This window comes from Mustela nivalis, assembly GCF_964662115.1.
Source record: "Mustela nivalis genome assembly, chromosome: 13".
Classification (NCBI taxonomy): domain Eukaryota; kingdom Metazoa; phylum Chordata; class Mammalia; order Carnivora; family Mustelidae; genus Mustela; species Mustela nivalis.
In genome coordinates this window covers 90,375,771-90,507,464 of record NC_139032.1, presented here as the reverse complement: position 1 = coordinate 90,507,464, position 131,694 = coordinate 90,375,771, and the positions used below count along the sequence as shown (strand labels likewise).

Sequence of the window (131,694 nt, the reverse complement as noted above, 5' to 3'; positions counted from 1 at the left end):
CTGGCCCGAGGTGGCCGAGTTTTGTTACCCAGCCCGAGCAGACTAAGATACATGCCTTCTGGCATGTAAGTCTAGTGTGCAGCTGGGCCCCAAGCCCAGCCGGGCCTGGCACCGAGTATGGCCATCGCCCGAGGCCCAGTGGCCCTACCCAGCCCACGTGGGACAGAAGAGGCTCACCCAGAACCGTGGTCTGGGCCCCATGGCACCCTCGGCTGCAGCACCCGGCCCTCAGCCTGGCCCTCCGGCTGCAGAGCGGAGCCGGCCCAGCCTGGCAGCTGAAGGGGCAGGGTGTGCCGAGCTTGGTCACTGGGTGGGCCCCTGGGAGTCAAGCCGGCGCAGGCGCGGCAGCAAGGCGCCCTCCTTGCAGGAGGGGACAGGGCAGAAGGCTGTGAGGATAGGATGGCCTCCCAGGGGAAGGGCTCTGCACCCGGTCCCCGTGTGTGGAAGGACAGCGGCGGGTGGCCTCCCGGCTGATTAGGACCCTAAAAAGGAAAGGGGTGAACGGTGCAGGAAAGGAGGTCTGGGCAGAGGCTCAGGGCGCGGGTGCAGCGCACGCAGGTCTCTCTCCCTCCATTTTCTGCCCATCAGCGAGCACCTGCCAAGGAGTGGTACGAAGCCACTTAGACCCGGCCTGGCCCTGCCGGTTGGGGTCACCAGCTGCCTTGGTGCTGGCCTGAGGGGCGCTGGCCACACTGACAGAGACGGACGGAGGCCACCCGTGTGCCCAGCACCGTGAGCTCTTAGGGGCCAAAGTCGGTCCAGCTTTCCCTGCCTCCAAATGCCCTGTCTGCCAGCACTCGGGGTGGCACGGGGCCCCAGTGCTTGGCCACCGGGCAGCTCTCTTGGGCCTCCTTGTTCTGGAAGGGCAGGAGGGGGTCCTCGCAGAAGGGGGTCTCAGGGCACGGGTTGGCCCGCTCTGCCCACGGGGCCTCAGCCGACACCACCCCCTGGGGTTAGAGGCACGTCTGACCCGTGACACGGCTCCCACTTTCATCAGAGTGCATGGGGGTGGCCCCAACTGAGGACACAGCCACAGCAAGGAGAACACAGCCGGGAGTGCCCCCGGGCCCGACTCTGAGAGGGGAGGGTGCCTCGCTCAGGATCTCCCTGCGGGCTGTGTCCCCAGCAGGAAGGACAGCAGGGCCTGGGGACCCAGGGGTGGGATCAAGTCTCACTCAGCCAGAGCCCAGCAGGCCTGGCCACCTGGTATAGGCCCCTGACCCACGTCATGCACCCCAAACTCTGCCTTGGCCTCCCTGTCTGGAGAAACTGACCTGCAGCAGGTGGGGTCTAGGTCAAACCGGTCACTCTGAGGGATGGCGGGCTGCACACTCCAAACCTTTGGGGCTGGCCAGACCCTGAGAAGACCCCTCCGCTCTCTTGCTTGGGGGGTGGAGCCAGAGGCAGGGAGGTCTGTAAGCACCCCCATTCCCTGGCTCTCTGCCTCTGCGGCGTGGGGCACTTGGTCCCAACCTCCAGCTGTGGGGGGTCACCTCTGGAATCCAGCCCCCTCCCCCTGGCACCTGAGGGCCGGCCCCCAGCTACTTGCCTCCCTCGTAGGTCCTCTGTGTCTTTATGAGCTTGTAACTTAACAAAGAAACTCATTACAGTCATTTTAATGGGGCTTCCAAGGGGCCAAAAGCAAATGCACACGGCTGGTTTGTCCCCAGTGGGTCCCTAATTGCCCAGTCAGCCTGGCTCTGAGCTCTGACCAGTCCTGCAGGGAAAGGAGGGAGCCTGGAAGCCTGGGGTCCTGTGTCCGGGGACGGAGGGGCCAGACCTGCCTCTCCTTCCTTCCTCTGCTCCCTTCCCCGGGTGTTCCAGGCCAGACCCTTGGGAAATGTCCGTGCCCCCAGCTCAGGAGGCTTGCGGTTTGGAGGACCAGAATGGTGGGGTTCCAGAGGCTTTGGGGCCTGGGGACTCCCTAGGAGTCTGGCGTGGACGCCTGCTGGGCTGCGCTAGGTGACAGCAGCCCACCCCTGCCATGTGCTTCAGTCGTTCCCCCCAGATGGGTTAGGGCCCCTGGTGCGGGGGTCCCACACCAAGGGGAAAGTGAAAACCGTGACGGAACCCAGGGCCCCGCGTCTCCCTCCCTCTTCCTCTCCCACGGAGCCGACCCGGTGATTTGGAAATGAGGGAAAGGACTCGCTGTCCTTCCTTCGGGGCAGCACGGAAGAATGAGCTCTGAAAAGAACCCCACCCTGAGGCCACAGAGGGCTGGAGAGGAGGAGGCCTGGCTGAGCTTCTGGCTGAACCCGTGGGAGGAGGGGCTCTAGGATGCAGGGTTTCCATGGCAACCATAGCTGCGGGGGAACCACAGGGCAGAGGCTCAGGGAACAGACCCCATGTGGGCGAGGGTGAGGGTCAGGTGGGGGCGGGCAAGAGGTGTGGCCCCTTCTCCCGCTTTCCTAGGCCCCTCTCTGCTGCTGGACCGAGAGCCAGACCTTGAGGGGGGACCCCACGGGGGCAGGAAGCTCCTCTTGGCTGCCTTCCTGGCGGCCAGGTCCAGGTGTAGGTCTCGTCAACACGGGGAAGGGGCACTGCGTGCTTCCTGAGATCTCCTATGCCGGTTGCCCTGGGGAGCTGGCCACGTCCTCGCTCGGCCCCAAGTCCTGTGCCCCCCATAGCTTCCCACCCTGCTTCCTGTGCCGGCCGCTGCCTGCCCTGAGTCCCCGTTCTCACTGTGCCCAGGCCACGGGCCCCCTGAGCACCCCGCGTCCTCCCGCCCTGCCCCGGGCCATTGGAACATGTCCCTCTAGCCTGCCTGGCCACCTGAGGCCTGAGTGGGGGTGACCGCATGTGAGGGCAGAGACAGGGCAGGAACCGGGGTTCTTTTTCTGTGACACCTGGAGGTAGGCGGGGCCTTCAGGGAGTCTGGCTCCCACAGATGCAGGTGCATGTTGGGGGGGGGGGGCACGGGACCAAGCCTCCTCCTGATGTGACATGTGGCTCCCAGGTGGTGGGCACCCAGCACTGGAGGGCCGAGCCTGGGGGAGGGAGGAAGGGGAGGTGGGTGCTGAGGGCGGAGGCCCCTCCTGCAGGACACAGGGCCCTGGGGATTCCTCTCATTCCAGCCAGAGCTCCAGGCCCCTTACTAGCAGGCCAACCCAGTCCCTCAGCCTCTGGTGGCCCCAGACACGCCCAGTCCCCCCCACCCCCTTGCTGCCTGAGAAGGACCCCGCCGCCTCTGCCCAGACCTCCAGGCCAGGCGGGAAGGGTCAGGCCGGGGAGGTGGGAGCAAGTCTCCTGGTGACAGCCGTCCCTTGCAGAGCGTGTGGTGTGTTCTAGGCCTGTGCCAAGGGCTCCCCAGCAGCCCGTCACTCTCCAGGCTTGTGTTTGGGAGAGGAGAGAGACCCAGGGGAAGGCTGGGGCCCAAGCATGTGAGCTGCTGCGCTGGGCCAGGCCTGCTTCCCCGCTTGTCCCCTGCTCCGGGGGGGGCGACATCAGCATGGGCCTGTGGTGTCCCAAGCTGCACACTGTCCCTGCATTCTAGACAGGCGGGGTCCCCACAGTCAGAGGTTTTCTCTCGCGTGACGGCTCTGTTCCGGGAGCCGCTCCCACCCCCAGGACCCCGGGTGCTCCACTTCCCCAGGACAAGGGGGAAAGGGGTGTTGAGGGCCTGGTCAAGGAGCCGCAGCGTACCCACGGACGAATGTCACACAGCCAGCCCTGCCCCCAGTCACGTCTGTGCAGACCTCTTTGTGAGGCCTGGGTAGAGCTCGTGAGCTAATGGTACCCGGCAAGAAGGCCACAAAACCACGTGACCTGAGTCACGCAGCAGCTGTTGTAAGGAAGCACTGGGAAGTGAGAGGAGCGGGGGTCCCCAAAAGACACCCACCTGGTGTCAATGTGACCCAGTTTGGAAAAAAGATCTTTGCAGGCGTACTTAAGTGAAGGACTTCAGGATGAGACCGTCCTGGGGTCGGCGGCGCTGCGTCCGATGGCCTGTCCCTCCAGAGAAGGGGACAGGCCCTCTGAGGACGGAGCGGAGGTGGAGGGATGCCTGGAGCCCCGGAGGCTGGGACAGGCAGGGAGGACACTCCCCCGGAGCCTCAGGAGGGAGTGCGGCCCCGGGACACCTGGACTCTGCCAGAGCCGAGAGAGAGCAACGTTGTTCTCAGCCAGTCGGCGTGCCCTCGTGGACACACCAGCCCCAGAGACACCACAGAGGCCTTTGCCCCATGTCCACGGAGCCTGGCGGGTGCTCACAGCGCCTCACCCACTGTCCTGTCACATCACCACCCTAGGGCCGCCGGGACAGGTGCCAAAGGGGCAGGGAGCTTGGCCAAGGTTGAGGGGCCAAAGGGCCGGGGGTGGCTTTTAGCCCCGGCGGCACTTCTGGAATGGGAAACTGTGGTCAGGGAACCCCTGAAAGGGGAAAACCCGCTGCCTTTTTTGTCTGCCGTCAAGGGCTTCCTCGGGTCGGTTGGGGTGGGACGTCTCCCCTCCGCTCACACACACCATCATGGGAACCCGGAGCCCCTAGACTCCGCTGCAAGGGTCAGCCCTCCCTTTCTCTCCGTGTCTCCGTCTCTGTCTCTGTGTCTCTCTCTCTCCAAGTCCCTGCATCTACCAGGCCCGGGCTGGGGACACAGATGGGTCGGGCATCACTGAGGCTGAGCCGCACAGACTGACCTGCCCTCGCCGCCAGGCGAATGTGTCCCGCCTCCCGCGGCTCCGGGGGCGTGAACAGCCGGCCAGCCAGGACCACAGGAATGCCGCGTGGCCGGCTGTCGTGGCTGTCTGTCGTGGATGTCGTGGGTGGTGGGTGGCCTCCCTCGGACCTCCAGCTATTTCCTGGGCACGCGGTCCCGGGGGTGGGCAGATAGACCGTTTCCTGCCAGCTCCCCGCGGCCCGTGCCCGTGCAGCCGCACACCCGCCTGACAGACCCCACTCTCTAAGGACTTTTGAAGGGCCCCAGGAGAGAGGAAATGGCTGCGGGGGGACCCATGAGGGGTCTCGGGACCACAGGAGCAGGCACTCGTCCGGCAACTGTGTGGGACAGTAAGGTCCTTCTCCGGGTCATGAGATCGTCGGGAACACAGTACACCTGAGTGATCTGCTCTGGCCGTGCTGCTCCAGCACCCACTGGGCCCTGCGGGAACAGCCTTGCTGCAGAGGTGGGAGCGGAAGGCGGGCGGGGGGGTTGGTCTGGGAGACCACAGGCGCGGAGCAGCCACCCTGGCCACAGGAACATCCCCATCACCCCCGGCCTCAGCCAACACCCAGGGGGCCTCGGGGGCCGCACACCCTGCTGAAGCCTGTATGCCCGTCTGCTCGCCCTCGGTCCTCCAGGCAGCCTGGACGCCCTCCACCGGCCTGGCCTTCATCCCAGGCCCGTGGGGAGCCTGGAGGCCCACCAGGTCTCCCCACTTCCAGGGACTCAGAAAGAACCCTGCAACCATCCACCACCATCTCCCGCCAGGCATGATGCAGAGGACAGATCCAGGAAGGGGTGAGGCAGGAGACCAGGGTGTGATGCCGTCCGTGCCCCTGCGGCCCAGTCCCCTTGGCCCAGTCGGGAGACCCGGGACGCCACCGCTCTGTGTGCTCGCCTGTACAACAGGAGGGTGTACCGGTGAGGCAGGGTGCCAGAAAGGCTGAGTGGTGAAGGGCAGGGCAGGCACGTGGCAGTGCCCTCGAAGGGAGGGAGCACCGTGGCTGACGCGTGCTGACAGGAACGCCCGGGCCCTCCGGATGCCGTGTGTCAGCCCTCGAGACCGGGTGCCTCCCAGACCGTGGTCAGCGCTGCTGCCTGTGCCTACCCCTCACGTTCCGCTCAGGGATGTGTCTGGGCAGGAAATTGCTTTCCTTCCCTCTAACGCTCCTTTGGGAATGAGGCCCATTAGGGATGGCTGGCTGGATGGCTGGAGGGCATGTGCTTACGGCCTCCCGTGGGAGCGCTCTGGCTGGCTGGGGCACCTGGCGTCATGAAGTGGGGAGGCAGTTACAAGGCAGAATGTAAAGACGTGCTCCCCCGTCTCAGGGGAGGCTGGGCAGGGTGAGCAGAGCCGATGGAGCTCCAGGAGCTCCTCCCGGCCCAGACCTGTCACCCAGGAGCCCCCTGCTCTCCGTGGACCAGTGATGTGCTTCGTCTCACAGGTGGGGGGCCGTGTAGGCAATGCACACTGGCCTGTCGCCTGGCGGCAGCCCTCATCACAGGCCATCTCCCTGCAAGTGTTCTCTGGGCAGGAGAGAGGAGTTGGGTCCAGCCAGGACCACCATCGGGGCCCAGCGGGGACCAGGCCCAACCGCGCAGGCAGAGTGGTCCCAGTGCCGGTGCCCCCCGAGCTCTCAGCGCACCACGAACAGTGAGGAGCAGCATCCCCGCCCCCATGGGCCTTCACGGTCCCTGCAGGAGCGAGCCACTGAACCCTATTCCCGTGGCAGAACTGGGGCTCAGAGAAGGACAGCTTATGGCAGCTGACCCGGTGCAGGGGATGGGGGCAGTCCTGCCTGGCCTGGCAGCCTGAGCTGTGGACCAGCTCACCGCACAGCACCCCTAGAGGGTCCCGGCTCCCCCAGGAAGCTCTGATATAAAGCAGCGACTCTCCCAGCCCAGGGCCCCTGGCTCCCCAGTCTGCCTGTTTCCAGGAAGGAAAACAAGGTGCCTTCCCCGCAGTGACCGCTACGGTGGCCGCACATTTCTCCCCCATTCTGCCATTCACATCCCGTCGCTCTGAGGGTCTTCTTGGCACCAGGCCCCCCGGCTGTAGACCCAGGGGACCCACAGGAGCTAGCAGCTGCAGCCTCCTGGGGACGCTGAGCTCCGGTCTGGCAGAGGTGGGGCCCCGGCCTCAGAGTGACGCCCGCTCGGGAGGCACCCCAAGGACGCAGGCCTGGGGCTGTAGCAGATAAGGGTGGTGGCTCCGCCCACAGCCCCCCCACCCCCCCAGCCAGCAGCCTGGCCCCAGCCGGGGAGCGAGGCCTTGCCCAGCTCCTGTGGTCACGGGGGAGGGCGAGTGGGATGAGCTGCCAGGCCGCCAAGGCTTCGGGCACAGATGGTTCTCATTCCCGCTGCCTCTCTTCCGTAGGAAAAACAAACTAGCCCCGGGCCAACAGGCTCTTTTCTATCTTCTGTTTAGTTTTGTTGCCGTTGGCCTCTGCCAGTGGGCTGAGGGTCCCGCCGGAGGCCCTGGCATTTCCCTGACCTCAGGGCAGCTCTCCTGGGAAAGTGGCCGCTTCCTGCTCCCAGAGCTGTTGCTGTCCCGTTGGGCCTCAGCCACTCTTCCAGGGTCCGGAGTCCCCTGGCTGCACCAGGAAAGCTGGGACTGAGAACCGCAGGACAGAACCAGGTGAGACCCAGGTGTGCCCAAGGGGCCTTCTGCGTGCCCGCACCCCCTCCCCCCAGGCGCTGCCCTGGGGAAAGGCCCCGAAAGCCCTGCAGAGCCCAGAGTGGGAGGCCGCAGGGTAAGGTGTAAGGTGTCAGCAGGCCGGGCTCGCAGGCACCCACAGAGGGGCCCAGCGGGGACACAGGAGGGCAGTGGCAGTGGGGGGCGTGGGTGCAGCATCCCTGCACTCACATTTCACAAGTGAGACCATGGTCCGGAGGCTGAGGCCCAGGCGGTGATCCCAGGTTTGGGGAGTAAGAAACAGCAGGGTGAGGGGCTCCCGGGGCCAGGCCACACAGGTCGTGGTGAGTGCAGATCCCAGGCCCCCTCTGTAGGACCAGGGGAGTCAGACAGGGGCATGGAGCAGTGTTTCCCATCAGCTTCCCGGCTGTCTCTAAGGCAGGCAGAGGGTCACCCCAGGGCCAGCACCCACTGCCAGTTGAGAAGGGGGTGGGCATGTTGGAGCTGGACATGAGGGAGGCAGGGGACTAGCAAGGGGGGCTGGCCGCCTGCCAAATAAAGGCAAGGAGGCCTCAAACGCCCCCCGCGTGGGGGTGGGGAGGCCGGCAGGGCTGCACGGACACCCAGGCGCCCCGCGGGTCCCAGAAGAAGAGCCCAGAGCCAGGCCCCTGCCCCCGTGCCCCCCTAGCCCCGAGCTGGGGAGAGAGGGGGTCCTGGGGGGCAGAGGCTCATGATCAAAGGCCCCGCCCCCTCCCCCGGGGCCGCGCGCGGGGGGGGGAGGGACCCGCGGCTCCGTCCGCGCCCCCTCCCCTCGCGGGCGGCGGTGACATCACGGCCACGGCGGGAGGGGCGGCGCCCCGCGCGCATCACTTCCTCGGCGCCTCCCGCGGGCGGGCAGACAGACCGACGGAGGGACGGACTGACGGTGGACGGTGGGCGGCGGACAGCGGACGGGGACAGGCGCAGGGCGGCGCGCGAGCGGGGTGGGGGGGGGCGTGCGCCCCCGGCCCTCGGCGACCCCAGCCCCATGGCCGGTCCGGCCCCGCCCGCCGCGGAAGAGCTGCCCGGCCCGGCCCGGCGCCTCTACTCCAGGTAGGCTGGGCAGACCGGTGGGGGCCTGCGGGGACGAGCGGGACGCGCCGGACCGGCGGCAGGAGGCGGGAGGCCCGGAACAAAGGCTGCGGTGGGCGCGCAACGTGGCGGAGACGCGCCCTCCCTGCGGGCTGGCGGCGGTGGAGGCGCGGGGGAGGAGGGGTGCAGGGGTGGGGGCGCCCGCGGGGGCGGGGACTGGGGAGGACGGGGTCCTGGGGTAGGGGGCACCGGGGTGAAGGAGGAGATGCAGAGGAAGGAGACACCTGGTGGGGGAGGTGCCCACAAGGGTGGGGGGCGTGGGGGGGAGGAATGCAGGGATGGGGGGCACTGGGGGGGGGCTGGTGCCCTTCGGTCGCCAGAATTAGCCAGTGGTCAGGATGGTCTGTTGGCTGGGGTGGGCTGCTGCTTGCTGGACCGCCCCCGCCCCCTGCCCTGGGACAGTGGGAGGGAGACCCTCAGCTTCCCAGCTGCGCTCCTGACAGCTGGGCAGCCTGGCCCAGCAGGTGTGTGGAGGGGGCCCGCCAGGAGCTCCCTCCCAAGCCCGGCACCACCTCCCCACAACTGCGGTTTGGGTTCTCTGGAGGCAGCATGGCTGAAGGAACCCGGCTTTGTCCCCACGGCCCCACTATGAATCTGTGTTCAGGGGACCACAGGCTGGAATCCAGGCTGCAGAGCCAGCCAGCCGGGTGGGGTGTGTGTCTGCCTGAGAAGGCTCCAGCCTCCGGGCCCCTGCATGGAGGCCGGCGGCCCGCGCTTTCTGAGCTGACACCTGCGGGCGTGCCTGCCTGCTGACCCCGGGCCAGGGCGTCCTGCACGGCAATGCCAGGTGCCCGAGCACGTGGGCACCAGGTCCTCCCAGGGGGATGGACTCTGCCAGGGATGCCGGGGGCCCAGTACAGTCGGCACATGTGCCAGGCAGGGGCTGGACTGGCTGCCTCCAGGGCGCCTGACGGGTCCCCAGCTTGGACTTGGACGGACACCATGATTCCTAGGACCTGGCGGCCTCCCCAGATGCTGGGCCTTCAAGGGGCCCAGCCTTGCCCAAGAGGATTCTCCAGCCCCAGCTGGCCAGTGTGTCAGCAGCAAACGCCTGTTTTACGCACCCCCCTCCTCGGTACCCCCCCCCCCCAAAGTGCAGAATGAGGCCCTGGTGGTGAGTGAAAAGGTCTGCCGCTCCTCCCACCTTGGTCCCTGTGCCACTGGTCAGACACAGCCGCCATTGTGTGGTCCCAGGATTGAGTGCTGAGCCCCCTGGCCTGGCTTCTGGGCCCCATGTAGGGGGAGGGGCGTGCGGGTGGGTTTCCTGGCAGCTGACACTGGAGGCCCGCCCTAGAGGATCCCCTGCACAGCTGAGCCTGGGGTCCCTTTCGTGCTGGTCCACATCCACAGTCTCGACTTGGCAGTCGGGAGTGTGGGCCGGTGCTGGGGCCCGGCAGTAACACGCCAGGCAGGACACTGACGGGGGGAGCCGTCCTTGGCAGGGACAGGGCTAAGAGGGGACGCTGGCAGAGGCCCTGAGCCCGGCCATCCTTGCCAGCCGAGAGCTGAGTTGAGCTCGAAGGGACGAGCCGAGCACAGACTTGGGGTGCGCTGCCGCAAGCCCTCCTGCGGGCCTGCGCGGACACCCTCACAGGGGTGTTTGGGTGGCCACAGCCAGCTGTGGGCAGGGTGGGTCCCGCTCGGTGCCGGCTTTCGGAGGCCGGCAGGCAGGGGCGGGAGTCGGGAGCGTGTGTGGGAGCATCCTGGACGGGTGGGGGCTGTTAGCTGGAGAGGAGGGAGGCGCTTCCTCTGGGCGGGGGGAAGGCGTCAGGAGGTCGTCCACCCCCTGGCCAGGAAGCCCACCTATGGCAGGGCAGCGGAGGGGCCCTGAGCGGCCGTTTGGTTTGACCACTCTGCAGACAGTCGTTCGGGGGCACCTCTGGGGGAACCTCCCCCAGCAGCTCCTTTCCCATGCCAAATTCCTGCCTGGTGATATGGGGTCTGGGGGACTTGGGCTCGGAATGCACACAGAGAGGGGTGTGAGTGTGCCTGTGGGCCCAAGGAGTCCCCAGATGGGGCCCTGGGGAGGGGCCGGTGCTGGGGAGGCAGAGGCTCCTTCCTGGAGCAGGGGTTGGGGAGGGAGGGGCCGACAGGGCCTGGGAGAGGAGGGTTCAAGGGAGGGGCAGGTGGCCAGGAGGTCCCTGAAAGTGGGGAGGCCCTGGGGGAGTGGTGAGCACCCCCACCGTCGGGTGCCCTGTCAGACGTGGGTCCCAAGCATAAGGTGGCCAGACAGGGCCATCCTCAGGAGCTTACCCGTCCCCACCGTGGCTCCTTCCACCGTAGCCCAGGCACCAGCCGTGGCACGGCATCTGCAGGCTAACGGCCTGGCCCCAGGGCTCACTAGAAACGCAACCCCCAGCGCTTTCCCAAGCTAGGTGACACACATGTTCTCCACCAGCAATTCCTGTTCCCACCATGCTCCCTGCCCTGAGCTGTCCCGAAAGCTCCATGTGGAAGGGAGTCAGGATGGCTTTGCTTTTGGGGGCAGCGGGATGGGGTGAGCGGGGGCCCTGGCACATCAGCTTGATGGCCCGGACTGGGGCAGACATCCCTGGAGAGGGAGGACAGTGACTGCGTTTAGCAGAGGAGGGAGGGAAGAGGGACACAGCCCCCAGGGAGCCCTGTGCGGTGGGAGCTGGGGCCTGGCTTGGAGACCAGCCGTGGTGTCTGCCCCCGAGGACCCCGCAGAGGCTGGCGGGACAGGTGGGTGAGGGCAGGAGCCTGATGGAGAGCAGAGCAGTTTAGTCCAAGTGAGGCTGGGCTGATGGCTTCTGCGGGGTGCTGTCTTGGATGCCAAGGCGGGGCTGGAAGGGTGTGGGCGCGATGTGGCCAAAGAGTAAGGGTGGCCACCGGGGAGTCCATAACCATCTTATTAACCGGTCAGCCTGCGGGCGGGCGGCAGGAGCTAGGCAGACGGTGTCCTTCCTCCCGGCCACTGTGGTCCGGCCTCTGGGCACGCCGGCCTGGTGGGCCCTTGCAAGGAGGGGCGACGCATCCCAGGTGGGAAGGCCGTCCCTCCCAGGGAAGGGAGAGGCTGCCGGGGAGCTGAGGCCACAGCCCTGGGGAGCTCTGCAAACTCTCGTCAGCCCAGCCCAGAGCTGCAGGGGCTCTCGTGCCCCGAAAGTGGGTCTCCTGACAGCCTGTGCGGTGGACAGGCCCCGGGCAGTCCTGCAGGGAGGACGTGAGGCTAGAGGGCAGGAAGGTCGGCTCCACAAAGGGGTGCTGGAGTGGGCGGCCCAGCGCGGCTGCAGACCGGTCCCTCACTTGGGTCAGCGGGCACATGCCAGGCGATGGGGCAAACACCCACAGGCCTGCAGAGGTGGTGTTGGGGCAGAGGCTCCGGAATCTTCTTCCTGAGCAGGGATGTGGGCCTGGCCAGCCTGGGTGGGTCTCAGGCAAGACAGGGGAGGGTAGCCTGTCCTTCAGGCGGGCCCTGGGAGGCAGAGTGGGGGGCCTGGGGTTGATCTGAGGGTTTGGAGCTCTAATTCGTTAATAGGAGCTGGGTGAAAACGCGGTGACCCAGGCCCGCCCTGTACCTGTCAGCTGAGTGGTCCTGGGGGGGTGGATGGGGGTATTGGCAGAAGCCTTAGCGTGGTGGGGCTACTCGGTCGGGACACTGGGAAGCAGGACGTGGTGTGGCCGGCAGCCTGGGACCAGATCCCCCATCCCTGTCTTCACCTGCCCCGGGCCCTCCGGAGACTCGGCCTCACCAGAGCCCGCCGCCGAGTGAACAGGGCCCCCAGGGCCGGTGCTGGCCCTGAGATCCTGCACCTGGGCTGGTCTTTGCCCTGCGCCTCCCACCCTCCCTCGTGTTCTCGGTTTCGCCGTGTGCTCTGACTCCAGGTAGTTTCGGGGTCAGAGGGAGCCCCAGAGCGGCACCCCCTTCCTGTTCCCGTGGTCCAGAGCTGCACAGCCTTGGAGGCCTCTACCACCCCCATGCCCGTTGCTGAGCTGGGCAAGTGGCCTGGCAGAGAAAGCCTCTCCCCCGCCTGGGCCCTGCCCTGCCTGCTGACGGTGCTGATCCCCAGCTCTGAGCTGCCCTGATCCCTTGATCCCCCTCAGTCCCCGGGAGGCCCTGGACAGCCTGCCTGAGGACCCGGGGTCTCCTGGAACTTGGGACGCCAGAGCCTTTGGCCCACCGCTCTGGAGTGGGTGGAGGCAGGGGGACCACGAGGCCGGGGCATCCCCGGGACTGGCAGCCAAGGTGCGCCGGGAGCTGGTGGGCCAGGAGGGAGGCCTGGAGCCGCGCCATGCCGGCTGCCTCTGCCGAGGGCCAGCCTGTGGCCCTGAGCCTGGCAGAGAAGGCCGTGTGCAAGGTGGTGTACGGCGCCCCGCGGCCCCGCCCCCTGCTGCTGCCCGTGGGCCTGGAGCTGTGGCTCTACGTGCAGAAGATGCGTAACCTGCGGAGGAAGAGGTGTGCTGGGTGGTGACAGGGGCAGGGGGGTGGGTGCTGGAGGTCAAGGGGCATTGGGGGGCTCTCGGGCTCAGTAGAGGGGGTGGGGCTCCTGGCCCGGACTCCCTGCCTGCAGCCTGTCCAGGGGGTGTCCTCACGATCCTGGAGCCAGGATTGGACTGGCCTCTCTGGGACTCAGGGTGGCCACGCCTGACACCCCTCCGTGGACCCCCCACCTCCTGCTTCTTGGGGCCCCAGGCCCTTCCTGCACCAGAATCCTCCTTCACCGTGGTGTTCAGGCAGGCCCGGGGGTTGGGGGCAGCCGCCCCCCCTCTCCTCACTGTCGACCCAGTCAGAGCCAACAGGGTGAGCTCGGTCCGGACTCGGCAGCGTCACAGCCCCGAGGCTACTACGTCCCTTGGGAGGAGAGGTTGGCCCACGGCGTCCCATGGCCTGGTGCCCAGCTGGGTGAGGCCTGGCAGGCCTAGATTAAGGAGCCCCACGCATGGCAGCGGTTCCAGGGGAGGCCGCTGGGGGGCTCCTGCGGTGCGGCATCTGGATGGACCTTCCCAGAGCGGGCGGGTATGAGGCCAAAGCTCTGACCCCCGGCTCTCGGAGGGTCCCCCCAGGCTCGGCTCGAACCTGGCGTGGGCAGGGCGGTGCCAGGTCCCAGAGCCCAGCCCTCCCGGGAGGAGTGGCCCCGATGCTGGGGGTTCGAGGCTGGGCAAGCAGTTCTGTGAAGGTGGGGGCTTCCCAGCAGAGAGCTCTGAGCCCATGGGGTGTGGGGTGCTGGGCTCAGCATCTCGGGGCTCCACAGGTGCGCCCTGCCTCTTGGTAAGCGGTGCTGTTGGAAACGCTGGAAGTGCACGTTTTCCTGTCAATGTAGAGGTGAAGTGGGCCGGGCGCGACGGTTTGTATCGAAGGGGGTTTGGTCAAACGGTGGAGAAGCACTGCCGTAGACAGATTTGTTGGTTGGTTGAGGGGAGCCGTGTGCTTCCCCCCAGTAACTGCTGACCACTGCGCAACCCAACAAAGCTGAGGGGCAGGTGCCCTGGGCCATGTGGGCCGTTTGGTGTGGACATTTTCAGTTACCTGTAGGCTTTCCATGGACCCGGACCCGGGACGTCGGGGTTGGCCCTCGGCCGTGCGGAACGTGCCCCCCACTTTTCCAGGGCTGCATGTACGGTCACCTGCCAGGGTGCCCTCCAGCTTGGGGCCCCACTCTCCCACCCAAGGGCAGGGCCATGGGCCAGGCCTTGAGCCGGGAACCCACAGGACCAGCCAGAAGAGGACGGAGGAGGAAACCAAGGCTCTGAGTGGTGATGTGGCCTGCCCAGGACCCCACAGCTAGGAGGGCCCGAGCCAGGGCCGGCCTGACTGAATGGCCCCACACATGAGGCTCCCGTGATAGGTGGTCTAAGACCCAGGGACCACAGGACCTAGGCTAGCAGCTGGGGGGCCCAGACCCCACCTTAGGGGCCGAGCAGGGCCCTGCTTCTCTGAAGCCCCCGCCCAAAGGTCAGGGGAGGAGGGTCTGGCGCAGTCTCCGGCTAGGGCCCAGGTTGTCACGAGGAACTCTGGACCCTTGGGGTCAGGCTGGCTTCATGGGCCAGGAACCTGGAACAGTTTCCAGGGGTTGGGTTCATCCTAAGCGTGGTCCTGTCCTGTCCTCCCCTGGTAGAGCCACGAGGTGGGGGAGCCTCTGTCCATCAGGCAGTCGTGGCCGTGGGGCAGCTGAGCGCTCCTCGGCTCCCAGGGCTGGCTGACCCTTGACTCCGATGCGGCCATGCCTCCCCCAAGGATGGGAGGTGAGAACAGATGATGCCTGAGCCCGCAGCCCCCCATGGAGACCTTGGAGGCTCGGGGCGTACTCTAGGATGAGGGGGGGTCAGGTTCTGCCCGTGTGGCCTTGGCCAGCTCTCTAAACCTCTCTGAGCCTCGGTTGTCCTTGGTGACGCTCAGGGCCCATCCCAGGCTGCTGAGGCCACCCTGGAGGAGGGATGTGGCTCCAGGGGTGGCCCTCACCCAGGCGCCTGAGACTTCTTGGGAGGCTGTGTTTGGAGCTTGGCCGCCATGGCCTGAGGCCTTGCTGTGGTCACAGACTCACGCCTTTGCCCGGAGCCCCTGAGCCCTGGTAGTGGTGGGGGCGCAGTGAGATGCCCTCGGTGAGGTGCACAGGTGTGCCAGCTGGGGGACGGGCGTGCCACCGGCCCTGGCACCTGCTCCCGGGCACAGCACGCACATGTGCAGTGTGGGTCCGGCTGTCGGAGGGCCTCGTGGTCCTCGCGACGACAGGGTGGAAGCGCGCGTCCCTGGCAGGGCCGCGTGAGAGGCAGGCTGTGACTTTCCTCCCCTCCGCCCAGGATGGAGGCCTCGTGCCTGGAGCTCGCCCTGGAGGGGGAGCGTCTCTGCAAGGCGGGGGACTTCAAGGCGGGCGCGGCGTTCTTTGAAGCGGCGGTGCAGGTGGGCACGGAGGACCTGAAGACGCTGAGTGCCATCTACAGCCAGCTGGGCAACGCCTACTTCTACCTGAAGGAGTACTCCCGGGCCCTGGAGTACCACCGGCACGACCTGCTGCTGGCGCGGTGAGCGCGGGCGCCTGCCTCGGGGGCTCGGGGACCTGGGGACCGGGACCAGCCTGTCCATCGGCCCGTGGGCGTGGCTGGGGCCTGCTCGCCCGAGTGTGTCCGCGCTTGTGAGCCTGCCTCCGGGACTGTGTGTGTGTGTCGGCTGGGGGGGGTGGGGGGCGACCGCCTGTGCTCCCGCAGGTCCCCACCCTCCCTCAGCCCCCCCGGCCTTGGCTCGAGCTGCTCTCCTCCCCGAACACCCCCCTGCTTGTCTCCCACCCTCTGCCCCTCCTTCGCACGTGCAGTCAGCAGCGGGGGCCCCTGAGAGGGAGTGGAGGTCCCCGGGGCTCCCACCAGTCATGCCCACGGGCCCTTCCCCGGCCAGCGAGCCCCAGGTGTCCTCCGCACCCCGCCAGCATGTTGAAAGTTACTCACACTGCCAGGTGCCCCCTTCTCCCCGGCTCTCCCGGTCTCCGTCCGGCGGCCCCCAGGCCCTGACAGCTGCAGGCTGGGCCCCGCAGAGAAGTGACCCCCAGCTGGACTCCCCATCCTGGGGGCTGCCCGAGGGGGCCTCGCCCGCCAGCACAGGACCCCTGCCCAGCATTGCCCCAGTCGGCTCAGGGCCGGTCCTGCCAGGCCAGCCCCACCCCTGCCCGGCGTCCCTGCGGGACTCAGCGTCTGGAGCCCTCAGCCTGGCTGCTCACTCCCCACTGCCCTCCAGGACCATCGGGGACCGCATGGGGGAGGCCAAGGCCAGTGGGAACCTGGGCAACACACTGAAGGTCCTGGGCCGCTTTGACGAGGCCGTCGTCTGCTGCCAGAGGCACCTGGACATCGCCCAAGAGCAGGGGGACAAGGTCAGTCAATGGCTCCTGGGGGGCCGGCACCCCCGACCTGTGGCCCCACACTGGCCCCCGTGGGAGGAAGATGGGAGGGTGGCCTGGCCCCTGCCCAAGCTAGAGGCCCCGGCCCCCCAACATCCATGTCGGCCCTTCCTCTCACCGACCTCCCCGCTCTGGGCTCCAGAGGGAGACGTGGCCGCGCAGCAGCAGGGGGATGGGGAAGCTGTGGGCCCAGCCCGGTGCGGACGCTTGACTGTCCTGCTCCGTGACCTCCCTCTGTGACCCTGGGAGATCAGCATGGATAAGGAAATAGGGTGACTCACCCCAAGTCACAGCTCAAGGGGGCCGGGCCTGGCTGGGAGGCCCTTCCTCTCCCTGGGCAGCAGAGACCAGAGGGGCGCCCGTTACCAGGCATGGCCACCCCTCCCCTGTGACTCAGTCACTTGGGGTGTCCTCAGAGAGCGGTGGTCACACGCGAGACCCCCAGCCCTTCTTGGGGCTCCGGCCCTACCTTAGCGTCTGGATGTGGTGATTGTCCCCCTCCGGGTCCTTGCCTCGGGATATATGGACCGGCGACAGTGGGCTCCTCGGGGGCCCGGTCTACAGAAGTCCCCCAACCTCGGTGCCACCCTCAGGTTGGGGAGGCGAGGGCGCTGTACAACATCGGCAACGTGTACCATGCCAAGGGCAAGCAGCTGTCCTGGACCGCCGCGCAGGACCCCGGGCACCTGCCGCCGGACGTCCGGGAGCCGCTGCGCAGAGCCTCCGAGTTCTATGAGTGAGTGGGGTGGGCGGGGGCGCCCGCAGAGCCGGCGGGCCGCGGGGTGTCCACGCTTTCCCTCGCGCTTCCTGACGCCCCGCTGCTGGTCTCGGGGCGTGGCAGGTGCCCCTATCTGACCCCATCGGCTCTCCACAGACCCCTGCATGGCGATGGCCCGGTCAGCTCTCCTTCCCCACCCCCGCTGCACCTGTGCTCAGGGTCTGGTGGGGCTCCACCCCAGCCCCCGGTATCTCCCCACGCATCAGTCATCCACGGCGGTGCGGAGAAGCCACGTGTGGCATTTAGAAAACATTTGGCTGCAGGAAGGCCAGGGGCGTGGGGCTGAGCGTCTGTGCATGCGAGAAGCCTAGGGCAGACGAGCCCCGACTCGGCCTGAGCTCACACGGCGCCCGCTGGGGTGCGCTCCTGGGAGGAGCCAAGCGGAGGCTGCCTGCTCATCGCCCTCTAGCCTGGTCGGGGGGCGGGTGTCACGGGGCCCCTGCTTCCCATGCACTGAGAGGGACGTGGCTCAGACAGACGCGACCCCCAGGAGGAATCTGTCCCTGGTGAAGGAGCTGGGCGACCGGGCGGCCCAGGGCAGGGCCTATGGCAACCTAGGCAACACCCACTACCTACTGGGGAGCTTCATGGAGGCCACGGCCTTCCACAAGGAGGTGAGTGTACCGCGGGGCTTCCCCAGCCGCCTGGCTTCGCCGGCGCCCAGTGCAGGGACCTGGGCAGACCCCTCTGCACGCGCAGACATTGGCCTGGCCGCCCTGGGCGGGTAGGCTGTGTCTGCTGTCTGCCTCGGGTCCCAGGGCTGCTGTGTGACCACCCGGGCCTCGGGTCTGTGTCCTCAGCGCCTGGCCATTGCTAAGGAATTTGGAGACAAGGCGGCCGAGAGGAGGGCCTACAGCAACCTGGGGAACGCCCACATCTTCCTGGGGCGCTTTGACGTGGCTGCTGAGTACTACAAGTAGGCAGGCCTGCCCGCCCGCCCCCACCTGCCCAGCCCAGCCAGGGGGAGGGGGGCCACCTGGACACCAGCCCAAGGTCAGAGGTGAGCCTGACCTCCCAGCCTTCCCAGGGGCCAGGTGGGGGGTTCTGGGCCAACCCAGAAGGGTGGCCTGGCAAAGCCCTTGTCCGGGGGCTGCCAGGGATGGGAAGAACAACCTTCACTCGGTAAGTGCTGGTGGAAGCCACCGTGCGCTGGGGATGCAGCCGGCCTTGGCGGAGGGCCTCCTGGCGCTGGCTGTCGGAGGAACCCCGCAGCTGCCTTTGCCCCTGACGATGCCCCTAGGGCGCAGGTGTGGTCCGTCTTCTAGGGACTCATAGGGTAAAGACCACGGGGGCTCCTGGGCATCCCTGGCTTATGCTGGGAGGCTCTACAAGCCTGGCCTGAGTCGCAGAGGCCGGGTCACCAGCCCCAGGTCCCGTGCCGAGCCCTGACATCCCAAGTAAGGACCCCGAGCTGGGATGTGCTGTCCCTAGTCCTCTCTGGAGACCTCTGTGGGACCCTGGGGCTGAGGGCTCTGAGCAGATGGACTGCATCCCTATTGCCCACTGTCCACCCCGCAGATGAGGGCCCCCCAGCAAAGGGGGCTGCTAGAAACCCTCCCCCCCGGGGCTGACCCCTGTGCCCTCCTCAGGAAGACGCTGCAGCTCTCGAGGCAGCTCAAGGACCAGGCAGTGGAGGCGCAGGCCTGCTACAGCCTGGGCAACACCTACACGCTGCTGCAGGACTACGAGCGCGCGGCCGAGTACCACCTCCGGCACCTGCTCATCGCCCAGGAGCTGGCCGACAGGTGTGCGGGGCGGGGACTGGGGGGCTGTGGGGACGCTGGGGGCGGGGCCGGCCCCTGGGGATTCTGGCCGGTCCTCGTGGGCTAAGCCACAAGCTGCTTCCAGCGAGGCCCTGGCCTGCTGCTGACCGCCAGGCGACTCTGAGCAATGCCTGGCCTCAGCCTCCCTCCGTCGCGGGCCCCACCATGCACCAAGTGGGACTCGGTGAGACCCGGTGGGCGCTGGGCCAATTGCTGTGGCAACACTGGGGGCGGGCTGGTTGGGGGTGGGCCCTCATCACCGTGTCCGTCCGTGGCCCTTGAGCACCCCGTGTCTCCGAGGAGACACAGGAGTCTGAACACATGGGCAGGTGTGGGCGGCAGCCGGGGCAGGGGCCTCCGAGCCGTGGGCCGTGCGCCTCTTGCGGGGAGGAGAGGGCTGCTGGCCGGCTGCCCTGTCTGGGGGCTCCAAGTGGCCAGCTCTTGTTCTTGGGGGGACGACGTTTTGGAACCGGACGGTGACGGCTATGGATCGTTAAGTGCACGGAGCCCCTGGGCTGGCCCTGAAGGGGTTGCCTTTATCTTGTGTGATTTTTCACCTTAATTGAAAGATTAATGACTTGGGGAGTGCCCCTGTCCCTGTCCTCAAGGATGGAGGGAGCCATGGGGGTGAGAGCCTGATTGGCCTGTAGGGGGCCAGTGAGGCCCAGCAGGCCACGGGCTGTACCTGTGACCTGTTTCCCGCCCTGGCAGAGTGGGCGAAGGCCGGGCGTGCTGGAGTTTGGGGAATGCCTACGTGTCCATGGGGAGCCCCGCACAGGCCTTGACTTTTGCCAAGAAACACCTGGAGATCTCCCAGGAGGTGAGCCCGGCCTGCCCTGCCTCCCCTGCCACCTGTCCCCCACGGCTGCCGCCGCTGGCCTCAGAGGCCTCCCAGTGCCCAGCCCACCTGGGACCAGGCTCCTCTGTGTGCCCTGGCTCCTGGCTGGACATTCCTCCCTCCCTCCCGGGCTGTCGTGTGCTGGGCGAGTCTTCAGAGGCCGGTGGGTGCTTATCTCTGCAGTCAGGGCATCGGGGGAGGGGAGCGGGGGGCCTGTGTTCCACCCCTAGAGTATCATCATTCCCTGTGGGCCCACCCACGCCCGGGTCCTATGTCCCCGATGGGACCTGGCCAGGCCAAGGTGGAAATGACCTGCCACAGGCAGCCCAGGGGAACAAAGTCATGGCCGCCCCCAGGCTCTTCCCCCGGGAACCCCTAGCTGTTCACCCTTCTGGGGATGGGAGGCAGGGTCTTCGAGGGACCCTGGACCCAGGACCCTCCTACTATGGTCAGGTCGTCCCAGGTGGCCTCTGGCTTCCTGGTGCCTAGCCTGCCCCCTTCTCTTGGTTCCATCTTCCTCGGCCCCAGTGACATGGCCACATCCCCCTAGCACACACTCAGTGCCCACCCAGACCCATCACAGCCCCATGCCTGCTATTGGCAAGACCCATAGGAGCCCCAGTGGTGGGGAACAGGGAAGCTTGGGTCAGGAGAGCCCATCCCAGCAAGGCCGGCCCCATGGCCCCCTGAGCATAGGTGGGGGCCCACCAGTGGCCCCAGGGCTCCACTCGAGGTCTGGCCACCGTGTTCGGGCTTGTACTCTGGCAGTGTACTCTCCCCTATGCAGCAGGGCCATCCTCTGCTCTGACCTGAGACCCTGGAGGGGGCCTGAGGCGCCCAAGGGGTGCATGGGAAGCTCCGGGACTGAGAAAGGTGGGGTCTGGGGCAGGCCACCTGCCCTTGAAGGGCGCTCTGGCAGGAGTGCCCCACATGGCACAGGGCTGGCTGCCCGAGGCCCGGGCATTCCTGGGGTATGGAGGTGCTGCTTGGAGCCCACATGGCCCCCCGTTACCCAGGGCCAAAACCCCCAGAATCCATCCCTGAGGTACAGTGAGGCATGGTTCCCTTGGAGGCTCAGGGCTCAGCGACGGTCTGCCAGAGCCTCCTGCTCACCTGCGCACTAACTGGGCCCCGCTCGGCTGCAGGTTGGGGACCGCAGCGGAGAGCTCACAGCCCGCATGAACGTGGCGCAGCTCCAGCTGCTGCTAGGCCGGATGCCCAGTCCCGCGGCCACCGAGAAGCCAGACCTGGCTGGTTACGAGGCCCAAGGTGAGTTCCCAGACAGGGTGGGCAGGGTCTGGTAGGAGGCCCCCCAGGGTGCGTGGGGCATGGGCGCAGTTGACCCGAAGGTCAGTGGGAGAATTTTGGACAGAGCTGCCCAGTGAGGGTGGTCCGCCCCGGCCGCGGGAGTGTCTGCACGGGCACCCCTTCTTGGCCCTGCTCTGGAGCACCCAGATGGGGGGCAGGAGGGTCCAGGGTCCAGGGTGCTCAGGGCACAGACAGACGGTTCTATTTCCCCGGGTCAGGCCAAGAATTGGGAGATTGGAAAGTAGGGGGTAGAGAGGCATTCAGGGGCAGGGACAGCTTGGACAAAAGTGTGGCCTGAACATGAGGCCTTCAGGCCAGTGCTTTGTTGTCTCTGCGGCAGTGAGGGCCTGCACTCACCCTGAGCGCCCCTGGCTCATCACCTGGTGACGCCGTGGGATGGGGAAGACGAGGAGAGGGCCACTCACCGCCCCTGTCTCGGTGATCCTCCTGCTCCGGGCTGAGGGCTGGGCCCCGGGGGCGGGAAGCGGAGGCTGCGTCAGCCAGAGAGGCTCAGGGTGCTAAGCCCAGGGTGGGCCAGGGCAGCTATAATGACCTCATTCACGGGCTGCGGGTCCCCCCACACAGGTCCACATCATTAGGCACACAGGGGCATGTGGGGACAGAATGTTCCTTGCAAAGCAGAAAATGGATAAAAAGTGTGGGGCCGGGGGGAGGGAGGTGCTCCCTGAACTGGCTTCCCAGGGGGCAGTAGGTGGGTGCGGGGCAGGGAGCTAGCTGCCCCCTCCCTGCCTGCACGGACCCCAACCTATGGTTCTTTGAGTTTTGACCCCAATCTCTTCATGGCCGTGTTCCCCAGGGGTGCCTGCCCGCCCTGCGCCAGCCTCCGGAGCCCGTCAGGCCTGCTGAGGAGGAGGCTGGGGAAGAGGCTGTGGGCTGTGTGGAGGGGCCGCAGGGTTTCCATGCCTAATGCTGGGAGTTTCTGAGCTTGCCCTGTCCTGGGAAACGGGGCACATGTCGCTCCCACTCGGGTGAGGACAGGAGTAGAGGCGCAAAGCCTTCTGGGACCCCCAACCACCCTCGTTTTGGAGTGCTGTGGCTGAAGGGGGTGGGGTGGAGGAGGGCTCCCCCTTCGTCCCCGTCCTGCCCCAGGATGCAGAGGACGGTATCGACCCTTCGGGTGGGGTTTTCCTGAAGGTGGGCAGCTCTGCTTGGAGCCCCTGGCCCTGCGAGGCCCCCGCCGAGGAAGCCAGCAGCAAGGGAGGGCGAGGCTGGGCTGGGTTTCTGGAAAGGCGCCCCCGGGGGCGTGGCTAGTCCAGGTTGTGCGGCTCTTGTCCCCTTCTGCGAGCTGAGGAAAGGCGGGGCGCATCACGGGCGAAGGGCTGGCTGTGCTGGGAACAAGGCAGCTTCTGTCCTCCCCAGGCCGGCTCTGCTGCCCTGCCCCGTGCCCAGACCCTTCCCAGCCAGGGCCTCCGGAAGCCCCCTTCCCGCCCGCTGCCAGGGCTGGCAGGGGCCGCTCTCCAGAGCAGCCCGCTCAGGCCATGGAGGCAGGTGTGGGGGCCCCGGGCATCTCTGGGGGCCTTCAGACCCTGCAGTGCAGCTTCTGGGGGCAGGCAGGCCCCTGGAGTCTGGGCAGCTCTGAAGGAGAACCCCTGTTCAGGTGAGCCTGGCAGGGGCTGGGCCCTGTGGAGGGGGCACGCGGGACACTCCTGCAGGGGCCGGATCACTCCCTCACGGACTCCGTGCCCGTACACAGAGCGTGGGTGGGGGCCTGGCCCAGTTTCCAGAAGGGTGCCTGGAAACGGACCCTCCCGGCCAGGGATGGTGCCCTTGTGTGTACAGCGTGTCAGTCCTTGGGGGGGGTGACGCGGAAGGGGGCCAGGGGAGATCAGGGAGGGGGCTTACCCGCCCCACATCCTGGAACCCTGGGAGGATGTGAAGAGAGGCCGCCGCGGGCAGGGCCACGGCGGGCAGGGCCGTGGCGGGCAGGGCCACGGCGGGCAGGGCCGCGGTGGGCGGGTGGCGGACTCGAGCTTTTCTTTACTGTTGCGAGAAAAACAAGAGTCCTTTATGCTTTGCGGCTGGAGGACCCAGAGCCTGGCGCGGGGCGTGGCTCAGTCTGTGGGTCGATCGTGGTCCCAGCCTTGCAGCCCCCATCCCAGCAGAGACCCCAGAACAAGTCTGGGTGGGCACAGGCTCCTCCCAGCCGGCCGCAGGGGCCTGGGCCTGGGCCTGGGTCCGGTGTCCTGCCGGGCCATGAGCCTGCCCTTTCCGGCGAGGGCGTGTCAGATGCAGGTTCCAATGCACCCCCCGCGGACGTGGCAGCCCGATCAGGTCTTAAGAGGGTGGGGCCGGTCCTGAGCCCTGGGGAGCTGGACCCAGTGGTCTTGTGTCTCACAGGGTATGGGCCGTCCATGGACCCTGTGTTTGGCCACCATAGCGGGCTGGGATGTGCGGCGAATGTCTGAGCCACAGCTGCGGCTGCAGGCCCTGGCTCCGCCCCGTCCTGGCTGGCGGACCCCGTCATTGGACCCAGCTGTGCCCCACTGTCCCTGCCTGGGAACTGGGCCCACTGTTGTCCTGGGGCAGGGATGAGAGCCCTCCCTGGGGCGGGCTGAAGATGTGGACACTCCCCTGTCCCGCCGCACACTCAGCAGGTGGCCTGTCCCCGTTCACGAGCCAGGCACCCACGACACACGGCCGAAGACTTCGAGGCCGCGGGGGTCCTAGCTGTCCTCATGTCTGTCCCTTTCCTGGCTGCTCCACGCTTGACCTTCTGGAGCTTGCCAAATGGACCTGACCTCTCACGTCCTGACCCTGGCTCTGCGTCTCCAGGCCCTGTGACCACGGCTGGCCGTCTCTTTCTTGAGCCCCCGTATCCAGGGTCTTGGGAGGGCAGCCAGGTGGGACGGGCCCCACGTAATGAACACCCAGAAACACAGGCTGCGCATCAGGGAGCAAGCCTGCCCAGGCGACCAGGGGTGACAATGTGCGACAGGCAGTAGTGGACAGATAACGCGCAGCAGGTGTTTGGGAAGAAGGAGCAGCTTGAGGCTGAGTGTGAGTGGCGTGTGGCCTTGTGGGGGCTGCCGCCTCCGTCAGCTTGGGAGCGGATCGGAACACCGCAGACCGGGAGGCTTGAAGGCCTAGATGTTTACTTCTGATGGTTCCGCTGCCGCTGGGGACTGGAGGTGTGAAAGCAGGGAGCCAGAGGACGGTGGGGTCTGGGGGTAGAGGGGGTTCTGTGTTTTCTCACAGGGGCACCCACCCCAACACCCGCAGGGCCTCAGCTCAACCCTGATCACCTCTCAGGGTCCTGCTTCCTGTCATCACGGTGCAGGGGTGGTTTGGGTCTTCAATATGGAATGTGGGGGACACAAACATGTGGTCCATAGCAGTGACATCTGATCAAAGACTTAGAAGGGGAGGAGGGAGTGAGCCTGAACTTAAATGGAGAATAGCTGTGCAAAGGCCCTGGGGCCTGGGTAAGCCTGGCTGGGAGGAGCAATGAGGGGGAGGGGGCCCCTGCAGGGTGAACAGAGGAAGCAGATCGAACACGCCCTGCAGGCATCTCTCTGGCTCCCCCCCCAGCGTGGACAGGGTCCAAGAGCAGGGAGGCAGACCCCAGCAAGGGTGAGGAGGGCTCAGATTTTGGATCTGTTTTGAAGGTGGAGCTGCTGGGATTTTGGAAGAGACTGAAGGCAGGGAGAAGCTGGGGGGACACAGCCACGCAGTTAGAAAGCAGGATTGCCTGTGTCGATGGGACAAGCTGCACGTGGGAGGGGCAGGTCGGGGCTGGGCGCAGCACGAGACTGGTAGGGCAGAAATGACGCCGGCGCTGGTCAGACGCAGGCGGGAGTGGGGTGGTGCTCAGGGAAGTTTCCAGACCTCACCCTCTGGGCTGGGTGGATGGGACGCGTGCCAATGCCTGTGTGGCCGCACGCCCCAGTGAGGGCAGCCCACGCTCCCGACAGAGGGTGCATTTAGCCAGGCTCAGAGGGCCACAAGGGGACCCGCCCTGGAGCCGGACACAAGCCGTGTCTCAGAGCGGCGATTCAGCCTCCACCGCGGCCTGTGCCTGACCGTCCAGCCAGGCAGGGCCCAGCACACAGGGTGGAGACCTCGAATCGGGCCCTGGGGTATCAGGGAGCAGAGAAGACAGGGGCCACCAGCCCGCCCACGGCGGGAGATGGAACCAGGTTGTCGCTGGCTGTGGTGAGTAACGGGCTATGCACAGAGGCCTGCCCATCCCAACGGGCCACTCAGCTGTGGGTGACTCCCAGAACGGAGGTGCCCCTCCATTACTGCCATGGCTGGTCGCGACCCCCAGGCACCGGCTGGTGCAGGATGGATTCCAGTGTTTCTTCGGAGCCGTCTGCCTAGTCTGGGGTGGGGGTGGACGGGTTGGGGTGGGTGCCCTTATGAGGAAACACACAGAGGGGACGCCCCCTCTGGGCCTGCGCTAGCTCCTCTGGCCCCCCCAGCGTGGACAGGGTCCAAGAGCAGGGAGGCAGACCCCAGCAAGGGTGAGGAGGGCTCAGATTCTGGATCTGTTTTGAAGGTGGAGCTGCTGGGATTTTGGAAGAGACTGAAGGCAGGGAGAAGCTGGGGGGACCCGTGGGGTCGACACCTGGGCGCTGCCTGCTGGCCAGGGGCTGCGTGCAGGGGGCAGAGGCAGGCTTGGCCCTGACCGTGGCAGCTAAAGGCACGGGGGAGGGGCCGCGGACAGCCCCACATCCTGGGCCCAGGTAGCTGCAGGCCACCATCTCCTGGTCAGGCTGCTGCAGCTGTCCCCTCCCCGGCCTGCTGGGACAGCAGTCCCCAACGCCCTCCTCCGAGAGTCACTGCTTTTTCACCCAAGGCCCCTGGAGTGTGGGGGGCAGGGTGTGGCTTCTTCAGAACCCCAGGCCAGGACAGGGAGAAGGGCTGGACACCTATTCCGCTTTTAGGAAGCCCTGGGCGTTTGGTTGGGCTGATCTGAATGACCTCCTGAGCCGGCCCCTCTTGCTCTGGGGACCGTGTCTCAGGCAGCGCGTGTGGGCCCAGGGTGGGGTCGGCCTGCGCTGTCCGCCACGGGTGTTCGTGTGGAGCTCCGTGCCGTGCCGGGGTAGCTACGGAGGGCAGGCCGTCCTCGAGATGCAGCCTGAGGGTGTCCACAACACGCCAGCCGCCGTCAGACGCTTCCCCGGGGCTCCCTCCGCACCGCCGGCGACAGGCCTGCGGGCCCAGTCTGCCAGGGGCACTGAGCCCGAGGGCAGGCCGTGGGTCCAAGGTCCGGTGCTGCCAAGACAGGACCCTGGAGCGTCCGCCACACCGCAGGCCTTGCTCACTCTACGCATAGCACTTCCTTGCCTCGCACAACCCTACCCTTGCACAGGGGCCCCCAGCGGGTGCCCAGCCTGTGTGTGGAGCTAGAGGGGTGTTCAGCTCCTGGGAGGACCTGAGCTGCGTGTGTGTGTGTAGGTTGAGGAGTGAACAGATTAGGGTCCGAGGCCCCATCTGCATGGAGTTCAGTGGGGGAGGCCCCGGGCATGGCAGGAGCTCAGACACAGGACCTGTGGGGAGCACCGAGGCCAGACCCCGCCCAGGCCCTAGGGAGTCTGCCCCACCCCCACTCCCAACTGCTTGTCCGTTGGGGGTGCAAGGTCATACGGACACTGTGTCTGCTTTTGCAAGGGACCATGAGGTGGACATTCCCCTGCCAGTCCCCAGGGTGCAGGCTGACACCCTGACCCTCCCCAGAGAAACCGGTGGCCTGGGCCAGCCCACCTCTCGGCCCCCAGTCAATGCCAGGCTGACCGGGCCTGCTGTCTTCCAGGTGCCAGGCCCAAGAGGACACAGAGGCTGAGTGCAGAGACCTGGGGCCTGCTGAGGCTCCCCCTGGAGCGGGTGAGTGGGGCTCGGGGTGGGCGGCTGGGGCCCCGGGGCCAGAGGGGCAGCCCCTGGCTGTGAGCAGCTGAGCGCGGAGAGCAGGTCCCCCCGAGGCTGGCCGAGTACTTGCTGAGCCGCCTCCATCCCCCACCCCAGTCTGTGTCGCATCCCCGCAACCGGAGACCAGGGTGCCCTCCGCAGCCTGAAACGCAAGCCCAACCACTGGCCCCCGGAGAGGCCCCTGCAAGGCCCTGTCCCCGCCCCCTTCATCCCAGGGTCCCACCAGCCGTGTGCCCCGGGGGACAAGCCCCAGTCCTTACCCACTGTAGACCCCAAGCCCCCACCCAGCCACGGTCCCCAGTGTCCTGGGAGGCTCCCACTCCTGGGTGCTCCCCGCCGTTCCAGCTGGAGCAACTAGGCCTTGGCAAGCCCCCAGGCGACTGGACACGGGGCAGGGTAGGGCTCTGGGCCCACTCTGTTCCTGCCAGAAGTGGGCACTGTGTCGTCCTGGGGGAGCGAGCTAGCCTCTTTGAGCCTCTGGTTCCTCCAGCGTGGACGGGGTTCAGTGTGGGGGTCTGTTGGGGAGCAAGGCGCGTGGCTGCCGTGGTTACTCGCTGCTCAGTGTGGGGTCAGCTGCCTCGCTCGCAGCTCCTCCAGGGCCGTGCCCTGCCTCTCTGCACCCCCAGGCCTTCTCTCGCCCTCCCCTCTCCAACCCCTGAGAGCTTAGGTGCAAGTCTGGGAGACAGGGCTGCTGCTCTCCCTTCTTGGGGTCCCGTGCCGGGGAGCATGGGTTTGGGATTGCTGACGGCCCCCGCCCATGCCTGGCCTTCCTCCCCCTCCCCAGGAGCAGAATGGAGACAGCCACCAGGTGGGGGAGTGGCGGGGGCCAGGCAGGGACGTGCTCCCTCTCCCCATGAGGAGCAGGAAATACCAGGAGGGGCTGGAGGCTGCCGAGAGGCCCCGAGAGGGCGGCCACTCCCCGCTGGACAGCGCAGACGTCCGGGTGCAGGTCCCCCGCACGGTAGGCGACCTCTTCTTGGGTGCCGTCCTGTGCTGCAGACCTGGGCTGGGCCAGGCACCCACCCCCCACCCGCCGGGGGCAGAGGCCACGGCCCTGGAACGCCCCCAGGCCTGAGCGCAGGGCACTCGGTGCACGGACAGCACTCCATCTGTTGTGTCCTGGCCTCGGCTGGGCCCAGGCCGTAGAGAAACTGGACTGGAGGCCTCGTGTTTGGGGATCTGTAGGACGACCTTGCGGGGACCGCAGGCCCTCGGGCCGGCCAGCAGCCCTGTCTGGGTACACAGCGTCGGGAGCCGGAGGCGGACGGATGGTGGGTGAGGGAGCGATGGGCTGGCAGTCAGATGCAGAGCAGTGGGGGCAGAGGGACAGGGACCTCCCGCTCCTGGCGGGTATCCGTGAGACGGGGCTAGCCCATCTGGGCTCACGGAAGCCGGTCAGGGTTTGGGAGGCCCTGCCGAGCCAGGTTCAGAGGTCAGCCTAGAACACCACCCCTCACCACCAGGCATGCAGAACACCTGGGTCCAAATGCTTGGGAATTAGTCTAAAAACAGTTTCCTTTGAGGGCTTAATCAGCACCTGCCCCGACACTGAGGAGCGTGGGCGCCGCGCTGGGTATTCTTAGCCCTGGAGGCTGCTCTGTGCCCGTCTTTCCCTTGTGCCCGGGAGGGCCTCTGCCAACCCCGTGTGACCCCGGCACTGCCCTCCAGCCTGCCAGCCAGGGTCTGTGTCCGTGGAGGGAGAGGGGGGAGGAGGGGGGCGCTGCTGAGGCCCCAGCAGAGTGGGGCTGCCACCCACACCGTGCGTTTGGGGCCCCCAGCCCTCAGTGCGGGGGCCTTGCCACCATCACACGGGGCTTTGGGGGCCCCGGGAACTCCTCCTGGGGCAGAACGTGGGATCAGGACTGCGCCGGTCCCGAGTGTCACGGTCCCTCCAGAAAGTGTCTGGCAGGGGAGGACCCCCAGGCACCAGGGAGCCACAGCAGGCTTTGAACAGGAAGGCCTTTCTCCATGGTAACCTGGCCCTAGCTGCGTCCCTGTTGCTGCCATCCGGGGGAGGGGGTGCCTTCCACCAAACATGGATAGTAGCCAACGTTCAGGCTTGCCACGTGTAATCCGTTTACAGCAGCCCTAAGAAGGAAAACTGATGCACAGGGCAGCCGAGGGAGGTGGCCTGAGGGCACCCAGCTAGGAATGGTGGAGCTGGGGTTCCAAGGCCGTGGTCAGCTCCTGGAACCCCAGCTCTGCTCCTCAGAGACCTGGCGGGCTCTGGGCTGTGGGGACACCGTTGCAGGAGACGCCAGTGGTGGAGAGCCAAGGCTGGCCCCAGCTGGAGGCCTGGACCCCAGTGGCCGCCTGATTCCCCTGTCCCGAAGACACTGGCCCGGCTCCCCACCGTCAGAACTGGGGGCGGGCCCTCCTTCCAGGGCTCTGAGCTCCCTGTAGGTGCAGGGCAGAGAGGGCCCTGGGGGCTCTGCGTCCCCTTCCTGTCCTCCCCTCCTGCCAGGGCTCCTACCCAGTTCCCCCCAGTGCCCCAGAGTCGGCTGGCACTGGGCCCTGGGCCAGCGCGAGGAGGACTGTCCTGGGGGCCAGCCAGAGGCCGAGGTTCATCAGACCGCCCGGTGCAGGGAAGGGACCCCGTGGCGGGTGGCAGGGGCGGGGAGGGTGCTGGGGGGGGGTGGAGCCCCTGGGGCTGCTGCACAGGGAGCGGCCACACAGCCCGTGCCCGTGGGAAGGGCCAGCATCCTTCTGGCTCCTCATGCGGCCACGGCAGACCCGGCTCCGGCCTCAGGAGTCAGGGCTGAAAAAAGAGACGACTTCTGGGCTGACCCAGCTTGGAAGGAAGCCGGACCCCCGTCAGCGGCCCCTGTCCATGGGAACGCTGCTTCACAGACGGGTTCCATCCCCCTCACCCCTCGGCCTGACCGCCCGTGGGCCAGAGCAGGAGCCCTCTGTGCTGGAAATAGTCTGAGTGTTTACAGAGCCTATGCGTGTGCGTCTGCCTCATGTGTGAGTGTGCGCCCGCGGGAGTGAGTGAGCGCAGGCAGGGGGGCCCTCCGGGGCGGGGACAGTGCGCCCCTGGGGCCTATTTAAGCACTGAACCTACGGGGGCAGCACAGACGCCACATGGCCCAGGCTGGGGACAGCACATAGTGCACAGCCCGGTCACGCCGCTGGAGGGGAGCTGCGGTGCTAGCGTGAGTGTCGGGTCCCCGGCGCGGGAGGCTCAGGGAGCACTGGGGGCCCTGTGACGCTGGAGGGAGGTTGCAGAGCAGAGCTGTTGTCCGGGGGTTGGTGCTGTTGGGGTGAGCTCAGCACCTCTGCACCCGGCCAAGGCAGGGGTGCGGGGAGCCAGCAAGTCCCAGGCCAGAAGTCCAGCAGGACCCAGGGAGCCCGAGTCAGGGGCCCACGGAAAGGGCACAGCGTGTCCTGTGGGGACCCAGGGTGGCAAAGCACACGAGCAGGGCCTCTCTGTTGTCCAGAGCCTCATCCCTACACACCCCCAAATCACGGAGGCCCTAGCCCTTCCCAGGGTCCCACACAGCTCTGCTCTGGGGCCCTCTCTGCCCAGCCCCAGCTACAGGGGTGATGGGCCAGGGGAAGCCTCTGGTAAACAGTACCTAGCTCAGCCCCGGGAGGCTGGAGTGCTGAGGTCCCAGATGTCTAGAGAAGAGGGGCCCCGCGGCTACACCTTTTCTGGGAGAGGTTGGCTCCCTTCACCTGACCCACAGTCCACCTGCGGACCCCAGCAGTAGGGGGGTGCGGCATGTACCCCCATACCTGGCTGACCCCAGGGCCCCAAGCAGCCTGTAAACAGCCCTGTAGGGAGGCACCTACACGACCCCCACCCGTGCAGAGCTGATGCTTGGCCCTGCCCAGTCCGCCAAGAGCAGCACCCCCGGGCCCCCACCCCGGCCCAGGCCCCTGTGCACTCTGTGCCAGCTTTCGGTTCGCTCTGGGCTCTTTGGGGTCTTGGGCCAGGATGCAGGACAGCAGAGCGCTGAGTCGGAGGCTCCTCAAACACCCTCAGCCTTGGGTCTGGGCCCACGCTGGTGGGACAGGGGAGAGGCCGCTGTCCTCCCACATGGGCCACAGGCACGGCTCCCCTGTAGGCTGTGTCAGGACCACCCACGAGGTTGGCCCTCCCTGGATCCCTCTTGGCTTTGGGGGACCGTACCACCCTGGGGGCCCAGAATGGGCCTGTTTGGGGGATCCCCAACCGAGCTCCCCCGCCCTGGTACCTGCCTCTGCAGTGGGGTGGGGGGGGTCGTCAGGAGATCTGGGCTCCAGCCAGCGCTTAGTAGGTGACACGATTGCTATTGTGGTCTCTCCGTGAGCGAGGCTCTGAGCAGGCCCCAGGAGGCCCCCTCAACCAGCCAAGAGGTGGACAGGCCAGGGCTGGGCAGGGGCCACCGGCATCAGAGGGAGAGGGGAGGACCCAGTCTGTAGCCAAGGTGGCTCCTGGAAGCCGCCCCCTCCACCAGTCACCCTCGGGGCCCTGAGAGACCACTGCCTCCAGCCTCCGCTCCTATGGCTGTGTAAACTGAGGCCCAGAGGGGGACTGGGTTTGCCAGTTGGGACTCAGGCAGGTCCAGTGGCCCGGACTCCGCTCGCCATCCCCCCTCACTCTGAGGACCACCGCCCCCTCCCTGGCCTCCTCCGTGGGGCTTGCCCAGACCTTGCAGGTGGCCCCTGGGTCAGCCCTCCCCACCACCCGGGCTGCGCACTGAGGCATCTCCCAGAATCCCTCAGTGTGTCCAGGCCCTGCCCCCCCCAGCCACTCAGAGCAGAGCCTGGACACCTCAGCCAGCGTGCAGGGGGCTGGGGGACGGCTGCACCTTCTCTTTAGCCTGAACATCCTGCACCCAGGGTCCTGGCCGCCACACATCTGTCCTCTGGGCCTGCCCACGGGTCTAAGCGCAGGAGGGGTGGAACACAGGAGCCCTCACCTCCCCCAGCTGTGGCTCCCTGCCTGTGGTGATATGACCTGACACTGCTGGTCCCAGATCCGCCGTCACGGCTGCCGGGGCCCTGGCACAGACAGGCCACTGTGATACGGGAGCTGGACAGCAGGGCTTCCCGGCGGCCCAGGGTCCAGTCACTCACTCGCTACTGGTTGATTCGTGTGTTCGGCTGCCCCGGCGAGTGCCATGCTGGGCGGCCGGGTCCCAGAGCTACCAGCACAGCTGGAGCTCGACAAGCGTGTGATAGGGTCCCATGCGGCAGGGGTGGGGGACGTGGGGCACAGGGACGCTGCTGGGAAGCGCTCCAGGAGGGCGAGCGGGGGTTGGTGGTGGGGTGTGGGAGGAGGATGGGCAGGTGGGGCGAGGGTCCTGACCTCACCCCGGGCGGAGCAGCAACCCCAGTGCTGTCTGGGGGCCTGAGGAGCTGGTGACCGGAGCCGGGCCACCGTGGCTGGGCCAGAGCCAATGCTGACTGCATGCCCCCCCCCCAGAGCATCCCTCGGGCCCCATCCTCCGACGAAGAGTGCTTCTTTGATCTCCTGAGCAAGTTCCAGAGCAGCCGTATGGACGACCAGCGCTGTCCCCTGGAGGAGGGTCAGCCTGGGGCCTCCGAGGCCACAGCTGCCCCCACCCCGGAGGAGAGGGTCGGTGAGTGCCCCCCATGGAGCTCCCCTTGTCCTTGCCACGCTCACTCCCCACCCTCCAGCGCAGTGCCCCCCCAGGAGCCCTTGCTCCCGAGGGGTGGGATACCCTGCTGCAAAAGTGCCCCTTGTCACCACCTCATCCCCTGCCTCCCCCAAAGCTGCGTCCCGGGAAGCCTGTCGTCATCCCTGCTCCCTGGGGCATGCCGTGTCGGTGCACCGTGGGCCAGGAGCGGGCGTGGGAAGCCAGGCTTTCTCCCCGGCACCTAGGAGCCCCCGTGGGTGGGCGTGGGGCCTGTAGCAGGGACAGCCCAAGGCATCTGGGGTCACTGCTGGGAGCCCCGTGTCCCCCAAAGTGTGGAGGGTGGGATGGGGCCCTGGCCTGACCCGGCCCGTGGGGCCCCCCCTCCCCACCTCGCCCCCCAGCCCAGCCCTCGCGGACGGCCTCCCCGCAGACCGAGGAACTCCTGGACCTCATCGCCAGCTCCCAGAGCCGCCGGCTGGACGACCAACGGGCCAGCGTGGGCAGCCTGCCTGGGCTGCGCGTCACCCACAGCAACCTGGGCCGTCTGCGTGGTGATGGGGATCCACAGGAGCCAGGGGACGACTTCTTCAACATGCTTGTCAAGTGCCAGGTGGGCCTGCGGCTAGGGGACTGGGGGTACCCTCTTCCCCATGCCCGCCCCGTCTCCCTCCATGCCTGCCCCTTGCCCCCTGTGCCCTCTTCCCCGTGCCCGCCCATCTCTCACCATGTTCACGCATGGCCCCCCGCGCCCCCCCACCCCACGTCCTTCTCCACCTCCAAGCGCCCAGGGCCCCTTCACCTTCGCACGGGATGGAGGCTCCTCAAGCCTGTGGTGGGCTCCGGCCGGTCCAGCTCAGGCCGGCTTCACTGCTGTCACCGGGTGCCCACAGGTGCACCTGGGCCCCCCCGGACACCCTTAGGCTGGCTGTTCCTCATGGGGCAGGAGCTCTGGCTGGGGGGCACCGCTGGGGCGTGGTGCAGCCCCTGGCCCCCCAGGCAGGGCGAGACAGCGGAAGGGTTCAGGGACCTCATGCAAGGCTGCGGGAAAGGCTGCAGCCTGGGGCACGGTGTGGTTTCCAGACGTGCTGTTCGTTCCCACAGAGCAGAGGAAAGCGTGGCCCTGGGCGAGTCCGGAAATCCTCCAAAGTGGCCCCTACAGAGAACCCCCGAGCCCCTGGCCCACACGCCCGCACGCGCCAGCAGCTGCACCGGCTCCCGGCTCTTCTGCTCCAGGCCCTGCGCAGGAGTCCCAGGGCCTCCCCAGTCCTGCCCCAAACCCCTGGCCTGACGGGGCGCCCTGGGGAGCTTCGCACCTTGGGCTCGGGGAGCTACAGTCCCCAATCCTGCCCCCGGGGCTCCTGAAGGCATCCCTGTCGGGGGGTCTTGGGTGCAGTAAGGGAAGGCCAGCCGGCAGCCCCGCAGCCCGGCCTGCTCGCCCATGCCTGGCGGTGACTCAGTCCTCCCTCCCTGGGTGGCCTGGGCAGAGGCTCCTCGTTCTTGAGGCCGGGGCTCCCAGCACTGCCCGCAGGGCTGATTTTATCAGTAAATGCAGAGAGAGCCGCTGGCCAAAACCCCCACGTGGGCCTTGTCCCCGAGACCAAGGACCACTGGGCCCGTGCGTGAGGCCAGGCCCTCCGAGGCGGGGGAGGCCCGAGCTGCCAACCGATGAGTCCGTGTCTGCCCAGTCCTCCAGGATCGATGACCAGCGCTGCCCGCCTCCTGACGTGCTGCCCCGCGGCCCCACCATGCCTGACGAGGACTTCTTCAGCCTCATCCAGAGGGTGCAGGCCAAGCGGATGGACGAGCAGCGGGTGGACCTTGCCGGGAGCCCCGAGCAGGAGGGGGGTGGGAGCCCCGAGCCCCGGCAGCAGTGTCAACCCGGGGCCAGCTAAGCCCCTGCAGCCATGGCCAGGCTGGCCCCAGCCCAGCTCTGGGCCTTGGGGCCAGGGGGCTCACTGTCACCTGTGATGCCCGCAGCCCCTCGAGAAGCCCATTCCTCCAGAGGCCATGGCTGAGGGCAGGCTCTGCATCCCCTGTGGCCGATGCTGGGCACACGGCCCCCACAGCACCCCTCTCTTGGGGGGGCAGGCTCGGGCCAGGGCTGCCCTGGGTGGGTGGGGCCTGCCTCTGTCCTGGACTGGCTCCCACGTGGGACACGGGACACGGCCTTTCTGCCCGACCTGCCTGGCCTGGCCTTCTCCCCGCCCCCACCCTGCCCCAGGTCTGGCCTGTAGCTTGCTGGTCCCTCACCCTCCCTGGCCTCTCCCCGCTCTGCCCAGCTCCATCCCTCTGGCCCACCCGGCAAATGTGAAGACTCCACGGCCGCCCCCAAGCCCCCAAAGGCTGCTCGGAAGCCACAGCCACGGGGCCTGCCAGCAACATGGACGCTTCGGTCCTCCCGGGGAGGGTCCCAGGGATGACCGAGCAGACATGCTTGGCCCAGTCCCAGCCCCTGGCCTGCCGGCCGCCCTGCTTGCCTCCTCTGGGCTGGAGGAGGTGGAAGGCCGGCTGGGAAAGCTTGGAGCCCGACAGGACGGTCCACACGGCCCCAGCCGGCCCCCAGTCCGGAGCAGGCAGGGGCCTTGAGGGAGGGGAGGGGAAGGGTGGGGATAAGCTGTGACACCCTAAACCCTAATCCCTGAAAGCCCAGGGACGGAGCAGGCCCCGCTGGAATGCCAGCCGGCAGCGAGAGCTGCTCCCTCACCACACCAGGGCCGGGGCGGCTGGCAGAAGCCGGGGGTGGGGGGTTCAGCTTGGCTCAACCCTGTGCCTCCAAGTGAGCACCCAGCCCTCAGCTGGGAAGATGACATCACTGCCTCCTCCTGTGGGGAGGGTCCGCCCGCACACACTGGCAGCCCACGGGATTGGGCAGGAGACGGGCCCTCTGGGGGGCTGCAGCCCTGGCCTGCCACCAGCCCTCTGGCAAGCCCCTGGCCCCACACCTCAACCCTGTGGCCCCTAGGGTGTGGGGGCTACCTTCTCCCCAGGAGGTGCCTCAGCCGGGCTCCTCGGTCTTTCTCTGAGGCTCTCCAAGCGTGGGGAAGCAGCCAGACCCCCACCCCACAGTACAGCCTGGGGGCCCCAGGCCCCCAGCGACCATGCTCTGAAGGGTGTGGGGTCCGACGCCAGAACACGGGCTTCTCCCAGGCCGCCCCACATACTTGAATGTACGTGCATATTTATTGCTCACGCGTTGTCTGCCATGCTGTCAGTGGGTCCTTTCCAACCCAAGAGGTACATTTTTTTTTTTGTTTTTCCCAAAAAAATAAAGTCTGCCAAGTGAATTATGTCTGTGTCATAATTAATCCTAAGGATGAGGGGATCTGAGTCCTTTAGGGAGCCCCAGGTGATTGACCTCATCTGGGTAAGCAACCCTACACTGTGCAAAGGGCCTGGGGCCACCACTGTGCTACAAGCCCACCCCCACAATGGTGCCAGCCAGCCACCTGGTGGCAGGTTTGTTCTGTTCTCCACCCTGGGAGTGGCTGTCTGTGCTAAGTGGACAGAGTCACACAGTGTCCAGGAGCGCTTGCGTCTCCAGTCCTGAGTTCTCAGCAGTAGCAGAGCTGTGGCCCACCCGTCCAAGACCTGCTCGGGGCCACGGAACAAGGTGCAGAGCACCCATGATGTCACACCCCTGGCATCATGGCCAATGAGTGCAATGGAGCCATCTGCGAAGATGGGGAGCCCGCTTGGGGAGCACACCCCCAGCAGACACCCCAACCCCCAGCTGCTCTATGGCGCTGTGTCCCCAGGAGGAAAACTGAGGGGCCCGGGGACCCAGAGAGGCACTCCTGCCTCACTCACCCCTCCTGTAGTGCCCCACTGGGCCCAGGACACCCGCCTGACCACAGGAGGCTGCACAGCCGGGCGGGAGTGGGGGTCAGGAGACCCGAGATGCAGGTGGACCGGGGAGGCCAAAAGCAGGTTGGGCGGGAGGTCTGCAGGGAGGACCGCAGTCAGGACATGCCCACAGAGGGGGCAGCCCCAGGGGCCCCGGGGGGCTGTCACAGAGCCCCTGACCCGACAGTCCTTGGTGCTTTGGGAACCCGGGCGCCCAGAGAAGGCGGCTCTGCTACGGGGCGCCGCGCTGCCACTTACTGCCTCCAGGAGCTGTGGCTTCCCAGGGACGCAACAGTGTGGACCGTCTCAGGAGCTCAGTAGTGGGGCTGAGTACCTGGCCATGGGGTACGTTCAGCCCGTCCAAGGTCGGTGGGGCCTGGACGTCAAGCATCAGAATACAGGAAATATAAGCGTGGCCTATCCCCACATCCACACCCCGGCCTCAGTTTCCCCATCTGTGGAGAGCAGAATTGGCCCGCGGCCGCGGTCCTCTGTCCAGCTTGGCACGGTCAGGTCCAGCGGGCTCCCAGGGGACAGCAAGGCAGCCAGGCACAGGCCGGGCCCTGCCTCCCGAGGCCCACGGGAGGGGCAGGCACAGGGGCTGGCTCAGCCTCCAGGCCGAGTCTCCCGGAGGGAGGCTCTGAGGGGGATAATAGGTGGTTGTTTGCCCAGGGAAAGACAGGGGGTAATCGAGTCACACACACACTGCCAACGCCCCGGGGAACAATGGCAGCCTGGGGCGCTGACGCAGTGCTCCAGTGCTCCAGGACCTGCCGGCTGTGGCTGGTGATTAATGGTGAAGGTCACATTTCTGGAAATACCCGCGCTCCTCCCCTAAACACAGCACATCCTGAACACGCCGTCAGACAGGGCTGGGAGACAAACCGCACGGCCCTGGGGGCAGGGCACCACACGGGGCGCGCGGCCCACCAGGCCCCCGTGGTCACGTGAGCAGCCTGATGTGCGGATCCCCTCTGGCCGCAGCCAGAGTCAGGGTCAGGGCCGAGGGCTGCGCGGGCTCCCTGGTGGCCTACAGGAAGTATCAGGGTCGGCCGGGGCGCGGGAGGAGCGGGGACTGGGAGGACCTCCCCGTGTCCGGCCAGACGGGACCCACGGTGGGTGCTGCCCCCCAGGAAGAAGAGTGGCTGACTGGCCATGCCTTCCAGGTCCCCGCCAGGCCCAGCAAGCCCGGGGGCGCGGCCTGCAGAGCTCACCCCCGCTGCCCCCTGCCTGTCCCACGTTTCGTCTTCGCGTCCTTCCACCTAGCAGGGTCTCCCCTCTTCATCCGGTGGGAAGGCACAGTTCAGAGAGCAGAGGGACCCGTCCGGGGACGCCGGCCACAGCCAGGGGGCTCGGGCTCCCCGCCCCGTCTCCTCCCACACAGACACAGCTGCCAGCAGGCAAGTACAGGGCCCGTCCTCTGCGCAGAGGGACCGTGGAGGACCAGGACCACCACCTGGCGGAGGCTCCCGGGAGTCCTTCTGACTCGGGAACCAGGGACAAGAAGAAGGCGCCAGGCCCCACCATCTCCATGGGACGTGTGTTTATTGAGAGAAAACAGGCCAGCCAGGGAGGCCCCGGGCCGAAGCATCTTCCGGAAGGCAGAAGACAGAGTCAGCTGGGCTCCGTCTTGCCAGGATGAGTGGGGTCCTGGTCCTCACTCTCTGGAGCAGGGCTGGATCTGGGGTTCCCGGCAGCCTCTAAAACCAGCTCTAGGGCCCCCTCACCAGCCACTCGGCACACCTTCTCCCCTCTGGCCGCCAGGATTTCTTCAATATTTCTGAGAGAGAAGGAGGTGTCGTGACCCTCCCAGGGCCCCGACCCTGTACCTGGGCTCTTCAGCACCACCCAAGGGCAGCCCAGGAGCCGGGAGCGTGGGTCCCCACGCTGGTGTGGCCATGAGCCCCCCACATGCTGACCTCCGGACTCTGCAGAGCCCCCAGAAGCAGCTTTTACCAACCCGCCCTCAAGCGGAACAGCCCAGGACCCCCAGCCAGGAGGCACCTGCCCTGGGGGGTGCACACCGCCTCACACACACCCCGAGTCTGAAGAGACCGACCAGCCTGCGTGGGCAGAGGACGCAAGTGAGGCACTAGGCCCCCGCCAGAGCTGACCCTCCACACCCCTCTGTGGGGACGAGGGAGCCCATGACAAAAGGGAATCAGCCCAGCGCGCCCCTCACTTCACAGTCCCGACCCCGACAGGCCGGCGGTGAGGGCCACGGGAGGCTGGGCCCATCCCTGCCCAAGTCATACCTGGTTTCCCCGAAACTGAAACCCAAAGCCCCTCCTGTGCCAAGGAGGCTGGGGGCGCAGGCTCCCCGGGGCTCCCGACAGGAAGGGGGCCCGGCGGACGCCGCGGTGGGGCCCCGAACCCGCAGGCCGGCGGGGCCTGTCCTCCCACCCTGCCCGCAGGGCCTCACCTCTTCCCATCCAGGTCTGAGAACCAGCCCAGGTTGTCGGCAATGACGTGGTGCTTCTGGCAGCCGGGGCAGGTCACAATGACCACGCCCCGGTGATAGGCCAGCTTGGAGATGCGCTTGGAGGACCGGCTCCCACACACCTGGGGACACCCGCAGCCCAGGTGACGCCATGTGCCTGGCCCCGCCCCTCAGGAAGACACCGCCCCCTCTGAGGATCACTTCACCCCGGGGCCCGGCCTCCTCCGCCTCCTGAGACCGCGGCACCGAACCGGTGTGCTGGGCCCCGCCCCCGGGAACGGCTCCACCTCTCTCCTGGAAAGACCGCGCCCCCGGGGACAGCTCCACCCACTCTCGGAAAGGCCCCGCCCCCGGGACAGCTCCACCCCTCTCCCAGAAAGACCCCGCCCTCGAGGACGGCTCCACCCCTCCATACTGTCCTCGGGTCCCGGGGAGCCAGTTTCGCACCCGTCGCACGCTCACCTTGCAAGTGTAGACAAGCTGGTAGTGCGCGGCCCCGGGCCCCGAGCTCAAACGCCGCCAGCCCCAGACCCCGACCCCGGCCTGCCTTCTCTCCGCAGCCTCCGGGCCGCCCCCGCGCCCCCACAACTCCCTCAGGCCGGGCCCCTGGGGCCACCTGCGGCTCAGTAGCGGCGGCACGCGGCTCAGCGCAGCCCGCAGCATTCCGCCCTCCGTCGTCGGCTGCCCCGCCCCGCCCCGCCTCCACGCGGCTGAAGCCGCGCTGCCGCCATCTTGGAAGCGGGCACGCGGCGTCAGCGGCCCTTTTCGGCTTCCGTCCGCCGACGGGCAGGCCGCGCTGTGCGGCCCCCTGGAGGCGGGAGGTGCGCGCGCGGCTCGGGGTGTACGCGGGAGCGAGGCGGGCGGAGGACACGGTACCGGGAGCCCGGTCGTTTATTCACGGAACTGCATGTGACAGTGCTGCCCGCCCAGAGAACGCCCCCCGGCCCGGCGTGGTCCCCGCGCGCGGGCTGGCTAGGAGCCCTCGGTGTCGGTGTTGTCGCTGCCCGTGGTGTTCTCCCAGTCCGCCTCCGCCGGCCGCGCGCCGGGCTGCATCTTCCGGAGCGCGCGCTTCCTGCGGGGCGAGCGCGTGTCCGCGGGGCCGGCCGCACCCCCGCCCCCCGGCCAGCCCCCACCCCCCCCCCCGGGCCGCCCCAGCCCGCGCGGCGCACCTGCGGTAGTTCTCGAAGCTCTCCTTGAGGCGCCGCCGCTCCTTCTCGGGGGGCTCCCCGCCGCTCGGGCCCGCGTCCTGGGGGAGGAGCGGGGCTCAGGCCGCCGGAGCGTTGGGGGTCCCCGCCCCGCGGCCGCGCAGCCCGCGTCCGGAGGACCGCGCAGAGCCGGGACGCACGGCCGGCCGGAAGCCGCGTCGCGGGCCAGAGTCCTGGTGCCGCCGCGCCCCGGGGCCTCGAACACAGGCTTCCGACGGCTGCCACGCCCGGCCCGCTGCCCCCTGCCCGCTGCCGCAACCGCCGACAAGGGGGGACTCGGCTCCCGGCTTGTGCAGCCCAGAGCCCGTGGGCGGAGACCCCTGGCATCGCCCCCAGGCATCCAGCTTGAAGAGTTGGCCTTCCCAGCTTGGTCACACAGAGGCCCGTGCCAGCGGCGCCCCTGGGCAGCAGGGACCCCGGGGCAGCCTTACATTGGGGGTCAGGGAAAGATGCTCCTCCTGCAGAGCCGCAAAGGGCTGCTGTGGGCTGTCCCCGTCGGCCGGGCCACCTGGAATGGAGGAGGAGGCGGCCTGTGGGTCCTTCCCAGCTGTTGGGACCACACCTGGCCGCCTCCTCTCTCCAGAAGCTGCCAGCCAGTCCTGCACCATCTCCTGGGGCATTGCTTGAACCCCAAAAGGCCTCCCGTTGTTTACACAAGAGGACTGGAGCTCAGATGTCAGTGCCCACTCCGGACCCTCTAGGCAGGCAGAGGCTGCTGGAAGCCCACCAGGGCCCCACCATCGAGCTCTGCTCTGAGCAGTTGGGAGCACAACATTCCAAGCTGCCTGGTCCCTTCAAGATCTGCCAGGGCCTGGACAGGCTCAGGGCTCTCAGGACCGTCAGAGGAAGGTGCTAGATGGACTGGTTCTCCTATACTGGCCAGGATGGGAACCTGGACATCCAGTCTCATGGACGTCACAGGGGGGAGACCCCAATCCGGGTCTCTCCCGGGGCTGGTACTTTCCCTTCCTCAGCCTCTGACCCTCCAGCCCACCCCAGCTCCTTCAAGGGGCCACACCAACCCTGGGCCAGGGCTCCCAGGGTCTCTGCCTACCACTCACTGCCTGCTGGGTCCTGCCCACCTGTCCCCACGTTGGGGCTCCATGGCCTGAAGTTCAGGTCTCTGGGCAGCGCTGGACTGCTCTGCTCCCTCACTTCTGCACTGGCTGTCCCTCTTTTGCCTCCCTTGGAGGCTGGTGGCAGGTCTGAGGCTGAGGAGGTCTGTCTGGCTTCCCACGCCACCTCCCCACCTCCCCTCTGGCAGCCACCTTCAGAATGAGCCCCTCGACCCCTTGTCACCCTTTGTCACTCCCCAGGCCATCCCTCTGCCATCTCTGTGCCTGACCCTGAGACGCTCCCTTCTCCCCTGTTTGCACCTCCCACACTCGATGGCAGACTCCCCCCAGGCCCCCCTCCCCGCCCCAGCGGAAGCTCAGGGAGAGCAGGGTGCCTCAGCACTACATTCCTGGGCCCAGAGTGGGCTCCGATGGAGGGATGCGTTCTCAACATCAGAATTGGGGTGCAGGCCCCCCACACCTGGCTCTTGTTTGCTTACTGGGGAGCCTGGGGGTCACTCGTCCCTCTAAGCCTCAGTGTCCCCATCTGTAAAGCAGGCTTGTGAGGTCAGTGGGAGAGGGCTGCCCCCTGTCAGGACTGGTGCTGAGTAAGGTGACAAAGAGGCCTCGGCCAGACTCGTCCATGAGAAGCTGCCCCCCGCCGCACCTTTGTCTGAGAGCTGGATGGCCTCCAGGTCCAGGGGGAGCGAGAGCTACCAGGGAGAGAGATGGGCGTCCAGTTAGACCGCCACCCCCCGGGACCCACTGCACGGTTTCTCAACGACCTGGCAGGAAGGCCCTTCCTGCCCCAAGGAACCAAAGGCGGTCAGCCCACCCAGCTGGGGCCTGGGAGGAGAGCAACTGGCCCAGCTCCCGTAGGGGATGGTGGCCTAGAGCCCACCGAGGGTCACACGCACCTCCTGGGAGTTCCTGGGTGAGCTGTCCTCCAGGTCGGAGCTCTGTGGTCACAGAAGGAGTCGGTCAGCAGGCTGGGGGGAAACCCAGCCTCCCCCAGGGTTTGGGGTGGGGTGGGGCTTGGTGAGGGGGTCCCAGGCCAGCCCCTGTCCTCAAGGGGGCCTCTCTCCAGGCCGTGGCCGGTGCTGGCACCCCAGAACACCCCTCCCTCCCCCTCCTGACCCCAAGAGTGGCCTGCCAGGTTCTGAGCTGTGCCCCCTCCAACCTCCTAGGAGGAGGACCCTGTACAGAGGACAGAGGGGGCTCGGGAAGGCCTGGGGCCTGCCCTGGGCCACCCGTGGTGCAGTAGCCAATCCAGGCCTGGACCTGGGCTGCCTGGAGTCCCCTCCTTTGGGCTCTGGTGTCTCTGGGGACCCCTTTGCCCCTGAAGGCCAGTCCCCTGGGCTCTACTATGGCAGGGCTGCGGCTCTGAGCATGGGCAGAGCCCTCGAAGGCCCCCAGCCCCCAGGAGGCCCACCAGGACGAGAGCGTCCAGCTGTTGCCGCCTGAGCCTGCCCTCCGCGGCCAACAGCTGGCCCTCGCGCTGGAACAGCTGGAGCTGCAGGTCGTCCGCCTTCTCGGCCAGCTCCCGGACCTGCTTCCGCAGCGCATCCTTCTCCCGCAGGCTCCTCGAGTGCTGTGCGTGCAGCTCCTCCCGCGTGGCGATGGCCTACAGGGACCACGGCGCTGGGAGACCCCAGCCCCGAACCTCCCTCCCCACCCCCCTCAGCCCAGTGTGTGCTTGAAGGCTCGCAGGAGTACGGGAAGCTGAGGGTGCCGGGAACGTGTGGGTAAATCTTCCAGCCCCAAACCCAGAAGAGCCCCCGCCCGCCCCCAGGCAGCCCAGGGGCACACCTCCCTCCCCCGCACTCATGCCCCTCGCATGGCTTTGCTGGCCTGCGGGGGACTAACTCGGTGGCTAGCAGGGCGTGCCCCATGCTTTACCACCCGTCCCTCTGCGCACACTGGCCAGACCACACCTGGGGACACAACTCTGACCCCCGCCGAGCGGCCAGTGGGAGCCGGCCCGCCTCCCGGAGGCTAACTCATGTCCCGTGGGGCCCTCGGCCTGAAACAGCCGGGACTGGAGGAATCACTGCGAATGCCTTCATTTCTGTCCCTGCTTCTGACTTAGGACCAGCCAGAGAGAATCCTAGCTGCTTACCGGGGCTGCCCGGCTCTAGCGTCCCTGGCTAGTGGCCTGCCTTGGTGGCTACAGTGACCCCCTCCTCTGCCTGCCCCTGAGAGAAGGTGGGAGCCCCGCTCCCCGGCCTGGTAGCGCTGCTTCCCGCTTCCCACCACCGCCTATGGCCTTAAGGCAGCCCCCGTGCCCCAAGCTCACTCTGCACACTCCAGCCCCCACAGGGCAGCTTTCTGACATGGGACTGCGGAGCCAGAGGTCCCTAGCACAGGCTGCCGGTCCCCTCCGGATGGTCACTGAAGCACCCACCATATCTGACCAGAAAGGACCCCACATGATGTGGCGGGAAGGTGGCGGAAAGCAGTGATGGGGACCCAGTCCAGACAGACTCCCGCCCCTGGTCCCCAGGAGCACAGCCAGCCCACGAAAGGGCCAACAGTGTTTGAAGTTAAAAAAAGCTATTTCTGGGGCACCTGGGCGGCTCTGTTGGGTGAGTGTCCCACTCTTGATTCCGGCTCAGGTCATGGTCTTGGGTGGCAAGATCGAGCCCCACTCAGCCAGGAGTCTGCTTGGGAGTCTCTCTCCCTCGCCCCCCCAACCCACTCACGCTCTCTCTAAAATCAGTAAATCTTTTAAAAAAATTAAAAAAAAAAAAACCTATTTGCCAAACAAGAGAGCTTCCCATTTTGTAAGACAAACACGGACCATACGTACTTCGGAAAGAATCTGGAGGTACGACCCGCCGGTGGAGTGGTTTTGCTGGCGGCGGGGGAAGGGTCACCTTCCGGGTGCTCCCAGTTGTCCCCGAGCTCTCTGACAAGCGCCCTCCCCTGAAAGGGTGAAGGGTGAGGTACCCTGCCCCCGGGGTGGGAGGCGGCCTACCTGGTCCCTCTCACTGGCCACCTCCTCCATCTGCCGCAGCACGGCCTCGATGCGGTCCTTGTACATCTCGGAGTCCTTCCGGAGGGCCAGGCACTGCAGCTCGAACATCTCCTTCTCCTCCACGCACTGCGGGAGCGGCAGCTAGCCCCCGCCCCGGCCCCACGCCCGCCCGTTCTGGCTCCCAGTCAGGCCCAGTTGGGGTAGGGGGAGGCCACAGGAGCCCCTGGGTCCCTGCCAGCCCTGAACTTCCAGATCAAAGCCGGGGCCTGGCGATCCTGGGGGAGTACGGGCCAGGAGTGGGGTGAGGAGTCCATGCCCCTGCACCTCCAGGAAGGGGTGAGGTCGGGGTGTGGATCCCAGGGGCTGCGTGGACACGGGGCAGTCCCTCAGCCCAGCCGGCCACATACCCGGGCATGCAGGGCCTCGCCCTGCCGCAGGGCCTTGCGCAGAGACAGGATGGTGTCGGCCTGCTCTTGGTGGTCCCGCAGCGCCTGCCTCCAGTCCCCCTCCAGCACCTGGACGTAGGGGCTGCTCTTGTCTGGCTTCCCTTCCTGGGGGTGGTGAACAGGACGGAGCGGCAGGAAGCAGCGAAGCGTGAGCGGGCCCTGCTCCGGGACCAGCGTCCTGCAGGGCTGTCCAGCTTCCCTGAGCACCGCCCCCACCCACCTGGGGCCCCCGGCTCCTGGCAGGGCCTGCCCCACCGGCCACCCCCCACCTGCACGGTGGCCTCCAGCTCCTGCACGCGCGCCCGCAGCAGCGTCTTCTCCTGCTGCAGCTCCCACACCAGCTCCTGGCTGGGCCGCTGCTCCACGGCGTGCCGCAGCTTCAGCGTGTTCCTGCGCTCCACCCGGCAGTCGTCCTCTGCCTTCATGAGGCAGTGCTTGAGCCGCTCCACCTGCGGGCAGACGCGTCAGCCGGCCCGCCTCGCCCCAGAGCCCGGCCACCCTCTGGCCGGGGCGCGGGCACCTCGAGCTGCAGGTCGCGGCTGTGCGTGAGCGCGGCGCCCTTCTCCTCGCTCTGGCGGGCCAGGCGCAGGGCCAGGTCATAGTTCTCCTCTTTGCAGCGCCGGAGCTCGCGGGCGCCGGCCTCGCACTCCTCCCGGAGCCGCTGCACGCGCTCCTGGTGCTTGCGGAGCAGCCCGTCCTTCAGCCGCAGCTCGGCCGCCAGCTCGTCCCGGGAGCCCAGCCGCTGCGTCAGCTCCTGCACCCTCCTCTGCAGCTTCAGCACCTCGCTCATCAGCAGCTGCGTCAGGCCCGACTCCCCCGATGCGTCTGCAATGGCTCGGCGGCGTCAGAGGGCCCGCCCAGCCTGGGGCCGCCCCGCCCTGCTGCACCCCAGGCCTGAGGGCCGGCCGGGCCCCTCCAGGAGACAGGGGGCCCAGCCAAGGGGCCACCCCGAGGTGCTGATGCTCCCCTTTGAGGATGCAAGCGGAGCCTCCCTGACCCACCCTGCGGCCCGGCTGGGACCCCCTGGCCCACCCCCAGCACGGGAGCCCTCAGGCCAGGCACACTCCTGCTTCTGTCGTGATCTTGATTGGGAGGCGAGAGGACATGCGTCTAGGCTGGGGAAAGCGTGGCTTTGCCCGTTGGTAGCGCCAGTAGACGCCCGTCCTTCTAGGAGCCGAGGCTTTGGTGGCGTCAGGCAGAGGTTCTGACCTGTAAGTCAGTCTGTCCCCTCCACTCCCCCCAGCGGGGGCCTGCCTTTCCTCCAGCAGAGAGAGGAGCAGGACGGAGCCCTGCGCCCCTTACACTCGCTCTTGTCCCCGGTTTGTCCGTCAGGAGGCCAGCCTCGGTGGCCTGCCTGCGGGGTCCCATGCCTCACCGATGATCATGGAGAAGACACGGGTAGGCTCCTTGCCCGTGACCTTCTTGTAGAGCTGCGGGTAGTAGAGCTCCAGGCTCTCGAGGAAGGCTACGTAGCCCTTGTGGCCAGTCCGCTGCAGGATGTCCAGGAGCACACCTGAAACCCACAGGGCCTGGCTGGGCTGTGGCTGTCCTGCCCGCCCGCCCTGGGCTCTCCCCTGGGGCCTCTGCTGTGCCCAGAAGCGCCACCGCTCCCCACAGGCAGGACCAGGTGCGGGTGCTGGGGGTGCCCGCTGCTGTGCCCGGCGCTCCCGGCTGAGGCAGCACTGACCCACTTTCCGCTTGCGGATGACCAGGTTGGGGTCACTGAGCACCTGCTCCTCGTCGTCGGGGCTCAGCACCTTGCACTGGCGCAGGTAGGGCGTGATGCGCGAGGGGTCGATGATGGAGATGAGCTTCACGCGGAAGCTCTCCAGGGCGCCCCAGCACTGGTCCTCGTTCTCATAGTCTGACATGGCGATGGTCGCGGCTGCAGTCAGCGGGAGAGCTGCTGGGAGGGACAGCTGCACGCCGGGCCCTGGCCTCACCCGCCCCGGCCCTCCCTGCTCTGTGCTGGTGCCGAGACCTGGGCCTGCTGCCACTCCCCTGGCGCCCAGGTTCTCTCTGTCCCCGAGTTGCTCTGATGATGGTGGGGGAAGACGCGGAGGGCTCCAGGGACGGGTGGTGTCTGAGAACACCGCACGCCCCGCACCGTGGCCCTGCTCTGGGCTCTGCACTCCCTATCCCGAAAGTGTGGGGCTGCTGGGCCACCGCCTCCTACCCACTGGCTGGGCCTCCCCAGGCTTGAGGCCACGAGCCTGAGGCAGTGACTCGCCCGCCTGTGCCTGCGTGCCAGGCAGGGCTGTGGGGGACTTCCTCCTTCCTGGACGTGGCACCCACTCAGCCTAGCCCCACTACCTCCTCTCTTTCCGGCGGCCGCAGGCGGCTGGTGGTGCAACCACGGACCGCCCACGGGACAGCCAGGCCCGCCGTCCCGGGAGGGGCCACTGCATCGCCCACAACCAGCCCCAGTTGCTGCTCTGGTGCCCTCTGTGGGCTCTCAGGTCCCGGGTGCCAGACACCTCGGGGGTCCTCTCCCTCTCCCACTCAGGCACCATTGTGCCGGCTCGCCAAGGGGGCCATCTGTGTTGGGGGGGCCATCCACTGTGGCTCCCTTCCACCAGCGGGAGTGGGAACCACTGTCTGGAGGCCTGGGCCAAGCCAGAAGCCGGCTCCTGGTGGCGGGACCAGAGCTGCTGACCCGCTGCCTCAGAGAGCCCTCAGCTGGCGTGGGAACGTGGTTTCCAGCCAGAGGAGCTAGACAGCACGCCCCAAGCTCCAGGGGGCAGCCGGAGGGGTCTTCGCAGGAGTCTGACTTCTCGTGGCCCTCAGTCACCCCATCCAGCCAGAGGCGGATGGCCAGCAACTCAGCGGATGGCCCTTGGGACATTCAGCCTGCTCCCTGCCTTTGCTGCAGCTGACCCCCTGCAGCTGAGTGCACAGAGATGAACGAGCAGGTACCACGTGGCGGTGAAGGCAGACGAGGCAAAAGAGTTGAGGTCACTTGTTGCCCTTCTGGGGTTTGTGCCCCAGGAGCCCTGAGCAGAGGGACAGGCGTCTTCCTGGACACCTTCAGAAAGAGCAGCAGCCCTGCCTACCTCAAGGTCCTGGAGGGGCCCCTGCGCGGTGGGATGTGGGTCAGCCTGGGCCACCCTCGTCCGATGAGCGGGAGGAGGTGCTGCCGGCCAGCCGGCAGAGCCCGGGAGGAGAACCGTCCCTTCCTGACGGTGCTGGGGAGCTCCACGGAGCCTGGCAGGTCCTCCCCGAGGGAGCCGCTCCTGGGGCCTGCCTTCTGATTCGCCTGCCTGGCAGGGCCCGGGAGGCGGGGCGGACGGAAGTGGAAGTCTTGCTTAGAGGCCTGGAGGCCCAGCCCTGGCGCCCACTAAGTGGAAGTGTGAGCAAAGACCCTCCCCGGAGCCAGAGGAGACCAGTGCACCGTCCAGTCTGCTCTGGCCTGGACGCCGCCTTCCAGAGGCTTCTCCAGCAGGGACTGACTGGGAACCAGCAGTGCGGGCAACCTGCGAGAGGAGGGTGGGAGTCCCAGCTCTGGGCGCTCCGCCGGGGCCCACACGTGCAGCTGCCCACCGCGGGGCCGTGATCCTAGGAGGGCAGCGTCCAGAGGGCGCACAGCTGGAAAGGCCGCTGCGGCCGGCAGGCCAGGGACCTGGCCACGCTTGTCCCATGTGGTCTCCAGCCTGCACCACAGCCAGCACAGCACAAGCCCGTTTCTTCCAGGAAGCGTCTCCCCTCAGCCAGCTCTCTGCAGCAGGTTCCTGGGAGCCTGACGCCACACAAACTGCTTTCATAAGCGCTGTTCCCCAGCCGGCAGAGGTCGGGCCTACCATCAGGGGAGAAGGCCCCCAGCCCCGCTCATGCCGGGGAAAGCCCCAGGCCAATGCGTCGCCGGCTGGAGACGCTGGCTGCCAGGTGGGGGCAACAGCTAGGGAGAGGCCGGGCAGGCAGAGAAGGTCCAGACCAGGGCTCCGGGCCCACCGCCCCGACAGTGCACCTCACCGCACCAGCTCCCTGCCGTCCTGTCCCTGGGCCTCCGGCGCGTCGGAGTCTGGCGGGCGCGGGCAGCCTGACGCCCACACCCCACCCCCGCGGGTCTCCGGGAGGACAGAGGCTGACCTCACGCTTCCAGGACCAGCCGGTTCTGGGCCCTTGATGGAACTGCGACCACCAGTGTCCCTGTCACAGTGGGTGTTCGTAAAAACTCAACGATGGAAGCGCCATGTTATCAGGAACTGGAAATCCGAAACAAAACGCCAACTGGAAAACCCCTAAACATTCGAAAATTACACAGAAACCTCTAAATAACCACGCGTCCAAAGACGCCCGCAGGAAAAGGAGACACGAGCTGAAACAGTGCCAGGTGCAAACTGGAAGGCGAAAGGGCGTTCCCAAGGCTGCGTGGTGGGGGGGCACCCCCACGGGTGGAGGACGGCGTGCCCGGGGCAGGGTCGCGCGAGGAACTCAGGAACAAAGCTTCTAGAACCAAGCGCCCTGAAAGGCTGCACACCAAGACCAGAGCTGAGCGTCCCTCAGCCGTGGCGGGGCCGGGGTTTGGGCTCCTGCCAAGCAGCAGCCGCACAGGAGGCGGGCTGGCCTGGGGCCGCTGCGGGCTCTGTGGGCAGCCAGGCTGTCGCTGCTTCCAGGCACCCACCTCGGTGGGCAGTGTGGTCCAGAAGGCAGTGCGGTGGGTCCGCTCTAGGCCCCGTGGCCGCACCAAGACCAGCGGCCACCTGGGAACTTGTGGCAGGTCCCTCGGTCCAAGGCACAAGAGTGTCTTGTGGAAAGCCCCCCCCCCAACACTGAGGCCTGGGGTTCAAGGGGCTCCTCAGACTCAGGGCCCAGCCAGCCAGCTCCGGACATGGCTGGAGGAGACTCCAATCCTCTGCACACGCCCATTCTCTCAGGACATCACAAGAGCCTAGGGCTTGCCTTTTAATAAAAAACATTAGCTATTCCTTTATTCCTTCAAACATCCTAATTTGTGCTCGAGGGCCAGCCAACCCCTGTGGTCACATGGTCCCCGCTGGTGGAGCCTCCCCAGCCTCCAGCTGCTTTGGCTGTTTCTCCGAAGCGTCGGTGCGGGGCTCTCTGGGTGGGTAGGCTCACGAGGGTCCAGCACAGCTCCTGCATCCTGGAACACAGAGAAGCCTGGATGGTGGGGACCCCCAGATGGCACTGTAGGGCGAGAAGCACAGGCAGGCACCGTGCCTCACAGAACCAGGCTGGCTGCCCACCTGCAGTCCATGCAGGGACCCTGCTGAGGGCGGGCCCGGGAGCCTAGGTGGGCTTCTCACGGGACATCCCATCCCCCACTGCCAGCATCCCCTCTGTGGACCCATCTGCCCTAGTCCCAGACCTAGGACCTCTCCAGGCACAGCCCCCACCGTGCTCAGAGGAGCCGACTCCTACCTCTGGGAACCTGTGGACCTGGACGGCCTTCCCTCCACGGGATCTCCAGCCCATAAACTCAACTTATCTGTGCTGAGTGCCAGGTTGGAGCCTGCCATCCGCACACTGAGGCCCCAGCAGCACCAACCACGTTACTGCCTGCATGGGCGCACATTCATGCCACAGCTGACACTTATAAAACACATCAAGTGTAGAGAGGAGAGTGCCAGCAACACAGACGGGTGCCGGGACTGTGGCGCTACCTCAAAAAAGCCACGGGTAGCATCTCTGAGCAGCTGACCACTGACCAGAAGAGACATGATTGAAATAAGGGAAAAGCCTTACAGACAGAGAAGAAAGACAAACAGCACAGCAGTGCAAAGGCCCTGAGGCACACGCATGCTAGCAAGCAGGAAGCACCACAGTTGGAGGCGTGGAACCCAGTGGCAAAGGGAGGTTAGATGGCCCACCCCAGGGCCTCCAAGATCCCAGAGCCCTGTATATACCCACACCCAACCTAAGATCATCACACTTGATAGGAGCTCCAAAGGGCCAGCCTACTCTGCACCTGGACAGCTATTGGCTCCCACACGCCCAGAGCATGGCCACAAGGAAGGCCCGCGCTTACCCTGCGCTCACACCAGCCGCCTCCTCTTCCGGGCATGCCAGGCATGCCGAGTTCTCAGCACATCAAGGTTGTCAAAACTGTCTAGGCAGGAAGAGCCCTGCCCAGGGTCTGGGGCTTCCTATAACAGAACCCAGGCAGAGAAGGTCAAGAGTGACTCCCCAGCAGAACATGCCAGGGAGGAAGCTGTGTCCTGACACTGCAGCACCAGGGACACACGGCTCCCCAGACCTGTCCCTGTGGAGATAGGGTGGCTTGTGGATGAATGGAAGCCACAGAAGTGTAGACATGTCCCCTCCCCGGGCATCCCCACCTGGGGACTCCAATTCCCTTGGTGACGCCAGAGCCAGCGTCCCATGTCCTGGTTCTCCCAGCCAGGCCAGCAGGGCAGCGCCGAGGAACACAGGTGACTGCCAGTGGAGAGCCTGCAGGCAGGACAAGGGACAGGAAGCTCTCCCTCCCATAGCCCCAGCCCCAACCCTCCCTCTGCTGTCCTGACAGCACAAAGGTTGAGTCCTAGCGGCAGGAGACCCCACAGCCTCCCTGACGTGGCACACAGTGAGAGATGTAGCTCCCCTGCTGGCCCCAGGAACAGGGCCAGAGGACACCTTGCCAGGAGCCCCAGGGCCACCACTTCCCGTGTTTGTCAGGCTTTTTGCCAGGGAAGAAGGAAAGCAGTTTGCCTCCATGGCTCAGAAAGCTCTTCTGGGGTACACAGTGCCAGAGCTGGCAGCTGGAAGGATCTCAGTGTTCCCAGACACGCAGAGCCACCTCTGCATAGCTGGTGCCCCAGTGGAGGGTCTGTGTGCACATGGGGTGCCGGGACCCAAAATAACCCACTCCCTCTGGTGAGGCTATGTGGTGGGGCCCCAAGAGGAGCCGAGGGGCTAGAGAGCTTCCTTCCTGTTTTCCACACTGGCCTCAGGGCCTCGTCCACAGACTGTGCAGACCTGGAGTCTGCTTCCTCCTCCTCAGCAACCCACGGGCCAGGACTCCCGACTGGGTGCTGGCGCTGCCGCTGGTGGCGGGGCGGGGGGGCCCTCTGTGCCCACGGCCACCTACCTGAGGGCGGAGAGAGGCCGCCGGCCCGGCCCGAGGACCTCCTGCGGAGCAGCCATCTCTGAGCTCCAGCTCCTCCAGGTCACTCTCACTCTCGGGCTCAGCCCTCGTGGCCACGGACAGGGTGGTGGGGACGCCGTGTGGAGACAGGGTGGCCAGGAGTGCGGGGAGGGTGAAAGTGGCCAGGAAGCGGGCCTTCAGCAGCAGGTAGGCCGGGCTGTCCTGGAGCTGCCGGTGCACCTGTCCCAGTGACGCCTGCAGGGCTCCAGCTGCCCCACTGGACGTGAGGGAGGTGGCTTTCCGCTCCAAGGCCTTCTTGTGGAGCAGGAGTCCCGACAAGGCCCGGAGGCTGTACAAGGCAGGGGGCTGGTAGGGCAGCCTGGTCCCTAGTGGGGGCACACACACCCCCTGCTGTCCCCTCAGCCACTCCCGCACGGCTGCCTCACTCTCCTGGGACAGGAGGTCCAGGTCCAGGGTACCCCTCTCAGCCCCAGGCCGGGGTGAGGGTAGCCTTTCCAGGCCCAGAGGCCCTGTGAGTCCCCCTGGCCCTGGGGACCCTGGTGTCCCTCCTGGGCGACTCCCAGGGCCAGTGCCCGCTTGCAGAGGTAGCCGGCTGCACGAGGGGTGTCTGGCTTCAGGGCGGTCAGCTGTCCTGGTCTGAGAGGGTATCCTGGGCTCGGCGATTTCCCTGGCCGCTTGGGCCTCTCCAGGGAAGGACGATCCCCCACGGGCATGGGACCCATCACTGCCCACTTCCACAGAACTTTGGGATTGGCAGAACTTTGGAAGGGTCGCGAGGTCTGTCCTAGAGGGAGGATCTGAGCCTGTGTCCACGTTGGCTGGGGGCTGCCCAGGGTGGCTCTGCCCAGGGGGCCTGGGGCCCTGGCCTGCCTGCATCCCAGGCAGCGTGGGCAGCAGAGGCACTGACAGTCCTTTGGGGTCAGAGGTCCCTGCTGGCCCAGGAAGGCCCACCACGGCTGGCACTGGGAGCAGTCCCTGGGCTGTGAGCACCCAGGTGACAGGCAGAGAGGTGCTGGCTGCCACATGTGGCCCGCCCTTGTGCGTGGCCAGAGCTGGCGTCAGGCCGAGGGGCTGGATGGGCAGCTGAACGGGGCTGGGGCTGGCAGGGAGGAAGAGTGGAACCTCCGGCAGGCCCTGCTTCCGGGATGCGGCGGGGGCCTGAGACTGTCCCAGGCCGCCCTGATGGCCGCTCACCAGGACCTGGCTGGGAACCGGAGCTCTGCAGGCCGCAGGAGCAGCCTCTGTGGAGGCCAGGCCGCGGGCCCCGACGGGCAGGGAGGAGGGCTGCTTGTCCTCCGCTGACGCACTCAGTCCCGTGGCTGCAGGATCTGTGGCAGCCGGGCCCGAGGCCGCGGGGTTAGGGGTCGCCTCTGGGAGACAGGGCTGGAGCACGAGTGGTGAGAGCAGCAGCTGTGGCGGGAGCGCCACGGTGCCTACGGCGGCCTTCCTGGCCCGGGCCTCTCGAAGCCGCTTCTCCCGCAGCAGCTCGGAGACAGTCTTGGGCTTGGGGCGGGGGCCGCACAGAGCTGGCAGGGGCGCCTGCGGACCGGACTCAGCTCGGCAGGGCCGCAACCCCCTGCTCCCTTTTTGGCTGGTGCTCTGCCTTGCAGCTTCCTGCGCTGGCAGGTTCCGGAGGCCGCGGCCTGCAGGAGACACGTGCAGGTGACCTCCACGTGAGTGGACTGTGCACAGGCCTCCCAGATGTCCCAGCGGAGGGCCCGCAGGGAGGGTGGGCGGCTGCTGGGGGCCCAGAGCAAGAGCCTTAGAATCTCATCTGCACGTTCCCAGACCTCCCAGAGCTCCTGCCGTGGCCAGGGCAGTAGGGCTTGCTGGGCACTGGCCAGCTTGTACTGCACACGGGTGCTGGCCTTCAGTATCTCCAACACGACTGCTGGGCACCACCACCCGCCTCGCAGGGTCTCCCTGGGCCCCAGACCCTTGCATGATGCTGCTGGTGTGTGGAGGCCGGCGGCGGCCCGAACACCCAGGGCTGGCTTATGTGCAGGGAAGGTCGGAGCCTGAGCAGCTGCCTTGCCCACTCCTGGCAGGCATGCTACTGTCCCCACCGTGGGACTCGGACAAGACCTGTCACCGAGGCCATGGCTGTGCTGCTCAGAGCCCGAGACACAACGCCCCTTCCCACTAGGCTAGGTGCTGAAAACAAGAGCGGCGACAGACGATACCTGCGGCGTCCTGTGACGGTGACATCTGAAACACAAGAGCCAGCGCTTCGGGAAGTCCCAGGCCCAGGCCCACTTCTCCACCCACAGCAAGACCCTCCTCCTGCCCTCACCTGCAGTGGGAGGGGGAGTGGGGGCCCCGGGCACCAAGGCCTGCCTCCCTCCCTCCCCACATCCTCTTACAGGAACCACTGGGTGAGCTCATCATGGTGGGGTCAGGGCTGTGTGGTCTGAGGGAGAAGCAGGGGCCTGGCTCTCCAGGCAGAACTCGGGGGCTCTGGGGCCTGGATGAGGCTCCAAAGGGCCAACCCGGTCACTCTGTCATTCCCTTCAGTTGTGACGACCCAGGTACACGGCCTCTCTCGCTGACAGACCCCATGCCCGGCATCCCACCCCAGCAGGGCCGATGCCCAGAGCAGTAGATGCCCAAGGGCTCGGAAGCCTCCACGCAGGGCCGATGCAGTACCAGCGCTGGTTCTGCCCCTGTGGACGTGTCGTGAAGCCCTCAGGACCCCAGGCAGACAGGGAGACACCTCCTAGGAGGGCTGGCACAAGGGGGCCAAGAGCCAGCAGGGCTGCTCTCAGGGACTGGCCCCGCCTCTAGGGAACCCGAGAACATGTCCTGTCCCTTACTTCCTGGTGTTGGGAAGGGGAAGGGGTGACACAGGCCAGGTGAGCCTGTGCCCGGTGCTCACCCCTGCTCCTCACCTGCAGCAGCCCAGGCACTGGGTCCCGAGCGCCAGTCTGGAGCAGGGCAGGAGTCTGGGCCTTCCTCTCCCGAACGACCTCCATGCAGCCAGCAGTATCGATCTGGAGCAACTGAGGGACGCGTGTGATGTGCACATGGCACAGGCCGGACAAGAGCCCACCCCCCTTCCCTGTCCGGGACTGAGATGATAAGGGCGTCTGCAACCGAACTTGAGCCTGCTCTGACCACTACTCGGGGGAGGTCCGGAGGCTGGCACAGGCCCTGAAGACCACGACGCCTTTGCTCAGGCCCTGCCTGGCCTCAGGGCCTGGGGGCATCGGAGAAGAGCCCCCACCGGGCTGGGGTGTGCGTCCCCCAAGCTTCCATTTACACACTTCCCAGCACCCCGTCCCTTCTCAAGGAGTTTAACTGATGGTGGTAGGGACAGGGCTGCCCCTTCCACAGGGACCAGCCTGCCAAGCATCACAGGCCACTGAAAGACCCTTTCAAGGCTCTGAACCTTCAGAGAATTAGACCTCAAGAAGTGGGCCCAGCTTCACCCAAGGCAGGTTCTGCCTTACGGGACTCCTCACCTGGATAAAGAGGGTGAACGCAGGGGTGCTAGCCAGCCGGGCTTCCTCCAGCTGCTTCCGGATGCCATCGGCTGAGGAAGTGAGCGTGTGTGTGTTGATAGCAAGGCCCCTCTTCTCGGGCCCCAGAGAACCCTACATCCATCTGCCACCACGCCCAGCCAGAAGGAAGGGCAGGAGCCCGGAGAGAAGGCTGACCTTGACTGGCCTTCGGAGCCCCCCAGACAGCTTTCCAGAAACCTGCACGCAGGCACTGTGCACCTGAGCCCTGAGAAGACCCTAGCTAAGGCCTGAATGCTGGTCAATCCCAGACCATCTCCCCTGGGCTAGTCAGGTTGGAGACAAAACCCAATCAGCCCTCCAAGGGGACCTCCCTATGCACCTCCCTGTCCCAGCAGAGTGACCCTCCATCTGCCCGGGGTCTCCCCACTCCCGGGCTCCACAGGAGGCTCTCAGTGGAGCCCAGGGGCAGTACCTCGGGTGTGTACGGTGGCAGGCCTCCGGGGGAAGCAGGGCAGGACGACGTCACCCACCCATGGGCTCACGGCCATCAGAAGTTGACGCTCAAGGAGCCTCCTCTGTAGGGCATGTCCCCGCCACCGCCGCCTGCTCCCAATTGTCCTGTGCCACAGCTGCCGTACACGGGGCCCGGCCACACCGTCACTGGCGCTGGTCCCCAGGGATGAGCTGAGCAGGCACGGCTGCCTCAGTTTCTCCTGAGTAAGGAAGAAAGGCACCTGGGCTTCCCGGCCAGGCTTGGCTCCCAGACTGCCCATGCCACACCCCCTTCTCCCTGGACTGGGGAGGAGCCCTGGGCCGCCAGGGCAGTGGCGGTGGGGGCCAGCCCCTACCAGCGTCTGGCGCCGGCGGGCTGTGTTGGTCCTCAGCACCTGCAGCACGGTCTCCAGCGGCACCTTCAGCAGACGACTCCCGCTCTGAGGGACAGATGGCGTGAGGTGGGGCCCGTGGGGAGCACAAGGCCCGCAGGGCAGCGTGCACACCCCCGCACCCAGATCCCAGCGCAGAGTGGTGGGAACTGTCCTGAAGCGAGGTGGCCTCAGTGGGTCCCAAGGGCCTGGCACCCACGTGCCTGGCGGGCTTGGCTGCAGCCAGCACTGGCAGAGGTCCCTGCTCCTCCAGCTGGCGCCCCTTGCCGATGGCACCACAGGAGCCTAACGGTCACAAATGTGGCAGAGAAGCCACGCACAGCGGGGACTGGTGCATACACTCTGTCCAGACGCCCGGACATCCTGCCGTCCCCTCAGGTGCCACTGAGGGGAGTCTCTGACCTCTCCCAGCATACACGGCCTGCTCGCCGCAACCCTGCGCGCAGCTGGAGCCAGGAAGGCGGCCAGGGCTCCGACACGGCAGACACCGACCGGACGGGCATACACGGGGCCGGACAAGGTGGGCCCATGCAAGTGGACACTGGGACCCTGCATGGGGGAGGTGTCTGGCCTTTTGCAAGCCAGGAGGACACCCCCAGTTTGCTGCCCCCTACCCCACCGCTGCTCAGGGATGTATGGATCAGAAACGGCTCCAAGTCCGTGGGCCCACCAGGCAGTACCCTCAGCAGCTCCCCTGCTCGGCTTGTAAAGCAAACCCATGGGGAAACAGAGGCGGCTGCTCTGGACATGACTCTCCTGAGACAGCCAGAAGCGAGTACTCTATCAAGCCGGGACGGGTATCTGCTCTGCCGCACCCAGGAAGTCCACCGATGTGAGGTCAGACCGGCCCGCAGTGCCTCGGCTCCAGCTTCACGACCCCAGAGCAGCAAGTGGGATGCAGCACCAGGGCCCATGGCCTACCTTGTGTGCTGGCTCCTCTGAGTTTGAGACGTCAGTGTCCGCTGAGTCTGGGCACCCGATGCCTCTCGTGCTGGTGCTGTGGGTCCCGGAGGGAGTGTCTGCCTGGCCCGCCTCCTCAGTGGGGCGACTGGCTCTGCTGCTCTCCTGAGCCTCGCTGGAGCTCCTGGGAGGGTGGGGGGAGGCAGCACGGCGTCCTGGCCAGCCTTGGGCTCCCCCTCCACATGGCTCACTGGTGCTCTGCCTGGCAGGCACCCATAGGTCCATGTCCGGCACGGTGTGCTGAGCCGATGGGAGCTCCTGGTCACCTGCCCGGGCCTCCGGGGCTTCCTCTGGCTCCGAGTCCTCACTGTCCCTGCTGCTGCTGCTGCTGCCGCTGCCTCCGCCCTCGCCACCGCTGTCCCCGCTGCTGCTGTCCCCACTGCTGGAGCTCCACCGCACGCTGCGAAGGGGCCTCCGTCTCCTCCTCCCCCGACTCTGCTTCTTCTGTGGGGAAAGGCTACTTGGAGGTCTCGGCTGCCCAGGGCTCACGGACCAGGGGCAACCAGCAGGCAGGCTAGCCCTTTGGGGAGAGCCCAAGCAGGCTGGGACATGGTGCACTGGGAGTACAGGCCCCCTGGCCCCTGACTGCCTTGAGGGGACAGCAGCTATCAGGAGAGGCCAGGGCTCTCTGCCCTCAGCTTCCGGGAAGAAGAGACACCAGGACCAGAAACCAGATGTCCCTCTTCCACTCCCCGCTCGGCAGTGATGTTGGCCCCACAGGTGATGGGGCTTTTGGACGGACTTTGGTAGAGACGCACCCTGACCATGATCTTCCACTTGCTCAGACACTGGGAGCCCGTCCGGTGGGGCAGCTCAGACGCTATCCTTGCCCAGTGACCTATAAAGCACAACAACGTGGAAGTTGCTTCCCACAGTCTTTGACGACAAGCTCACGGCCTGAGTGAGAGGCTCTTCTCGCACGCGTGCCGCCTCTGTACATGGCCTGCATCGCATTCCCGGAGAATGAACGCCCGCCGCGCACGGCCCCCCACGGGAGAGCAGTTTCCGAACCGCAGCGCACAGCGAGGCCTTTAGAAAGAGTCTAGGGGACGCACGACGAGAGGGAAGAACCCAACTGCATTTATGTGAAGACGGCCCCTGCCTGTCTGCCACACCCCGGCGTCTACACCAAACACTGCAAATTATTCTCTTCCCGACAGTGCAGGCGGGAGAAGACCGGTGCCTTGTTTTTAGAGCAGTGGGGCGCCGGGCCACAGTCAGCATTCCGCGTGTGCCCGAACCCGGCAAACCCACACCTCGGGTCTGTTCTTAGGAAACACCGCACACAGCGAGCAGACTCAGGCCGGCTCTGGAGCCGAAACGAGAAAACATGGAAATGCGCGTCAGCGGTTGGGCAGCTGAGGCCGTTCTGGGGTCTTCCTCAGGAAGATAGAACGTGCTGTCGACAACAGCGGGAAGGCACAGGACGCGTGAAGACAGAAGGTTCACAACGGATGACTACAATGCTACGTTGTAAAGCGGGAAACAGCGGGACCCGGGAGCTCACATCGAATGCCTCAGCTTTATGAAGCTGCCCCAGAAACGGGCCCAGAGTGGGTCGGGCAGGCGTGTGCGGCCGGGAGCAGCCGTCTCCAGGGGAGGAGTGGAGCCAAGGCGCTCCCGAACCTTCCCTTCCGACCACGCGTCAGCGCACAAGGGGGAAGAGCCGCTGCCCCAAGCTGGGGAGATGCTGGGACCGGAGGGGCTGGCGTCGCCACCAGCCGCGCTCCCGGGGGCCCCGGGCAGCAGGCCCAGGACTCACCGACGCCGTGCTTGTCGATCAGCTCGAGCAGCTTCCCCTCCTCGCTGGCGGCCCACCGGCCCTTCTTCAAGCCAGCCTGCAGCCGCCGCACATACCTGGGGGCAGCAACGACACGGGGATATTTTGGGTGCCACAATGCCCTCCTGCAGCTGTCCCCGCTCCCACGGCTGTCCCCTTGTTGGCAAGGGCTCTGGGACCCGGCACCAAAAGCTCATGACTAAAGAGAAAATTCAGATGAACTGAATTCCGTCAACAACCTTTTCAGCGTGTCTACAGGACGCCATTGGGCAAGCCACGGCGACGCGGCTCCGGATGAGGGACTTGCAGCCGAGCACGTATCCGTGCACACAAAGCCACCACACACGGACAACATGGTTCGTGACCGGGCGGCACAGTATAAATGGGTGTTTCTCCAGAGTAGACATGCAAAGGGCCGGTCCACGCACCAATGCTCAACGCCAGGGGCTACCGACAGAAGCCACCGAGACACCACCTGCCACCCTGCGCCGGCTGGAGCTGCCGGGGGTGCTGAGCTCCCAGGGCCTCCCGTGGGTGCACCGCTGTGGGAGACCAGGGCAGCCCTCTGTGTCCCGGAAGCCCCACTCGCAGGCGCACCCAGGAGTGACCAGCACGCCCGTCCACACAGATGCTCGTGTGCGGGCTCCCGTCGTCAAGGTGCGCCCGCAGGGGGAGCGTCAGGCCTTTGTCGTCCACGGATCTTTTTAAACTTCGCTACACCCAACATGGGGCTCAAACCCACGGCCCCGAGATCAAGAGTCGCACATTCCACTGACTGCACCAACCAGGAGCCCGCCCTGGGTTGCATCGTTAAGGCTGAGAGGTACCCTACCGTCCGTCCGGCGTGAGAGCGACTTTTGTTGTTGACCTGCTCCCCCGCGGACAGACACCCTGTTCCCGCGTGTGGCTGCTATGAGCGGCGCAGCTCTGACTGCACGCGGGCAGGTGCGTGCGGCGGCTCAGCCAGCTCCCGAGGAAGCTCACGCTGTCCTCCGTGGGTGCGGCTTCGTGCTCTCATCTACACCCACCCCCTGGCGCACTCTTAAAGCGCCCGTCCCGAGGCGCACAAGGTGCCAGATCGCTGCCGCCCTGGTGTTTCCACAGCGACTGAGGCCGGCGAGCCCGGTCTCCTATGTTCTCCGGAAAAGGCCCGGCTTGAGCCCTCAACTGTTTGTTGAGGAAACAGCATTTCCCTGGGGCCAGTCACACGCTCTGAAGGTGCCTGGGGTGACAGCCGCACAGCTCACCGACGACAGTGATCCCCGGACCATACCCCTCGCGGGAACATGTCATACGACCCGTGGACTCTGTCATTAGGAACTGTTACAAAAAGCCAGGCTGAGGAAAGGAGATTGCCCAGGTGGCCTTCCAGAGACCTTGCAGTCAGGGATCTGGAAAACGGACTTTAGCCACAGGCTCAGGGTAACGTCCCCGGGCCACTGTGGCTTGTGCCTGTACAAAAGCCTGGTTCGAAAAAACAGGGATCCTGCTTCCCGACCAGCCACCCCGGGTATGCAGGGCTCTCACGACCACCCCAGCCTCCACCAACAGACCATCCGGGGCCACAGACGGCTCGCCCACCCTCTTGGCCTCCCCGGAAGTGACCCCAGCAAGGCCTCCCTCCCCAGAGAGGTCCAACTCACCGGTCTCGGCACTGGGCATCGCTCCTACCTGGCACCTCTTCCCGGATTTTAAACCAGTCCTGCTGCCCGTACTTCGCAACTGCTTGAAGCAGCTTCTGCAGGACAGGATGGCAAACACGTGAGCCTCTGCAGGCCACCGCGAGCTCCCCAGGCTGTGTCAGTCTGTTTTGGCAGGGACGGCGGGCGCTAGGCTCCCATCCCGGGGGACGGCTCCCCTTGGGGTCTGCAGCCGTCCACTTACCGCGTCTTCCTCGGGGGCCCAGAACCCCTTCTTCAGGCTGGGGTCCAGGCTCTTGGTCCACCGATAGATGAGCTGCATGGAGTCCCTCCCTTCCATGTAGTAGACAACTGGGGACAGATGGGACCCGCGGTGTAGAGGGTGGGTGACCCTGGACGTCCCCCTCCGGCCCCACCAGCTGGTCGTGACCGTGCTGCCTCTGCCCAGGCGGGGCCTCGGGTTGGGGGGGTGCCCTGCGAGCCGCAGCAGGGGCCCAGGCAGGCACTCACTCCTCCGGTAGGGGATGTGGCTGCCGACGCGCATCTCCCGAACGAGCTGGGCGAGCAGGCGGTCCTCCTCGTGCGTCCACTCCTTGCGCTTCAGGGCCTTGTTGTGCTTCTGGTACTGCTGCAGGCACTGGAAGGCGCTGCGGTTGGTCTTCCCGAGGCCCCAGAGCAAAGCAGAGTGGGCGTCACTGGCACGCACCCTTCTCAGAGCAGTGAGCAAGCTGCTCCCGCCAGACCCCGTGGGGACAGCGGAGGGCCTGAGGCCAGAAGGCCACGAAGCACTCAGTCTGTGCGCTCACAGACACACAGCGCGTCCTGAAAGCCCGTGACGCTGCATCCACGTGACCTCAAAGCGACACTGGGCTCCTCAGGGAAACGCCCTGTTCCGCAGCTGGGGGTGGAGCCTCCCGCAGAACACGTGCCTCTGACGCCACGGGGGCCGCGCTGCTGCCCTAAGCTGGGCACCGACCAGCCTCCCTGAAGCCTCCATCGAGGGCGGCTGAGCGGTGCCTGCACGTCGGGGCGGGGGGGACACCGTCCTAGGAGAGCTCTGGGGAGGACTGCAGCCTGGCCCCCACATGCGCGCCCGCCCGGCTCGTGAGCCGCCGGCGTCCACAGCAGACGTGGGGCCCAAGCCTGTCCCCTCACTCGTGCCCTGACGGGAAAACCAGTGCTTCGATTTGAACTCTTTTCTCCTAAAGAAAACCCTCGGGGCGCAGAGAACACATACAGCTGGACACGTGCAGCCTGCAGACTCACGAGGTTTGGGTGTGGGGATACCTTTTAGGACACGATGCCAAGAGCGCGGTCCCGGAAAGACCAGGGCAGCGGGCCGTTGCGAGGACAGAGTCCTGCTGGCCGCGGAAGACAAGATCAGGGCAGCGAGAAGACGAGGCGCAGAGAGAAAAACCCGTGGAAGCCTGTGATTCCAAACGCACAGGACGGTCTTTAAAACTCATCAGAAAACAATGAAAAATAAACCAAAAGTCTCCACGGGCACCAAGCCAGCAATGACATGCAGGCGAGAACGAAAGTGTCATATGTTCAGCAACACAGACGCAGACGCGAATGTGACGCTGCCACGCGCCTGTGAGGACGGCCATGTCTGGAGCCTGGATGCCGCCACATGCCAGGGACACAAGGCAGCAGGACCCTCGTTTGTGGCTGGGGGTCACGGCATGGGGCGGCCACTGTGGAGGACAGAACCAGACGTCCTCAGGATGCGACAGCTCCTTGGCGTTTACCCGGAGCAGCTGAACACTCACATCTCCACAAACGCCTGCACACAGACCTCAACAGCAGCTTCCCAGCCACCGGATCCCAAGCGTGACCAAGACGCCCTTAGCAGGTGGAGGGACAAAGTGATGTCCACCCAGAAAACAGCATGTTATTAGCGCTACAGTAGCACGAGCGGCCAGACTGGGAGAGGGCCCGGAGGCACCTGTTCCCAAGAGGACGGGGCTGTCCGGATGGGCTGCACGCGGCAGGACCCGGCTCCAGACCATCCCAGGAGAGGCCGGCAGGGCACCCGAGTGTGTGAGGCCACCCCGCAGAAGCGTGTCCCCATGCCCTGCCCACGCCCACACAGGGCACCCAGCCCGCAGGACAGCCCTGCCCGCCATGGTCGGCTTCAGGCGCCGGCGCAACAGCACAGGCCCATCCCGGGTTACACGGAAGCGCCGTTCTGGCTGGGGCGCCGATGGCGGGGGCGACGGACGGACGGGGAGGCCCTGTGCCTGCCTCTCGGTTTACTGCGAACCAACACGGTTCTCAACCAACGCACTAAATAAAACCCCAGAAACTAAAAAAGACTAAAAACGACTTTAAGCCTGACTTACTGAGAGTACACAGCCTAAGTGCGCATGCGCCAGCTTCCTCAGCGGCTCTGTGTGCGGAGCGTGGCCAGCAGACGGTGGGGGTCGGGGGTGGGGGGACGGACCGTGCCTTTCTGATGCCGGCATGGCGCTCTGACCGAGCAGCTCTACGGACCGAGCTCAGCAGGACAGACAGGCCATCTGCCACCCTCGGGGTCTACACTGGTCTCTGGCTTCAGTTCAGTTTAGCTCAGTTCGCGGTGATCGCGCTGCCTGTCCGCAGCAGCGATCAGCTCAAAAACGGGGCTGCACTCCTCAGCCTCCCAGGCCACGCCGCTGAAACTCAAACCAGGGCACCACCTGAAGGATTCCGGAGATGCCTGAGCATGTACAAGAGAAGCACCTCCCTATGCTAAGGCCCACAGAGGCGGCGAGAGCCACAGAGAGCCGTTCTCAGCACAGCGAGCCTCCAACACCTGCACGGCGCAAACAGGCCAAGTGAAGCCCTTGGTCCTCACCTTAGAAACAGCACAAGAGCCCAGAGAAAACTGGGAAAAGTGCTCCTCTCAGAACCCATCAGAACCAACTCCTGAGCTGGATAGAAACGAGGCAGGCTCCAGAAGGAAGCCAGAGACAGGCCTTGGGAGGGAGGTGGAGGGCAGGTGAGCACTCGGAGACCGGAGGCTGAGGAACCGTAAGCTTCCAGAGACTCAGCCCAGAGAGCGGTGGAGAGGCTGTCCTCTCTGCCAGCCACACCCTCAAGGGCGGCAGGATGAAGAAATCTGCAGGCTCCCAGCACTGGGCTGTGACCCGTGGCCCGTGGCAACCCCAAACCTGCCCAGCCTCCCCGACCTGCACCCGAGGCCCCTCCAGTCCTCACCCCCAGCTCCTTGGCGATCTTCTGCCACTGCAGGTGGCCATGCTGGGCTGCGATGGCCTTCAGCTGGTCCACCTCCTGCCCGCTCCACTCCTGCTTGTTGATGCTCGGATGCTCCCAGTTCTGCCAGAATTTCCGGATCTCCTCCGCACTGCGGCCACCCTCGAACTGCACCGGCAGAGAAACCCAACCTGTAGGGGCCATCGCTCACGGACAGCTGGCGGCTGGGCCCCCGGGAAGAAGTGGGATCCCCGTCCAGTTTGCCAGGACTCACATAGCCAGAAGTGGGGGTTCGGCTCCAAGCATAAAGCCTGAACCTTCCCACTCGTCCGCCTCAGAAAAGGCAGCACACCCCAGTGGGGCGGGCCCAACATGCGGTTGCCCAGATGTCTCGCGGCAGGTGCGGCCACCGGGGACACAGCCTGACTGCCTGAACCTGACCTTGCCGATCCCAGCCCCTGCCCTCAGCTGCCAGGGCGGCCGTGAGCCGCCAGCCCAGTGCTGCCCCCACTCACGTTGACATTGGAAATCTTCTCCCAGTCGTGGCCGTCCAGCCTGTTCCCCAGCAAGGTCTCCTCTGGGAGTTGCCTGGCGGAAGGGACAGGCTGCCAGGGTCATGCCAGGCCGTCCGCACCTCTCCCAGGCCACTCCCTCCCTGGAAGGCGCAGCTCACCGGATCTCCTGGACCTCCCTCTCTGCCTCCTTGCTCTGCTTCTCCAGGACCTGCCGCTCTGCCTCGCTTGTCACCCTACTCCGTTTCTGGTGCAAGTACTCAAGCCTACGGGGCAGGCAGACACACCAGAGTCACCCACATCACGGCCGCACTCTGGGGGGTAGGGGTGGGCGTGCTGGGGCCAGCGTGGCTTCCCTGAGGACCCCAGCACGCGTGTCCTGCACAGGATAAAGCCATGTGTCAGGGAGCGGATGCCAAAGCCTGGCTCCGACCTCAAGCAGGAAACTGCCCACGGGCAGCAGCGACGCTCCCTCTCCTGGCTGTCACCATGCTCGCATCAGGCACAGACAGTAATGACTACTGGCCAGAGTCCCAGCTGCCCGCCTTGGGCTCAGTATGCAGGGAGGTGTACTGCGGGCAGCCTGGCGACAAGCCAAAGCCTACTTAAGCCTGTGGTCGCCCCTTCTGGAGGCCAGGGAGGAGGAAACCATCCCTGAAAACAAATCCTGACCCACACATCAAGCCATGACACCAGAGGCAGCCCCTGGGACCCCTGGCCCAGCCACAGGTGCATGTGACATGGTCACATGGTGTCACACCAGCACAACGTAAAAAGACCATCTCATGAACGATCCGCGTTCAGACCAGAGAAAATGCCCCAGCAGCACGACTGCACGACTGGGCCTGCCTGGTTCTTGCACACCCGACCTCAAACACAGATGCCTCTTTGGGGGAAAGTCCCAGGGATCAGCGCCTCTCCTGCTCGAGCGGAGGGACGTGGCCACACGGAGTAGCTGTCACCAAGCACCCAGCCCGGACTGCCCCCAGTCACCGGGGAGGCTGGCGGCCGCAGCTGTGCTCAGACTTACTTCAGTAACTTGGGCTGAAGCAGGCGCTGCAGGCGGTCGCTGACCACCGACCTTCGGAGCAAGGCCTTTTCCCAGTTCTTCCCTGACGAGACACGACGACGTCAGCAGCGCCTTCCCCTACCCTGATGCGAGGATGTGGTGGGCACACAACCAGGCCAGGACCGCAGGGCTGGCGGGGGGGCCGGCTGCGGGCAGGGGGCCCTCTGCCCAGTGAGCTGGACGCCTTGACCCGAGCTCACAGCTGGCCCCTGGGGCTGGGCTTTCAGAAAGGGAGACCTGACGGTGAGCTGTAGGAAAGGGGGTCCCCACATAGCATGAGCCAGGCAGGGGCTTTGAGGGGCCAGTCCCAGGGGTCAGGGCGCGAAGGAGTTCACAGAACGGCAAGAGGGCGTCTGAGGAGAGACAGGGCTGTGGCGCTGAGACCCAACAGAGGCACGTACATTTAGTCACCAGGAGCTCCTCGAAAGCCTTGATGCCCTGGGCGGCCTTCTCCCGAGTCTCTTCGTTGGCAGGAGGCCCCTGCCCGATAAAGCACTGTCAGGTCGTGGCCAGGACCCAGGTACGCTCACCTTACGGGCCGAGCGCGCTGCTCTGGGCCCCACTAGGACTCCGGAGCCTTTCCCTTGGCCTCCTCGAGCAGCTCGGCCACGTGGGAGGCCCGACACCGGACGCCTGGGCCCAGAGCTGCTCCCTGGGGAGTGGCTGGGGGCCGAGAGGCGTGTGGGGTGGGCTCGGCGGCTCCACAGGACCTCGCTACCAGGCCGGCACAACTCGTCCAAGCTGCCCTGCCCATGGTGCCACCTCTTACGGAAATATCCCCGGGGATGATCTGTGAAGCTGAGGTTAGCAGGCCACGCTCCAGGGCCGGAGACCCTTGCACCGCCGGCAACCGAAAAGAGTTTAAGGAGAGCGGAGAGTATCATTCTGGACAGTCCCAGGAATTGCCAACACCCACAGGTGTGGAGATGAGAGCTCCTTCCCACACAGCCTGCTGCCCACCCCCACCTCCTTGATGAGAGCAGGGCCCCCGCCACTCACCACTCCGGTCACCCTGTCCTTGAAGTAGGGCTTCATGAAGTGCCCTATGTACAGACTTGGGGGCAGGCTCTTGCCATCCTTCGCCTTGGGCCCTTTGGACCCTGCCAGGTCACACAGGATCTCCTCCTGAGGCAGATACAAGGGGCCCTCTGGGGTCAGGCAGCAGCGACTCCCTTTGCGGATGAGGGGACCTGGGCAGTCAGGGAGCAGAGCTCAAAGCCCTGGTTCTGGGGTGTCTGGCCAGGGGCGTTCTTAGGGCCTGGACCTGTCCTACCTGCTGCTCCCGGTTCTGGGCCAGCAGGAGGCTGACCTCCGCCAGCCTCTCCTGGATGACCTCCTGGTAGACCATGTTCAACTGCAGGCAGGTCTCTGGGTCTTCGGGGAGGGTCTTGTCCTTGGGGTCATCCTCACCGTTGCTGGCCTCACCCCACCGCTCCTCTTCCTGGTTACGGGAGGAAACTGCTGCTGAGGAAGGAGGCACACAGCCGCCACCCCCGACTCCCCAGCCCGCGACCCAGGGCAGCGCAACGAGAATCTAAGCTCATGCTCTGGTCCCAGGACCAGTAGGAGACCCCCCGATGTGGGACTGTGTCCAGCGCGTGCCCATTCCATAAGTTCAGACAGGAAAGAAACATCTGGGAATACGTCTCGGGTGGGAACGTACGAGGAACCTCTTTACCATCCTTTTTCCACAACAGACGTTTCCATAGCACTCAAGGCTCAGAATAGGCTCATGTGCCCTTATCACCACCAGGGGACAGACAACACGTGTGAGGATGGCCAGCAGGCCCTTCGGGCGAGGAACTACAGTAAATCTACGTCAGGGGCACTATCCTGCTGTTAAAAACGGAAATTAATTCTGCACCTACTGCCTTCGTGAAAGAACACGCAACAAACTATAAAAACTCTCTGACGACTTTACGTGCGATCCTAAAATAAACACAAGTAGCACTAAAAACCGGCCGGACTCAGGGTCTACGTGCTGAGCACCGTCTAGGACTGACTTGCGCTGTGACTGCGCTGTGACTGCACGCTGGAAACTGGGGCACAGACAAGCAACCACGGGGCCGGATCCGGGCGGCAAGCACGCCGGAAACCTTCCACGTGTGGCTCCACGCCCACGCTCACACGCACCAGGAAGCTCGGCAGAGCCAGGAGACGTGAATGCCGAGCCTCAGACGAAGGTCATCCTGGAGCAATTTCAATTTTGGTGACCAATACTTGGGGACACATCACCGGCAATAACAAAGACACGGAAAACCTGAAACGTGCTCTGAGCAACCCCCCCTTGGTCCTGGGTGCACTGGCATGGGTGGCGTCTGCCTCGGTGGGCACCACAGCCAGCTCAGGCCAGTAGTTACCGAGCCTGGGGATCCCGCAGCCTCCGAGTCTTCGTCTGTCAGCGAATCTGTGGGAACACAAACACACTGTGCAGGGGATGGCGACGGGAGCCCACAGCCACCACAGAAACGACCCGCAGGTGCAACACAGGGTCGCTTCCTGATGGCCACCGGCAGCGGAAGGGCTGAAGGGCCTCGGGACAGAAGTGCACCTGCATCCCCAGCAGCCAGCAGCTGAGCGCTATTCACCAATAGGCAAGACGGGCCCCGAACCGAGGGCAGGGTCAGCCCAGAGAGGGCAGATGCACCAGGACCACGCAGGGAGCCCTTGCAGGAGCCAGCACCGTCCTAGGGGTGCTGGAGTTAGTTGGGGGCAGGGGCAGGGCTGAGGGCTTGGAGGAGTTGGAAACTCTGCGGAACAGCCTCAGAGCTGCCCCCGAGGCTGCGGAGAGGCCTGAAGGCCCAGTTTCTCCTAGACTCTGACCCCATGAGCAGGTTCCCAATCAGAGCTGTGCGAGGGGCCCCTGGGCCCAGGGAAGCACCGAGGACAGCACGTGGGGGTGGCTCTCAGCTGCCCGGCACGATGGCCACTGACAAGCTGAGCTCTGCAACCTTCTGACCACTGAGGAGGACAGCTGGCCGTCCTCACCGGACAACGCGCTCACTCCCGGCCCTCTGAGGACAAGCGCTAAGGGCCGCCTCGGGGAGTAAAGGCCGAGGTCAGCGTGGTCGAGCACTGCACTGGCCTGGAGGGGCCGGACGGCTCCAGCTGCGGCCGTGAGAGCTCACCTGCATCGGAATCCAAGCCCAGGCCGGATGCGGAGATGCCCACTCCGGGGCCCGAGGAGCTGGGGTCCAGGATCCGCTCGAGCTCTGCAATCTCCTTCGCTATCTTCTCTCTTTCCGCGTTCACATCCATGACCTCAACCTGCCAGGCACAGGCCCCAGGACTTCAGAGACGCGCCCTTCGCACATGCCAGCCGTGGGGGGACAACAGAAACCGGCCAGAGCAGGCAGTCCGGTGTGGGGGAGGGGCCTGGACCGCGGCTGGACGCCCCCAAACCCCACAAGCACCCGCTGCCGGCTCCCCAGGCGCTGAGGCCATGTGGACGCGGCCGGCCCGCTCAGAGGCTGTGACCGGCGGGCGGCAGGGGCGCGGACACCGGCAGGGCCGCAGAGCCCGTCTTCCCACGGCCGCACGGGCACCGGGGCCGACACGGCAGGCTCCGGACGCCGGGTCACCAGGGCACACGAGCGAGGCCCCGGCGCGCAGCACAGGCACGGCCGGCCCCGGGGACACGCGGCGGGGCTCCCGCACCCACAGGACGCCCGCGGGACCTGCTCCCTGAAGCAGCGCCCGTGCGGGGGGCCGGCAGGGAAAAGGGTCCCGCGGCTTCACGAGCGCGGCCCGACCCAGGAGCCGGGGGCCTGGGAGCCCGACCGGCCGTGAGCGCAGCGGCCGCCTCCGCCGCGGCGCGGCAGCGGTCCCGGCTTCGCGCCTCCCGCCCCGCCCGGGCCCCTCCCCGGCGACGGCCCCGCCGGCCTCACCGCCGTCCCCGCCGGCCTCACCGCCGTCCCCGCCGTTCGCACCCCCGACCTAGCCCTCCGCGGCGCCGCCGCCCCCCACACTTCCGGCGACCGCGAGACCGGAAGTCCCGCCCCGCGGCCACAGCGCGGGGCACGCTGGGCCGGGGCCGGGAAGTGCTGCCCCCGCGCGGCCGCCCTTGGGACTGCGGAGCGCCGGCCCGGGGCGGGGAAGGTGGGCGGGGACGGTGGGCGGGGACGGTGGGCGGGACTGGACCGCCCCCTCTTCCCCTAGCAGTGACCTCCGCGTCGCCGGACCCCGCTGGTCTCCGCCTGTGCTAATTCTATCTGGGTCAGTTGTTCGCTCCGGCGAGCCAAGCGGACAAGTGCTCCGCACCGCGGCGGCCGGAGCCGGAGCCCGCCTCAGCACCCACCCCAACCCCGGGGCCCCGCGCGGACCTCTAGGCCGTCGGGGGGCGACCCGAGCTCGGCGCGGCCCGCGTGCAGTGGCTCCTCCTGGGGGCGTGTGCAGGGCGGGGGCGGGGGCAGGGCAGGGGCACCACCCTCCCCCCCCCCCCCCCCCGTCTGAGGGGCGTCTCCGGGGCTCAACCCGGTCCGCTGGAAACCGGGAGTGCGCCTTCCCCTGGTGGACGGAGCAGGGTCAGGGTCAGGGCCAGGGACACCCCGGAGAGCCATACTGGACTAACGGGCCGCCGTGTGACGCTGGAAGTCCTGAGGCGGCGCTGGCCCTGCGCACAAGCAAGCCTCGGCGGGGAGCACTGCGGGAGGAAGCTCCGCGCTTCCCGCCGGCCCTCTGCCTGCCCTTGCGGGGGGCAGAGGTCAGGGCCGGCCTTTCATAGCACCCCAACCCCTTGCACACCCAGAAGAGAACCTCTCCCTAGCACTTTGCCTCTGACACCAGAGCCGCGAACCCACTTCTACGTGGCAGGCTGGAGCGCGGGCTGTGATGTTTAAAAAGCTGGGCTGCGCGACTGAAGGATGCTCCGCCCCGAGGTTCCAACGGTGCCCACTCCAAAACACGCAGCTCTGACATCTGGTGTGCGGGCCACCGTGGTCAGGCCCCCGCAGCGTGGTGTGAGTCTACCCTTGACCCCACAGGCCACGGATTAATGCTTAATTTATCAGCACAAATCACCCCCTACAAGATGCATGCCCTGAAGTCAGAAGACAATACCATGCTTCTCAAGCATAAAGACCTGGCTAAGTCAGAAAAAAAGGACAGTTCATAGGAGTTTTACAATTTATTAAATAGAAAAGCTGTCAATTTGAACAGGAGGGAAAAGGGAAATTTATTTAGAAAAATAACATCTACAGAAAAATAGGCAAGAAGGCACGCAGTGCATGTTCCGCCTGCCCTATCTGGCAAAGCAGTTGGAAAGGCTCCGTGGAGGGCCTTGTGCCAACACAGGGAGGCTCTGCACTCTGAACTCCTGAAGCCTAAATGTCATGATATAAACCCCCTTTAAACACATATCGAAGCCCTCCAGCCAAAGCACTCTTTCAAACCCGCCCCATGGCACAGAGGTGCACTTAGATGGCCGCACACACTGGCCTGCCTGGGTGACCCAGGGCCCCGCATGGGACATCCGTGCTCAGGTCTCCCACAGCAGGCACGCCCACGGGCTGGCAAGAGTGGACTCCGAGCCGGCAGGGGCCCCGAGGGAGGCTGCAGGGCCCTAGGCCTTTGGAAGCAGCTACTGACCGCGGCTCCCCTGCTTTCTCTCCTGTCGAAATTAAGGATGAGCCATTGACTTATCTTATAATTAACATTCCAGAATGACAACGGAAGACACTCATTACAGAACTGTGCTTTTCAGTTTAGTAACTTCAAAAAAAAAATCACTGGCTTTTATAGAAACGTCTTCCAATAGAGCATTACTCTGGGAAGTAGCGGGAGCTCGAGCCCCCAGAAGGGCTGCGGAGAAGCCGGTGAGGCTCTCACACAAGGGCTCCTTCTCCCTGCAGAGGCTGCTCACACTTCGCAGGTCACGAAATCAGCAGGTCATGATAAATAGCTTTACTACAGGTGAGCACGACATATTTAAAGACACAACGGCATTTCCAAATCTGGTGAGCAGAGACGTCTGGCTGTAAGCGAGGCTCCGGCCTAGAAGCGCGTCAGGGTTCTCAAGACTCCTCCTCATCTCTAATTTCAGAAATTCTGTCTATAGATTTAAGGATTTCAGCAACAAGATTCAATGTTTCAGCTCCCGAAACCAGCTGCCTGAAACGGAAACATGGCTGTTACGGGCCAGCTACCACGACTCTCTGATGACCCCGACAGAAGCCAGAAAGCAGCCCCTGGGGGGAAAGTAGACTCCAGCGGCCGCCGCTCCCTCCCAGAGGGGCCCGGCCCTGGGGTAGGCAGTTGGGGCACCCAAGGGGAGCGACTGCAGCGGCCATCTCCGGGGGGTTCTCCAACGAACTCATCTGCTTCTTATGACGAGAGGGAAACACTGTTATTCCTCTCCGTGCAGAACAGAAGTGTGCGGCAGGTGACGGAGCTGGGACTCCGACCTGTGTGAGGTCAGCGCTCCGGTAAAAACCCCTTACTGTGCAGATGGTCCGAGCGCCTGCTAGCCGGGCACACGAGGTGCAACCTCAAGGTTAACAGCGCCAACAAGTGCACGTCTGCTCCCAGAGCCCTGTCTGCTGTGTCTAGTGCCGTCGTGCTTTCAAACACCGAGCTGAGGACCCCCTCCCCCCAGGCCCGCTGGCAATCTCAGCCTCACCCCTGCCCATGCCCAGTGCTCTTGGCACCCCCGCACGCACTTTATTGAGGAGTGGGCATTGTTCATGACGACACGGAGGTTCTGCAAGGCCACATCGGTGTTTTGCTTGACCACCGCCAGGCTGGCGCCCTGGCCAGAGCGCAAGGCTTCATTCTCACGCTTGAAGTTGGAGACCTGTGCCTGTGGCGGCGGGAGCAGGGAAGCAGTTTGGTGGCCACAGCCTTGGCACAGGCAGTGAGGGGACATGGGCTGGCCCCCGTGGCAGGCGTCTCCTGAGGGGGCTCCCCCGGGACCCGGGCTTCCCCCGTCCGTGGATCCACCCTCAGCACTTCTCCGCAGCATTGGGAAGTTCATGTGGGGCCCCGTGCCATCCCGGACAATGCAGCCTGTGCCCAGCACCCTGCCGCTGAGCAGAGCCAACAGGGCTGGGAGGACCGGGCAGGGGGAGAGCCGGCAGGGCTGGACTGCGCGAGCCAGCGCTGCTAGGGAGGCTCCCAGACCCTAAGCCCGTGCTGGCCACGCACCTGGAGCAAGCTGACCTCCTGTTTCAGCTTCATGACATGATTTTCTGCTTTCATAGCCCGTTTCTGTCCCGACAAAAAAGAAACAAATAAGCACCAGCACCACGTAACGCGGCAAGACGTGGAAACAGAGTGAAGGCGGCCCTCTGCCCCCACCCAGGGGCCTCCGGCTCGCACCGTGAGGGCCCCCTCCGGGCGCTGCACCTCTGCGGGCTGACCGCAGAGGAGGGGACACAGCCAGCACGTCACTATGCCCACGCACCCTCCCGTCCCCTGTACCGTCATCATCTCCAGGTTCTGCTCCACCTGCTGGACCACGGATTCCAGATCGTGATAGTCACTTTCCTCCTTGATCATTTTCGCTTCCAGCTTTCGCTCCAGTGTCCTCACCCTGGGGACAAAGAAGACCAGGCTGTCGATCACCCACTCAGCTCACTGTCCGAATGCGTCTGAGAGGCAGCTCGGTGGGGCGGGCGGCTGACCACCACGAGGCCAGCGACCCACAGCTCTGCCGCTCTCAGCAAGCGCGGCTGGAGGGGGCGCGGCGTCGGGTCTGAGCTTTCACTCAGAACACGAGGAGCGTGTGTGACACGGGTGACCCGCGGACAGGGAAAGCCGAACGTGGTCCCGCCCCGGCGTCCTGTCCCAGACAGCAGACAGATGGGCGTGCTCGCCGGCATTCTGGAAGCAGTGCTGACTCAGGGCGTACGTACATTTCTGTTTGAGTCTCGGAGAAACTCTGGACCTCTGTCAGCTTTCTTCTCAGCTTTGAGTTTTCATCTTTCAACTGCAGAGGAAGAAAACCCCTATTAGAAACTCTGTGTCTCACTCAAACGGAGGCTGCATTTCTGCAAACTGGTCCTGCAACTTCTCAATAAACGAATATTCTGGAGAGGAAGAGAACCAGGAGTGGAGAGCTCTCCCTTTAAGGGCCTAGGGTCACGGACATTCATTTCACTCCTGACCTTCTTTTAAGTGATAATCTCTCCTATAAATGTTTCTTCTACTCAGAACACAGCGAGACATCCTTGAGCTGGCGCCTGAAGTGGACCCTTTCCTGAGGGGGGGACCTGAGAGGGTCTCCGAGGTTCCTGCCCCAGCTGGGCCGCAGCCCACCGCCCCGCACACGGCTCTGCCGGTGGTGCGGCACGTGGGGAATCGGTCAATGTGGGGCGCCGCCACATAGGGCACACCGCAGACCGTCTGGTCCTTGGTGCCAAGACCCCAGGCCACCAAGGCCACCGGGAGGCTCCGGGTCGTCTGCGAATTCACCACTCAGACACGCGGCGCCACTCAGAGTCCCTCACTTACTGCTTCGTAGCTAATCTGCAGCGTCCGGAGATGCCTATCTCCCAGGGACTCTCCGTGGGCCGCAAAGTCCGTGCTGGGGCTCCCTGGTGGAGAGGCGCGAGACTCAGAGTCGCTCAGCGTCCACGGGGGCAGGGTCTCAGGCCCCACCAGCTCCGACGGGGTGGAGAAAAAGGAGATGTATGTGCTGCAGGGTGATGTGCTGGCGGTGACCCCCGAGGGGCGGCTCTGCTCCACAGTGGACGGCAAGTAGGCTCCGTTCCACCCGTCGTCCTCATCCTCGTCTTCGTCCTCGTCCAGAAGATCACCAGCCCCTGTGGGGTCTTCAAAAAATGGCTGCTGATATTCCAGGCCATACCCCACGGTCTGGGAGGTCGGGGAGTTGCGGCCAAGTCCCAGTGTGTGTCTCGTGGCTTCCTAAAGAAAACAGCCGGAGGCACAGCTCAGACCCAGAAGCTGCTGGAAGCCTGTCTTCCGAGGGGCTCGGCAGTGGAAAGAACAGCCCCGTCCTGTCTACCAGGAAAGAGAGGAGCCGGGAAGGGTCCCGGGAGCTCCTCCACCCGAGTCTCCCATCGGCGTTAGCTGCCGGCTCCCTGTGCCCCCCCAGCTCCTGCTGCGTCTCCCACGTCGGAAGAGAGATGTCCTCTGGACGTGTCTCTGTGTACAGTCATCGCAGACGACGCCTTGGATCTACCTTTGAATAAATTCTGTTGTTGCCTGGATCCTCTCCTGACAAGCTGAGGTTCTTGGTTTTTAGAAACTCTTTAAAGGAGAACGGATTGGCCTCTGCAAGGTCTTCAAGTTTATCGTCTGAAACAGTAGGATATGAAATAATTGCCAAAAGTCTCCCAAAAGTAATCAAAAAGAAACTTCCCCGTTATTTTTTTTTAGAACACAACCACATCTAAAATTGGGACCACCACCCTCTTCATCCCACCAGAATTCAGCGACGCTAGGACGTGAAAAACCTAGCCAATAAAACAGCTGTCCTTCCACATTCCAAATTTCCTTCCTGGGGTGCCTGGCTGGCTCAGGCAGTAGGACCGGTGACTCTTCACATCGGGGTATGAGTTTGAGCCCCTTATTGGGGGTAGAGTTTTAGTTAAGAATTCTCCTTCCAGGGCGCCTGGGTGGCTCAGTGGGTAAAGCCGCTGCCTTCGGCTCAGGTCATGATCTCAGGGTCCTGGGATCGAGTCCCGCATCAGGCTCTCTGCTCAGCAGGGAGCCTGCTTCCTCCTCTCTCTCTCTGCCTGCCTCTCTGCCTACTTGTGATCTCTCTCTGTCAAATAAATAAATAAAATCTTTAAAAAGAAAAAAAAAAAGAATTCTCCTTCCCACTTCCAACCCCCCGGCTCCTGCACCTTGCTGCCCATGGAGACCACTCCCACGGACTCAGGTAGTTGCCCTGGGGTATAACCATGCTGGGGGCCGTCTAGAAGCTCCAACAGCGCAGCCAGCTTAAGGAACCCTGCTCTACCTCTATCCCTTTCCCTGCTCACCCATTCTTCCTTTCTCTTTCTCTACCTGCTTCCTGCTCTCCCCATCCCTAACCAGCAATGACGATCCGAGCCCAGGCGTCAACCTTGTGCAAAGCGGACTCCCGTTTTTCTAGCCCGTGCTGCCTCTTCAGACCCCTGTGGTGTGCCTTCCCACATCTCTCTCGCCCTGCACATCAGGCTCATTTTTTGTCCTCATAGCCACGCCCTTCCTACACTGGGGTTAAGGCTGAGTCTGCGGGACTCCTCCACCACTTGGCACACTAATTACACGCTGTCAGACTGACAACCTGCTGTGAGGCACCTGATTTGGCGCTTTGTGCTGGGCAGAGGGAAAGCGAGAGGACTGCCCAACCACCCTACCTCCAAAATGTGTCTCTTGGGCTCCTGGCAGACCTTGCTTAGTACATTTCCCCTTTCCGTAGCCAAAATCTGCAAAGAGATGTCATCACCTTAACGTGATCACAGAGGCCTCTGTGACAACAGCTTTTCAACACAGGGTCTCCGTCCCAGTGACTGCCACAGGCCGGGGAACTGCTCAAACACAAGCCCCCGGCTCCTGCTGGTGGAGATGCTGTGGCTTCCGTGGGCCCCGGCTTGTGTGATTCAGAAAAAGCTCCCAGTAAGCTCGGATGACCGATGTGGCTGCGTGTGTCCTCCTCTGCCTTGTGATGCCTTCTGAATACACCCTCACAGACTGCCACTCTCCCATGACGACCTGATGAGACCCCACCTAAAGGCTCGCCCCTGCCGCAGGGCTGCTCCAGGGAGAGTAACCCTGCACTAAAGCCGGACACTGTCCCATGTCCCCCACCTCTCCTGGAAAAGGGGTGGTTGACGGTGCTCCCCTGGGGCGTACCTCTCTCTCGTCACTTACCATCCTACACTGGAAGGGTCTGTGCGGGGAGGGGCCGCTCTGCACCCGCGCCCCCAGGGGCCCGCACTCAGCGGCACTGGGCGCCCATCGCTGGGTCGGGAGCCAGCTGGCCGCCGGCGAGTCCCTACGGGCCGGCCGGCGGGGGGGCTCCCTGAGGCTGGCGTCTCACCTGTGTCTCCCACGGAAGCTAGCACCGGGCTGGGCACATAGCACATAAACGTCGGCCGAATGCCGAGGAAGTGGGAGTCCAGGCCCCCGCCACGGGGACGCTCACAGTCTAGCTGGGGCAGACAGGACCGGCGCTCAGAGAACGCGGGGGCTGCAACAACAACGACAGCGATTGGCCGCGCGCCCCGCGGCCCGCCTCACCTGCAGCCCGGTCCGGCGGGGCGGGGGCGGGGGCGGGGGCGGCTCGGGGGCCCGGCGGGCTCGGCCCCGCCGCCCCGCCCGGCCGCTCACCATCCGGAATGACGAGGCTCCGGGCTCGCGACAGCGGGGGGACGCCCGGGCGGCGCGCATAGCCCGCCATCGCCGCAGGCCCGGCGGCGCCGGCCCTCCCTAGCCCGGCAGCGGCGGCCCCATGGCCCCGGCTCCGCCCCGGCCGCGGCCCGAGTCGCCGGCCCCCGTCGCCCGCCGCCGGGCAGCCACTCCCAGCCTCTCGCCGCGGCTTCCGCTCCCGGCACCGGAAGCGCGCGCACGAACGCCGCGGGCCGGCGCCGTAGGGGCGGGGCGTCGGGGGCGGGTCCGGACGTGACGACAGAAGCAGGGGGCGGAGACCCAAGATGGCGGCTATGGTCCTGGCGACGGCGCGGCTGCTGCTGCTGCGCGGCTCGGGTTCGTGGCGCCGCTCGCGGCTGAGGTGAGCCGGGGTCGCGCCGGGGGCCGGCCGGGGGTCGGGGCGGCGGGCGTCAGTCCGGACGCTCAGCCTCTGGCTTCCCCACGCGCAGACGTGGCGCCGCTGGCTCGGGCTCAGGCTTCGGGACCCCGGCCCTGTGTCCGAGGCGCGGAGGGCGCTTCCGTGGCGGGGCCCCCGGGTCCGGGCCCCGAGCACCATTCGCCCGGCCTCGCCGCCGGGCCTTCTCCCGCCCTGTCCCCCCGGGCCGATGGGGCCCGCCGGGGGCCACGTGTCGTCTCCGCCCGGACCCCTGGTGAGGCCGAGCGCGCGGGGCCTCGGGGCCTCGGGCCGTCGCGCTTTCTCCGCCCGCCGCTCGCTCTCCCGCCTTCCTGGCCGCGGACGCGTCTACCCGGACACCGTTGGGGGGCGGCCCTCCGTGCGGGCGGGCGCTGCGGGAGCGCGGGCGGGGCGGGCGCGTGAGCGCTCCAGCGGGAGGCGGGCGGTGCCGGGCCCGGGGCAGCCGGGGAGTGTGGCTTCGGGAGGCGCGCGCAACGGCGGCACTCCCACGCCGGCAGACGGGGGGTGAGAGAGGGCAGGCGAGCGCCGGCCGGGCCCGAACGGGAAGGTCGGGAGCGTTGGAGCTGGGGAACCGAGTGTGTTCCGGGCCGGGGCCTCGCGGGGGTGGAGGGGAGCGCTCGAAGGCGTGACCTGGGGAGAGAGCAGGGCTTCTGGGCCGGCTCAGGGGTCTGGCTTCTGTTTGCACCCGTGGGGCTGAGGGAGATTTGTTTGCTCGGCACAGCTCCGGGCAGAGTGTGGTGCGGTCGCTGCTGTACAAGAGACCACAGCTGAGGTCCAAAGAAGTGACCAACTTGCTGCAAGGCCCTGGGGCCCAGCCAGGATTCGCAGCGAGCAGCGGTGATCCTCATCAGTCCTGGGTGTGGTCTCGAGGGGTGTGGAAACAGGCAGAAAGGGGCATATCTAGTGTTAGTGTGGACGGAAGGAGATCGCCTGCCCCCAGATGGCCACCCCAGGCTCGGGGGTCTCTGGTCTGTGTAACCGCGCGTCTTCTGTGTTTAGGTCTGGAGCCCCTGCGCGCAGAGGGTTCAGCAGCGGCAGCGCCTACCCCCGTGTCCCGCTTTCATCCCCCTTACCCGGTGTGCCTGAGCCTGTGTTTGCTACCGTCGATGGGCAGGAAAAGTTTGAAACCAAAGTCACCACGCTGGAGAATGGGCTTCGGGTGGCCTCCCAAAACAAATTCGGACAATTTTGCACAGTAGGAGGCAAGTACTGTTGCTGGTGTTGCGCGTCATCCGGTTGGTCTCCACGCCCCACACTTGTTGAGCTTAACACACTGTCCTGAGTTGTGCTGGGGGGGGCGGCGCGGAGAGGATGGCAGAGGCCGTGAAAGCCGCGGCTGCAGGCCATGAACTGCCGCACTGGTGGTGGGCTCTTCCCCTTTCTACCTTCCTAGAAACCTCACACTTTCCCACCGCACACGTGACGCACACAACTCCGTCAGTGTCGGCGTGGTGTGCGGCTGCTGGAACCTAGCCCAGGTGGTGGACACACCGGCATCCTCATGTAATTAGGTCGGCCTGTCTGGTTACCATCCGTTTTCAAGGTTTCTCTTGATTGAGTCCAGTCTCTTCAGTGTTTGGCTTAACCTGTCCGTTTTCTTTTTATCGCCAGTTCTTATTAATTCAGGATCAAGATACGAAGCAAAATATCTTAGCGGAATTGCTCACTTTTTGGAAAAGTTGGCATTTTCGGTCAGTATCCTATTTGTAATCTTTGAGACTAGATCTGAGAAGGATTTATCGATTTCTATGTTCTTTAAAATGGTTATTTCAGTAAGTGGCTAAGCTGCTAAGGTAATTCTACTAAAAGATTTTTAGGTTAAAAGATATCTGGTTTTACATGTTTTTAAAGTAAACAAGTTTTTTTCTCAAAGAATGTATTTTAGAGGTTGCTTTGGATTGAGTACTTAGGTTTGCTTACTTATTTTTACTAGTCGACAGATCGGTTTGACAGTAAAGATGAAATTCTGCTGACGTTGGAAAAGCACGGGGGTATTTGTGACTGCCAGACATCAAGGTATGTCAGGTTATTTTGGACTCACATGGAACTGTGGTTCTTATCCTCGGTCGGAGTCCCACTGAACCCCACCGCGGAGAGTCTGTGGGGGTTAGTGGTGGGAGGTGAGCCTGGCCTGGGCTGGGCTGGGGGGAGGACTTGTGTGGGGAAGCACGTCGGCAGCATTGTTTAGAGCAGAGAGCATGCTGCGGAGCCAGGTAGTGCCCAGAGACTGCCGGCTGGGCACTAGGGACACAGCAGGCCCCATCCCCCGTACGCTCACGTATCTGGCAGAGCGCTGCACCACAGGTCACGGACACGAGAGCCAGCAACCGAGACTGGTGGAAGCACGGGGAAGGCAGCCAACCTGGTGTGGAGTCGGGAAAGGAACCATAGCAAACTCGTCATTGGACTGGTGTGGAAGGAGTTTGCCGAGGCGGCCCAGGACAGCAGGGGGAGAGGCTCAGCCAGGAAGAGGCAGCGGGCTTTTTGGGAACGGGGAGGTCCAGTCTGCAGCCAGCACACAGACATCAGGGTGCAATGGATGGGGCAGGTGTTTGTCTACCATGTGTGGCTCTGGCCTCAGCCGGGGAAGGCCGTGTGCACTGCACGTTGACCAGCGGGTTGGGGCAGCAGATGCTCAGGAAGCACGTGATAAAAGGGCTCCCCGTGGCAGGGGTCCTGTGCTCGTGGAAATGTCTCAGAATGGCTCCTGTCCATCTTGACTAGACAGCTGCTGTCACTCCGGTGCATGCTGGAAGTCCCACTAAGATGGGACATAGTGAGTGTGTGTTGGTCCTCCATGCTGGGGGCAGGGAACAGCCCCTGTTGGCCTGCACCTGTGCTGACCTCAGTGCCTGATGTCATTGCTGCTTTCCAGGGACACCACCATGTATGCTGTGTCTGCTGATTCTAAAGGCCTGGACACGGTGGTTGGCTTGCTGGCTGACGTGGTCCTGCACCCCAGACTCACAGGTGGGCCCTGGGCGGCCTGGGGGGGCTGGAGGCTGGGCCCCTGGGAGGCACGTGGAGGTGCTGGCCCCGGGGAGGAGCGCTGTAGGCAGCCCTTGTGCGCAGCTGCCAGTGACTTGACAATTTCCTTGGAAATAACGGTGGTGGTCGGGAAAGTCTTTCGTGTTTAGTACTTCGATGTAATTCTGTGCCTTTTGACATTTTCAGTTAAATTAGGTCTTTTTTTTTTCTAAGTTTTTATTTATTCATTTAATTCATCTTTACACCTAGCATGGCGTGGGAGCTCACAGTCCACGATCAGGAGTTGCACGCTGCTCCGATGGAGCCAGCCAGGTGTCCCGGGGAGGATTTTATTTATTATGACAGAGACCATGGGAGCGGGAACACAAGCATGGGGAGTGGGAGAGGGAGAAGCCGGCTTCCTGCCGAGCAGGGAGTCCGATGTGGGGCTCCATTCTAGGACCCTAGGATCGTGACCTGAGCCAAAGGAAGACGCTTAGCAACTGAGCCACCCAGGCACCCCTCAGACTATCTGTAAACTCTGGGCTGGTGCTCTACTGGAAGCTTCCACGTCCCTGTGTCCAACCCCTTCCTTGGCTTGGTGGTGGCAGGACCTTGAATTCTGTGCCTGCAGCGGGCCGGAGTGGGCCACATCAGCCTGGCCTTGTAGTTCTTCCAGTACTTGCTCCAACAAGCTACCGAAGCGGCCGTGCGATGCCGAGTGGTGCCTCTTTTGTAAATCCTTCCTACCCTGTGCTTTGGGGCAGACGGGTCAGGGGCCTGGTGCCTCTCCTGAGAAGCTGGGGTTTGGGGCTGGTCCATGTGGCTGCCTCATGGCTGAGCCAGAGAAGAGGCCCAATGTCTCTGGGCCCTGCTCCGTGCTGCTGACCCCCTCACTTAGCAAGCACCTCCAGGTCCACCCAGACGAAGGCCAAGGAGATACTGGTGCCTGCCTGCCGATGACCCTTGGCCCAGCCTGGTGGCGTGGGCCCAGTGCCATTTCTCTCCTGGCTTGTGCGGTCTGAGCCTTGTCTGGGTTCCTTGTAGATGAAGAAATAGACATGACACGAATGGCTGTCCAGTTTGAGCTGGAGGACCTTAACATGCGGCCTGACCCGGAACCGCTTCTCACGGAGATGATTCACGAGGTACTAGAGAACCCACAGCACCCGCCTCCGCATCAGTGCCCCCCTCCCCCGGCCCCGCACCAGCATGGTCGGGAGGGCACGTCTGCCGTCCTGCAGGCATGGACAGAAGCTCTGTCCTTCCCGCACCAGCGACTCATGCGTGTTCTTCATGTCCTCATTCTTGAACAGGATCGTCATCCATTTCCAGAATGAGCATTTTAGTTGACATGCTTTTGGGTTTTTGTTTTTGTTTTTTTCCTTTTTTCGAGACTTCATTCTGGAGAGAGATTTTACTGCTTTTACAAACACACGAAACTGTTCCTGCCAAGCTAGCAAAGCTAAGTTCCTCTGGGCCTTTCCAGTCACAGCTGGTGTCACAGCAGGCCCCGCTGAGGGGGAGACCGGGCCCTGGTCTCTCTGTCACTGTGTTTCTCCCTTCTTTTGTTAGGCTGCTTATCAGGAAAACACAGTTGGCCTCCACCGTTTCTGCCCCACAGAAAACATAGGAAAGATTGATCGAGAAGTGCTTCATTCCTACCTGAGAAACTACTACACCCCCGACCGCATGGTGCTGGCAGGGGTGGGTGTGGAGCATGAGCACCTGGTGGAATGTGCCAGAAAGCACCTCCAGGGAACCCGGCCAGCCTGGGGGTGTGCGAAGGCTGTGGACGTGGACAGATCAGTAGCACAGTACACTGGGGGCATGGTCAAGGTAACTCGAGGTGGGGTGTGTGTATGTGTTGTTTAGTTTCTGGTTTTGGCATGTTCTCAGCTTTATCGCGCCGGTGTTAGAATTAGCCACACATTCGTGGCTTTACCGCGACACACCTTCTGGGTTTGGAGCAGGACATGTTCTTGCTCAAAGCTGAGAGCTTATTAAGAAGGAGTTTAGGGGTCCCGGGGTGCCTCAGTCGGTTAAGTGTCAGCCTTTGGCTTGGGTCGTGGTCCCAGGATTGAGCCCCACATCAGGCCCCCTGCTTAGTAGGTGTCTGCTTCTCCCTCTCCCTCTGTTCTCTCTCTCTCTCCCCCTCTCCCTCAGTAAATAAATAAGATCTTTAAAAAAATAATGAGTCTAGCTTCCGTGGAAGGCTGCAGGATCGTTTCTGTGTCTGAAGGAACTTACGCTCATGCGTGGTTTCTGTAGAACCCTCGTGGGGTCTTTTGCTTTGTTTGTTTTTTTAAAAGTAGGCTCCACACCCAGCATGGAGCCCAGTGCGGGGCTTGAACTCACGACCTTGAGATCAAAAGTTGGACACTCAGTTGAACCACATAGGTGTCCCGTGGAGCATCTTTGGGCTGACCTGACCTGAGAGGCTTTTGAGGCTTGCTTGTTTTCCGTGTAGGCACACTGTTCACTCTTTGCTTGTAGCTGGAGAGAGACATGTCCAACGTCAGCCTGGGCCCCGCCCCGTTCCCCGAGCTCACGCACATCATGATAGGACTGGAGAGCTGTTCCTTCTTGGTAAGTTTCATCTGGGTCCCACCACGTCAGGGAGTCTGGCATCACCTCCCGGCCGAGTCCTGCCCTCACGTCTCCCGCAGGAGGAGGACTTCATCCCCTTCGCTGTTCTCAACATGATGATGGGAGGCGGCGGCTCCTTCTCCGCTGGCGGGCCTGGCAAAGGCATGTTCACCAGGCTCTACCTCAATGTGCTCAACAGGTAGCTTGACTTGCTTTCACTGGCTGTCCCTGTGCCATCAGGCCCAGCTGAGGGCCCTTTTGCACTGTGCCACCGCCTTGTCCCTGTCCTTTGCAGGCACCACTGGATGTACAACGCGACCTCGTACCACCACAGTTACGAGGACACGGGCCTCCTGTGCGTGCACGCCAGCGCCGACCCCCGGCAGGTGAGGGCTGGGCCCAAAGCTGGCGGCCTCCGCTTCCTGTACACAGCCGGGCTCTCGGCGTTTCCTCTGAATTGGAAGAGAGGCTCTTAGTCCGGATCACACTTTCATCTGTGCCCTCTTCCTTAAAGGTTCGAGAAATGGTGGAGATCCTCACGAAGGAATTTATTTTAATGGCTGGAACTGTGGATGTGGTAAGTACAGCACAGAGTCATCTCCGGACGTCCCTGCGGTGTCAGCAGGTTAGAGAACGTGGTGTGGGGGTGGCTGGCAGTGGGCCCGTCCCCCGTGCTCCCAGCCCCGCCGGCATCTCAGAACGATGCAGCCCCCCGGGTTGGCCCAGGCCCACGGCCAAGCTCCCCGCCTGCTCCCTGCTGTCAGCACCAAGAACAGTTGCTGCCTGACCCGCCCTGGGCCTGCTCACGCCTGCCTGGCCTGGGGCCTCCTTCGGCTTTGGTTTTGTGGGAAGGAATGAGGCCGAGCGGTCTCCTGTGTCCGGCCGCCCTGCGGACCGTGTGAGTTAGAGCCGCATCACACTGGATGAGCAGGTGCTCAGGCGGTTCTCAGGCTCTCCCCTCATTTCCAGTGTATTTTTTAGTTTGCTTTTTTGGTTTGGTTTGGTTTGGTTTTGTCTTTAAAGATTTTATTTTTGAGGTAATCTCCGCAGTGTGGGGCTGGAGCTCACGGCCCCGAGACCGAAAGCCACATGCTCTGCGGACAGAGCACACCGGGTGCGCTGAGCTCCCATTTCGTCTTTTAACCTACGTCTTTGTTTCCTTGTTTTTTGGAAGTTGGTTTTTGTCACTTTACTCACTTAGAGATCTTGTTTCTTGCTGGACCAGCACTTGCATGAATAAGCAGGTTCTGTGCGCGTGCGTAGAAGGCCCGGGCAGAGCGCCCCAGCGCGCAGCCTGAGTGCCCGCGAGGCTGGGCGGACGGCTGTCCCCCGCAGATCTTTCCTGCTCATTCCGTGCTTTTGCAGTAATCACGTGGTCCCCTTTCTAGTCAGGAAAAAAAGTCATTTTTAATAAAAATGTATTTCCAAAAACTCATTTTAAGAACATATATTTAAAAATTTATGTTGGGCCTTCGTTGGTGGCCTACTAGGAAGTACTTCCACTAGTCTGAGGTAAGGGTTAAGTATTTGCCCGCAGTAGGAAGAGTAGGGAGAACCCGTCAGGAGTCAGGAGTCCTCGCGGAGACGACCGCACGGGATCTTGGCTCTGTCTCCCAGCATGCGCTGCCCTCGCGCGCCCGCCCCGCCTGTCACCGCGTGTGACCTTCCGTGCCCTCCAGTGTCTGGTGGAGCGCTGGGAGCAGAACTTGAAGGAGTCACGGTGTCCGTCTCACGTGGTCTGCGGCTCAAGGCCAGACCGCGGTAGATCTAGCTGGTCCCCTCGGAGCTGCCTGGGGGAGCGGGGAGCCCCCAACTCTAGGATCCATCTTGCTTGTGCTTGTGGCCGAGAGCGGGCGACGGCACAGGCGCCACCTCAAGCTGAACCGTGGGGCGGGGGATTGCGTCTCAGGCGGAGCTGGAGCGGGCCAAGACGCAGCTGATGTCCATGCTCATGATGAACCTCGAGTCCAGGCCTGTGATCTTCGAGGACGTGGGGAGGCAGGTGCTGGCCACACGCTCCAGGAAGCTGCCGCACGAGCTGTGCGCGCTCATCCGTGAGTACCGGCCCGCCGGCCCGCTCGGCTCCTTCCCAGGGGACCACACGGCCCTGCTGACCTGTGGCTCTCGCACCCCTGAGCCCTCGCCCTGGGCCAGCCCTGCCTCCCGTCCCTGAGAGCCGAGCCCCGCGACTCCGGCTTCCAGTGCCTCACAGAGGGGCCGTGCCTGCCACACGGGGCTTCCGGGCACACTCTGAGAGGTAACGGACAGAGACGCTCCACATGCAGCTCACGGGGGGCTCCCTCTGTGACTTGCCATGACCTCCCGAGAGTGACGTACAGGAAGTCCTTGAGTTTCCTCTGTCCCTCCCGCTTTGAGGGACGAATCTGTCCACACTGCATCGGGGACACACTGCACTGTCCCCGGGGCTGCTGCGCCTACTGAGCTGTTCCTTCTCAGGGGTGTCGGCTGCTCTGGGAACTGACACGTCTCGCATTTGAAAATCCTTTAAAACTATTGGTACTTCCCCCTTCGCCAAGAAAACTTCCCTGATCTCAGCCTCACTCACCCTGTCGTTGCCTCGCAGCGGAATCTAGACCCTCTGGAGTCTGGAGTCCGCAGCCCAGCCTTGGACCCCCGGGGCTGTTCCGTGGCCGTAGCCATGCAGGGAGATGGAGTCCGTGCAGGAAGCGGCCGTTCTCCTGAGGTCCTTTTGTTCCCTGTGCCAGGCAGCGTGAAACCAGAGGACATCCGGAGAGCTGCCTCGCAGATGCTCCGCAGGAAGCCCGCGGTGGCCGCCCTGGGCGACCTGAGTGACCTGCCCACCTACGAGCACATCCAGGCGGCGCTGTCCAGCAGAGACGGGCGCCTGCCCAGGACCTACCGGCTCTTCCGCTAGAGGCCGTTTGAGACGCGGCCCAACTGGGCGGTGGGTGCAGCGTTTTTTTTGGGGTGTGAGTTTAGTGCGGAGATTGATAAACGGTGCAAACCACGGGACTCTTCTCTTAAATTTGAACATGGTTAATGTCATCGAGCTTCTGGTTCTTCGCTGTTGACTAGGCCATTCAGTAGAGCAAAGGTCTGCCCTCAGTGTGGCTAGAAACTGGTGGCTCACAGGAAAGGTCCAGGCCAGCTGGTGCGGGGGAGCAGGTTAGCGCCCTTCCTTCCGTCCTGTGCTCCCGGAGGTGAGCCGTCATGAGTCGGTCAGTGCCTGACTGTCTCCCCACAGAGGCCACGGGGCCCATGAGCCCGCCCAGCCTCCCCACAGGCCCCGGGGTAGGGCAGGAGCCCCTGGTTGGCTTCAAGGAGCGTTTTCCTCAGCACAGTGTTTCCCTTCACCGTCGTGAGGATGGGGTGTCTCAGTCAGCAGCGGCCCTAGAATAGGGTTGGACGTGGGCAAGCGAGCGGTCTCCCAGGGGAGGCCTCTCGTCCTTTCCTTTAAGATGCGTCCGAGCGCACAGGACGGGAGGCGGGATTCTCAGACTCGGGGGCCGGTGGGGGAGCGAAGCTCGGAACTTGCTGGGAGGCGGAGGAGCACTAGGCCCTGCGGGCGCGTGGCCAGATGTGGAGCGCCGCGGGGCCTGTGACGCCAGTGACGTGCGGTAGCTTCGTAGGTCTCAGACATGAATGCACGTAGAGTCCGTCCCCAGAGTCCATGCGGGCCACCTTGTGGCTGCAGGGCTGCCGCGGTCCCTAGCACTCAGCAGCTGGGGACAGAGCCTGCAGCCCAGCCTCGGCCGCTCGGGTGGAGGGGGCAGGGCTGCTTTGGGGAGATCAACGCGTAAATGTTCCTTCACTTTGCCAGGGCCGCCGTCCCATTTCCATGCTTTTCCAGCACACGCGCCGGTGCCTGCATTTGGGGGGCTGGATGCCAGGCTCTGTGCCCACTGGGGTGGGGCCGAGGGAGACGAGCCTGAGTCGGAGGGAAGGTGGGCAGCGTGGATTGTGCCATTCTCGGGTTACCCAGGGGAAGGGCGGCACCCAAGGGAGATGGAGGGCAGAAGCTTAGCCACATGGTGGGTGTGCTGTGGGGTGGGGGGTGGGAAGGCAGAGCCTGCGAAGACCGAGGCCCTGGTGGGTGTTAGGTCTGGCGGAGCGCCCATGCAGCTGGATTTGAGCCTCTGGCCACATCTGGCTGCTGCCCAGGCCCCGGAGTCTGTTCAGAAGCTGGTGCCAAGCTGCCTGTCCTGCTTTCCTGCTGGCTCCTTCCCTGACCCCGTCATGGCTGGGCACCTCTGACCCCCTCAGCCCGTGGTCCCACCCCACCCCCAACGTGGCTTTCGGGGTGGCTGCCGTAGGCTCAGCAGGTGCCCGAGGGAGGCTTGGTGCGAGCAGAGTGTGGGGAGGCCATGAGAGCCGGGTCATGAGAACCTCTTCCTGCTTGTGCTCCACTCTCTGAAGCTGGTTTTCGGAGACTGGCCCGCATTTCTGCACTCATCGGGATTTTAACCCGACTTTCCAAGTGAAACCTGTTTCTCTCAGATCTGGCTGCTCTTAAGCGAGTGTCCTGTCTTGGGACCCGTGACCTGTGTCCTGATCCCCAAAGACACGAAGCCCTGTCTCAGGCCAGACTGTCTACACGCCACGCCATCACTCGGTCCCATCGTCAGGACGGTACCCAGGAAGGTGCATGAAAAGGCCTCTCCAGGCCCCTCACCACAAAAATCTGTGACAGACATTTTCAGTTCACAATTCAAAACTCAACAGCACGTTTCTTTGAGCAAAATTTTATACAGACAGACAAGTTTCAGGTCCGATGGAGTTGACTGGACCGTCTCATGAACAGACCTTCCCGTGTCAGACCGGCTGTGCCTGGCTCCGTGCTGTGGAAGTGGGCGCTCACAAAGCAGGTACACCTGCCTTCGGAAGGGGCCCTGTTTCCTCCGCTCAGGTCTGGGGTGTCCCCTTCTCCCTTAAAAGTCCCTTTCCTGCCATCCCCACAGTTGGGGTGGCAGCTGGGCGCAGTGTATGCGAGACCTGCCGTTGGACAACTTTGTTCTCTGAGATGTCAGGAGAATGGGCAGAGCGTGCAGATGAGCTCTTCCTAGGACTCAGTCTTTGGCCAGAAAGAGTTTAAGATTTAATATATGGATTTATTTAAAAATATAAATATCGAAAAATAAATAATTTAAGATTAGATCGAGTGCCCCTTGGTCTTCCCACGTACAGAGGCTATCTTTAGGAGCCATGGTGGGTGATCACAGGCTCAGCCCCAGGAGAAAGAAGAGATCTAGAATGTGGTGGGGACACCCGAAGCTTTGTTAACGCTATCTGTGGCTGACGATATGTGTGCCAATGGTCTGAAATCACCAAAACCAGAAGAGGGCAGGGAAATGGTGTCATGGCTGGAGGGGCTGGGCCAGGTCCCCGAAGACCAGAGGCAGCCCAGAAACAAGCCAGGCCTTCTTGTCCCAGTGGGGCCGTGGGAGAGCACTCCCTCCTTGGAAGTCAGCTGGCTCTGGCCTGTCCAGCTGGGCCTGGGCTTGGTCCTCGAGCACCGGTGGGACGGAGACACCGAGCAGCTCACCAGCTTCAGTACCAGGACCCCTGTGCTCAGACGGAGAAGGGCACCTCCCAGTTAGCACTGCCGGGGCGGCAGGTCCACAAGGCGAGCGCTGCCAACATGAGCTGTGGGCGAGCAAGCTGCTCCAGGCCCCACCACAACCCACCTGGACACCTGCCCCGTGGGACCACACGTGTGGCGTTGCCGGCATGGGGCTTGACGCGGGCTGTGGCGTCTGGGAGCGTGGCTGGTTCCATTCCGGGCACTGGGGCTGTGGTACCGCCTGGCCGGTCTTCTGGCCTCCCCGTGGGGTTCTTGGTAAGGAAGCAGGTCAGCCTCGAGCATTGGTCCGTCCGCGGCCCAGAAGCAGGAGAAGTCCCACACAGCAACCTCTTCTGTCTTTTTAGGGGCTTTTGGTCAAGTGACCTCCCACGTGGGTGACAAGGGTCCTCGGGCGCCCTCAGGACACAGTGCAGATGCTGCTCGAGTGCTGACCCTTCAGCGCTTGCTGCCTCTGGATCTCTTTGGAAATGCGTCTTTTAATTCCTATCAAGTACAGTTCTCTGTCAAACTTGCCGGCAGCTAGTGGGATGCTGTGGAAGAAAGAGGGTCAGCTGGGAGGGCCCGGCTGTTTCCGCGGCCTCTGGGAGGCCGACTCTGACGCCTGTTCCCTGTGGGCCACTGGGACCCGCTGCACACTGCAGCGTGGCCACCATCCACGACGAGAAACCCCTCCGTGACCCAGACCAGGCCTGCTGCACACGTGGCAGGAAGAGCCGGCCAGCCCCGACCCAGGGCGTGTCGCCTGTATGACAGCCACTTCAGATCAGGAATCCCGTTCCCCTCCCCCCGCCCTGGGCCGTGAGAGCGGGACGTGAGGACATGTGGCCGGGGTACTGACTTGTCTCTCCCTGGCCTCACTTTGACCCGGAACAGGCCGTACACAGGGCGGTGGTCAGATGTCTTGATGCCTGGGCAGGAGGAGTACTTGATGGGACAGATGTCCCCCTTGTGGCGGCTCTTGTACATAACCCGGTCCTGTAGAAAAGAGCCCACAAACGGGGGCCCCGATGCCCCCTGGTTTCTTGGCCTGCGTGTCTGCGGGCCCAGGGCACCGACCGGTGTGTGGGCACTGGGTGCGGACCAGGCCGAGACAGCAGCTTCAGGCCTGAAACCCGGAGCCAACCGCGGGGGTCCCGCCACAAACAACTCAGCCAAGTGATAGCATGCAGATTGTGCCTCGCTGTCCAGGGACCGGCAGCCGACCCCCAGGAGGGCCTCCGTCAGAGGGCACTGCCCCCAGCCCCAACAGCCTCCAAGAGCTGTGGTCACTAGCCTGGAGCATCTTAGGCCCAAGTCTGACCGCACCCTGCAGGCCCAGTAGCCCCCAGGGCGCTGCCCGCTAGCCCGGCCTCAGTCCGCAGCCTCTAGTTCGCCAGCACGAGTGGCCCCAGACCTCGGCCGCAGAGCCGGGCCGGCCCCAGGGGACTGCTCACCGTGTAGGAGGGGGTCCTCTGCTTGGAGGTGGTGTCGTAGGAGTCCTTCCCGATGTCGAACTTGTACGATGGAAGGAAGTGGATGTCTGGCTCCTGGAAACCCTTGAAGATGGACCCTGGAACAGTCCCAGCCCCGTGTCAACCCCACAGGCCGTGCCTTCTCGGGGGTGGGGAGCCCCCACCCACCGGCCCTCACCTTTCTTCATCTCCTGGGTGAGCTGGTCATGCTGGAGCAGGGCAGACACCTTCTCCCCCAGGTCCTGCTTCAGGATGGCCTCCACGGCCACGCGCCCGCCACTCAGACGGAAGTTGAAGTCTCCAAACCAGAACACCCCATCGAACCGGGTGGTAACGTCCGCTGACCAAATGGGAAAGCACGTGAGCTTTCGGTGTCCTGCCAGAGCCACGTGCAAGGACTCCCCAGGGAAGGCGCTTGGGAGGAGTGCCCTGCAGCCTCTCGACAGTCAGGTTCACGATTCTCATTTCCCATAGCAACAGCCATCCGGGGACCGCGTGACGGCCCACGCTCACAAGAGCCTACGCTTCCCACAAACGCCGCCTCCACCAGGGCGCTACCCCCGTGGGGCAGCCGGGAGGCAGGAGGGCCTGTGCGGGAGTGGGGGATGCAGAGCGGGGCTGGCGAGGCCGGGCTCCTGGTGAACGCCAGCCGCTGACCGCCCCAGCTCGTGAGGAGCCCGGTGCCAGGCCTCAGAGCGGTCTTTTTCCTGTTACCTGATGACTTTCTAGATTTTTCTGACCTTGATTCTTAAAAGATCCCAAAGTCTACTTTCACTGAACTGCCCGGAGAACAAGGCAGAAGCACGTGGAGGGGAGCTCACCGGCGTCGGAACGGTAGGGGCTGGTGTCGGGCACACTCTTGGGCAAGGCCAGGCCCTGGACGGTTCTGCTGTAGTCCAGCAGCCGCTCGCTCACCTTCCCGTCGCCAGCTGGGAGAACAGAGCGTGGGGGCCTCTGCAGTGGGGCTCGCAGACACAGGCGGCACCCGTGTGCTCACTGCCCCCCAGCCAGTGTACCGCCGGGTGCTCCCGGTGTCCACCCCACGGCCTCCTCCCCGGCGCCCACCACGGAACCGGGCACGACCGGACGACACCGTCACAGGTAGCGGGGCCTCTGCCTTCCAGGCCCCTCCCGGCGGCGACGGGGATCGGTGTCCCGCACGCCTGGGACTCACAGGTGAAGTGCGACGTGATAAAGAGGAGGGAGGTGCCGAAGAAGGTGAAGCTGACGCCCAGGGCCCCCTTGGTCTTGATGTGAGACACGATGCGGGTGGTCACCGTGGAGCTCTCCACCTCTGCGGGACAAAGCGGGGTGACACGGCTGGTCCTGCTCACCCTGCGTGCCCCTGCTGCACTGAGGCCGGGGCTGCCCCAGGTGGTGGCGCAGAGCACGGCGGCCCACCTACCTGAGCAGAACCAGATGAGGTCCCTGCGGATGAGCACGGACATGTAGAGCGCCCCGTGCGCCGCCGAGTACAGCATCACGTAGCGCGGGCCCAGCGTCTCCTGCAGGCGCGTCTCCCACTCCCGCCTGTGGACGGAGGCCGGGACAGCCTGGGAAGGGGGGCTGGAACCCCCAGCCCCGCTGCCCCTCGCCCTGCAGCCCAGAGAGCCCCGCTGTCCGGCCGCGTCCTGCAGGGTGAGTGGTGGGCAGACAAGCAACACGAGGGCCCCAGACAGCCTTGTCCATCTCCGGTACTGGTCCCAGGCCCGTGCTCTCTGGCTACTCTGGGGGCCTGGAGCCCGGCCCCTTCCCCTAGGTCAGAGGCACCTGCACGCGGCAGGCCTGCGGATGCCTGAGGGGGGCACCCGAGTGCCAGGACGCTGCAGACCTAGTTGCCCACGCAGGGGTTGGGCTGTAGCCGGGGCTCCGCTGCTCTTCGCGGCCTCTCCATCAGCGATGCGTCAGCAAGCGAAGCGCTTTTATTCTCAGCTCTCGGAGCTGCTCATGGGCCCGGAGGTGGCTCTGGCAGGCAGCCCTGGCCCCTAAGGCCCACCTCAGCGCTGTTCCCAGGGATCCACGGGACTGACGGGCTGGACAGACGTAGGTAGGGCAGGGGTGCTCCCTACCTGTCGGAGCAGCCCTCCTGGACCCCGACGACGTACAGATCCTGGGCGTAGTCTGCCTCGGCGGGCAGCAGGAGCTCGTCCAGGTTCGGGGGCAGCTCCTGCAGGGAATCGTGTGTAGCAAGGGCCTACCCCGGGGCCAGCGGCCCAGCCTCTCCCACAGCCCGGGACCAGCATGGCCCATGCGACGCCTCCAGGCAGGCCTCCCTCCAGCCCAACTGGTCACCACCATGCCTGCCTCTGTGCCCTGCGCCACCAGATATGCCCTGGGTGGGGAGGTGGTGTTGCCCGGGCCGGGTGCCGTGGCCCTGGACCTGAGCGCTCCTCCCCGTGGCTGGATGTGCGTAGCCTCCGAGCCCTCAGGGCCCTGGACAAGAGCGCCATCCCCTGGACAGGCCCGGTGGTATCCCTGGGACAGTGGGCCATCAGCCCAGGCACCTGCCTCCTCCTTGAGCGCGAGGGAGAATCACTTCTGTCTCTCTCCCGAGCCTGTGTTGTTGGGACTCCTGGTCACTCAGCCCAACCCTGAGCAGGAGGTGGCCCTGCCTTGTTTCCTCCCCAGCACCCGTCCCCCACGGCCAGCCCGGGCCACCTCGTGGAGTGAAGGTCCTTCTGTGATGCCACCGTGACAACCACCGTGTCCTTTGCTGCACCCTTTGGTGCGCCCATAGTGCAGGGAGCCCACGCCCAGCCCTCAGAAATCAGAGCACCCCACATACAGGGGATGGAGACCACCAACCCAGGACAGTCCTTGCCGTGAGGAGTCGTTCCAGGGAGAGACGGCTGAGCTGGCGAGAAAGCCACCAGCATGGGGTCCAAGCGGCTCCCCTGAAGCAAGAGCCAGTCCTCTGGCTTGTGCAGTCTGGCCCTGGGCGACTGGCGGTCAGGACACAAAGCAGCCGTCACGGCAGAGTGGCTGGAGGTCTCCACTGTCACCTCCACACACAGGTGGCCGAATGAACGAAACCCAAAGTGACCCCAAGGTGACAAGAACCAGACCAGGCCGCGTGGGCTCACCGACAGCCACCGCCGGTCCCACCGGCTGTCCGGCGGTGGGGGGTGGATGGGGCGGCGGGGGGAGGTTGTGCGTGGGGGTGGGGCCCCAGGGAGGTCTCTGTCCCCTGCCCACCTGCCGGAGCCACAAGCCCCGCAGCAGACAAACACGTGCGTCAGAAAGCACATCCTCCCCCAGCGGGCAGTGGGGAGGTGGGTGAGGCCGGGGCCTTCCGGGTGCCCCGGCTGCTGGGGAGAGCCCGGGCGGACCGCGTGCGGCGACAGCCCTGGGAGAGAACCGGAGCGGGAGCAGGCGGCTTACCTTCTGGCCCTGCATGTTCCAGGTGGCCACGAAGAGGGCCACGCTGCGGTCCGGGAAGTACCGGGCCAGCTCCTCCGCCCCCATGAGGGCTCCGCTCGCCAGGAGACTCCCCTCCAGGTAGCTCCTGCGGAGAGTGAGCAGCCGGGGGTCGAGGATCCGAACAGACGGACCCAGGTGCAGGGGACACTGCCCAGCCACACCTGTCACCCCCGCCCCCCGTTTTCAGGAGGCTCTCCCAGAGCTGGGGTTTCCCGAGAGCCCGCGGGTCGACGGGGCACAGCGCACGATGGTCCACTGCCCTCTCGGAAAACCATCTCCATTCCCCACTCATGCCGGCACGCATTCAAGTTTTCCATCACGTCCTCAGACAAGCAGCTTGAGGGGGACATCTAGGCTCTTTGACCTGGACAGCAGCAGCCAGGGGGATGCGTGCCCTCCACCTCAGCGTGGCCTCCAGGGACCTGAAAGCTACAGGGGACATGTCCACCCTTGCAACAACCACCGGTCATGCCTGCTTCAAGGGTTCCGGAGCACAGAGTGCGCACGCGCATGGTTCCAGCTGCGTCGGACCCTGGGGACAGCAGCCTTGCGGAGCCCACTCGCGGGGGGCGAGCCTGGGCAGTGATGGAGTGTCACCAGAGGCCTGCAGGCTCTGATGTGTAATTTTCATGTCTCGGGAGACTTTAGACCAGGTTTCTCAACCATGAAAAAATTGTCCTCAGCCAGCGGATCACACAAAGTGTGCTAAAACTGCGCTCACACACTTGTCTAGCTGTGGCCACCGGACTGTTCTCCTGCACACAGGGCAAGCCCAGCACGCGCGCACGGCCTGGTCACTGCACAGGGGTGCAACACCAGCCTCCCTGCAACCTCTCACTCCTTGCGCGGTGTTCACATGAGTCCGCCTTTCTCCAGCTGTCTGGGGTCCTCCTCTTGCTGGGAGCTCCCCTTCCAGAACCTTCTTCCAACCCAGCTGGAGATCAGGACATCCCCAGAATCAGCACCCAGGTGACAGTCACACCAGCCTTAGGTCATTTTGTCTCCGAGGTCTTTTAGTGCCATCCATCCGCTGCAGACACTGACCACCGATTCCCCACCCCCCACCCCCAGTGCCATCATCTGCTGTACACACTGGCCGCGGGTCCCCCCAGTGCCCAGAGGGGAGCTTCATCACCTCCTGAGTGCTGGCGGTGTTAGACTCCCTCCCCCTTTCCTACAGATGCGCCCCGATAAGCTCTGCGGATCCCATCCCTACTCCGGCGACACCATGATGGGCTGGTACCCTCATCTGTCCACGAGGACATCCCTCGTCAACCATCACCTTGATGGCCGCGTGCAAATGAGGGCTCTTTCCACCTTCCGGGGCAGCTGGCAGGGCTGCCCCAGTCCCGTTGTCAGGGGTGGGTGGGGGCCAAGGGGGTTCTGTGCCAAGGCCTGGCAGCTGGGCACTGCGGTGTGGGAAGGCGGTCTGGTGGGCTCCGAACACTGGGGTGGACCACCGGGCGCAGCCCATCACACCTGGCTTCTGCCCCCCATGCTGCCCTGCCCATGCCTGGGGCGCAGGCCTCACACTGGCCGGCCTGGCCCGGCACCGCAGCTTCCCCATGGATGGCCCATTCTGCGGCAGCCTTGAGAAGCCAACCCAGCGTCTGTAATGGCCACCCCGAGGACTTTCCAAGCCTCTGATGACTCTTCACCCCAATTCACTACAAAAACCTCACAGCTTAGTCTTGCAAGTAGGAACCCACTCCTTTGAAGGAAGTCAGATCGCCCGCGAGGCTCGTGAGCCCCAGCTGACCGCTGTGAGCAGAAGGCAGTTCTCCGGAGCCGGGAGGAGCGATCCCCACACCCTCCCTGGGCGGTGCAGGACATGTACCTGATCGTGCCCAGACAGGGGCCCTGCTGCCTCAGCCGCACTCCAGGAGCCCCGGCAGGCTGTGGCCACACCCCACAGTCAGGCACCCAGAGAGCCCCTGCCTCCTGGCCCCCAAAGGATCCCCCACTCTGCGCCTGAGGGCACAGCATGCTCTCAGGACCCACAGGCCGTGGGGTTAGCCATGGTGGTGCCTGCGGCCTGCAGCACCCTGAGCGCGGAGCGCCCGCTCCGACCGCACCCACGTCCCAGCTGTTTGTGGCCGGACCGCGAGCTAAGGGCTGTCTTCACACTTACAAACGGCTGGGGAAGAAAACCCCGTGTTTGGTGACATGGGAAAATGACAGAATGCAAGCGTCAGTGTCCTCACGCGAAGTGTGGCCGCCCCCATCTGCGAGCAGCCGCTCCCTGGGCCCGGCGCACCCCACACCCGCTCCAAGGCAGGCCGAGGGGCTGGAGATGGGGTCGTTGCACGCGGATCTGGGCTGAGGGATCCCCACCAACCTACTGCTTGCTGCTTGCCTGAAAGTGGGGACCGAGGAGCCGGTTCTGAGACGACAGTCCTGTCCTCAGCACCGTGTGGTGCGCGCACACGGGTAAACGCAGCTGCGCAGAGCGCGCCACGTGCCCGAAACCCTAGCGGCGGGCCCGGTTCTGGCTGGCGCAGCCATGCTTGCCCCCAGCTTCTCCTCCTTCCTGACAACAAGAGCGCACGGGGGGACCTCTGTGGCCACGGGGGCGTTGCAGTGTGGCTAGTGAAGGACAGCCACCCGAGAGCGTCCCGGGTTTTGTTTGGATGCTAGAGTCAACGACCAGCGCCCCAGTGAGAGGAGAGACACAGACCCTGGTGGAGCACCGCGTGCGGGCAGAGGCCAGCGGGCCACCAGGGGCCATCGGGGGCCACCAGGGCACCGGGAGCTGGAAGAGCAGGAAGGACGGTCCCCTCGAGCTCCAAAAGGAGCGCAGCCCTGTGGCACCGTGGGCTCTGACTTGAGGGCTCCAGAAGGGGGAGAGAACACGGTCCTGTTGTTTTAGGGTTTCTGCTTTGGGGTCCCACGTGGCAGACACCAGCACAGTGACCTCCCCACCTTCTGCGGACTCTGTGTCCAGCTGGGCGGGTGCCGGCCTGGTCTGGACTGGAGAGGGCAGCAGGTGGGGTGGTGGTGAGAAGTCTGGTGAGGGAAGTGGGGCCGGGGCCTCACTTGGGGCCTTGGGTGCCATACTGGGGAGTGGGTGGCGTGGGGACCCCCACGTCGGGGCCTATGTGTACTTCAAACAATGGGCCCAGCCCAAGCAGGGAGCAGAGGCCTGGGCCAAGTGGCAGGAGTGTCGAGAGCGGTCAGCGGCCAGGCCTGGCACCGGAGGAGCAGGCAGGGGAGGCCTGTTCCAGCCGCAGCATGGGCCCCACAGTGAGGACCCCAGAGAAGACCAGACCTGTGGGCTTGGACAGGCTGGGCTCAGAAGTATCGGGGACCCTGGCGCAAAGGAGAGACATGGGTGGGGGTGGGGAGCGCCTGGCTAGGTTTTTTTATAAGCTGTAATAAAGGCCAAATACATTAGCTTCTCAGGTCCCATGAGGCCTGGAAACCAAGTGTCCTCTGCGGTTGTGGGGCCGATGGGAGCCGATGGCCAGTGGGGCGCACAGCCAACAGCCTCAGAAGCCTGTCCCGACACACACAAGGGAGAGCAAACGAGACGCAGAGCTGTGGGGAGAAGGTCACGCACGCCTCTGAACCATGTTTCGTAGGCATGCAGCCCTGAGTGGTGCTGAAACACAGAGGGAAAGTTCTGGAAGGCGTGACCCTCTGGGAAGGAGCTGCGAGCTGGGGGGTTAGCTCCACACCTCTACACCGCACAGCCTTGTGAGAAAACCTTTGCGTGCTTCTCGTGGAGGCTGCACGTGAACGCTAAAGCCAAGGCCACTGATGGTGCCCACGCCCCGCCCCCCTGGGGCCCTACCTGGTCCGGACGTCCTTGGCGCGGATGGGAGCCAGCAGGCTAAAGGAGGATCTGGCCTCAGAGGCTAGGGGGCTCGGGGGCCGGCCGGGGCCCAGGCTGCTGTGGGCCCGGAACAGTCTGCTCGGCAGGCGGGCCTTGAGGTCAGCCTGACCCGAGTCCACCCGGTTGGTTGGCCGCAGGGAACCGGAGGCCACCTTCTGGTCCACAGTGGGCAGCCTGGCGGGGCTCTGGGCCGAGGCCCCGTCCCGGTGCAGGACGTCCAGGGAAGTGCTGATCATCCCGGAGATACAGTGACCCCAAGAGGAAGGGCTCCCTCCCGCACTGCCCTGGGCCCTGCGGGACGTGGGGATCTCCTGCAAGGAGGCGCTCAGGCAGGGGGGGGAGTCGGTGTGGGCGGGGTGCCTGGGGACCTTGTCCTGTGAGGAGCCCCTACTGGGGCTGGTCCCGCCGCAAGCCGCCAGGTCCTCGTGGCTGCTTGGAAAACGCCGCCTCCTCCACGCCTTCTCGTCCAGGGACAGAGCTCTCTCCAGCCGGGGCCTCGGCGGCGGCTTTGGGGTGAAGCTTGTTGCCTTGGCTTGTGGGTCCTCGTTGCTGATCTGTGCTGGAAGTTTCGGGGGGAGCACTGGGCTCTTCTCAGGGCCCTCACCATTGTTGGCAGGTGGGGACCCTGGGTGGGCTGCGAGGTCTTTGCCCGTGTTTGGAAGCTGTCCCTTGAGCATTCTGTCTTCAGGCTGCAGATGGCCCTGGGCGGCGGGCTGCGGGGGAGACGCCCCTGAACAGCCCACGCCCTCCAGCCTGGACGGCATAGTCCAGGGGCCGGCTCTCCCAGGCTCTGGCAGCCAGGCCCCCCTCCCGCTGCTGGGGGACAGTTCCCGCTCTGGGCTCCCAGGGAAGCCCAGGGTCAGGGATGCACGGCCAGACCGTGGCGGGCAGCTGCAGAGGAGAGAAGGCGTAGGGGCTCCCCTTTGGGCCCGGGACCAGCCGGTGGGGACAGGGTCCGTTGCTCCATGGCTGGGAAGCCAGAAGTCCTGCGGTCCCCTACAGGAACCTACAGGAAAACCGAGCTATTAGCCCGGGACAGCCACGACCCCGTGCCACGTGACTGCTCCCATGGGACTGCAGTGCAAGGAGACAGAGGGACAGGCCGGCAGCCGTCTAGCGAGAACACACACTCAGACGAGTCGCCCGCCGCCCCCTCCCAGGAAGCCACCGCACAGAGGGGACCTGTGCCTTCCTGGGGCTCTGGGGTAGGACCAGGGCAGAACCACAACCCAAAAGTCAAGGCCAGTTGGAGCAGCCTTGGAAGGGGTGAGGGGTCCCCACACCCTCACTCACCTGCGTACCCATCACCGCCGCTCCTCCCGCAGACCCCGCCCCGAGGGAGGCCCCCTCCGCCCGCCGCCGCCGCCGCAGGCCCGGGCTCAGAACCTGCGAGCCCGCGGGGCCCCAGGGCAACGACCGCAGCGCAGGAGGACCCCGCCCCCGGCCCGTGTCCCCAGCCCCCGCCCAGGGATCAACCCTCGCTCTGGGCTCGCGCCCCCGCCCCACCCCGGGGTCGCCCCGCACTCTGGATACGCGTCCCCGCCCCTGCAAAGAGTTACCCCACGCCCTGGACTCCCGCCCCCGCCCCCGCCCCGGCCCAGGGGTCACTCCGCACTTCTGACCTGCGCCCCGTAACCCCGCCCAGGGTTCGCCCTGCGCCCCGGATCCGCGTCCCCGCCCCCGCCCAGGGGTCACCCTGCACCCCGGATCCGCGTCCCCGTCGAGGGGTCACGCCGCGCTCCAGACCCGCACCCCTGCCTGGAGGTCGCCCCGCATACCCGCCCAGGGGCCACCCCGGGCCCTGCACCCGCGCCGCCGCCCAGGGACAGTCCTGCACCCACCTCAACGCGCCGCCCGCTCACCGGCCCTGCGGCCCGGCGGCCGCTCCCCGGCAACGGGCGTCCGAGAAAGGCGGGGCTCGGTCCCCGCAGCGGCCCCTGGCGGCCGGAGGACCCAGCGCACGCCCGAGAGCGCGGAGCCGTCCCCCTTCCCACCCTGCAGCTTCCTGGGCCAGGCGCGGGGGGCCGGGGGCAGAGGGACGACACACACGGGGCAGGCCTCCGCAAGGGGCGCACCCCTCCTGCTGTCGGGGGGCTGGGGGCGGGGGCTCCCCAGCCGACCCACCCCCGCCAAAGCAAAGCCCCTCCAGCTGGCAGCCCCAGGCAGGGGCCTTGGTCCCCCCACCCCACCATCCACGGTGACCCACAGACAGAAGGAAGCAACAGATGACAGCGCTTGCGAGCGCAAAATACTTTATTTACCAATTTGCAGTGTAACAATTTGCATTTAGGAAAAATAGCAGCTCCCGCCTGGCCTGGCAGGGAGCTTCTTGAATCAAAAGTCGCTGGCAGCCGGTGCGGGCAACGGTGGGCAGGCCAAGCGGAGGAAGCCAGGGGCATGGCGCCAGGAGGGTCTGGGATCCCAGGACCCCCACTGAGCGCGGACCAACGGACACAAGAGGCTGCTGCCCCGTCAACCAGTCCTGGCCTCTCTCCAAGTGAACAAACGCACCCAGACGTGCGTGTGGGCGACACCATGGGACAACTTCCGTGGCCCTTCCGAGATGACCCAGGGCCCGGGGGAAACAGGAAGCCTGCACGGATTCCACAGTTAAACCATTTCTGCATTTAGATTTAAGACCCCAAGCAAACTATGCTCCCCGGGGGAACCTACAGAAATTATTTTCTAATGATTCTTATAAATACTTAAATCTTTTCTGTAGTCTCTTCAGACCTAACAAGAACGAGAGAGGAATTTTCTGAACAGTCGATAAAGCCGTAAAGCTCGGAGTCCGGTGGGGAGGGTCCCCTCTGTGGTTCCCCGCGGCTGGCGGGCCGCACGCCACCTGCGGAGCTGGTGCGGGAAGAACAGAGCCTTGGACTCAGAGCGCGCGTCAACAGTCCGTTCCGCCCGCTCTTCCAGATGTCACCACCCTGAGAGGACAGCAACCAGGTGAGAAAGCAAGGCAACTGGACGGCACCGTGAAGACCAGTCAGGACAGAGCACAGCGCCGACGGTGACACAGAGGGCACCGTGGCCCCTCGAGGTGTCTCGTCAGGCTTGTCACAGTGAGTTTCAGTAACGTGGACCGATGGGGGCCAGTCCGCGGGGGGCACAGCTGCAGGGCCGCCCCCCATGGACGGGCAAAGCCGGGCCCCTGGCTCGCACGGGGCAAAAAAGAAGCTGGAAACATCTTTGCCACCCGGCAGAGATGTGCTTCAGTGACTCGGGCCTCTCTCGAAAGCTAACCGAATTCTTGCCACCGAGTCCACAGCTCCTCGGGGACTTTGATGCAGAAAGGACCTCCACGGCCACCAGGAAGGCGGTGGGGCCTCTCCTGGGCCCAAGGCTCACTCTTCACTCGGCATTTTAAAGGACCCCGTGGGGGTTGGGGGGCAGCACGGTTAGGTTTGCAGAGACACCTGGGTTCCTCAAGAGCGAGATCTTCTTGCAGCAAAGACGCCTCCAGCCTCACCCGGCACAACGCTCTTCCAGGACGGACAGTTTTACCCTTAAATCACCGTTGGGGAATGAAGGAGCCAAGAGCGCCCCTGCTCCAGCCAGCGCCTTCCAGGGGCTGCGCACCTGCCTCCGGCCACCCTTCAGAGACGGCGGCGGAAGAACAGGTTCGATCACGTGGCATCACTGCGTGCCCATTCGGGGACGCGGGGACGGTGCAGGCAACCCATCTGAGTTCTTGCTGGAGCAGAATGATGGCTTCAGGGTTCCAGATGCTACTCCAGGGTGGGGACCCTTCTAGCTCAACGCTGGGTACTTCCTCTGGCCAATCCTCCCCATCCTGGAGCCTCCGGAGGGGGCCGAGGCCTGCAGACGAGAAGAGCGCTGACTTCCGTGTGCCCGAGGCCTCCGAGGCCAGTGGCACCCTGGGAACACCTTGAGACTCGGGGGGGGCGGGACCGTCTACACCAACCCACAGGCAGTCCCCCTGGTAATTGGCCAGGCCAGGACCAAATCAGTCGTTCTTAAAGGTTTGCGCTGTGGCCAGGCGGTGAAGCAAGGAGGCCAGCTGCAGCGGCCGCCGGGAGAGCCTGCGGGCAGCGCGTAGACGTTTACCTGAGCCTCCTCGCCACAGCCCGGCAGGAATGTGCACCAAAGAATTTGTGTAAAATAATGGCTACGAGATGGCGGTAACAGGATGGGAAAAAGCACATCTTGGGAGTGGAAAAGCAGGTGCACGGTGGCCAGGTTGTAACTTGGGTGGGACACGGCAGCCCTAAGGTCGGGCTGGTAGGGGGATGAGAGTCAGGTGCAGAGGGAGCAGGCCCGGTCACCCCGGCCCGTGAGGACAGGAGCCGCACCAGGACACCTGGGCTCAGGCGAGCGTTTACATCCTAAATGCCAGGACCACCCCGCCCTGGCTCGCCCCAAACCGGCAGCCAGTCTGTCTGCTACAGGCAAAAACTGGGCACGGAGAAGAGAGAAGGCAGAGGCAGAGAAACGGAAGGGAACGCTCAGCAACAGCCCCAAATGCAGGCCACGGGCGGCCGAGAGGAGGGCCCAGGCCCGCGCGTGGGAGTCAGACGCAGACCCGCGGCACAGCGTGTCGGCCGGAAAGCACAGGAGCCAGGAGCGGGAAAGGCCCGACCGAGAAGGGAGAAGGGTCATCAGGCGCGGGCGGGGGCCAGGGCGGCACTGACCTGTGCAAACGGAGCGGGGCTGTAGAAGGGCGCGGCTGCCCCGGGGTGGTCACTGGGAGCCTGAGAACCACAGAGAGCCGTGTCAGCACCGCCGTGACAGCGCTGCACTCGCTCCCTTTGTGAACAGACACACTCCTGGGGACCGCTCCCAGTGATTCTAAGGGAGCCACGGACGCAGGTGGAGACACTTGTCGCAGCCCTGGACATAATTACGCCAAGGTCCACGGGAAAATGGTGACACGTAAAGCAGCATGCAGAGAGAAAGGCCTCGAAACCAGAACATGCAGGGACAAGGAGTGCGCGGCGCCAAGATGTCCCGTTCGTGCCGACATGGGGCAGTTAACAGACGCTTCTGAGGACTTCAGACCTCAGTGCCCGGCTACGAAAGCCAGTGCTTTAGTGTGCAAAGGAAAAGGTGACACGAAGCCTTCTACTGAGCCAACGGAAGCTCTGTCCCACGATACACAGGAAAGATGACACATTCCTTTATCTCTCGCCCAGACTGGCCGGAGGACAGCTTCCTGCCGCCCCCCGCCTGGCCTATGAGATGCCGTCTCACACTTGGTCAGAGAACGGAAGTCCCTCCTGCCCCGTGGGCTTTGGAAACCCACTCATACACAGTGAGGCCACGCCAGAGGCTGGCCATGTGGAAAAACCAATCCAGAAAGAACATTTAACAGACCGCACTCATTCACCAGGCACATTGGGGTCTACGTGCCCGTCAGTGCATCCTCAGGACAGCTCCCGACCCCCCGAGGTCCTGGGGAGAAAGGAACACTACATCCTCCGGTGTGTGGTGGGTGGGGAGGCAGCGGGTCGCGTTAGTGACACGGGCACAGTGGCCAGCCAGCACAGTGCGCTCAGAGGGGACACAAAGGCGACCCAGTTCAACGCGTGTCCAGTGAGAACCGCCAGGCACAGGTACCTGATAAAAATGCTGGCTTACTTCACGTGACAATGAACTCAGTGAACTACAGCGTGAAAGCTACAGGAACACATACAAAACACACACAAATAGAAAATCAGCATGCACGCTGCCGCTCCGAGCGGTCCGTGTAACCCCCGAGAGCTGCAGGATGCCCTCAGAACCGGGACAGTCTGGACGGAGAGGAGCCAGAGTTAGCTTACAAGGCCTGCCTTCGGGGGCAGCTCTTAGAGAGAAAACACCCCCAGCTGGGGGCCCGCGGTGGCCCGGCCATGCTGGGCAGCGCCAGGGGCAGGTGCACTCCAGCCCTGCTTGAGGTGGAGACCCTGGGTGATTCTGCACAGACAAGTGGGACCATCTGTTGTACAAACTTGACACCGGGCAGTTTTAAGAGGCTGCTCAACTGTCTCTTCTGACTCGTCAAGACTTGCTTTTAAAGGAAGCAGCCACGTGGACAGTGCACACGAGCGACGTGCCGGGCCTGGCTTCTGGGCAGGTCCTTTTGGCGGGAGGGCCTTACCTCTCCTCCGCGGGAGCCGTCCTCGCCGGCGGGTGGGAGCTCGGGGCCAGCGAGTGAAGTGGCAGAGCTAAACGCCTGTGGGAGGAAGATGATGTGCAACCGTCCCACCAGTGGAACCACACGGGACCCCACCCCGACCTGGCCCAGCCCGGCCTGGAGGTGCTGGGCTCCACAGAAGGCACTGGTCTGAGTAGATGCAGGGCCCATCGCTCCGCCGCCCATCTCCAAGGAACGCGGATCCCAGGCCCACGACGGCCTGGTCATCCCAACTCGGAGCAGGAAACAGACTTTGAAGCATTACGTGACGCCTTACATGTTAAGCAGCTCATTAACTGGGGACCCAGGCTCGCAATCCACTGTCCCCCTCAGACACCAGACTCTCCGTGATTCCGCACCCCAGTTTCCAAAATTAAAAACCACCTTTCCGACTATGATTTCAGTGAGACAGCCACGAGGCCTCGTGCACACGGTCACACTCCCCATCTGTAGAGGGAGTCTTCCTATACACACGGACTTGGTCCCCGGGTGCACAATGGGCCTGACACAAAGGCTGGGCCAATCTCCCAGGCAGGGTGTGGGGCAAACCCTCCCCGCCCTCCCGCCCGGCCTGCAGCCCTGCTCACCTGGGGCTCCGAGGCCGGCTCTGCGCTGGCCGGACTGCCTGCAGGCACCTGCCCTTCCCTGCCGACCCCCCCTGCAGGTGGGACTTCCTCTGCGTCTGTGAAGGAGACAGCGCAGGAAGCTGTCGTTCTGTTCACAACAACACCGGCCTGTGGTTTCCCACAGCCCCATTCGAGGGGGACAGAGAAGGGGGTTCATGAACGAGCAGATGAGCCCCGGCTCTGCACATCAGCCGGGTCACTGTTCTTACGGGAGATTAAAGCCAGAGGAGCTCAGGAAAGGGATCAGAGATCAGAAGGTCCCACACTGCCCACCTGGATTCGGTCCGAACACGTGTGCAGGAATCGGGAGCGGGGCCAGGGGGGCAAAAAACTCTGCAGGAGCCAGAGCCGGCTCGCTGCGCTGGGGCCCCCCGGGGTTCAACACGTCCACGTAGCGTGCTCTGGCTCCAGCTGCACCGGAAAAAGCGGCAGATTTGGGTCAGCGCCCCAGAGCATCCTGTTCCCCCGGGGCCCCCCTTCCTCCAGCGGGAAGAGCAGCCGGGGACGCAGCTCTCCACATGGCACAGCCCGGCTGCTCCCCCGGGGGAGGTGCCCATTCTACACATCGAGGCTACCAGAGCCGCGCTGCTCACTAGCAGCTTGGGGGCTGCGGAGCAGGGCTCTCACGCTCTGGCGACGGTGGGGGGCCCCCTGCAGACTCGCCTGAGGAAAACTAGGACCCCCCTTGCAGACAGACAGACTGCCATCTGCCCTGTACTTCCAGCCCTTAAACTCCGGCATGTCTGCAGAACACGCAAGTTCTCAAACCAACTCTTGATTTCTGGCTCGACTCTGTTACCTGCTTTCCTAGAGAACATGTTCACAGAGGCCCTCGGGGGCCCTCCAGGACCAGGGGGCGCAGCAAGCGGAGCCTTGGGGAGCGAGATGGGTGGGGGCGGCGGAGCCTTCCTCTGTGGAGGGGAAAGCCGGCTCAGAGCCCTGCCTGCGGACCCGGAGCCGCCGGGACGGTATGCGGAGCGAGGGCCCAGGCAAGCAGAGTGAGGAACCAGACAGACGTACCTCCTCCTCTGGCTCGCTGACGTCCACCCACCGGTTCTTCTTCTCATCCCAGACGATCTGCCGCGATCATGAAAAGTAATGTCAGGAGACAGAGCCGAGCGGAAGCAGCGCCTGCGGCCTCCGGGCCTGGGTGACCAGGCCCGTCCGTGCACACTGGCGACCCCCATGCACGGGCACGCGCATGCCCCTCGGGGCCACGCTCCACAGCACTCACTGATTTGTTCTTGTCGTCCGGCAAGTAAGCTTCTGTCCTCCTTTTCCCCGGCAGCCAACGGGAGAACCAGGACTCGCCGCTCTAAACATGAAAACCATCAGGAGCGTCTCGAGGACACGGTGCCGCGTGAGGTGAGCCCAGCACCGAAAGGCCCTGAGGACCGGCTCCTAGGAGGCCCCAGAGGAGCCGCATGCACAGATGCGGGAGGGGAGGGGCACGGTGTGCACCGAGGCCAAGGGCCAATCTGAGAACACAAGTCCCGAAGACGGGCGGGGGCAGCGAACACCATGGAACTGCCCTTAAAAACAGTTAAAATGGTTCACATCTGAACACGTGCCTTTTGGAGCTTTTCCTGTCTGAATGCCAACGAGCGGCAGGCTCTGGCATTCTCCCAGACTGAGCGGCAGCAAGCAGGCCGGTCATGTCCTTGTGGGCCCTGGGGACAGTCCCCCGCCCTGTGGCCTTGTGCTGGGAGAACACACACGTCAGGGACGCTCACTTCCACCCCGGCAGGCCGGGCCTCAGCGGAAACACAGACAGGGAGGCAGCGGGTGTGTGTGCTCGCAGACCCGCCGCTCTGAGCTCCGCAGCGCTCACGACGGGTCAGCGTCCTCTTCTAGCTCAGGCTCACGCACGCTCGGAATCTGATCTGTGTCCCCCTGTGATGCCAGGCGTCAAGGGGGACCGGGGCGGCTCAGTCTCTTGAGCACCCGACTCTGGTGTCGAGTCGGGTCACGACCTCAGCCGGGGTGGGGTCTGGGATGCAGCCCGTGTCAGGTGCTCTGCTTGGTGGGGAGCCGGCTGCTCCTGTGCCCTCTGCCCCTCCCCCTGCTTGTGCGCTAGCCGCTCTAATAAATAAACACGAGCTTAAAAAAAAAAAAAAAGAGGCTAACAGTTAACTAAAGTTCGATTTGCTAAATGTACGGAAATCAAGAACAAGTCTCGCGTAAACCCACGTGAAGAGAGTAAAGAGACGGTCTGCAGGCTGGGGGACAGCACCGGTGACGCACACATGTCACAGAGGACTTGGGACCAAGAGGCTCAAACAGGAGAAGACAAGCCAGCACCACGCAGGAAAACACACAGGCGGTGACAGGCGCGTGAGAAAGGTGCTCGGCACCCCCACTCGTCAGGGAGCGAAGTGAAAGCTCCAGGAGACACCACAACCCCCACCGAGAGGCCGCCGTGGGCGGCCCGACCACCCTGTGTGCGCGGGAACCAGGAATGTCACCAGCTGGGCTGGTGACAAGGAATGACTGGGCCTCTCTGGCTCTGCTGGGGTCACCGCGTGCAACTGTCTAGGAAAAGAGCCAGGTCGCACTTTCCCACACTGGACACACAGCTATGCCCGGACCTAGGCATGCCCTGAGAGGAAGGAGTGGTTTCGCCAAAAGAGACAAGGAGCACATGTCATACGTCATCACCCATCTAAAAAAGGGCCGGGGCGCCTGGGTGGCTCAGTGGGTTAAGCTTCTACCTTCAGCTCAGGTCATATTCTCAGGGTCCTGGGATCGAGCCGCGCATCCGGCTCTCTGCTCAGCAGGGAGCCTGCTCCCCCCCCCACCCCCCACCTGCCTTTCTGCCTACTTGTGATCTGTCAGGTAAATAAAATCTTAAAAAAAAAAAAAAAAAAAAAAGACCAACATCTATCACCAAGAAAGAGGAAATATAAAATTTTAGCAGCTGCATTATAACAGATACCATGACCCGATGATTTCGAAAGATTAACCTCCTTTACAGGAAGTTACGGGACAGGTCCCAAAGTCTGAAGAGGCCACCATCTGGGGTGGGTTCTGACAGGCCATGGGGACCCATGGGGCCTCCTGGTCCCATTCCAACTGCTCCGGCTAGTGGTCATACAGGACACGGACACAAGGGCACCCAGGGAGCTTTGCGTGCTTCAGTGGGTGCCAAGGACAACAGGAAGGCCTTGGCCCGCCGCCAGTGTGGGGAAGTGCTCTGTGGGAGCTGTGCCTCCGCCCTGGACCCCAGGCCCCCACCCTGCCGGAGCCAGGCCATGTCTCACCTTCTTGGGCTCCCTAGTGTCTTTTCTGTTTGCCGGTGCGGGTCTCTTCACTTCGGGCGCGGACGTCGGCGGCTGCAGAGCACTGGAGCTAGCACCCTCCCCCGCCGGGGGCGCGTCAGAGTCCTGGGACCCGCCGGAGGAGCCCTGTCCCAAGGCAACACGGGAGCAGGCTCACCCAAGGCACCTCCCCGGGGGCCCTGAAAACCCGTGAGCCATGAGAGCAGAGCGGGGGAGGGGAAGGGACAGCAGCCCCCGCCTCCCGCCTGCTCCCCCAAGCAACTGTGTTGGGGTGCACTGGGCACTACAGGGCTGGAAGAAGAGGTTTGAGAGTGTGTGTCGAGGGGACGCTAGCTGCAGACGGGGAGGAGGTGTGTTAAAACAAAGACTTGTTTTTTTTTCAGTTTATCGCTTCGCTTATCACTGAGCGAAGACCCTGTCTTCCATAAACTCTCACTTTACGTGAGAATATTTTCATGGAAGAACGCCCAGCGGAAGTCTGGCCTATGGCAAGTGCCTGTGGCAGTGTGCCCACAGAAGCCCTGGTGTGTGGAGATGCGGCTGTGGGACCCGCCGCGCAGAAAAGCACGTGTCCCTCCCCGCTGCGGCCAGAGCAGCCGAGACACGCGGCAAGAATCTCGAGACGGACAGTGAGGTGTCAGGGATCCTACTGCAGAGAGGGGTGCAGGACCGGGGAGGCCTTTCCGGTTTGGAAAAGTCATCGTCAGCAACGCAGCCTCCCGAGAGGGGCCGTCCGCGCGCCACTAAGTGGTCGAGCTGGTCGGGCCTTCCCAGTGACCCTGCGCATAGCGAGGGCTCTCCGGCCGAGGAGCCACGAGGCACAGCTGCGCGCTTTTCCTGATTCTCCCATTACAGCTGGAGAACAGCAAGGCCGGGCTCCTAATCAACGCAACTTAAGTAAAAGAGCTTGGGGGAAAAAAGAGGGCAAGTACCAGGTTAGCAAATTTTCCACCGAAACCCTCTTCTCTCAGCTCCAGAAGTGAGCTCCTACCCAGTGCCTCCGGAAGCATCGCCCCTGTCAACAGAAGAGAGGACCACTGTGGGCTCCGTGTCGCCGACACAGGACAGGAGCTGACACGATGTATGTGCGACACGGCACAGCTTCTCCCTGGCCGAGGGCCTCCCACCACGGGACTCAGAGTCTGAAACCGGAAAGGTTCTCGGAAACGTTTCTTTAGGAAAGCGGGGTGCACGCGGCACCTTATTCAAGGGCAGAGACAGGAAGGCCCACGGCAGGCACAAGAAGCCTCGTGGGGCCCGCTCACCGCCCCCGGACATCTGCTCCCGCCCGCACGCCGACACGCAGCTGAGTCCCGGAGGAAGGCAGCACTGACATCAGTGAGCCCTCCAGCCTACAGCTTCCGGAACCCTCTGCACATGCTGACAAACAAAACCTGTGTCAAGTTCAGATGACTGAAGGCTCTTCCACCAACCTCCTCCTTCGATGCCAAACCCCCCAGCTCTGCTCTCGGGCTGGCGCTCCAGCAGGCCTACCTGGGTCCTGGCTCCTGGCCTCCTGGGGTGCGTGCTCACTTTCCGGCAGAGACGGTGCGCAAGGGGGCAGCAGGCCGGGCCCCGTGTAGAGAGCCGCAGGGTCAGACCCAGAGGGCTCTGGAAAGCCAAAGACAGCCGCCGGGGGTCCACAGCCGGGCCCCAGCTCAAGGGGGCCCGTGGCTGGGGGGACCGGGAACAATGGCACCCTGGCGGGGAGGGCCGGCTGGCTGTCGGGGAGCGTCGGCGGAGCTGCACCAAGAGAGCAGGGAACAGAAGCCGGAGTTACTGGTGTGGACTCTGGGCACTCGGGGAAGCAAACAGGCGGTCGTTCAACACTTTGTCACACGTCCTCTCCCAGGGCCACGTTCTCTCGTTACGGGGTAAGAGAACCAGTCGTCACGGCAAGAGTGCTGACGATGCCAGGCCCGTCAGTCATTGGGGGAAAAGCAGAACATACGCTTCTTAGGGACAAGGGGAGGACATCATCAAATCTTACGTGGGGCCTGGGCCCTGACTCCCAGCAAGGCCCCAGCGGAACCCGGGAGCAGGGGCCTAAAACAGAGTTCGGAGTTCACGGAGCCCTCCCCGACCCCCTCCTCCCCCTCCAGAGCTCCGCAGGACCCCCGCCCGCTCGGACGGCTGCTTAAGGCTGGGAGACACAACAGACCCATCGAGGGAGCAAGCGTGGGGAGGGGGAAGGGAAGACTCGTGCCCTCCGCTCTCCTCGGGCAGGAGGCAGTGCTCCACGTGCGGAAGCAGCGGCGACGAGGGGAAGGTGGGGAGGCCCGCGGCTTCTCCAGCAGCGCGGGGCTCACCTGAAGGCAGCAGCCGCACCCCCTGGCCGAGGTGCTCAGCGCTGGGCACAGGCGGCGCCAGCAGCGGATTGCCGGCGCCCAGGCCCCCGGGCGGGCCGAGTGCCAGCCCATCACACGGGCCGGCCTCAGAGCTCGGGGTGCTGGGACAGCGCTGGGGGAAGGTCCCGTCCCGACTCCACACCGCGGCGCCTTCCTGAGGGAGAGACAGGGCAGGCGTTCCCGACAGCCGGACCCTCGCCCGGCCGCGCTTCAGGAGGGCCCTCCCTCTCCCGGGAGCGCGCTGACCAACACGCACGCCCCTCGAGCGCACTCTCCGCCCCTCACGCGCGGCGGGCATGTGAACCACTGCGGTCGCAGCGTGTCCGAACTCCGGGCCCGAGACCGGAAGCACCCCGCACCTTGAGCTGCCTGTCCACGCGCTGCAGCTGCACCAACCAGGCCGGCTCCACGAAGGCCTCCTGCTCGGGCTTCTCTCGGAGCTGCGGGTCGAAGAGCCGCAGCTGGGATGCGACCTGGACACACACGGGGAGGAAAGGGCCCTGTTACGACCTGGCGTGACAAGGGACTGTGTCTTCAAAAGCCATCGCCAGCCGGAACAAAAGGCATCTTCAGGGTCTGGTCGGATAGCTCCTGCCACCCAAGGTTTCTGAAGCGTGTGGTGGTGACCTGGCCCAACGCATCGCTCGCACTGCCGAGTCACCAGAAAGGGAGTGTGGGAGCCGGACTGGCTCTGGCGAGCCGGGCGGCCCGCGTGGAGCAGCCCCCAGGGCCGGCGGCTCCCGCCCGTCCCCGACTCCACAGACTGCGCTTCAGGGATCAAAACACTGACTAACCCGGGACGTGCACACTCTGACAGGCCTTGGGGGGGGGGGGTGCAGGGACAGGGCGGGGAGCGTGTGGGACGGGGGTGTGAGGAACGCAGGCCCTGAGGAGCAGCTGCCGAAGCTGCAGGAACGGGGACGCGCTGACTGTTCTGTGTCCGTCCGTGGACGCCGAAAACTCCCCACAGTAAGACACTCTCTCAGCTGTCACGGAAGCGCATTCCCTAGAACGAAGGTCCTGGGGGGAGGGCGCACTGGCCGCATGCACCGGCCGACGACCAGCCTTGTCCCACGCGCACCTCCCCCGCTCCCGCAGGCCGCATGCAGGCGTCTGTTTTACGGAGCGAGACTTCCTGGACGTGCTGTCCTTCTCCCCTTGAAGCTAAGGCCCAGCTTCAGTTGCGGGCTGGGGTCCCCAAAAAGTTCAAAACACCCACTTCCTGCCCAAGGATGCCTGAATTCCACAAGCTGCTCAAGAAAAAGTCTCCAGCATCTACACGGTCACCCCTCAGTGCCTGAGCGCAGGGATCCGCCGCCGCTGCGGGGGCGTCTGAGAACACGTACCTGAGCCAGCTGGCTGATGAGCACGGGCGAGTGCTTGTGTGGCTGCAGCAGGACGCTCTTGGCGATCACCTCACAGTAGTGGAAGGCCTGCGTGGCCAGCCCCATTTCAGCCAGGCGGCAGGAGTAGATGAACTTGAACACCTGGGACCAGGGAGCGTAGCACGGTTGTCCTGACACACCTCCCCAGCCCCCGTGTCACCCAACAGCCCCAAAGCAGGCGCTATTCCAATGCCCCGTGTGCCTCACGGCCACCCAGCAGCACTGAGCCCCTCCCCAGAGGACTTCTCATGAAAGCTGCAACTAAGCTTCTCAGAAACTCCCTCTTCCTCTTTAGCACACTTTGTAGGCTTGTCACGCAGGGCTCGTCACAAGTGCCCTGGCCAGCCAGCAGCTAGCACGGTGGGACAGTCGTCCCACAAACCCTGCGCTACAGTGTTTATACCCACACGTCCCCTGGGTCACAGAACACCCACCCCACGACGCTGCAAACTGTGCACAGGAAGCACTGGAAACCAAACACTCGGGAAACATTTTAAATGCAAAGAAAATCCTCAATTCGATAGGACTTACTTCTCAAGAGGTACAGATCAAAGGACTCCCCAGGATTTCCAAAAACTATCATTTTGGGGGGAAGAGCTCAAAAGCCCTCAACGAACAAACATCTGCTAGCACTGACCGCCCACTCGTTCAAACCAGGGGCTGGTGTGGCTCCTGCGCACCTGGAAATTGGGGAAGGAACAGGTCTGCGCCCCGAGAGACTGGGCGTACTCGTAGGCTTCTGTCCTCTGGATAGCTTCATTGGTTGCAAACTTTAAAAATGGCAAACTGTTGAAAAAAGAAATAATTTCAGTGTCCGAACAAGACACCCAGAAGTACGTCCCACCATGTGACCAACAGCACCCCACCAAGACCAGAGGCCACCGCTGCCAGGTGTGCGTGCACGGTTTCTGGGTCAGCTCACGGAGGGATGCTTCCTTTCTAAAGGAAAACAGACACCTTGACGGTCCTCACCTGTGGTTCGATCCAATTAAAACAAGTTTTGTTGTTTTCTTTGTGTAAACCCCCAATCCGACCTGGGCCATGAGGTAGCAGAAGTGCGCGGCATCTAAGAGACCTTTGGAAGCTGAAGAGACATACAGCAGGCCAAGGCTCAGGACCTCTGAGTTCTCCCCAAAACCTCAACACATAGCGACTGCCAGAAGGGCCACACGAGTGGCAAAACCCCGTGGCCCTCCACACCCAACAGTGGCTCTCAAGCCTGAGCGTGTCGGGCTCCCCAACCTCCGTGCCCACACCTGACCTACCCAGAGTGTCGCCCATGGTGGCCATGGCCCTGGACTCCACATCCACGTTGCTGCTCAGATTGGACAAAACCATAGCAAGATGCGGCCTCCAATCACCCCACTTCTCGTCTCCACAACACTGAGGTCAGAAAAAAGCCAAACCAACCAACCCTTATCCTCAGAAGGGGGCACCACTTTCATCTCGTCACGGCTGAGATCCAAGAGTACAGCGCAGAAGCCGGGACAAGAGAAAGCGCAGGCTCTGTGGCCCTGGAGGCCAGCTCTCACGAGAGTGAGCCGGGAAGCCAGGCCACGGGGACCCTGGAGAGCCCCTGTTCACTGACCGTGGACGCAGCAGGCATCCGCCCTGACATCAGCTGGTACACTGTCTGCAAAGGGTCATTGATTGGAAGACTGTTGGCAAACCTAGGTAGACACGAGGAGAGAAAAAGCTAAGTTGGCCCTGTTTTTTATTAAACTTTTTAAGATTTTATTTATTTATTTGACAGACAGAGATTACAAGTAGGCAGAGAGGCAGGCAGAGAGAGGGAAGCAGGCTCCCTGCTGAGCAGAGAGCCCGATGCGGGGCTCGATCCCAGGACCCTGGGATCATGACCTGAGCCGAAGGCAGCGGCTTAACCCACTGAGCCACCCAGGCGCCCCAGCTGACTCTGTTTAAATGACAAACAGAAACAAGGCCGGTTTCATTTTGGTTCTTTGAGGACTGTCGCGGGCCTGACCCCAGCCCAGTGTACAAAAAGCCCAGCAGTTTGACAAATGAACTGAGAAAGACTGAAGAATTCGTGCTGGTTTCACAGAGCACAGAAAACTCTGTGGTAAAAAACAGTTACAAGGCTGTCAGCAGTACAACCGCAGGGAAGAGGGCCCAGCATGCCCACGCCAGTGTGACAGCAGCCTGGTGCAGGGGACACGCCCCAGCTTTCCAAGACAAGCCCTGCAAGTCACGGTGCTTCCAAGAGCTGACCAGGCAGCACGACTAGGCCAGCAGGACGTGCCCAGAAATAGTATACACAGCAAGATTCTCTACCTGGTCATGACGCGGGCGTGTGTCCGGCTGTCCATCTTACTTGCAAGCAGCAGAGCGTGACCCCATAAGGCATTTTTCATCGCAGACTCTAAAGCATCCTGCAAAGCATGTCAGAGGTTACCGACGTCCCCAGAACTTCGGTGACGTGCGCAAGCAAGAAGCCACACCCGGGGGTCGTCACGCATGGTGGGCGGCAGGGGCAAGGGACCGGAGCGCACTGAAGAGTGCATGAGTCACAGGCCTGCCAACACACGCGCCCAGTTCAGACACGAAGCAGTAGCCCGCTTTTCCCAATCTGCCTGAGCCAGAAAGCTGCTGCGGCAACGAGTCTGCGAAGGCCCATGCTGCTGGGTCGGCTGCCTGCGGCCAGCGTCCGGAGCAAGCACCCGGATGAGGAACAAAGACGGGCGAGCAGCGGTCCTGCTGCCTCCAACTGTGCTCTCCACGATGGCCACCTCCACACGGACAGAGCCTTTACTAATATGGCCCCCCTGCGTCCAGAATCATCTGGGGTAGCTCTCAGAGGACAGCGTCTTCATAGAGATGGACGGCTCACAGCAGAGGGAAACGTTGAGCAAAGCTGACAGATCCCACAGCTCCGATCCGTCGTAAAACATCCACGTGAAAATGGTTTATTTACCAAATACGAGCTTTCCAGCTGCCATCACGAGATCAAAGTACCAAGAACTCCGGGCCCATAAGACCCCAGCCGCCAGAGCACAGGCGCGGCCCTCGCTCCAGGCTGCACGATCGCGGGGAGCTTCCCTCCATGGCCAGGGCTTGGCGCTGGGCCACTGTAGGGCACCCCCCCGGCACCTGCGCCCCTGAGGTGACAGCGAGGGCATGCCTAACCGAGCGAGAACAGTTTGACTTCAGTCCCGCGCACAAGTCCGCGCACAGGGGCGTACCTGTGCACAGGCAAGTAAGTCTCCGACCCCGGCAACCCTCGGAAGACGGCTCTGCTGCCAGGAGGGAACACACTGGACTCCACAGACACTAGCCCTGGGTCGCAGTCAAGGTGCCACCGTTCCCGAGAGCAGGACCGAACACGCTAGGGCCACCCGGGGATCCCAGGGGCTCGTGGCCACTCACCTTCTTGCGGCCATACAGCAGCAGCTCCCGGAATCTCTCCGTCTCCTTCTCGAGGGTGTTGCTGCCAGCAGCCTGGTTGTCGGTGAGAAACGAGAGCTGGGCCTCCCCGGACTCCTCTTCCTCTACCTGCTCCACAGCCTCGTTAGTAAAATCGATCAGGTTGGCCTCGTTGGGTGACTTCCCAGGAAGCCACACGGTTTTGTGGTCTCGTAACAAAAGCTCGGCAAGGTCTGTTCCCACCACGGTCTGTAGGGGCCACAGGAGCAGAAAAACAAAATGCTTCACTCCACACCGAACTTCCTGTGGCGGGGGGGTGGGTGGGGGCTGGTCCAGGTCAGGTGAGCACCCTCCCCTCAACTCCACGTCCTGGGGCACAGCCGGGAGCAGGAGGGACAGACCACAGGTGACTGGACAGAGGCAGACCCGAACCTCCCTTCACCCCAAACCCCACGCCCTGGAATTCCGCTTCCCCAAAGCTCCACGAGGACAGTCTCCCCGAGCGAGTCCCTGGACAGCACCGCTGTCCTCCACACATTGTGTGGCGCGGGATTCCACCCAAGTCCTCTGGGGAAACCAAGCCGCAGGCTACAGAAACGTACCCCGTTCTGTCTGCACAAGAGAACAATAAAATTCCAAAGGAGACTCGCAGACTCTTTGTCAATTAAATTCTGGTTCTGCAAACAGTTTGTCGCTTTGCTCTGTGCGAAGTTAATAACATCCGCTTTATGGGTATCATCCCTGCAAGAAGGACACACGCTCCGTGAGCAGCGACACCCGTGTCTGCGAGGCCCAGCGCAGCAGCCGCCTCCCTGCGGACGCCGAGGACGCTTCGGCGGGGAACGTACTTGCCGAGCGGGCCCGGGAATGAGCGCAGCTCCTCCTGCTCCGGCGTGTGCTGCAGCAAGGTCTGAGGCGGGCAGAGGGTACAGAGAGAGAGCAGCTCGCGGGGGGCAGGCGCACAGCGACACCCGCCCGTGCCCGCGGCTGCACTGGCTAAGTTCCCGGCCCTGGCACCATCCCTTCCAGCGCCCCCACCCGCGCAGGCCTGTCTGCTGTCCCACCATGATTTTCAAACTCTCTCTGGAGCACTCAGAACCAGGTCTCCCCTCCAATGGAGGCAGGGCCCTCACGCGTGCTCAGAAGAGGCCTGCCAGGACCGTGGAACGGGCCCCCCACCCCACCTGCCACCAGATCACAAAGCTCCTCTACCCGTGACCAAAAGCCACGAGATGAACACAAGCAGGGTCCTTCCTGCCAAGCCAGAGCCACGAATAAAGCCAAAACAAATCTGCAATGGAACGAAGTTGAAGGGGACACCCGCCAGGTACTCGGCGTCCCGCCCTCTGACGCAGAAACGGCCCAGCACAACACAACCACCACGAACCGAAGACTCGTGGGAAAAGAGCATCTTCCTAGGTCACTTCTTCAGAGCACAGTCCCGTGACTCAGTTTCCACTCACACAATTACCTCCATGCTGTGAATTTCAACCAGTGCAGGCTGTCCTTCCGAGGGCAGATTCGGGATCACTTTGATGAGCTGACCCCCAGGCCCGAACCTGGCACAGACGTGAGGCACTGAGAACTTCTCCGGAGAAGTTGGTCTCGACGGAGCTACGTTTAAATAAAGGGAGAAACAATCACCTTGCCGCTTTTTATTGCTTTTGGACCAATTCGACAGTCCAGCGTTTCCAAGTGCCCATACGGCTGGCACCCCAGGTCGGACTGATGACAACCACCTGGCTTTCCACCGGAAGGCGCTAATCCTGAGACAGCCCATCAAAAAGGAGCACTTAGGGGGCGCCTGGGTGGCTCAGTGGGTTAAGCCCCTGCCTTCAGCTCAGGTCATGATCCCAGGTTTGTGGGATCGAGCCCCATATCGGGCTCTCTGCTCGGCGGCTCCCTGCTCAGCGAGGAGCCTGCTTCCCCCTCTCTCTCTGCCTGCCTCTCTGCCTACTTGTGATCTCTGTCAAAAAGAGTAAATAAAATCTTAAAAAAAAAAGGAGCATTCAGGTGTGTGCCTGAAAATGTTTCAACTGTAAAAAATGAGAACGAGAACTATTCTCTCCTAGAAACAAAACTGCTGCAAAACAGCCCCGTGCATTGAGCACACGCTACTTGGAAGCAAGGTCTGGCCGCCGGCTGCCGGGGGCCCCACCAGAGCGTCCGTGCCCCCAGCTCCTCCTCCACCCGCAGCGACGAGCACCGGGCGCCCACAAGGACGACAACAGCTGACGCCCGAAGCGCAGAGATCTGCACAGGAGCTGACACACACCGCCGCGTCGAGGGCTCCCAGGAACAGCGTCTGATGGATCGTCTCCAAGTGGGGCTGAGAACGTGGCACAGGTGACAAGTCCGTGCACAGGAGCTTTGCACAGGAATTAGGGAGTTTCCCATGCAAACTACTTACCCAAGTGGCCAGCACTGGTAAACAGTGCGGTTGCACCCAAGAGGCTGGCAGGGAGCCTGTCCTCAAAGCCACACTAATGTGGCTACTATGGACAGGCTGGGCAGCTCTTGGCCGCTGTCACAAGCTCTGGGACTCACAGCAGTCCTTATTCTGCACAGAAGACCAGGCCAAGCCATTGGCAATTCCCACAAGCTGCAATCCATTCCCTCCACTACCCTAGGCTTGAGAGGCTACCCCGGCAGTGTGACTCGACCTCCCTCTGCACCTGTGTGAGCACAGGGTGCCGTGGGCACACACACCTTGCTCCGTGGTGGGCCAGCCCGCTTCGGCAGCATAGCCGTACTCCGGGAAGCCCTGGGCACTGCCAAAATTGCTGCCGTAGGCGCCGTACGCATAATCGCCAGGCAAGGAGCCGGGAGGAGGTGGGACCTCATAGGGAGCGGCAGCCACACTGTGATTTCTGTAAATCTGACTCTAGGAAAACATCAAGCAAACAGAAAAAATCAACTCCTGGGAACACAGGGGACTCAGGCACATGGTCACGTGCGAAGGGACAGGGAGAGGGCCCCCACCTGACGCGAGTGGGAGCTGAAGCTACTGCGCAGGCTCTGGGCCGAGCGCTCGCTGTGCACGCTGCGCCTGTCCGCTTCTTCCCCATAAGGATCCCTGTGGGGCTCGGGGTCGTCGTCAAAACTGCCCGTGAAGCGAGGGTCGTACCTCCAGGGGTCATCATACCTCTCGGACCTGCTGGAACCATGGACAGAGGCAAGGAAAGAGGACAGTGGGTAGGTGACGCCAGGGTGACAGCCCTTTGCCACCCAACAGCAAGCACTGTGTCGTCACCCCCTGTGGGGATCGTGACCCTTAAAAGACCAGTCAGGCCCTACCCTCGGGAAAGCGGCCACATCCCAAGCCCAAGTTCAGATCCCTGCCTTCAGAGCTGGAGAAACATCCTTCAAGTTGATGCTGCGTGCAGCAGCGCCTCTCCCAGACCCAAGAAGAGGAGGAGCCGATTTCCAGCACTTGTGCTGAGGCCAGTTCCCCTCCCCACAGCCCAGGTGGGAACTGCCAGCAGGGCTTGGTTCTCTTTCAGACACGGACTCCAGTGTCAGCTGCTCACCAGGATCCCAAACACAATGGCAACTTGGGTAACTGACACACGACGGCAGAGACGCAGAAGCAAAGCTCTGACTACGAGCAGCCCTTCTCATCAAGTGCGCTGTACCAACCTGTCGCCGTAAGCACAGTTCTCTTTCCTGTACGCATCGTATTCAGCGTCATACCAATACCTCCGGTCACAGGTGCGGGGATCCCTGAATCTGGAACCATAGTGGTACCGGTCCCAGCGACCTGGGTCTGTAAGCAGGGGATTCATGGTTTATGACAACAGGAGAGAGAAGACACTCCTCAGAAAGCCGAGCCAGAGAAACCACACCACCCCAGGACTGAAGAATGCCTCCAGGCTCTTAAAGGAACCCAGCTTTCCTCTCCAAAATCAGCATGACCTTGGAGGCCATTAACTGTGAGGCCTGGGTGGTGTCCCACCTATACACGTGACACCTGCTGGCCACTGGGTGTTCTCGCCACACACGATTAAAAACCCGCTAGAAGACATCTCTGTTAAATTTTATTCGTAGTCACGACTTTTTAACACTTAATCCCATGACTACAAATTTCCCTTACAAGTCTTCTAACATAACCTAAGAAGTTTTAAGAAATATTCCAAAATCCAAAAATTGAAAACAAAACAAAACATGTTAACATTGTAAACTAGATGTGCCACTTCACTTGTGCCAGGTGTGAGTTTCCAACGGTACAAACACAGGAGGGAAAGAGGCCTGTGGGGAGTAGCAGGCGGGGTGGCCGTGCTGGGACACCCAAGAGGCTGTGGGCCCAGGACCCTTCCCGGCACCACACAGCAGGGAGAGGCAGGGCCACTGAAGGGCACGTGAGGCCCAGCAGGAACACGCCAAGACCAGCAGACAGTACCTGGTGCGGTGGGGACACCCGATGTCTGCACCACACGAGGAGGTGGCCCCTGGCCACGGGAGGCCCCTGGCATGGCAGACATGGCCAGTGTGATCCAGAAGCTGGTGTCCCACTTTATTTATTTTAATCAGTTAAGTAACCATGTAAAGACAAGGCTGCTCTGGAACGACTCATCACCACACTTTGCTAGAAAGTCAAAGGAAACGACTAACGTGATAGAGACATTCACGCTAGAATCAAATCATCACTTCCTAATGAAAGACACCAACATATGTATTTCCAGACACAGCTTACTTTCAACTACTTTCGGCACCTGGATTAAAAACACACCAGAACAAACGGAACAGTCTCCTGAGAAGTGATCGCAGAGCAGAGCGAAGCACTGGGCCGCGCCCACGGGGGCCACAGAGAAGCCCACACGCACCTCCATACTCGTACTGGCCGGAGTAGTAGTCCGCATAGTGGTCACTCTGGCTGCTCCATCCACTTTTGGAATCGTAGTAACCTTCGGGGTACCCTTGCCTGAAAGCACACAACACCATTAAAGCAACCCGCCTACTCCCTTCTGAGATGAGTCTGGGACGTCGGGCCACGCACTCGACTGTGGCGGAGCCGGAAATCCGAAACAGTCACGGGGACAGGCTGGGACCCCTCCCACACAGCTTTTCTCAGGGCGCCTGCGTGGCTCGGTTGGTGAAACGTTTGCCTTCGGCTCAGGTCATGATCCCAGGGTCCTGGGATTGAGTCCTGCATCGGGCTCTCTGCTCAGCACGGAGCCTCCTTCCCCTTCTGCCTGCTGCCCCCCTGGCGTGTGCTCTCTGACAAATGCACAGGATTTGTAAAACCCCCCTGGGGTACCTATTTAAGCGCCACATGGCATCCACGAGCCGGCCGCCCTCTGTGTGCTCAGCATTGGGCCCTGCACGCCGAGGCCAAACAAGTTCTCGGGCCCCTGGGATCGCACTCAGCGGGAGCGAAACTCCTGGAGCTGTTAAACCCACGCACACAGACCATGTGCTGTGTCCTCTGGACGCATGACGCTGTGCATCCAGGTGCGGGGCTGTGGCTGGCTTAGCCTCTGGCGTGGGCCTCTTAAAAGTGACTGTTGTGAGGCCAAAAAGGCACCTGATGGAGGCCGGCCTCGCAAACCAAGCTACTAGTCTGACTCAGCGCACAGAAAGCAGAACGTAGTGATGTCAGCTGTCAGACCTTCCACAGAGTAGGATTCCTTTTTGTTCCCTCCAACAGAATGAGAGAGCACATGCACGCGATGACAGGGAGCACTGGGGAGGGGCAGAGGGGGAGACAGAATCCCAAGCAGACTCCACACCCAGCCCAGAGCCCTATGGGGGGGGGGGGGCTCGATCTCACAACCCTGAGATCAAGACCTGAGCCAAAATCAAGAGCTGGACGCTGAGCCAACTGAGCCGCCCTCCGGGGCAGTCAGACTCTCGGGAACACTTGCTAGCATTTGCATTTGTATTTATTAATAACAAGTTTTAGACAATATCTGATATTTAAAGCGTGACTTTTCTCATGGCTCTTCAGGAATGTCTCACTCAGCTGAGGCCGGGCGGCCCAGGAGGAGCACCCTCCCATGGCTTAGCTGTAGGAACAAGGCCCCTTCCCAGGGCTTTGGAGGAGAACCTTCCACCCCACCCATCTGCAGAGCGGAGGCCCCCAAGGACACCAGTGGTGGGCTCAGAATAATGACCTGACACAGGGCAGAACCAAGAGCCCACCACCTCCTCACTGCCCTCACCACCGAAGCCCGTTCATCCACTAGCAAAGACAGCCACAAGAACGAAAGACACGTCCGTGCAGGGATGTGCTCATACCAGGCCCAAGTGCACATACACACGCACACACATCCCCCAACCAAAGCAGGGCAGGAAGAACAGGCTGCTCTACAGAGCCGGCACAGGAGAGCAGTGAAGGAACAGAGGACAGAGACACTGTGAGATGGGACGGGACCACTCCTGTGCAACCTGGCCCAGCCTCCGGTTGGGTGACTTTCAAGGGCAGCACGGGGCCATCTTCAGTGTCTCAGAATAGGTTCCATGTTAACCTGCAGGTGGGCAAGCAGACAAGAACCGGATGGCGAGTTGTGCCCTGGCTGTGCCCTCCTCCATGCCTACGGGTTTCTAGGAATCACTTGCCCACGGCTTTCCCCGAGTCAGAATACTTAACCTCAAACCTCTCCTTCCAAGTGCTTATCCAAGAGCTAACCCCTCGGGAACTTTCTTACAAAAGTTCCTAGAAGGCTGGGCCATGGGCAGGTCAGTGGTGCAAGGAGAGGGCAGCTCAAAAGGCAAAGGCTCACGGAGACAGAACCTCATCTGCAGACAAGCTATCAAGGACCCCAAGATTTTGAAAGGCAGCACACACACGAGATCTCCACCAGCAATCAGACCTCCTCTATTCTAAGTTCAAGAAGCCACATACTCTGGTAGTAAAACCTACCCCCGTGATTTGTCCCCCCATAACCTGATGATGGGCGAGTACGGGGGAAGGCTCTGGAAGGCAGGCAGCAGCACCACACTGTAAACACGCCTGCTGCCCCTTGCGGCTTTACCCGTGGCTCTTGAGTGGGAGCCCCGGGACCCACTGAGGTCCTGCTTGGCTAAGTCAGGGATGTTTCAAAATCCCTCATCCAGGAGTGCCTGGGAAGCTCGGCTGGTTAAGCATCTGACTCCTGATCTCAGCCCAGGTCATGATCTCCGGGTCGTGAGGTCAAGCCCTGTGTCGGACTCCACGCTCAGCAGGAAATCTGCTTGAGATTCTCCCTCCCCCTGCCCTTCCCTCTGCACTCTTGCTCTCTCTCGAATAAACAGACCTTAAGAAAAGAAAGAAAGAAAGAAAGAAAGAAAGAACGAACCCCTCATCTATAACCCCACAGCCGAGATGTGCCTGGTCAGCAAAAGAGAGCAGCAGGGGGACGCCTGGGTGGCTCAGTTGGTTAAGCAGCTGCCTTCGGCTCAGGTCATGATCCCAGGGTCCTGGGATCGAGTCCCACATCGGGCTCCTTGCTCGGCAGGGAGCCGGTTTCTCCCTCTGCCCGCTCACTCTCTCTCCCTCTATACCTGACAAATAAATAAATAAAATCTTAAAAAAAAAAAGAGAGAGAGAGAGCAGCAGGACAGAGGTGTACGGGGGCCTCCGCACACGGGGCAGGGCTGGGAAAGGGACATGGGCAGGCGTTTTGGCCAAAGAACCAAGCACGTCTGTGATTAGTGGCGTGGCAGAGGCTCAGCACGAGGGCAAAGCTGTCACGGTCTAAGGGCCCCAAACACCCTGGCAGCCGAACGCCAGAGCTGTGCGTGCCTCGGCAGTGGGGTGACCAGCTGGCCCCGAGAGGACCCCGCCAAGGGTCTGCCCACCCAAGCACTGGCTGACTGCACAGCATGGCCGCAGGGGAGGGCTTTGTCCCATTCCAAAGTGCCTGTGCGCTCTGCCCGTGCTGATTACACACAGAAGAAACGCGCGGATACAACTCTTCACGAGCCCGTCTTTCTCAGGGCACCGCGTTCCTCCCACAGCCAGCGCCACGGGGCCCATCACCTGGCAGGCGGCCGGTCTGAGCAGTGACTTGCTCGGGAGCTGGGTCGCTCAGGCTCGGAGTAGCGGTAGTTCTCAGCATAGGCAGACGCCGTGCTGTCGTAGGACCTGTACCTGGGCTCATACAGGCCGTAGAAGTCCTGTTGGAAGAAGGGTGTGCGTAACATCACAGACCAGTAAAGAGACAATGCATCAAGCCACTGGCACCAGCTCTAAACGGCACCAGGGACGGCCCTCCAGGAGGACTAGACGTGGGGCTTCTTTCATGCAAAACAGAAAGCCTACAGCCGGAAATCTGCGGCCGGCCGCAGCTGGGCGGCAGGATCCTCCTCGAAGGGACCGCCCTGGGCCTGCTCAGCAGATAACCAGTGTGTCAGCGGGCAGCCCCTATGGAGCCGCGGAGACTCTAGAGGGCCCCACTGGGCTTCTGGTCCCCGAGGTCTCGAAAGTGGAGGTGCTGTGACCCCCTAAGTTTGTGCTGTTTCAGATGCCACCTTAGGTAAGAAAACTACCCAGGGTTCCACCTCAGTGTGTCCCCGAGCTCCAGGAAGCCTCCAAGAGAGGATCACGTTTTCCTCTCCTGAGGCTTTCAGCCCCATTGCGGACCAATGAATGGCCACGGCTCTGTCTCTAAGGGGCAGCTGTGCAAAGACCGGGGGCAGGAATGAAGGGATCCTGGCAGGAGATAGAACCAGTCCTCTGGTCTACAAGCCTGACTCTCTGCCATCACCCAGCAAAAGAGGAGGAATCACGTAAAACGGACTTATTCCTGACCATTGCCACAGGCTGTGGCAACAAAGCCAGAGGGCACCAGGAAGCGGGATCCCAGAGGTGACGCCAGGCTCTGGCTGGAGCTCCCGGGACGCACACGTAGCCACTGCACAAAGGACCCAAAGCAGGTACACTGACCCCCTCACACTCTGCCAGACCCTCGGGCTCTCTCTGGGCGCACTGGAAGTCAATTTCGACGTGTGGCAACAGGAGTCCTAAGGGCTCCTTCCAGGATCTAGGATTCGCTGCTCTCGGTGGTTAGCTGTGCACTCTCCATACATTTCCAAAGATGCTCAAAGCCCACTAAGGAGACCTAAGCCTCCTGTCGCTGGGGGCTGCTGCCTGGCCCAACCCCATCGGCCTCTGACTGCGAGAGCCCAGGAGGGCCACCTGCCCCTGCCCAGGAGGACTGTGCTTTCCAAACCTCTAATGCACACTCCTTTGAACTCGGCTAACCTTGTGTGATGCCGGGCTGCGACTAGACGTGACGAGACACAGACAGCGATCCAATGTGTGTGCTCGAAGCACGCGCTGCAGAGCGACACAGACCAGGCAGAACCCAACTGCAGCAAGGCTCACGTGCCAGCACGTGCCACCGTGAAGGCCGAGGCTTCCACGCAGCATGGCGGCCGCCCCCACCCCGCTGCTGGGGCCACCACACGCCTCAGAGTCTATGTAATTTCATCCCCCTTGGCTGTTTCACTAGGATGACATTCCAGATCTCACTTTTACCTCTAAATGTTTTTATTCTCAAGGAGGGACCTCAAAGACTACAGATCCCTGCGACTCGCCAGGTAGGTGTTCCACGCCAAAACCACGCTGAAGCTCGCAGGGGCTATCCCAGTTGCCCGAAGCTTCTCCACAGAGAAGCTGCCACTGGGACAGGAGACAGACAGCTTCTCAGCCATGGGAGTTGGAGGATACTGCGTGAAATAAATAATCAGGTACCCCTTATGACGCAATACACAGCTGTGCAGAGTAAACTCCCAAGAGACAGGCTGCGTTGGTCATCTGTGAGAGGCGCACTCGTCCCCCGCCACCATGCCTGGAGCTGGCACTCGGCACGGTGGTGGCACTATGGATTACTTCTGAACTGAGCAACAGAAGCCCACCAGGGCCCACAACTCGAGAGAAAGGAACCACTGGTCGCAGGGGTCAAGTGTGAGCGCCTGATCGTACCTGGTAATAGAGGGGGGCTGCGCCAGGCTCCAGCGGGTACGACGAGGGGTAATGGGACTGGCAGCCATCGTACAGTGCTCTGTAATAGTAGTAAGATGCCAGGTCTGGAGGCGGCGGCTGCAGCCAGGGCTGGTCCGACCGCACGGCTGCCTGGCTCGAGCTGGCGGACGCGACTGATGCACTGGAAGACCGAGGTGGCCGGGGTGGCAGCGGCTGACCTGTGTCAGCCGGAGCTGGACTTGGGGGTGGTGGGACCGAGTTTTGGGGCTGTCCCTGCACAGGTGGACTTCCCGGGTCTGAAGGTTCTGAACATGTCAGTTTGGGCCCTTGTGGAGGAGGCGGTGCTGGCTCCTGCTGGGCTCTCTCGAGGCCACGCTGGTCCTGAGTGTCTTTCATCACCTGTTGGTAGAAATGGTCTGAGTTACGCGGCCCTGGCCCAGGTGGCCTCGGATGACTGCTGGCGGCGTGCTGACACGCGGAGCTGTCAGAATGGGGTGGGCTACACATTCTTAGAGGACTTTCCAAAGTCCTACTGGGTGTGAGGTCTAGGGCTCCAAAAGTTTCTTCCCGCTGACTGGCGCGATCTGCCTTATGGCCAGCAGGTGCTATGGCAGCATTCGCAGGCGGCACCAACGTCACGCCTGTGCTTCCAGCAGGGCCACTGACCAACTCGGGAAGACCGTTCTCTGTGTTGTCAGTATTTTGGCTTTCTGAAACCAAGTTCTTTGGAACTGGATGAGGTGGTGGCTGAACCAGCAAAGTAGCAGGTTGATTAGAAGCTATTTCTGAAGTACCAGGAACTTGTGGAAAACCACTGTGCGCAAAACTGTTAGGCAAAGGCAAGCGGGTGAGAGGGCCGGCTGTGTTCCCAGACACAGGGGCGCTGTCTCCAGAGTCCCCCCCCAGAGCCCAGCTGCTTGCCAAGGGTTTATCCCCGACCAAAGCATCTCTCCAGGGATGATTCTTCTCATTAGGACTCGGTAAGGACATAGAAAAATTAATGGGCTGAGCCAAATTATAGCTTCGATCAGGCTGGGCAATCAAGACTGGTGGGTTCTGCAAAGATTCAGTGGGCGGTGAGGACAAGAGACTAGCATAGCCAGAACTTGCCTGGGACGGGAGGGCCTCCTCTTCTCCCATCTTGGGAGGGTTCTCGAGGTTCTCAGAAGCACCAGTGCTGTCCCCACTCTGCAGAAGGCCGGAGCCTGGTTGCCGGGCCTGCGGAGCGGACACGCCCTCATCTGGAGGCTGAATCACTTCCGACGGCGGCGGTTTCACAGGCATGTGGAGCGCAGGAGCAGCTGGAGCTAGAAGGACGTTGCCTCCAAAATCTGGCAACTCGTTCTGCGCCCACAACGTCGTCACTGGGCTCTCACACTTCACAACCCCCTGGGCTCTGGCCAAAGGCCTTTTCTCGGCTGCCAGGGGCAGAATTTCCAGGGGTGGTCCCCCCGTGTGCACGAGCCCATGCCCCGGCTCTGCAGGTACAGAAAAGGGGGGAGAACAGGCCTGGAGCGTGAACAGGGTCTCCATGTTGTCCGGGGGCTGCTCCAGGTTGCCGGGGGAGGTGTCAGGCGGGGCAGCAGCGGGTCTGCGCTGCTTCTGGTGGGCAATGGCCCCTCTCACCTCACCCACCATGTTGGCGCGATCGGCCTCGATGGGTTTGACTCCAACTAAGTGGGATTTCACTGGTTCAAAAGAACTATTTGCACTTGTCTGAAATATTCCAGTGGGTTTTGGGGGGCTTGGGGTTGAGGGCTGGGACAGGCTGCCGTGGGGACTCTGGTTCCCAGTGGTCTCGTCGGTCTCTCCTCCCACAGGAGAAGAATCAATTTGCTTAAAAAAACTCCCTGGAGACTCATCTTCAGGTTTTCCAACTTCTTGCTGAATGAAAGTGCCTACATCTTGGGGCCTGGCTACACTCGGGAGATTCCTGTGGCTCTTGCCGCTGTAACCGGATGACACACCATCAGACTGCACGGGGTGCGGCGCTGAATCTGGGGCCTCGAGATTTGGGCCCCCACCCCCAGAGTGGCCCACAACGCCGAGCCTGGGAACGGCTGGCCCGGACAAGGGCCCATATCTGACCTGATCGCTGGGGGAGGAAAGGTCCAAACTCTGAGGCTCACTTGGCAGAACTTCCTGATTCTGAATGAATTCAAGGTCTTCTACATTCTCAGACTGCGAGCTGCTGGTCGCGTGCACCCCTGCGCCGGGTGCACCGCCCCACGTGGTCCCAGGAGCACTTGCTGCGGGGGGGTGGTCAGGTGGGGCGCCTGCGGTCTGATAAAAGTAAGGGTGCGGGTGTCCTCCCTGCTGCGTGGCCTCGCTGTTGGAACCTCTGGGAAAGGCCTGGTAGATGCCGCCTGCTCCCACGTGTGCAGGAGGGTGACCAAGTGCAGGGCTGGGGGAGAAGCCACCAAAGTCAGACCGACCAGCAGAGCCGGTGTTTTCGGATGAGAGGTTCTCCTCATTTTCTGTCTCCCCTCCTTGGAAAACCATGGGGAGCGCCCCGGAGTCCACTTCTGACAAGGCTCGGCTGGTCCCGGCCCCTGGGGGGCAGTGCAAATGGCTTTCTGGGCTAGTACCCTGAGTGAGGGGATTACTGAGAGCAAGGTCCGGCAACTGCTCTTTGTTCACTCCTGGATTTGGCCTGAGCTCCTGGCTCGCCCGAGTACTCCCAGCTTTAGAATTTTGCCTGAAAACATTTTCAGGATCAAAGTTATTTGCTGAACGGTTTCCACTTTGCAGGCAGGCTGCCTCATTGCTTCCATCACTGGCTAAGGGTCCTGGCAAAGACACCAGTGGGTTGAGCTGCTCGTGGCTGGGACCATGATGCAGGGTAGACGGAGCAGGGAAGTGAGAAACGCTGGAGGTGTGGGGCAGCGCATTCTGAATAGGTCCTTCCGGGCGGGGCCAATAATGTTGACCTGAGGGTTGTGCGCCTCCCTGCCCTGGTCCCCACTGCCCTGGCATTTGCTGACGAGGCTGAGGGAAGAAAGGGGATGGTGCTGATGCCGTGGCACTGTCGTGTGGGTTCTGCCTACTCAGGGGCCTATCGGGCCCAAGCGTGTTCGTATGCGGACGGCCCCCATGAGAGCTGTCCACACCCGCTCCTGGAACATACTGAGGATGTGGCAGAGTCTGAGTTTCAGGTTCTGAGCTGGGAGCCACTGTGGTACTCCTGTTCCCCTCGGGATCTGATGGTGCTGAAGGGGTCAGCACACCGGAAAACAGACTGCCATCTGCTCTGGGCTGCGACATCGGTCCTTGGGGAGTATCCCCAGCATTCGTGTGAGCCACAGACAGACCAGGGTGCTGAAGGAACGCTGGTGGGGCCGGGCCTTGCGGAAGGGGTGGGCTGCTTTTGGACGAACTGCCCAAGGATGTACTTTGTAGCGCCTGTCTACTAAAAGCAAACGGATCCGTCACCGGCTGCAGCGGGCAGGTGATGGGAGTTACGGGTGCATTATTATTTGCCTGTCTCCTGTACGGTCTGTTGGACCAGAACATGCTCTGAGGAGTCCCAGCTGGAGGAGGCCCAACCATGCCTGACGGGGCTGCCTGCGGCGGCGGCTGCATGACTGATCTTCCGCACAATTAGATGCTGCTTACAGAAAGAAGCAGGATATAGGTTTTCCTTAATCTGAACAGAAAAAGAAAAAGAAGAAATTAGCATAAAATCCATATATTCAAACTCCCAGACAGAATTAGGAAAACTAAAAAAAACAGAAAGAGGCTGGAAACCACTTAAGAGTCTGCGTCTTTGGTCCCGAGGCCAGCCGTTTCTGCTCCCACCCCCTCCTGCCCAGAACTGCGGCCTGGAGGGGCTGCTGCTGCTGCTGCGAGGGCCACTGAGTGAGCAGGCAAGAAGGCAGACAACACCAGCCCGGGGTGCAAACGCAGGCCGCGCCCGGAGCTCCCGGACTGACTTCACACAAGTCACTGCCTTCTCTGTGGCTTGTAACCCAACTGAATACCAGCGCAGAATGCCTGATGCCTCCACGACACCCTCACCGAGCAGGCAGAGATGAAATACAAGTGGACTGCTGGTCTTACCACCAGGTATGCTGGTAACTCCCCAAATGACCACCAGACCCCGAAAGAGCCTCCTCCTCTATTAAACACTGCACATCACACTTCTCACACAGGTTAACGTCAAATCTTGAAAACACAAGTTGAAGATTTATACTGCCATTTTAACGAAAGAGCATTATAGAGCACAAATCAGTACAAGCTGCAAAATCTAAAATAAATAAAAACGCCTTTTATGCCCCCGTGCAAAAGGTCTCCTTTTCTGTGTGATGACTGCTAGAAGAGCATCAGCAGGACAAGTGGCCTCTGCCCACCACAGCTGTAACAACTATGCCCGGGATGAAAACCCCAAGTAAACTTAAAGCAGCTTTAAAACTGCCCAACTGACTTCATTCAAAAATTTTCAATAACAGAATGCCAACAAAACTTTTATAGAAAACAAAGGACCAAACTCATCTTTACAGTATTTTTTCTTGCTGGGGTGGGTTTTTTCCTAAATAAAATACATTAAGCATAATCTTGAACAGTTAACCTGTACTTTTAAGACAAAAACCCAGTCACTGTCTTTTTCTATGTGTAAGTCCTTCCCTCTAGTACCGCCCTCACAAACAAACAGGGTAAGCTGAGCCCATCACGGGGATAAGTCAACATCAGAGGGAGAAACTACAGAAGGACTCCAGAGCCTAACCCACATGTTTCTGCAGAGGTACAACATTCATGCTCTTGCAAATCTTTCTGGCAGCCAGATACAAGAACGCACTTATGAAAGTCTCTTAAATATAGCTATTTACAAATTAAAGCTCCTATGTCTCTCTGGAAACTAGTCCTAGGAATCCATTAGTCCACTACCACTGCTGCCCACACATGCCCTGTCCCAGGCCAACAGGAAACCTTCTTGGGGAAGAGCACACTGAAACTCACTCACATTTAATGCACTATATTAAGATCAGCACTGGAGACCTCACCGGGTTATAAGCCGCTGTTTCAAAACCAAGAACGCTTACAGCTCAGCTTTCCATGGAAAAGAGCCTCTCCCAGGACACCCTCCAAGACACAACTTCCTCCTTGCAAGGCTCTAGCAGAGGACCCTCTGCCATTCTAAGCAGCATTTTAAAGCTTTTCTTTAAAAAGAAAAAGAAAAAGAAAGAAAGAAGAAAAGAGAAGAGAAAAACCACACATGGCAGAGGTCCAGAGGATTACCCAGCGGAGGTGTGACTGGGAGAGCAAGGCTGGGTGCCCAGCTGAATGGCGCTGGGCACACTCCCTTTCTGTGACCCGTTTCTTCATCTGTAAAGTGAGAGAGGCAATATGACAATTTCCAAGGTTTCTTCTGAGTTTTATCTTGCAAAGTTCTACCCACAGCAGATTCTGGGATGCCTTAATCCCTACTGTTGTTTAATAGGGAAATGTCATAAAAAATGTAAACTTCACAGGTTTATACTTACACGCTTTCCTTGAAGAAACTTTCTTTAAAAACTATTTTCTCCCAGACTAAAAACCATTTTATAAGCAAACGCTATCACTTCCCTATAGAGTAGAATCCCCTACTCTCCCCGCCAAGCCCGAAATTGAGAGCTTTTTAACCACTATGCAGACTGCATCCAGAACAACCGTGAACATTCTCTCCTGACCCCAGGGGGCTCAACTCCCTCCAGGAAGTCATCCTGTAACCTCTGGTCACCTGACTTAAAAAGGCAGTATTTCAGAGGCACCAGGGGCTGCTCTTACAGAGGCATAACTACAAATTCCTGACTGTGGGACGGAGATGCCTGAAGCCCACACCTATCCACTCAGAGCTGCTGCCTCAGGCAAGGAGTGTGTAAACCCACAGGAGTGCCAGAAGGCACCTGGGAGACCACCCTTTGCCTACAATCTCCCTCACAGCAACTGTGAGTGTGGATGGCCCTGTCAGACTCTGGGACACTCCAACCAAAGACACCATAAACTCCTACCTTCCTAAGTACAGGATCAAACACATTTAGAGAAGGGGTCTAAATACTGTTAAAAATGGCAAAGATCTGGGCACCTGGGGGACACTGTCGTTAGGCATGGGCCTTTTGGTTCAGGTCCTGGTCCCAGGGTCCTGGGATGGAGGCCCACATTCGGCTCCCTGCTCGACAGGCAGCCTGCTTCTCCCTCTCCCACTCCCCCACTTGTGTTCCCTCTCTCGCTGTGTCTCTGTGTCAAATAAATAAATAAAATCTTTTTTAAAAAAAGTTTAAAAAAGTGACAAAGATCCTAAAGGACGCACTGACATTCAGGAAGGAGCTTTACAGAACAAGAAGGAATCATTAAAATCAACAGGCTACGCTAGAGAGTGCTTTCCGGACGATTTGGGAATTACTACTATTTAGGGTGAATGTATTGCAGGAACATGCCCCCGGCCTCATCTCTGGAAGACAACAGCCCCCAGAACTGCAGGAAACAGCAGGGGGAGGAACACCTGCAGGGAGCCGGCGGCGCCCAACTTGCACAAGCACCAATGAAGCAACACCAGGCGTGACCCGGTTCGCTCCCGCCGCACCCGCGGCTGGCGGACAGCGCTCGTTAACGTCCGCACACCTGCGGCAGCTCGGGGCACTTCCGAGCCATCTCAGAGCGTCTGCAGGCGAAGCGGCGAAAACCGATCCCAAACGGCTGTGACGCGCGCAGACCCGCGACCGCAACGTCTGCGCCCCAAGAGCTGTAATGAGCTTGTCCCACAGCCCTCTGAGCCTCGGCGTGAAACCAAGGGGCCGGCCTTCGCCGCGACATCTCGGTCGCCCCGCCACGGAGCTCCCGACGGACACCACCGCTGCGAGCCCGTGCGCTCACCAGCGCGGCTCGCCGGACACCTCTCAACCGACGGGGACAACACCACTCGGCAGCCTCCAAGCAAAGCACACGCGGAACCGAAGAAATCCCGGACACGCCGGCACTCTTCACAAACTTGCCGGCCCGCTCTGCCCTCCAGCCATCCCGACACCGCCTCCACGCAGGCCTCCGGGGCCAAGCCAAGGGTCGGCACAGCCGAGCCCGCCACAGCGCCGGCCCTCCCTGCAGGGTCCACCTCGAGTCTGACGAGGCGGGCGCCAGAGCCGCGGCAGGCGGTCCGCGCGCCCGGACTCCCCGGCCCCAGCCGGCCCCGCGGGTCCCCACCCGCCCCCGGCGCCCCTGCCCGACCCCCCGGCGGCACCCGGAGACGCGCTGTGCGCTCCGGGCTGGGCCCGGCCCGGCCGTTCCCTTCCGCTCGACCCCGGCCCTCACCGGCGCGCCACAGGGCTGCCAGGGCTCCCGCCCGGCCCGTCCGCGACCCCCCGGCCAAGCCCTCAGGAGCCGCCGGAGGAAGCCGGCCCGGCTGCACCGACGAGCGCAGACACTACAGCCGCAGCAGCCATCTTGGCACATCCGGCTCCGGCCGCCGCGCCGCCGACGTGTCCGACTGCGACGTCAGCGGGCGCCACGCCCGCCCACCACGCCCATCAGCCCCGCCCATCGCAGCCGCTTCCGAGACTCTTCGCCCCGTACGTTCGCTCCGCCCTCTCCCTCGCCGGCCACCCATTCGTCCGCCCCGTTGACCCCGCCCCTCACCTGCGACCAATCTTTGGGCGTTCATCCCTTCGCCCCGCCCCCTTGGCCTCGCCCCTTGGCCCCACCCCCCTGCGACCCGCCCTTCGCCCACCTGCCGGGCCGGGCGCGCGGCGGGCGGCTCGGAGGGGTCGCGCTGGTTCCGCCGGCTCTTTCTCCCAGTCTTTTCTCGTCTTAGGGTGGGAGGAGAGTCGGGGCTCTTCAGTCAGACCTAGGTGAAGAACCAGCCTTGAACGACCGAGGCCAGCGGGCGTCCCCGCCGACAACGGCTACTCGGCGGCGCCCTGGCGCAGGCGCGACCCTCCCATCCTGCCGTTGGACTTCCTCCAAGGCTGGAGGCCGGCGGGAGGTGGCCGCGCATGCGCCGGCGACGCGGCGGGCCGCGCCTGCGCACCTCGCGGCGGCTCGCGGGTTGCCTGGTTACGGCCGCCGGCGGCTCGGGGTTCCGGTTGGGCCCGGGAAGTTCGTTTCGGTCGGCGCGCGGCCGTCGGGAGCCCGACCCTGGCG

The 131,694-nt window shown here is 63.6% G+C and overlaps 8 protein-coding genes across 32 annotated transcripts; 2 read left to right on the top strand and 6 right to left on the bottom strand.

Annotated features, from left to right (window-relative positions):
• Positions 1 to 6,800: 6,800 nt before the first annotated feature.
• On the top strand, positions 6,801 to 35,716 carry GPSM1 (G protein signaling modulator 1). Of its 3 annotated transcripts, none has more exons than XM_082696102.1 (14): positions 6,801 to 7,296; positions 15,181 to 15,402; positions 16,106 to 16,241; positions 16,862 to 17,004; positions 17,537 to 17,660; positions 17,847 to 17,962; positions 18,636 to 18,791; positions 19,521 to 19,629; positions 20,793 to 20,916; positions 26,732 to 26,802; positions 27,629 to 27,805; positions 32,258 to 32,414; positions 32,834 to 33,042; positions 34,118 to 35,716. In XM_082696102.1, exons 2-14 carry the CDS (start codon positions 15,182 to 15,184, stop codon positions 34,322 to 34,324), a joined length of 1,950 nt encoding a protein of 649 aa, XP_082552228.1. In that variant the 5' UTR covers positions 6,801 to 7,296; position 15,181; the 3' UTR covers positions 34,325 to 35,716. The 3 variants fall into 3 exon arrangements, with proteins under 3 accessions (XP_082552228.1, XP_082552227.1, XP_082552229.1); XM_082696101.1 differs by lacking the exon at positions 6,801 to 7,296 and adding an exon at positions 8,178 to 8,385; XM_082696103.1 differs by lacking the exon at positions 6,801 to 7,296 and adding an exon at positions 8,187 to 8,385 and having other exon boundaries at positions 17,524 to 17,660.
• Positions 35,717 to 37,803: 2,087 nt separating this feature from the next.
• On the bottom strand, positions 37,804 to 39,417 carry DNLZ (DNL-type zinc finger). Its single transcript, XM_082696184.1, has 3 exons — positions 39,178 to 39,417; positions 38,698 to 38,837; positions 37,804 to 38,055 (listed from the first exon to the last, which is right to left on the bottom strand). The coding sequence occupies exons 1-3, from the start codon at positions 39,376 to 39,378 to the stop codon at positions 37,890 to 37,892; spliced, it is 507 nt and encodes a 168-aa protein (XP_082552310.1). The 5' UTR covers positions 39,379 to 39,417; the 3' UTR covers positions 37,804 to 37,889.
• Positions 39,418 to 39,590: 173 nt separating this feature from the next.
• CARD9 (caspase recruitment domain family member 9) lies at positions 39,591 to 48,966 on the bottom strand. 2 transcript variants are annotated; one of them, XM_082696122.1, is made up of 13 exons: positions 47,452 to 48,966; positions 46,086 to 46,283; positions 45,774 to 45,911; positions 44,919 to 45,223; positions 44,668 to 44,847; positions 44,360 to 44,503; positions 43,953 to 44,078; positions 42,408 to 42,599; positions 41,893 to 41,934; positions 41,643 to 41,688; positions 40,352 to 40,428; positions 39,885 to 39,961; positions 39,591 to 39,787 (listed from the first exon to the last, which is right to left on the bottom strand). In XM_082696122.1, the coding sequence occupies exons 2-13, from the start codon at positions 46,267 to 46,269 to the stop codon at positions 39,688 to 39,690; spliced, it is 1,611 nt and encodes a 536-aa protein (XP_082552248.1). In that variant the 5' UTR covers positions 46,270 to 46,283; positions 47,452 to 48,966; the 3' UTR covers positions 39,591 to 39,687. The 2 variants fall into 2 exon arrangements, with proteins under 2 accessions (XP_082552248.1, XP_082552249.1); XM_082696123.1 differs by lacking the exon at positions 47,452 to 48,966 and adding an exon at positions 46,464 to 46,785 and having other exon boundaries at positions 46,086 to 46,385.
• Positions 48,967 to 49,298: 332 nt separating this feature from the next.
• SNAPC4 (small nuclear RNA activating complex polypeptide 4) lies at positions 49,299 to 68,960 on the bottom strand. 3 transcript variants are annotated; one of them, XM_082696075.1, is made up of 25 exons: positions 68,874 to 68,960; positions 68,094 to 68,232; positions 67,326 to 67,372; positions 66,239 to 66,406; positions 65,965 to 66,090; positions 65,367 to 65,445; positions 64,927 to 65,008; positions 64,058 to 64,162; positions 63,900 to 63,972; positions 63,388 to 63,552; positions 60,697 to 60,844; positions 60,431 to 60,537; positions 60,190 to 60,284; positions 58,529 to 58,623; positions 57,525 to 57,604; positions 56,728 to 57,210; positions 55,771 to 55,854; positions 55,395 to 55,635; positions 54,923 to 54,993; positions 54,350 to 54,460; positions 53,645 to 53,669; positions 51,444 to 53,104; positions 50,695 to 50,806; positions 50,385 to 50,502; positions 49,299 to 49,499 (listed from the first exon to the last, which is right to left on the bottom strand). In XM_082696075.1, exons 2-24 carry the CDS (start codon positions 68,221 to 68,223, stop codon positions 50,456 to 50,458), a joined length of 4,335 nt encoding a protein of 1,444 aa, XP_082552201.1. In that variant the 5' UTR covers positions 68,224 to 68,232; positions 68,874 to 68,960; the 3' UTR covers positions 49,299 to 49,499; positions 50,385 to 50,455. The 3 variants fall into 3 exon arrangements, with proteins under 3 accessions (XP_082552201.1, XP_082552202.1, XP_082552203.1); XM_082696076.1 differs by having other exon boundaries at positions 68,853 to 68,945; XM_082696077.1 differs by lacking the exon at positions 50,695 to 50,806.
• A 1,115-nt stretch (positions 68,961 to 70,075) lies between these two features.
• On the bottom strand, positions 70,076 to 76,448 carry ENTR1 (endosome associated trafficking regulator 1). Of its 2 annotated transcripts, XM_082696134.1 has the most exons (10): positions 76,243 to 76,448; positions 75,953 to 76,102; positions 75,270 to 75,338; positions 74,105 to 74,220; positions 73,414 to 73,827; positions 72,816 to 72,889; positions 72,382 to 72,493; positions 72,106 to 72,168; positions 71,622 to 71,761; positions 70,076 to 71,073 (listed from the first exon to the last, which is right to left on the bottom strand). In XM_082696134.1, the coding sequence occupies exons 1-10, from the start codon at positions 76,310 to 76,312 to the stop codon at positions 70,977 to 70,979; spliced, it is 1,305 nt and encodes a 434-aa protein (XP_082552260.1). In that variant the 5' UTR covers positions 76,313 to 76,448; the 3' UTR covers positions 70,076 to 70,976. The 2 variants fall into 2 exon arrangements, with proteins under 2 accessions (XP_082552260.1, XP_082552261.1); XM_082696135.1 differs by lacking the exon at positions 75,953 to 76,102 and having other exon boundaries at positions 76,153 to 76,448.
• Positions 76,449 to 76,532: 84 nt separating this feature from the next.
• On the top strand, positions 76,533 to 85,279 carry PMPCA (peptidase, mitochondrial processing subunit alpha). Of its 2 annotated transcripts, none has more exons than XM_082696130.1 (13): positions 76,533 to 76,642; positions 77,696 to 77,898; positions 78,308 to 78,387; positions 78,630 to 78,712; positions 79,572 to 79,666; positions 80,711 to 80,811; positions 81,239 to 81,502; positions 82,160 to 82,252; positions 82,333 to 82,451; positions 82,548 to 82,638; positions 82,767 to 82,829; positions 84,162 to 84,306; positions 84,983 to 85,279. In XM_082696130.1, exons 1-13 carry the CDS (start codon positions 76,566 to 76,568, stop codon positions 84,985 to 84,987), a joined length of 1,419 nt encoding a protein of 472 aa, XP_082552256.1. In that variant the 5' UTR covers positions 76,533 to 76,565; the 3' UTR covers positions 84,988 to 85,279. The 2 variants fall into 2 exon arrangements, with proteins under 2 accessions (XP_082552256.1, XP_082552255.1); XM_082696129.1 differs by having other exon boundaries at positions 84,979 to 85,279.
• A 1,681-nt stretch (positions 85,280 to 86,960) lies between these two features.
• INPP5E (inositol polyphosphate-5-phosphatase E) lies at positions 86,961 to 98,459 on the bottom strand. Of its 6 annotated transcripts, none has more exons than XR_014302082.1 (12): positions 98,363 to 98,459; positions 96,480 to 97,527; positions 92,648 to 92,771; positions 91,336 to 91,433; positions 90,672 to 90,796; positions 90,441 to 90,560; positions 90,088 to 90,195; positions 89,445 to 89,606; positions 89,249 to 89,364; positions 88,654 to 88,790; positions 87,919 to 88,345; positions 86,961 to 87,796 (listed from the first exon to the last, which is right to left on the bottom strand). XR_014302082.1 is itself a non-coding variant. In XM_082696107.1 (11 exons), exons 2-11 carry the CDS (start codon positions 97,283 to 97,285, stop codon positions 88,213 to 88,215), a joined length of 1,929 nt encoding a protein of 642 aa, XP_082552233.1. In that variant the 5' UTR covers positions 97,286 to 97,527; positions 98,363 to 98,459; the 3' UTR covers positions 86,961 to 88,212. The 6 variants fall into 6 exon arrangements, 4 of the variants coding, with proteins under 4 accessions (XP_082552233.1, XP_082552235.1, XP_082552236.1 ...); XR_014302083.1 differs by having other exon boundaries at positions 88,654 to 88,723; XM_082696107.1 differs by having other exon boundaries at positions 86,961 to 88,345.
• Positions 98,460 to 98,756: 297 nt separating this feature from the next.
• On the bottom strand, positions 98,757 to 131,050 carry SEC16A (SEC16 homolog A, endoplasmic reticulum export factor). 13 transcript variants are annotated; one of them, XM_082696063.1, is made up of 33 exons: positions 130,867 to 131,036; positions 128,821 to 128,907; positions 124,696 to 127,231; positions 123,586 to 123,984; positions 121,639 to 121,775; positions 118,502 to 118,599; positions 117,318 to 117,444; positions 116,661 to 116,832; positions 116,388 to 116,562; positions 115,150 to 115,292; positions 114,527 to 114,588; positions 114,281 to 114,419; positions 113,682 to 113,927; positions 112,590 to 112,687; positions 111,886 to 111,967; positions 111,563 to 111,680; positions 111,270 to 111,381; positions 110,978 to 111,083; positions 110,259 to 110,399; positions 109,272 to 109,385; positions 108,874 to 109,066; positions 108,059 to 108,307; positions 107,497 to 107,579; positions 106,547 to 106,690; positions 104,521 to 104,601; positions 104,307 to 104,363; positions 104,086 to 104,197; positions 103,560 to 103,697; positions 103,248 to 103,342; positions 102,625 to 102,699; positions 102,105 to 102,164; positions 101,180 to 101,239; positions 98,757 to 100,346 (listed from the first exon to the last, which is right to left on the bottom strand). In XM_082696063.1, the coding sequence occupies exons 3-33, from the start codon at positions 127,165 to 127,167 to the stop codon at positions 100,278 to 100,280; spliced, it is 6,357 nt and encodes a 2,118-aa protein (XP_082552189.1). In that variant the 5' UTR covers positions 127,168 to 127,231; positions 128,821 to 128,907; positions 130,867 to 131,036; the 3' UTR covers positions 98,757 to 100,277. The 13 variants fall into 13 exon arrangements, with proteins under 13 accessions (XP_082552189.1, XP_082552192.1, XP_082552191.1 ...); XM_082696066.1 differs by having other exon boundaries at positions 116,661 to 116,835; positions 123,586 to 127,231; positions 130,867 to 131,047; XM_082696065.1 differs by lacking the exon at positions 102,105 to 102,164 and having other exon boundaries at positions 130,867 to 131,047.
• Between the last annotated feature and the right edge of the window lie 644 nt (positions 131,051 to 131,694).

What these genes read in the sequence shown, in the direction of transcription:
- GPSM1 (XM_082696101.1), top strand. Translation starts at nt 8,321, where the DNA reads ATGGCCGGTCCGGCCCCGCCCGCCGCGGAAGAGCTGCCCGGCCCGGCC. An exon ending in GCCCGGCGCCTCTACTCCAG is followed by an intron (nt 8,386 to 15,180) that starts GTAGGCTGGGCA and finishes CCCTCCGCCCAG; the next exon opens with GATGGAGGCCTCGTGCCTGG. An exon ending in GGCTGGTTACGAGGCCCAAG is followed by an intron (nt 20,917 to 26,731) that starts GTGAGTTCCCAG and finishes GCTGTCTTCCAG; the next exon opens with GTGCCAGGCCCAAGAGGACA.
- DNLZ (XM_082696184.1), bottom strand. Translation starts at nt 39,378, where the DNA reads ATGCTGCGGGCTGCGCTGAGCCGCGTGCCGCCGCTACTGAGCCGCAGG. An exon ending in AGCTTGTCTACACTTGCAAG is followed by an intron (nt 38,838 to 39,177) that starts GTGAGCGTGCGA and finishes GGGTGTCCCCAG; the next exon opens with GTGTGTGGGAGCCGGTCCTC. An exon ending in TCAGACCTGGATGGGAAGAG is followed by an intron (nt 38,056 to 38,697) that starts GTGAGGCCCTGC and finishes CTTCTCTCTCAG; the next exon opens with AAATATTGAAGAAATCCTGG.
- CARD9 (XM_082696122.1), bottom strand. Translation starts at nt 46,269, where the DNA reads ATGTCAGACTATGAGAACGAGGACCAGTGCTGGGGCGCCCTGGAGAGC. An exon ending in AGCTGGAGGCCACCGTGCAG is followed by an intron (nt 44,504 to 44,667) that starts GTGGGGGGTGGC and finishes CACCACCCCCAG; the next exon opens with GAAGGGAAGCCAGACAAGAG. An exon ending in ATCTTTCCCTGACCCCCAAT is followed by an intron (nt 39,962 to 40,351) that starts GTAAGGCTGCCC and finishes CTCCTCCCCCAG; the next exon opens with GACGCGGGCCCGAGCGGCGG.
- SNAPC4 (XM_082696075.1), bottom strand. Translation starts at nt 68,223, where the DNA reads ATGGATGTGAACGCGGAAAGAGAGAAGATAGCGAAGGAGATTGCAGAG. An exon ending in CTTCAGCCCAAGTTACTGAA is followed by an intron (nt 64,163 to 64,926) that starts GTAAGTCTGAGC and finishes CCTGCCCCGTAG; the next exon opens with GCTTGAGTACTTGCACCAGA. An exon ending in CCACATCCCCTACCGGAGGA is followed by an intron (nt 60,538 to 60,696) that starts GTGAGTGCCTGC and finishes ATCTGTCCCCAG; the next exon opens with TTGTCTACTACATGGAAGGG.
- ENTR1 (XM_082696134.1), bottom strand. Translation starts at nt 76,312, where the DNA reads ATGGCGGGCTATGCGCGCCGCCCGGGCGTCCCCCCGCTGTCGCGAGCC. An exon ending in AGAACCTGGAGATGATGACG is followed by an intron (nt 72,169 to 72,381) that starts GTACAGGGGACG and finishes TTGTCGGGACAG; the next exon opens with AAACGGGCTATGAAAGCAGA. An exon ending in AATGCCCACTCCTCAATAAA is followed by an intron (nt 71,074 to 71,621) that starts GTGCGTGCGGGG and finishes TTTCCGTTTCAG; the next exon opens with GCAGCTGGTTTCGGGAGCTG.
- PMPCA (XM_082696129.1), top strand. Translation starts at nt 76,566, where the DNA reads ATGGCGGCTATGGTCCTGGCGACGGCGCGGCTGCTGCTGCTGCGCGGC. An exon ending in ACAATTTTGCACAGTAGGAG is followed by an intron (nt 77,899 to 78,307) that starts GCAAGTACTGTT and finishes TTTTATCGCCAG; the next exon opens with TTCTTATTAATTCAGGATCA. An exon ending in TGGAGAGCTGTTCCTTCTTG is followed by an intron (nt 82,253 to 82,332) that starts GTAAGTTTCATC and finishes CGTCTCCCGCAG; the next exon opens with GAGGAGGACTTCATCCCCTT.
- INPP5E (XM_082696107.1), bottom strand. Translation starts at nt 97,285, where the DNA reads ATGCCGTCCAGGCTGGAGGGCGTGGGCTGTTCAGGGGCGTCTCCCCCG. An exon ending in CCTCATCTGGTTCTGCTCAG is followed by an intron (nt 90,561 to 90,671) that starts GTAGGTGGGCCG and finishes TTTGTCCCGCAG; the next exon opens with AGGTGGAGAGCTCCACGGTG. An exon ending in TATCACGTCGCACTTCACCT is followed by an intron (nt 90,196 to 90,440) that starts GTGAGTCCCAGG and finishes CTGTTCTCCCAG; the next exon opens with CTGGCGACGGGAAGGTGAGC.
- SEC16A (XM_082696066.1), bottom strand. Translation starts at nt 127,167, where the DNA reads ATGCAGCCGCCGCCGCAGGCAGCCCCGTCAGGCATGGTTGGGCCTCCT. An exon ending in CAGCCCCCCTCTATTACCAG is followed by an intron (nt 121,776 to 123,585) that starts GTACGATCAGGC and finishes TTCTTCCAACAG; the next exon opens with GACTTCTACGGCCTGTATGA. An exon ending in TTCCCGGGCCCGCTCGGCAA is followed by an intron (nt 114,420 to 114,526) that starts GTACGTTCCCCG and finishes TCCTTCTTGCAG; the next exon opens with GGATGATACCCATAAAGCGG.